This window comes from Pseudorasbora parva, chromosome 15 (genome assembly GCF_024679245.1).
Source record: "Pseudorasbora parva isolate DD20220531a chromosome 15, ASM2467924v1, whole genome shotgun sequence".
Lineage (NCBI taxonomy): Eukaryota > Metazoa > Chordata > Actinopteri > Cypriniformes > Gobionidae > Pseudorasbora > Pseudorasbora parva.
In genome coordinates this window covers 37528390-37672568 of record NC_090186.1, presented here as the reverse complement: position 1 = coordinate 37672568, position 144179 = coordinate 37528390, and the positions used below count along the sequence as shown (strand labels likewise).

Here is a 144179-nt window from a genome sequence, read left to right as displayed (position 1 = left end):
TTTTACTTTTTCTCAAAAAAACATAATTTAGTATGTTTTTAAAGCTATTTGAAATATGAGGACATTTGAAATGTCCTCATAAACCACATTTGTAGTGTATTACCTGTGTAATACCCATGTAGTTATACAAATTTGTGTCCTCATAAACCACATAAATAGGCTCTCACACACACACACACACACACAACAGAAGAAATTTGTTATATATATATATATATATATATATATATATATATATATATATATATATATATATATATATATATATATATATATATATATATATATATATATATATATATAATATAGAGATGCTTAACCTGTTAACTGTCACCCCCATTTTGAAAATATACATGAAAATGTTGGTCTCATTTTAAAGAAGACAGTCAGCAGAGTATTGTTCAAGTGAACATTCACTTCAAATCACTGAAATCACTTCAAAAACAAAGTATAAACAAGTTATGGAAGTTTAAATTGACTGTAAATCAAATATACTGTATACTGGATATTTAATATTTAATATAAAATATATGTTACAAAATAATTTGTACTCTAAAATTACTCAAATCAAAAGCCATATGTCTAATAAATTTGTGTTCCAAATTTGAGGTTGATATCACAAAAAGAGAAGTTCCCATGAGATTCTGTTTAGGCGCTGTACCACAAATAGCCACCGGGTGTCATTGAAATTCCATAGATTTTTTTAATGCAATTTCCTGTGTCAAATGTATATATTCTTTTGCAAATATCACAAAACAGTTTGCAGATATAGAACCGTGAAACTCAGACCTTTCCGACGATATGTGTTTTGTCAAGATTAGAAAAGGTTTTTATAATAAAGTAGTTAAATAAATATGAAACATGACGATACCACTTGGGGAGGAGCCTGCTAGAATAATTTAGAGCACCGTTACCATGGTAAACCAAGGTCCGATTTCAAAACGGTTTTCACAGGTTGAATCTTGAGTTTGTAAGCTTTCAAATTATATATAGTTTGTCAACATTAGGTCAGATTAGGATAAATATAGGATATAATTGTTTTAAACATGCATTGGCAAATGGGCCCACCGGTGGGCCAGTGACTGTTAACAGGTTAAGACATCATGGCAATAAACCTGTGAGATTGCATGTGCGTCTTCATCTTAGTTGTAGTTTTGCCTGTCCTTTGGGAAAAATCAATTGGGAATCAAGGCAGTTGTGCATGCTTACTAGCATTCTGGTTTCGTACATAAATGTGCATTCGGCTCAGACTGTAAATCAATTAACAGGAAACAAAGGCCTGCTGTCAGATGCTGTGATGAAACGTTCATGCAAATATGCCCATTGCCTGTAGGAGCAGTTCGCAAATGAACTCCATTAAAGTTTCTAAATGGTTTTTCAGGGTGTGCAATGAAGCCTGTTCCCAGATTTTACATAAAACAGGTGAGAGAGTTATGAAAACAAAAGAGGTAAACAATGAGCTGTTACATCCCATGAGTACCCTGATGACAGATGCCTCGAGGGAGTATGGAAAAATGCAGGCTCCCCGCAGGACTCGCTTTTTCTCTCTCCCTCTCCCCAGGTCTCTGTCTCTCTAACACACATTCATACACAAACACAGTGGTTCAGGCAGACACCTGCTGGTAGTTTTCTAGCTGACTGCTCTCAGAGTCTGTCAAGGCATACATCTGGTGGAGAAGCGGGCCGCTGCGCTCTACGGAGCTCAGCAATGTGATAATTTGCAATCGTGAGCTCGGCTATATTCTACAGGGCATCAGGGCTCTAATGAAAATCACAAGTCTACATAGAAAACAGGCCCAAAAGGGGATGTAAATGGCTCCCATCACGCATATCAGAAATGAAATATCATATCAGAAATACGATGTAATGTTCTTTTTTCACATGGGTCATGGGGCTCTGTCATTCATTATACGTTCTGTTAGCTTGGCTGTCCAGTGTTAAAATACTGAATATAATTTTATTGCGCATCAACAACGTTAAAGGGGGGGGGGGGGGGGGGTGAAATGCTGTTTCATGCATACTGAGCTTTTTACACCTTTAAAGACTTGGATTCCCATCCTAAACATAGACAAAGTTTCAAAAACTAATGTTGGACGTTTGATGGAGTATTTCTGTGTCAAAAATACTCCTTCCGGTTTCTCACAAGTTTCGGCGAGTTTTTTTCGAGTATGGGTCTACTTGACGTTACTAGAGCGGAAGGTCCTTGTATGGGCCGTACGGGCTCTTCTCCCGGTAGGGTGCGCGCGCGTAACTAGAGGGAGAGAGAGGAAATGCACACCATAAACAGTCTCTCAGGTGCAGATCCAGTTGTCCGTGAACACTTATGACACGCCGCGCTCCACTTTATTCCTATGGGTGACGTCGAGCGACTTCAACACTTCAGCACAGCATTCCGGGAAGGCAGCGCTGCATTTGAACCGATTTGAACGCAGAAATGACGGGAAGCTTCAAGGCATCGCTTCAGTCGCGTCGCAAAGTGGATTTCCACGGTCACTGCTGTCACAGGACTTCACCAAATCATACCAAAGAAGTGTGTTTTTGACAGAGCGGTCCCAGCGATAAAGGTTCGGTCCTGCTTTGGAAGCAGTCGGTGAGTAAATCAACTTCAAATGTCTCTGCTATTGGCTACCGTCGCGTGAGTAAACATCAGTAAACGATACGATCGCGTGCTTCGTCATTCAAATGCGCTAACGGTTACTCCATTGTTGTTCTGTATAAGGTTACACTATTCTGACTCTGATGTGCAAAACCATTTTGCTTGCTACCTCTAAGGTCTAGTCACATACAATAGTCCATAAACCGAATCATGTCCTCATAAACTGCGCGTAAAGACACCCTAATAGCCCCTAAATACAGTACATACCACAGAGACGGACATCCTGATGTTGCCGTTTCTCCTGTTCAATTTATTTCAGCCTCAGATTTGATTGTGGATCATTATCTGTATTAGCTGAGATAGATGGGTTTCTCCACGCTTGAGGACGTCACCGCTTTGTGCACATTCGTCATTCTTTAGCTCCGCCCACACGATACGCCTCCAGGCGCTCGTTTTTTCCGGAAAGACTCGGTACTGCCCATATTTCTTTTATAAATATGATAAAACTAAAGACTTTTCGAAGATATGAAGGATGCAATACTACTCTATAGGTACTCAAGATTGACATGAGATTGACTGAAACTGAGTGTTTCACCCCCCCTTTAATGATTAATTCATCAACAAAGTCAATAATTGATTCATTAATTATTTCCTCCCAAAAAAATACTCTTCACACTCTCAGTCTCAGTGTGTTTGCCACTCTCAGTCATAGTAATTAAACATAATAAATTGAACTTTAACAAACATGCTTACACACATAATGCTTGTGTTCCTGTCAGTCGTGGCATTAGCCATAGTAAAATATTGAAATTGAACACTTGAACGTGTGTGTTTGTGTGTGTGTGTGTGTGTGTGTGTGTGTGTGTGTGTGTGTGTTTGTGTAGGGTGACCATATTTTGATTACTGAAAAAAAGGACACTTAGCCCGGCAATGAGATAGACCTACTCAAAGTAGCTTGAAGTTACTTATTAATTGCATTTAAAGTATGCCCCCTCTGTATGGATAGAAAATTGTTATATTAGGGCCAGGACAGAACTTGAAAACAGGACATGTCCTGGGAAAACAGTACGTTTGGTCACCCTAATGTGTGTGTGACTCTGTTACAACTAACCCTGAGTCATGTAGCCATGAACTAGCCCACCTTACAGCTAACAGCTAAAACATTAGCACTAACAACTTGGATGATAAATATCTACACAGACACACCATAAACATAATTTAAATTTGATGTGTTTATCTACAAAACAGAAATTCCTGTAACAAAAATAAAAAAAGTTAAAAAAAAGTTCCTTTCTTACGTCAAAATAGTTTTTTTACTCTAACATCTGCTTTGTCTGCCACAGAGCTGTACTTTATCACATGTGGAATAAGGACTAAACTGAGCATGTGCGAAGTGAAATAGATGATCTGTAACTAGTTTCTGATTGGACATATTGGAGTTGTTACAACTGACCCGTGTTACAACCAAAATGTACAACCTAATTTTTTTTAGCTTGTTATAACTATAAGGATGCATTAAATTATTCACAAGTGCAGCAAAGAATAATTAACCCTTTAAACTTGAAGTGAAGTGAAGTTTCTGTAAATCCCAGCATCGAAATTATTTTTAGGGTTAAATTACTGGAAGGATAGGCGTGTTATTCACGCATTAATTAAAAATAAAAAACAAAATGTTCTTGGCTTTGAATTTTGTTTGTTAGAAATAAGAACTGAATTTAGAAATTAAAACTTTTTATATTTTATAAATGAAGAGCGTTTGGAGTGTATGCATGCACAATAATCTGTTCTCTAAAACGACCTTTGTGAGTGTATGCAAATAAAAGTAGACAGTTTATAGTTTTGTATTGTGAGTTATATCCGCTGCCATTAAGGACAATGTCCAGAATGCGGCGGTGACTTCGTCGGCCATGGGTTAAAGAAAACGTAGCCTAATTTAGTTAGGCTATGTTTAAATATTAGCTTATACTATTTTTTTTTTATTTCATATGTTGATTATTTAAATAAAAAAGCAGCATGAGTAAGTGTGGCAAGGGGGGCGTGGTTCAGCGAGGTCTGCAGCGGGAGAGAGGGCCGCGGGACGAGCGGTAAGTGAGTGGGTTGGACGCAGATTAATAACACCTGTCTCTCGTTCCAGTAATGAGCGCGGGGACGGTATAAGAGATCGGTGGAACCGGAGACCGTTGAGAGAGAGTCGGACTGTTGGTGCGAGAACACAGAGACTGAGTTTACCCGGAAGCCGGAAGTGCCGCGAACCGGAAGTTATTGTTGCTTATGAGTTTGACTGAGAACACACGAAGAAGTGTGTTATTGACATTGAGAAAGAGAAAATAAAGATACGCATCAACAGTCCAGCCGACCCCTGTGTCCTCTTCCTTCCTTACTATATCGAACTTGTTACACTGGTGCCGAAACCCGGGAAGGAAGTAGGACCGCGCCGCCGCCATGACAACACCAACGCCCTCCGCCTCGCCGTTTGCGGACATCATCACCTCTCTCGCGGCCCTCCATCAGGAACAACACCAGTCCATGCTGGACCTGCGGGCGGACCAGGAGCGCCGCTTCGAGGCCATCGTCCGCGGCCAGCAAGAGGACCGCGAGAGGTTCCGGAGCTGGATCGACCGGGAGGTTCGCACCGAAGCCGCCGGGCTCGCCAGCGCACCGGTCCACGTGCCCCTACACAAGATGGGGCCACAGGACGATCCCGAGGCCTTCATAGACCTATTTCAGAAGGCCGCGGAGGCCTGCGGGTGGCCCCGGGCCCGGGCCTCATTCCTCTGCTGACCGGAGAAGCCCAGGCGGCCGCCCAACAACTGCCGGTGGCGAACCTCCTGGAATATGAAGACCTGAAGAGGGCCATCATCCGCCGGTTTGGCCGGACCCCAGAGCAGCACCGCCAGAGGTTCCGCTCGCTGGAGTGGGGCGAAGCCGGCCGACCCTTCGCGATGGGCCAACAGCTCCGGGACGCGTGCCGCAAATGGCTATTGGCCGGTGGAAGCGACGTGGACCACATCGTCGATCTGGTGGTACTGGAGCAGTTTATCGCTCGGCTACCCAAGAAGACCGCCGAGTGGGTCCAGTGCCACCGGCCCACGTCGCTGACGACGGCCATCAACCTGGCGGAGGACCATCTGGTGGCGTGCCCGGGGGTCGGCGAGCCCCTACTAACCTCTCCCTCTCTCTCTCCCCCCTCTGTCTCTCCCTCTCGCCCTGTCCCTCTCCCCAGGTCCCGTCCTCCAGGCCCTCCTCGCGTTCCCCCCGGAGGCCGGGGTGGGATGGGCCCAGGACCGTCCGGGAGTTCGCGGGCTCCGCCCAGGGGGCCGGGGCCGCTAGGGGCGGGTAGCGACAATGGCTCCGGTTTCACACCCTCCCCGCGCTCATTTTCCAACCCACTCCCCGCTGCAGGGGTGGCGGGTAAGCCTGGGCTGGCCTGCTGGCGGTGCGGTGATCCGGATCATTTTGTGGACCGATGTCCGAGGATGGACATCGGGACAATGATCCGGATCCCGGACGTCCAGCGGACCACCTCCGATCAAGCAGGAGAGTACCAAATTCCTGTAAGTATCAAGGGGGGTACATATCAGGCCTTGGTGGATTCAGGATGTAACCAAACCTCGATCCATCAAAGCCTGATGCAGCCTGGGGCATTGGATACAAGCCGCATGGTTAAGGTGCGGTGTGTGCACGGGATGTGGTGGAATATCCGGTTGTCCCAGTCACGATACAGTTTAGGGGGAAAAAACATAGTGTTGAGGTGGCGGTTAGTCCCCACCTCCGGCATCCGCTAATTCTGGGGACGAATTGGCCCGCCTTTTCGGCGTTATTGGGGTCGTTATGCGCGGATGCCGCTTGGGAAAACAAGGCTAGGAACGGGGCGGTGCGAGTGCAGGTTGGCGAGACTGATACGGGACCCTTGGGAACAGCTTCAGAGGAACCGAGCGGGGTTGAGAGACTGATTCTCTCGGACCGCGATGACTTACCTCTGGAGCAGTCTCAAGATGAGACTCTAAAACATGCTTTTCAACAGGTCCGCACTATCGACGGTCAGTCCCTCCAACCCGCATTGCCCGTCACGTATCCTTATTTTGCCATAATTAAGGATAGGTTGTATCGAGTGACCCAAGACGCTCAGACAAAAGTGGATACAACCCAGTTGTTAGTACCAAAGAGCCGCCGGGAAATGCTTTTCCAGGCGGCTCACTCTAACCCGATGGCGGGCCACCTGGGACAGGCGGCCACGCTGAATCGTTTAATGACCCGATTTTTTTGGCCAGGCATTCATGACAATGTGCGCAGGTGGTGCGCGTCTTGTCCTGAATGTCAGTTGGTGAACCCACTGGCCGCCCCAAAAGCGCCATTGCGCCCCCTACCATTAATGCAGGTCCCCTTCGAGAGAATTGCGATGGACCTCATCGGGCCATTAGAGCGATCCGCACGCGGACATCGTTTTGCGCTAGTTATCGTGGACTACGCAACACGGTATCCGGAAGCAGTGGCTCTCCGCAACATCTCTGCGAAGAGTGTTGCGGACGCACTGTTTCGTTTAATCTCCCGAGTGGGGATTCCGAAGGAAATCCTCACTGATCAAGGCACGGCGTTTATGTCACGCACGTTAAGCGAATTGTACGGATTATAGGGCATTAAATCCATTCGAACCAGCGTCTATCACCCACAAACAGACGGCTTGGTCGAACGATTTAATCGCACTCTTAAATCCATGATCCGTAAATTCGTACAGGAAGACGCCAAAAATTGGGATCGGTGGTTAGAACCCCTCTTATTTGCTGTGCGCGAGGTCCCGCAAGCCTCCACGGGGTTTTCCCCCTTCGAGCTTCTCTACGGTCGACAGCCACGGGGGGTGCTGGACGTCCTACGAGAAACTTGGGAGGAGGGGCCTTCGTTGGCCAAAAACGAAATTCAGTACGTCATGGACTTGCGAACAAAACTCCACACATTGGGGCGGCTATCTAGGGAGAATTTGTTGCAAGCCCAGGACCGCCAGAGCCGGTCATATAACAGGGGTACTAAACTACGCAAATTCACACCGGGAGAGAAAGTGCTCGTTCTACTCCCAACGTCGAGCTCAAAATTAATGTCAAAGTGGCAGGGGCCGTTTGAGGTCGCACGGCAGATAGGAGAGCTCGATTATGAAGTGATACGATCCGATAGGAACGGGGCACGTCAAATATACCACCTCAATCTGCTAAAAAAAATGGAATGAGGTGGAATCGGTGTTGTTGGCAACGGTGATCGGGGGAGAGGATGATCTCGGGCCAGAGGCGAGCATTAAAGCGCAATCAGTCGCGTTGGCCCCTGGGGGAGATCACCTCTCACCGTTACAACTCGCTGATTTATCGAAATTGCAGGCGGAATTCGCTGACGTGTTCTCGCCACTACCGGGACGTACCGACTTGATTCAGCACCATATCGAGACCGAGCCGGGCGTGGTAGTTCGCAGCCGGCCGTATCGCTTGCCTGAACACAAGAAAAAAGTAGTTCAGGACGAATTAGGCGCAATGCTCGACATGGGAGTAATCGAGGAGTCCAACAGTGACTGGGCGAGCCCGATCGTTTTGGTCCCCAAGACAGACGGCTCGGTCAGGTTCTGTGTGGACAACCGCAAGGTGAACACTGTGTCGAAATTCGACGCGTATCCAATGCCGCGGGTTGACGAGTTGCTTGATCGGTTAGGCACGGCTCGATTTTATTCGACACTGGACTTAACAAAGGGCTATTGGCAGATCCCCTTGTCTCCATTGTCCAAAGAAAAAACAGCTTTCACCACGCCGTTTGGATTACACCAATTTGTCACGCTTCCTTTCGGCTTGTTCGGGGCGCCCGCAACCTTCCAGCGACTCATGGATAGGATTTTGCGTCCCCATGCTGCATATGCTGCTGCGTACCTGGATGACATAGTGATTTATAGTCACATATGCAGCATGTGAGGGCAGTCCTGAGGTCGCTGAGGAGAGCGGGGCTCACGGCCAATCCGAAGAAGTGTGCGATTGGGCGGGTGGAAGTAAGGTATCTGGGCTTCCACTTGGGTCATGGGCAGGTGCGTCCCCAAATTGATAAGACTGCCGCAATTGCAACCTGTCCGAGGCCCAAGACCAAAAAGGAGGTAAGACAGTTCTTGGGGCTGGCGGGATATTATAGACGGTTTATACCAAATTATTCGGACCTCACCAGCCCTTTGACTGATCTTACTAGAAAGGGGCTATCAGATACGGTCCAGTGGACGGAGCCGTGTCAACAGGCTTTTACCCAAGTAAAGGCTGCTCTATGTGGCGGGCCGCTCTTACACTCCCCTGACTTTTCTCTCCCTTTCTTGTTGCAGACTGACGCGTCGGACAGGGGGCTGGGCGCAGTCCTGGCCCAGGAGGTGGAGGGGGGAGAGCGGCCGGTGCTGTACATTAGCCGTAAGCTCTCCAAGAGGGAAGCTAAGTACAGCACCATAGAAAAGGAGTGTTTGGCCATCAGATGGGCCGTTCTCACTCTCCGCTATTACCTCCTGGGGCGGGAGTTCACTCTCTGTTCGGACCACGCTCCTCTCCAATGGCTCCACCGCATGAAGGATACCAACGCGCGGATCACCCGTTGGTATCTGGCTCTTCAGCCGTTTAAGTTCAAGGTGGTCCACAGGCCGGGTGCTCAGATGGCTGTGGCCGATTTCCTCTCCAGAAATGGGGGGGGGGGCTGCAGGCCGGACGGCTCCCCGGCCTGAGTCGGGCGGTGGGGGTATGTGGCAAGGGGGGCGTGGTTCAGCGAGGTCTGCAGCGGGAGAGAGGGCCGCGGGACGAGCGGTAAGTGAGTGGGTTGGACGCAGATTAATAACACCTGTCTCTCTTTCCAGTAATGAGCGCGGGGACGGTATAAGAGATCGGTGGAACCGGAGACCGGAGAGAGAGAGTCGGACTGTTGGTGCGAGAACACAGAGACTGAGTTTACCCGGAAGCCGGAAGTGCCGCGAACCGGAAGTTATTGTTGCTTATGAGTTTGACTGAGAACACACGAAGAAGTGTGTTATTGACATTGAGAAAGAGAAAATAAAGATACGCATCAACAGTCCAGCCGACCCCTGTGTCCTCTTCCTTCCTTACTATATCGAACTTGTTACAGTAAGATATCATAAGAAGCGCATATGTCTGGAGACATGGAGTAAGGGTCAAGCATTGAGTATTGTTTTGAATAAAAGTCTTTATTTAAAGTGAATTTTGTTTAGTTTCAATGAGCACGGATTTCTAGTGTAGCCTATTTACTTGAACTTTTTAGGTAGTCTAATATCTATGGTTTCAAAGGCAGCCAAAATCAGAATCTGAATGGCCTGAATAAAGCTCTCTCTACGGACCTAACGTGCAATGCCGTGCTGACTGACATATCACTGTCTTACGCAAAGAAAAATATTTCAAGTTAGCCTACTACATGATACAGTTTGAACAAGTAGAATAATGCATTACGGTACACATTTTTAGCTATGTTGATGTCTGAACTATTATAGTATTTTAAGGGACAAAAACAAACTACATAATATGTAGAATAAAAAAGTTCATATCGTGATTAAAATGCAGTGGTTGCCTCTCATGTCAAATGGCTAAATTTTTCAAGGCCAGTTTGGGCTGTTATAGAGCAAATAAACAACAAATAAATGTGCTTAAAGTAAATCAGCAGCTGGTATGGGAAATAGCCAATTTGCTTGTAAAACCCAACCAAACAAAAAAACCTCTGAATTGACCAAGAAAAATCTATAGGTAGATCTTGCCTTTCTTCAAGGCCAAGGTCAGGGATCTTTGGCTTTAAAAGGTCGGTGAGCACTGCTATAGAGCGATATGAGGTTAAACACAGGCTGCCGTCTTGGAATCACACCTGTAGTGTTTGTGCTACATGAACTCGTTGGCTTCTATCCACCATTCAATAATTGATCTGTAACAATAATTCTACCCATTCAGCAAGAGCTGTGGATGTCTCTTGTTTAATACCAATTAGGTGAACACACCAGCAATAGTATCATTGGTAGGTTTAGATTGCGGACAGCAGAGGCACATTTATTTTCATGCATGATCAGAAATGGTTCACACAACCACACTTCTTAATGAATGCATCAGCTGCAGCTTGGAGATTGAAGGATTGCACTGCCAGCCTCAACACTTCTCATGTGTGGAGATCAGTCAATTCAGTTCAGGCCTTTTGTCAACCACCTTGAGATTTCGGATGTCTCTTTTTAGGCCGACTGACATTGCAAGGGCTAATCTATAAGACATATTCATAATCAATCTATTTAATAAGTTACCGTGACAGGAATTCCTGCGCCACTGTTATTTCATGTATATATAAACCAGTTGAAATGAACAGCCTTGGTTTAGATTTATGGTAAATTATTTTCACTTTTTTCCAAGAAATGTAATGATTGATTCATTAAAAGTTTTACCCCTAGAGAAATCATTAAAGCTTGTGAAATCAACATGACGATACATCCAAAAAGCTGGGTGTCAACTAGTCTCACATAGCCAGACCTTCAGACTGACTGACAGCTTTCACTGGACAAGGACCGCCCAAAGGTTGCCTGACTGACATTTAAAGCAACCAATCACAGTTTGTTTTGTTCCGCATGTGTGTAGGAGTGTGAAAATTCAACACTGGCATCTCTACAATAACAGTCAAATGTGTAAAACTCTTTGACGTATTTAAAAGAGTCAACTTTACATACTTCACATACTTGTGAAAATCCAGCATTTGGTTGATCACTGTCAAAGTGGTAAAAATGGTGGCATTCTTATTCCACGAGGGAGTTTGACATCACAGCATCTTGGTTTCCAGGTGAACCATTAAACAATGTGACAGACATGCCTGTGAAATCCTGTGGAAATCCTGTAGATTTCAACTAAGACTAGATGTCAACAAGTCCAAGACAACTGTTACAGACGTACTGCATCTTTAAGAAAAGAAAAAAACGACGTACAAGATGCTGTATACTCTCTTAGGAAGGGCTATAGAGTTTTCACAGTTAATTAGAGAAAAATCCCTGTCACCCACCAGCTTCTTCAGAAGTCAATATGATCACCCAGCTTACACTCTAGGCTTTTAGTGCAAGGAATCATTCCTGTATTGATTTGACCATCCAGAGAGAGGGTTAATTACCCTTCAACTTAATTGTCCTCAAGGTCTAATCTAGCATCCATAACTGATGTTAATTGATTCTTTTTTTGTCTTTGTTTCATGTTTATCTCGTCTTTGAGCTCATTTTAAATGTACTGTAGACATTCATAATGAAAAGCTTTTAACTTTCATGCATTATCCATGGAGGAAATACATAAAAGAACGTCTGCAGTTTATGAAAATATACATCTGGACCAGTTTGAACACTGCTCCCATTCCTATAATTTCTTTAGGGGAAAAGCCACTGAGAAGAAATCCAAATTGAATGAGAAAATCGGAAAAATCCAAGTGTCAACACAAATCCAGGTCAAAGTTCAAGACAAAGTAATACGTTTCAGGGAATGGGGAAAACAATCAAAAGCTACAAAACATCAAGGATGCACCCGGAATTCCATAGTTGCCTACTATAGTAAAAAAAAAATCTTTATTTTTTTTTACGTTTTTCCTGGGTAGGGCTGTGACATTTGAGCCGAGGCGTCAGAGCATAAATGGGCGTACCAGATGAAGCCTCGATTCGAAGTGACCAATGACAAACGAAGCCTCACTTTCTGTCCAATCACATGCACAAATAATTTTGCTTGTCGGAATATCCAACCCCCTAGATCTTACTTTACGCATGTTTTTATTCAAACATATTCAATTACATTTTTAGATACCCAGTCATTCAACTAATATAAAGATTACAAATTATTTCAGGAAAATAAAATATTTGCTATATCCAAATATGTGTACATTATTCTTCTATAATGATATTCATACTGCCACAGTTTAATAGTTAAATTAGTTTATGATATAGAAATTCAACACTCGCACACACATAACATGAAGCTATCTATGGAATGTGTGGTGGCTGCCTCGTCCGACAAAGCTTCTTTTAAAGGGTTTTCAACACTCAAAGCTTCTTTTCCCAGAACAATCAGGGGAAAGCCTCAGTGCTTCATGAGGCTTCATTTGCCCATTCCTATTCATGAGGACTTTAAGAGGCTTAATTTCTCCATCCCTACCATCTATTGGCATCAGTTTGTACAGCCGTGCCATTAACACTTTCTACGGCAATGATACAAAGCGGATACAATGAGTTGTCCTGCTTGTTTGTGATGTTCTGGATATATCCTATAATGTCAAATCAAACATCAAAACCTGTATACATACCAACAGGAACTGGTGAACAGGTGAGTCTTATTGTTGTGATCAGTGTCTCTGGTGGTGGGGAGGCTTTACTGCAGCTTTTCATTTATGCGTTTGTATTCAAAGTGACTTAAAGAGCATTTTTATTAGATACGCTACTGAGAGTTGAACCTACCATCTTTGGTAAACAGCCCATATGTTAAAGCATTAAACCAGTAACCTCTAAGCAATATGATTCTTTTACAGCCGGGTTGATGTCAAAATCAATGGCGTTAAAAGGGTTATGTTTGTCCATTAGAAAATGTAACTTAAAAGTCAATCTCCACATTGCCTTTAAATATACAGAAATTATACAATAACAAAAGCTAACAATACTGAGCTAGAAACGTTGAACAACAAGATTTGGTAATATATGCATATGTGCAATTTGTTCCTGCACATCAACATATCACTGCAATCGAGTTGTCTGGAATAATCACACTCTGACTTGAAATGTATAGAAGAAATGTCATACGCAAATATACCAATGATTTCGCTCTGTGTTTGACAAGATAATGTTTTTTTTTTTGTATCCCTCCTACAGCCTACAGATGCTCTGGCACTTGAGTTACAATAATAAAAACTCATACATTCATTTAAAACATGAATATAGATTTGAAGATAAAAAATAAAAAGAGAAATCTTATCACCAAAGCATACAAAATAACCACATACGTGTTGGCATCAGACTATGATGACAGCCGACACTTTTCTTTCAAGCGTACAAGGTTTAGCATTGAGATACAGCTGAAATTCATCAACAACTTTATCATGATGGCTTCATGCATCTTCGTTATAGATGTTATAAAGTACAGTGCCCTTATAAAATATATGCATTCCCCACATTTTTTTTTATTAAAAAACAGAGATATGTACATATACATAACAGTTTCCACATTTACATGCATCAGTGCTATCCTATCGCAATACAAGCTTCTAATGGCATTCAGACATTACATTTACAAAATAAAGATAAAAGTGCAAAACACACAGCACATAATGAACAGATAAAAACAAAGAACAAAGAAGACCTAAGACAGTTGAGCAACTAGAAAGCCTGCATTATACAAGAATTGGACAACATTCCTATTCCTAAACTTGGGCTTGTCTCCTCAGTCCCCAGAGACGTTTGCAGACTGTTATAAAAAGAAGAGAGGATGCCGCACAGTGGGCATGGCCTTGTCCCAACCTTTTTGGAATCGGGTTTGTACTGTATAATGAGAATTCCCATTAAACCATATAGATTTTCAGTATATTCTGTAGGAGAGATAGGGGGAAGAGGCAGGTGAAAGGAAAGACATGCAAATTAAAGTCATTCTTAGATGATCCACTCAGTGATGTCATTTTATCTCCGTGACATAGGTTTATCTGGGCCACACACTTCTTATTTCCCTCTCAAGCCATCTCTTCCTACACTCACACTTCCTACAGTTGGGTTGAAAATGGACAAACCCAGAAATTGGGTTGTTTGAACCCAGTGAATGGACCCATTCAAACAACACAATTTCTGGGTTTGTCCATTTTCAACCCACCTTGGGTTGTTTTTAACCCAGCATTTTTAGAGCGTATGAAAGGCATGTTTGGTAAGTTAATGATCAGAATTTTGGGATGAATTTTTCCTTTAAGAAAACATTATGATATTTCTCTGATTATAGTATTTTCAACATTTTCTGAGGACCTTAAGTAGACATGGTTTGAGAGGGAAAAGAAGAAATTAAAACGAAGGAAATCAAGTGTCTGCTGATTAGACTTTCAGTGCATCTCTGGTGCAAAAAACAAGACCAGAACAGCTGGACAACAACCGCTCCAATCCTGAGCTGTCCAGGTCTATCATCTGCCAGCGGTTCCCGCCATCTGTTCTGGTGTAAATGGGTCACTTTAATCCTGTGTCAAGAGGACACGACAGTGCATGCAACATGCAAGACATCTAAAAATGGCCAAGAACCCAGTTTCATCCATGCTGACCAGAAGTCTTGCCTGACTTTATATGCAGAAGCCCCTGGAGAAACCGTGTGTTGGGTTTCAGCCAGCTCATATGATGGCAGCTTCACTCAAACAATCTGCTGATTTATGCCTGAATTCAATTAGCCTGATTTCACCTCATCTCTCAAGATGGATGTGATATCAAACCTCGTCACCGCCTGCAGGGTTAGCACTGTCATATCAAATCCGTCACTCCATTTTATCATTTGATTAGGTCAGGATTACTTATTTGCATTCTCCATCAAGGCTGGCTGCATCCAAAATCACATACTTCCCTACTATAGTAGGTGAAAAACAATGTGTGACAAGAGTAGTATGTCCGAATTCACAGTACTCATAAAAGGGTAGGCAAAAGGTACCCGTATGACCTACTTCTTCTGGCGAGATTCTGAAGTGCGCATTTGATGGACACTTAACTACCCCATGATGAGGACAGGGGAGAGGGTTTGACTATATGGCAGTGACGCAGCTGACACCGGTAGGTGACATCACAGTGACAACATAGCGTATGTAAATGGATGGTAAATGGACTGCATTTATATAGTGCTTTTATCCAAAGCGCTTTACATTTTTGCCTCACATTCACCCATTCATACACCGACGGCGATGTCAGCCATGTAAGGCGCCATCCAGCTCGTCGGGACACTTCGACAGGTGGAACCGGGGATTGAACCACCAACCTTCTGGTTTGTAGACAACCTACATGAACCACTGCCGCCCCGTGTTTGTTTATTTATTTAAAAGAGGACAATGTACATTAATCAACATTACAATAATGTAGCTCAAAAGTGCTAATTTTCATCGGCAGTCCTCCAGTATACGGATTACAATTATACCACATACATATAGAAAAAAACATATAGATTTTTTAGTGGTCATGAAGTAATTGCTTATTGAAATACTTACCTACTGTCTAATTACCTATTGCCTGACATTGTACCTGTCTGTGTCTATGTACTTTCATTATTTACGTACACCCAGCCAGTTTTTAACAGAGTGATCAGAGTGATCAGCGAAGCATCGGGGTCTTGTGTCACGCTAAAGGGGTTTATTCTGCAAAAACAACCGGCTGGGTGTACATTATCCCGCTTATTGCACTGCTACTTGTCTCAAGTAAATTAGACCTTAAATATTGTCTTGAGTTAATATTTTATTAGCTCTTCCGCTAAGAAAAACAGTTCCAAACTGCTTTAAGCCTTTATCTATTGCTGAAAAGATTTGTTTTACCATACAGTCTTGTTCAAAATAATAGCAGTACAATGTGACTAACCAGAATAATCAAGGTTTTTAGTATATTTTTTATTGCTACGTGGCAAACAAGTTACCAGTAGGTTCAGTAGATTCTCAGAAAACAAACAAGACCCAGCATTCATGATATGCACGCTCTTAAGGCTGTGCAATTGGGCAATTAGTTAAAAGGGGTGTGTTCAAAAAAATAACAGTGTCTACCTTTGACTGTACAAACTCAAAACTATTTTGTACAAACATTTTTTTTTCTGGGATTTAGCAATCCTGTGAATCACTAAACTAATATTTAGTTGTATGACCACAGTTTTTTAAAACTGCTTGACATCTGTGTGGCATGGAGTCAACCAACTTGTGGCACCTCTCAGCTGTTATTCCACTCCATGATTCTTTAACAACATTCCACAATTCATTCACATTTCTTGGTTTTGCTTCAGAAACAGCATTTTTGATATCACCCCACAAGTTCTCAATTGGATTAAGGTCTGGAGATTGGGCTGGCCACTCCATAACATTAATTTTGTTGGTTTGGAACCAAGACTTTGCCCGTTTACTAGTGTGTTTTGGGTCATTGTCTTGTTGAAACAACCGTTTCAAGGGCATGTCCTCTTCAGCATAGGGCAACATGACCTCTTCAAGTATTTTAACATATGCAAACTGATCCATGATCCCTGGTATGCGATAAATAGGCCCAACACCATAGTAGGAGAAACATGCCCATATCATGATGCTTGCACCTCCATGCTTCACTGTCTTCACTGTGTACTGTGGCTTGAATTCAGAGTTTGGGGGTCGTCTCACAAACTGCCTGTGGCCCTTGGACCCAAAAAGAACAATTTTACTCTCATCAGTCCACAAAATGTTCCTCCATTTCTCTTTAGGCCAGTTGATGTGTTCTTTGGCAAATTGTAACCTCTTCTGCACATGCCTTTTTTTTTAACAGAGGGACTTTGCGGGGGATTCTTGAAAATAGATTAGCTTCACACAGACGTCTTCTAACTGTCACAGTACTTACAGGTAACTCCAGACTGTCTTTGATCATCCTGGAGGTGATCATTGGCTGAGCCTTTGCCATTCTGGTTATTCTTCTATCCATTTTGATGGTTGTCTTCCGTTTTCTTCCACGTCTCTCTGGTTTTGCTCTCCATTTTAAGGCATTGGAGATCATTTTAGCTGAACAGCCTATCATTTTTTGCACCTCTTTATAGGTTTTCCCCTCTCTAATCAACTTTTTAATCAAAGTACGCTGTTCTTCTGAACAATGTCTTGAACGACCCATTTTCCTCAGCTTTCAAATGCATGTTCAACAAGTGTTGGCTTCATCCTTAAATAGGGGCCACCTGATTCACACCTGTTTCTTCACAAAATTGATGACCTCAGTGATTGAATGCCACACTGCTATTTTTTTGAACACACCCCTTTCAACTAATTCAACTAATTGCCCAATTGCACAGCCTTAAGAGCGTGCATATCATGAATGCTGGGTCTCATTTGTTTTCTGAGAATCTACTGAACCTACTCGTAACTTGTTTGCCACGTAGCAATAAAAAAATATACGAAAAACCTTGATTATTCTGGTTAGTCACATTGTACTGCTATTATTTTGAACAATACTGTATATGTTGAAATGGATGCTGAAAGGGTTAGTTCAACCAAAAATGAAAATTAGCCAATGATTTACTCACCCTCAAGTGTGTATATGACATTCTTCTTTCAGACGAATACAATTGGAGATATATTTAAAACGGTTAATGTTAATCCAAGCAGTAGTTTAATTTAATAGAGGCTTCTGATTCAAAACTGTGTTTGTGTAAGAAAAATATCCATATTTAATGAAACTTAATAACGTAAACCCTTGAAGTCTTCCATTGTAACCCATGGCGGTTACGTTTTTTTTTATAGCCACGCAAGATGGCGCCAGACATATTATATTAAGCATAAGTAGTACCGGTCAAGATAACTCGCAGTACCCGGATAAGCGGTGTGTTATTTATTTTTGAGGTTGTTATCTGGGAATAACATACCGCTGGAACCCGTGATTGACCAATCAGAATCAAGTATTCCACGGAGCCATGTAATAATCAGCATTAACACACAAACTTCTTCAAGAAAATTTGACGTGAAGAACTACAATACCAATACAATGAAAAAGAAACTTCCACCAATCAGAGAATTGTGACAGATCAGCAGCAAAGAACAAACTCTCATGAAGTAACTGGTGTAATCAAGTTTAATATAAGTTCACTAAAACAATCTCGAACAATGCTTTTTTGGGGGAACATATTTACCTGCCTGACTCACATGCGCATTATACTCTTTGTAGCAAAAAATATAAATAATAAAATATATCTTAAAGAGCAAATAAAATAAGCACCCTATAATCTGGTGACAGTGATATAATATCTCATCAAGACCCCCTGCAATTATCCGATGTGCCTCTAATGAATCTGGGCTTGAGTCCAGATAGATTGGAGAAATGGATTGTCTTTTATTTTTACCCCTGCAGAGATTTCCATCAGTCTTTGTCTAATCATCATACCAAACAATGATGTCAGAAAAAACAATTAACCAATTAATGGCTGTGTTTATTGCTCCGTCCGTTGTTCCAAGAGCCCCCCAAAGCCCAGTGGATCAATAAAGAAACACAGAACTCCTTCCAGACACATTGTTTATGCATTCAATTCAGTTTCGGCAAACATCTGATATTACTCCCATCAGTAGTCCTGAGAGGTCTAAATAACAGCTTGTCACGTATCTCTCCTCAAAATATATGTGTGCTATGGACATCATCTTTATGTTGTGGGTGGTGGCCTTGCGGCTGGAGAGTAACTGGCTCTTTTCCCAGATAGCTAACGCCTAGGCTTCTGTTGCTGGATTCTCTTAGTGTAAAATCTTTGAGAGAGCTTTAAAACCCAATAAAGTTATGTGTGTAAGCTTTGTGTACTCTAAACACAGTTTAAAATTTGCTGGCAGAATAAGAATGTCAAACATTATATACATATATAGTAGACAAGTTTTCCAGCATAGTTATACCATTCAGTCTTTTTTAAATAAATTATTTTTATTCATCAAGGATGTATTAAATTGAGCAAACGTGACTATAAAGACATTTACATTCTTACAAAAAAGTTTATTTTAAATAAAATCTGTTCTTTCTATTCATCAAATGATCCTTTAAAACAATTACTAAGGCTTTTTAACACTGATAGTCATAAATGTTTCTTGATGTTTTGCTGTACAAACATTTTATATCTAGTAGAGTACCTTTGCTTTAAAGGTGCAATAACCCATGTCTGACTAATTGTAGTCAATCAGCAATAATAGGCGTGTCCACTCTTGATAAAAGAGGAGATTTGAAGAATGACTGTAGAAAGAGAGATGGCAAAGAGACATTACAAAAAAATAAATAAAAAATCCCAATATCACTGGGAAAAAACGGGTTATGCTCAAGCAAAACCCATGTCAGTATTAGAAAAGCTTTCCAGCACTGGAGAGAGCTATGCGGGACGGCCTGACAACAGACACCAAGGTTGCAATATATCTGTTCCATACGTGAGTAACATTGTTTTGCTATGCTACAAAGATATGATGTTGTTGTAATTTTAGCTATAGTAACAAGACAGTTTTGAGCGTCATTGTATGCCTGGAGCTGATGCAAGCAAACAAACAACTCTCGCTTGAATATACTTGTTTGTACTGTATGTTCATTCTTTCTTCTTCCTTGTCGTTTGTTTGTCATTTTTGCCGCGAAGCATTATCTTGCTTGGCTAAAGCTATGATAGACATCCATTCTGGCATTGTGTGTTTGTGCATTTGGGGGACGGAGCAAGGAAGGGAGGGGTGTGTTTGTTTGGGTTGACTTCAGATATTAGGAGTTTGACAGAAATCGCTTACTGCACCTTAAATGACATTTTTTAAATGTGTATAATTATTATTATTTTACATTTTTTTACTATGCAAGATTTGGAGACTTCATTTTTTTTCCTAAGAGGAAAATCTGCCATTTGAACAGCTTGTACTGTATGCCTTCAGGCAGCGTAAAGTGTTCAGGTTTATGTAATCTTCCTGTTGCATTCAGTCTAATCGCAGTATTTTCCATTTCAGCCAATGGTAAAAAAATATGAGGCATTTTGGAGTCAGTTTCGGCTATTTTGCTCATTATATTTCTAAACACTGTTGGCAGTTCCATAAACTTATCTCATTCTCCAATGCCCACAGGAGCTGTTTTTTACACCAATATAAGCATTTGCCTTCACTTGTGGGTCTGTGAGAACATGTCAGCTATAACAGCTCTGTACCTGCGACCTCTTGGAATTGGCATTGCTCTAAATACCGCCGTCTGGATACGACTGTGAACAGCGCAGGGACTGTAACTGCATGCAAACAGAGGTTCACATTAGCATGTTGAAGAAATCCTGGAGACATGTACTTCAGATTATGAAAGATTGTGTATGAAAAGGACATTACCACAGCTCGGTGTGTGTGTGTGTGTGTGTGTGTAGCCTATTCATGATGAGATGTGTTTGGTAGAAGCTTTATTACCACAGAGTTATTGAGCATGCTGCTGGAAGTGGCTCTCAATATCCCTTGTGAAACAGTATTTATGTACCAGTCTTTTGGGATTGCACTTTCTTTGTGGGGAATTTAAAGGATGAGTTGTACCAAATGCATCTTACTGCCAGTAGGAAAAGTGAGAATCAATGGCTGACAAGTAATTTTTCAAATGATTTCATTCACAATTGATTACTTTCACTCTCACGTTTGTCTCATATAACAGCAGCAAAAAGCATTCAAAATGTATGATATTCAGAGCTGCAGCTTTATTTATTTATTTATTTCAGGGGCTATCAATGTTTTGTCTAGCAGTAGTTGCTAAAGCAAGCATTATTATTTTTGTTGGTCATATTCAGTTTTAGGGTAACACATTACAAGGAACTTGAGTTACCTAAAGAGTAACGCATTCATTTTAAAATTTACAACAAAATATCTGTTACTTTTTCAAAAAAGTAATGCAAGTTACTTTTTTTTACATTTTACCGACAGCTCTCTTCTCCCCTTGTTAAAAAAATCGAAGTGCAAAGGCGTTGTGTGTGAGCAGGTTATTGTAGTTCTAGACTAAATGTGAGCATTTATTTATCTTACTTGCACAATAAAGATTAAATACTCTTCAAAATGAATAAAATCAGTCAAATGCAAAATCAGAATACTCTGCAAACCTCCAATAATTAAATATTAACTAAAACAAATATTTGTATGCTTTTAGTCTACCTTTAGGCCGTGTGTCCACCAAAGCGTTTTTTCATGCAGCTGGCTGGCGTTTTCTATTGTTTTCAGTGGAAGCGGCGTGTTTTTAGAACGCCTGGAGTGTAACAAGTCGCTGAGCGAGGATGTTCAACTTTGATGTAAAACGCAGCGCTCATCACTGTCACTTTTCACCTAGCCATCCAATCACAGTGGAGGAGGGGCGGGACAAACACAACACAGATCAACCGCCACATTCTGTCAACAGATGACAACAAAAAATTATTTAAAACAAGAGACAGAGCAAATACTTTACATATCTGCAATTTTATATAGAATCAACAGAAACAAACTACCTGTGAAATGAATAACACTTCAGCTGATTTTTCGTATCATAACAAGAGTCTCAACTAAGAAAAAACGCTGCCTGCCAAAACGCTCTCAAGCGCTCACAGTGAGGCGCTATCAGCAGAGTGCCTAGCATTTTCACCTGGTTAAAATCGCTTTTGTGGACACACGGCCTTATTGACCAATGTTTTGCTGCTAACTTTTGATGAATCAGTTAAACTATGAGCAAAAATTACTTTAGATTTGTTGAGGTCTTCAAATCGTTTTGTGGATTGCACATAAGAAAACTATTCTGATATAAAGACATTAATATTAAGCCCATTGTAAACGTTAAAAGGCAAAATGGAACCGCAATGAAGGAGGAAAAACAATTATAGTTGCAAATACATTGCTAATTATCTGTGGAATATCAGGGGTAAATAATAGAAACTCTGAGGACTTGTCTCTGAAATAATCATGTCATAAACCCCAGTAACAAAACATTGGAGTGTTGTTAACCGGAGCTTTGTGGCACAAGGATTCTGCTTTAATTGTAGACTTTTGACATCAGGTCTAATTGTACTATCCTCTTATGCAACTTGGCTTTTGCCTGCTTTAGTTTGAGGTGATGTTAATTACTATGACTAATTGCCTCAGGCTCATTTCCCACATGAGACACTAACAGGTGTGCTGATGCTAACATCCCCCCTCTTCCTCCACCAATCTCACTGTCAGGTGCTCGAGTGGAAAAGGAAGAGATTACATCCGTGTACCGCATGTTGATGGAGAGCAGCCACAGGAGAACATCAGACGTCAATGGACAACCACAAATTAATACAAGAATAAATTAATGGTCAAGGGTAAATGAGGGGAAAATCCCGAAGAGCAAATTTAGGGTATGTTTACACAACCAGATTGTACTAAAAACAGAAATGTTTTTCTTTATGTTTTTCGTGTACAGACAACAACATTGTCAAAACAATCCCAATTCATACGGATTCGCAAAAAATACTAAAAACGCTGTATTCAGCTGCCAGACGATGGCACTTCGTGAAGAAACTACACACCTATAGACTGAACACTAGGGCTGCACGATTAATCAAAATCGAACCACACTGTAAAAAAATGTTGTTGTTATTTGTTGGTTTAACTTAAAAAAATGAGTAACCTGGTTGCCTTAACATTTTGAGTTCATTGAAATTAAAAATTTGAGTTGATACAATGAAGGAAATTTGTTTAATAAATAGAAACTCAAAATATTATTGTATCTGAACCACATAAAAAATGTGATAAATCATGAAAATAGCACAATTTGGCATGTTTCACTGCGTCATCACAAATAAAACACACACAATGGTGAAAAACCCAATATGCTTACAAAATCTTTTAATAATATTTTAAGAAAGGTTGTCAAATCTCAAAAAATGTTCATTGTATTATTAACTCAAAATTTTAATTTCAATAAACTCAAAATTTTAAGGCAACCAGGTAACTTTTTTCCGATTTTATTTTTTTTACAGTGCACAAACATTTGGTTTACGTGCGATTATGGAAGCACAAAGGCTGCAGTTTTTATTAAATAGATAAATAAATGCACAATGTGTTAGTAAAGAGCGGCTGTGATCAGTGGTAAACACTGCTCCGTCTAAAAAATTTTGAGCCGCTTATAATGTGAGTTTTAAAAAGCAACACATGTCAAACATCTTAGCATTCTAATGCTAGTAAGTAAGTTAACTGATTGCCTTAAAATTGTGAGTTCATTCAAAATAAAAATTTGAGTTAATACAATTAAATATTTTAAGAATGGACATCACCCTTTATTCAAATAGTATTAAAATATTTTGTAAGCATATTGCGTAATTGTGTTTTATTTGTAATAATGCAGTGAAACATACCACATTTTCATGATATATCACAATATTTTTTAATTTATGTGGTTTAAATACAATAATATTTTGAGTTTCTATTTATTATAGCAATTTCCTTCATTGTATTAACTAAAATGCTTAATTTCAATCAACTCAACATTGTATGGCAACCAGGTTACTTACTTTTTTAAGTTTTTATTTTATTTCACGTTTTACAACGTTTTAACCAAGGTCTCTTTGTTCCAACAGTATTGATCAAGGGTGCCAATAATTCTGAACATGACAGTATACGCAACGATGAGATATAACATTATGACCCCTGACAGGTGAAGTAAATAACACTGATTATCTCTTCATCATGGCACCTGTTAGTGGCTGTATGTTAGGATGCAAGTGAACATTATGTCCTTAAAGTTGATGGTTCAGAAGCAGGAAAAATGGGCAAGCGTAAGGATTTTAGCGAGTGATGACTAGACTACGGTGTCAGAGCATCTCCAAAACTGCAGCTCTTGTGGGGCGTTCCCGTTCTGCAGTGGTCAGTGTCTATCAAAAGTGCTCCAAGGAAGGAACAGTGGTGAACCGGTGACAGGGTCATGGGCGGCCAAGGCTCATTGATGCATGTGGGGAGCGAAGACTGGCCACATGTGGTTCAATCAAAGAGACGAGCTAATGTAACTCAAATTGCTCAAGAAGTTATTGGAGTTTGCTGGGTATGGGGCTGCACAACCACATACCAGTCAGGGTGCCCATGCTGACCCCTGTCCACTGCCGAAGAGTGTTGTGACACCCATGTGGATGTTACTTTGACATGTACCACCTAACTAGGCATTGTTGCAGACCATGTACACTCTTTCATGGAAACAGTATTCGCTGGTGGCTGTGGCCTCTTTCAGCAGGATAATGCTCCTGACACAAAGCAAAAAGGGTTCAGGAATGTTTTGAGGTGCAACAATGAGTTTGAGGTGTTGACTTGACCTCCAAATTCCCCAGATCTCAATCCAATCGGGCATCTGTGGGATGTGCTGAACAAACAAGTCCAACCCATGGAGGCCCCACCTCGCAAGTTATGGGACTTAAAGGATCTGCTGCTAACATTTTGGTGCCAGATAGTCTAGTGAGCACAACAACGAGTTTGAGGTGTTGACTTGGCCTCCAAATTCCCCAGATCTCAATCCAATCGAGCATCTGTGGGATGTGCTAAAAAAAAAAAAAAAAGCCTCAACGGGTCAGGGCAGTTTTGGCAGTAAAAGGGGGACCAACAAAAGTCGACACAGGACATTCAAAGACAACAGGATGGATTGCAACTGAAAGAAGCAGAATGTCTTTTAACTTCACACAGTTTCTTAAAAATGCAGTTACATCACAATTTACCAAAAACATTAATCTGGATGTTTACAGGTTGACCAATAATTTAACATTTAGCAAAATATAGCAAACAATGCAAAATCAGACAGATTGACTTGACTGCAAAATGGATTGCTTTGGACTGCAGGTCAGCGATAGCCATGTTCAATGACGAACAAACCATATTGTCTTATAAAGTCACTTTTAAGATGTCTATTCAATGATTTACCTATTGGCCACAATAATGTCTTGAATTATTCACATTTCAGATGTTGTTGATACTTCAATGAAACAACAGATACCTTTATTACGTATCCTGAGCCATAACATTTTCTTTTACAACATGTTAGATATCTGGTAACTGTCTTCATAGCCTAATAGGCCATGACGAGTGATTTTAATGAATAGCTTGAGCTCCCATTCTGCATGGATTTATTCTATAATGTTAAATTATCCATGCTAATCCAAGTACATAGTAGTACATACGAGCAAGCTGCCATTGTTATTGTCACCCAGGGTAACAAAATAAGGGCTAATAACTCATTCCTCTCCACAATTCCAGATGCAGACTCAACGGGGTCCCTCGGCGGCCCGCTGCTGTCCCGCCTATTTCGGGAACATGTTAGCTTCACTTTTACTTCCTGCGCAGATTTTCATTGCACCCATAAGAGCACTGTCACTCCACTCCATTGCTTTTCTCTGTAAAGTCTTTAATAAAGGCACCCTTGGGGTAAAATTTTGTTGTAAAACAAATATTCGCCTCATTGTTTTCACTACAAATGCTACATACTAATGCGGCTGACTGATATGCGGCCTAATTATACTTAAAAGCATTGTGTGTAGTGAGTGAGCAGCACACGCTAATTCATTTCTTAACTACATATCGCTCACAACATTAGAGATAGCAAGTCTATTTCTCATCTAATTAAAGGAAATTATATAATTTGATTGGCTAATCAGAAAAGTGTTTACAGGGCCTGTCGATAAAATGAATTACTACATTGTCTTTGCTAGAGTGGAGAAGTTGAAGTCAATACGTTGACAGCGGGACCTTGTGCAATTTTTGCTGACTAAGATCCTGGAAGGTTTCTTTGAACAAGTTTATTGAGTCAACCCTGCTGAGTGTGCGTTATTCTTCTATTGAGAGCTAGCAGCTGCCATATAGAGACTCCTCTTGTGTTTACTTGAACAACTAAAACACTAGACACTGCTTTTGTGATGGCATCTCATCCTCCAGTTGTTTCAACCGAGCCTCACTGTTCTAAACAATGCTAATGAAAGTATATACCTTCATCAGCATTGTTTAGAACAGTGAGGCTATATTATATATTACTATATTATATATTATTATATTTTTAGTATGATGTACCATTTAAAAGTTTGGCCATAATTGAAAAATTCAGTTAGGGAGTCAGTCCAGTGAGGGAATCATTTTTGAACTCAAGAATGATTCATTGATTGAGTGACTTTAAAAGACATTAAAGGTATACAGTAGTTCACCCAAAAATTTAAATTACGAGAGTTAATAAAGGGGGATTAATAAAGGCCTTCTGAAGTGAAGTGATGCATTTGTGCTACGCCATACAATGAAAGCCCAGTCTCTTGTGAGCGTATACATGTTCTGTAAACTGTAAAGTTGATTACAGTTTGTAAAGTTTTAAATCTGATAATTTTCTTAAACAAATGTTTAGCTACGCTTCAGAAGACCTTCCTGCCATTTTAATACAGTTTTTTTTACAGGCTTACACTCCTGGTTTAACTGGATCACAAGTGCTTAGTTTTTTTACAAACCACTTTTATAAACAATACAATACAAAACATATTTTACTTAACCAGATTATTTCCACTGGCCTTTCGTACCGAGGCATGTTTTCATATCAACCATATTTGCTTTTTTGCAAAAGTTCTATTAATACTCCTCTATTTCCAGTCCCATGACAACCACGAAAGCAATGGCCAATTAATAATCAGAGAATACATTTGCTGTTTTAAATGTACTGTCAGCATCACAAACACATATTCTGCCCAGGGCTACTGATGCTACAAGGATGATTTACTATTATTATTATTATTATTAATATTACCCAAGCGACAACCTCCCGCGATCTCCCTTGAAGCCAATACGGAAGTAATGTAAACTGCAATTCCTCAACTGGCCTCTAGGGACAGGCTCCAGAAGGGAGCAGAATCTCATCGTGCCCCATGTTAAAATTCTCAACTTTACAGCAGAAAAAAAACATGTTTACAGCCTGGTACAAATTGTGGTTTTGGCCTATACGGCTAATTTTGATCTTCATGACAACTGTGAGGGGCAGGGGCGGAGCGGGGGGGTGGCTAATGGGGCTTAAGCCCCGAATGTTTTGTCAAAAGCCCCGAATCTTTTAGTAAAAATAAAAATAAAAAATAAAAAATAAAAAAATAAATAAAATAAAAAATAATTTTGTTTCATTTCCTCTCAGTCTTTCACACAAAAAAGAATGACAAAAATGCAAAAATGAAACAAAAGCTCCTTTACCGTGTGTGTGTGTGTGTGTGTGGCAGTCGGCAATGCGTCGCACACATAGACTGTCGCACATCACTCAGCTTGTTTGCCAATGCCAACTGCCAAATAAAAACTAACGAAGAAGAATAAACATCTTCTTCTTCGTCGTTGTCATCAGGGATTGGCGGGCTTTTGTATTTCACCGGCGTCGTAGTTAACTATAGTTAACATGGACACTACACATTTTTTTTAAAAGGAACACTAAACCTCACCGGCCAGAGAGAGATTCTGCGTCAGACGAAAGTAATATCCGCTGTTGTAACACTTGAGTTACATGACTTTATTGCTGGCTAGCTAGAGTTAACGTTACGTTTTACTTATTAAGGCGAGACACGACAGGTGAAAACAAAGTCAATTTTGAGATTTTGGGCCAGTTTACTCCCTGAACATGTAAGCTTTCATGTCACAATAAAAAAAAGGCTACATTACACATTTAAGGGTGTTATTTCATTATATTTTGTCACCGTGCGCCTTTAGATTTCTACCTGAAATCATCCAAAGTTATTCTAACGCGAGCTCCCGTGCCGTCTCCATTCACAGAAGCATGTCATGCCTGGTGTCATTATAAAGCTCTCAGTCTCACACACAGCGCTGTCTAATCCAAATATGGGCATTTCCTTTGTAGAACTAACCAACCGCGAAAGTTTGCAGCCGAAAACAACATCTGATTGGTCATGGATTCTGATGTAGCAAATTTGTCAGCTAAGCACAAAGTAAACCAAACTGAACTCTAAAGATTAATAATGATGTTTACACCAAATTCCAATTTTACCTATGCAGGCTAACTTAATAATAGTCAGATAATGGTTGCCTTTTTTATTTGCCAGGGGTTAAAATGAGTCATCCTTAACATGTTTGGTGTTTTGGATTCACTACAGCTGGAGAACAGTTAAATACCAAACAGGTTGTATAGGCTCTACTGGGTGAATTTTTTTTTCTTTTTTTCTTTTTTTTTTTTTTACTGAGTAACTTATTTTCCCAGATAGTATATAGATTTTTAGGCATTCTATTATCTCAAACAGCCTGAAAAATAGTGCATTTAGCTGATGTAAATGGAAAAAAATCTCCCCGGGGGAGTATGCCCCCGGACCCCCCTAGGTTTGGGCCAAGCCTGCAGTCTCCCTCTCGGTCCCTCTTTATATTAGGTGGCCTTAACTACTATGTACTTACATCAAAAAGTAAGTACAATGTACTTATTGTGTTCATATTATATTGCAAAACACTTTTGTTGATATTGAGGTGGGATACGGGTAGAGTTAGGGACAGGTGTGGTGGGCTGGGTAAGTTTAAGGGTAGGGGTAGGTGGAAGGGAAGTGTCAACTGTGTAATTACAAATGTAACTACAGAAATTAATTACAGACGTAATTACATGCAGGTCATTTTGAAAATGTAAGTACAATGTAAACACATGTATGTACACAATAAGTCCAGTGTATCAAATGATTAATTACAATGTTAGTACAAAGTAGTTAAGGCCACCTAATATAAAGTGGGTCCTCCCTCTCATTTACTGAAGCTTTCGTGCCTCAATCGCCCCCCGGTGACCGGTCCCAGTTTAGCCGCCCCCCTCTGTGTTTTCTAATGGACGCGAGGCAAACTAAATAATAAAATTACACTTCAAAAAAGTTTCCCCAAAGTTAGTTTATGTCACTGTAGGCAGTTATCATCACGATGATTTCATTTCAAGTGTTCGTTTTTAAAATAAGTTTAGTTTGAGTTAGTTATTTGATGCTATAAAAACAGGGGGTGTGACGTCATGATTGACAGCTGAGACTGACGGCTTCTCTGAGTGAAGTTGTCACTGAGGCACTAACGGACTTTTTTCGAAATTTTTGGGAGCAGATTAGAGCTTTCGCTTAAATTTCGACATTTCCATAACTGTTTATTTCACACCAACATTATTAATTGTTCTGCATCTGCGAGAGTGTGGGCAGGCTTTTGATATCGCGACTGTACTTCCTGCTCTACTTCCTGCGCTCTACTGCGCAACTCCGGTCCCGAAATCGCTACTGCGCAGACTCGGTCCCAAGATGTCCGCGCCGTGCAATGGCGCCTGAAAGCTTCAAATCTGCCAAGCGGAAACGGATGATGTCGAGTCGTCCATATTTTTTTACGGTCTATGGTTTGGGCTAAGCCCCGAATGTTTACATCGTCTGGCTCCGCCCCTGGTGAGGGGGGTGAATTTTTTTATAACTCCTTCGTTTACGTTATATAAAGCCTTAACGTTCTGCAAAATTAAGGGCGTGGTTACAAGTGGATAGCCATTTATCCGCCGTCTATAGTCATTCAGTCACCTCAGCTCCGCGAACATCCCGCCTTTTTGCCCATCTTCTGTTATCCGGGAGTGACACGCGTTGACTCGCTCACAAGATGGCAACGCCCAGCTCGTCTCTACTTTAAGTTTCAGAACGGCTTATCGGAATCCTATGGGTGACGTCACGGACACTACGTCCATATTTTTTTTACAGTCTATGTTATTACCATGATTATTTGTTCATATATGCCATTGCTTGTCTTTTGCTCTTCAAGTTTAGCTTCATGAACTTAAAAAAGGCTCTATGTGGAACTTAGAGTGCTCAAAAAACCTTCAAAGCAACTTTATTTCATTCAAAGACTCCTAGTTCTATCACAATGATAAGTAAAACAAATTATAATGCTGCATTGCTACTGCAGAGATTCTTTTCCAGAACTGGCAAAATTCCACTCAATCGCAAACGGACTGTGAATCAATGTTAGCTTGGATATCCCATTAAAATGTCTAGACTAATTAACAAATTAAATAGATAAATAAATGAATGCAATAGCATTTAGGCGAGAAGTGTAAAGTGTGATCGAAGGGCTCTGGAGACAAAAAACCTTTGTTAAACGTTTTGAAAACAGCAGATGGGATGTTGCTGCAGGTACTGTATTGTACAGCCACTGTAGTGAGATGGACTTTGTAAAGACGTCTTTAGTGCCTTTTTGGGTCTTGTGAGTGGGTCAGTGGAAATGTACTGAATGCCAATGGAGGCCTTTCTGAAGCCTTTCTCAGCCATCAGCTTTCAAAAAAAATATCTTCATTTGTGTTCCGAAGATGAACGAAAGTGTTACGGGTGTCTAACGACATGAGGGTGAGTAATTAATGAAATCATTTTCATTTTTGGGTGAACTAACCCTTTAATTTTGTTCATTTTGGGGAAAAATTAAAAATAATACATGGTGCACCTTTAACGTTGCATGCATGCTGAGATTCTAAAAAAAAGAAAACATTCTATAAAAAATACTGCTAGAAACTTTCTAATTATTAGTTTGCTTTCCTGTTGACAATGTCCTACTGCTGCTTCTTCAGAGGAAAGCTTTTAAGAAAGTTCACAGCTCGCAGATTGCACTCACTGGGGCAAAACAAAGATGCTAAGGCCTCTGAACATGGCAATTAAATCCCTCTGAGGCTTTAGTGCTCTTGTCCATTAACATTTACCTCAGTTTTTTTTTTTGTTTTTTTTTTTGGAGAAACTTATAAAGCAGTACAACACACTTTGCAGTACTTTCCAGTGCAAGACAAACAAAAGGTCCACTCCCCAAGTGGTCTGCTTTACAGTTATTTGGGCATATTATGTCCATTAATATCCTACATCTGTGACATGTAAGCATTTTAGTAGCGTAATTGCAGGCTTGCGCATATTTACATTCAAATGCTGAAGAGCAATACAATGCAATGCAATACAAACGCTATACCATATAATAGCTTAAAACTGCTTACATGCTAGATATTTACTGAATAAATGTTGTTTGTATACATGTAAGCTGACCAATATATTTTTCACAGTGCATAGTTTGTTATAAGAATTTATTGGAAAAGATTCTGTTGTTTTAAAGGGTAAAGTAAAAATAGGCTCATTGGAGACCTCTTGGCTGTTATTATAAGACGTGTACCCACTGCAATCTGTTCAAATAAATACATGCCACAGACAAAAGATACGTGAAAGAGGCCTAATACCAGATGTTGCTTGACCAAACAATCCATAAACAAAATGTCCAGTTACATAACTTGTCAAATAGATGGCACTGTCATTGTGTAAATGCCTGTGTGGCTGCCAGACTCCATCCAGATCACAGAATACACATTGGTGGCAGGATGTAATCCCACTAATCAGAAGAAAGACAGGAACAAACAGCCGCTGTGGGATGTACCTCTCCCTTGGCGCCAATGACAAGACGCAGGTCTATCATCCTTGATTTCCCTGATCTGTAGAGGCGATTTTTCTTAGAGTGATGTCTAGACAGGAAACGGAATTGGGTGGCTTGAGATCATGCATATGGCTTGGGAACACAAAGAAATTAAATGAGTCTGTGTGCCAAGAATTATGATTATGGTCAGCGTGACCTCTGGACTCTGACAAATTTAGAGTGAAAGACTTTCCATTTAGCAATAATATCATCTAGTGTTCAGGCTGTCCAATCACCAATCTGCTGCTTTTCTGCCTTGAGTAAAAATGAAAGCGTCACATTAAGAGAAAAAGAGATAAGAGATGAGAAATTAAGCTTTAACAGAATTTATTGTGAGTTTTTAAATCACATTTATTATAAATAATACTACAATTACAGTACTATTCAATAGCCTGGGGTCAGTATGATGCTTATATTTGATAAAACATGATATTGTGAAGTATTATTTAAAATGACTCTTTTCTATTCTATTTTTAAAAAACAAAGCTGAATTTTGAGCATCATTACTCCAGTCTTCAGTGTCACATGATCCTTCAGAAATCATCCTAATATGCTGATTTGCTGCTCAAGAAACATTTCTTCTTATTATCAATGTTAAAAACATGGACCCACTTTATATTATGTGGCTAATACGATGTACTAACATTTTAATTAATAATTTGATACAATGCACTTATTGTGTACATACATGTTTTTACTTACATTTAAAAATACCTGCATGTAATTACGTCTGTAATTCATTTGTCGTTACATTTGTAATTACACAGTTGGCACTTCCCTTATACACCTAACCCTACCTTTAAACTGACCCACACCACCACACCTGTCCCTAACTCCTGTATCCACCTTAATATCAGGAAAAGTGCTTTGCAATACAATTTGAACACAGTAAGTTCATTGTACTTATTTTTTGATGTAAGTACATAGTACTTAAGGCCACCTAATATAAAGTGGGGCCAAAACATTTGTGCTGCTTTATATGTTTGTGGAAACTGTGATGCATTTTATTCAGAAGTCTTTGATAAACTTCAAAAAACAAATTTATTTGGGCACCACTTATTCTAAGGCTTACATGTACTTCTAGTAATAACATAAATTATTAAAGGGTTAGTTCACCCAAAAATGAAATTTATGTCATTATTGACACCCTAATGTTGTTCCACACCTGTAAGACCTCCATTCATCTTCAGAACAGAGTTTAAGGGTGCTTTCACATCTCTAGTTCAGTTCATTTGGTCCGAACCAAGGGCAAACAATTATAAATTGTTGCATTATTCAGCTTTTTTGGTTCCTTTTCAAACCACACTGATTGCTTTGGTCCGAACCAGTTGAAACGAACCAAAACGCAGGCACGTGACAACATCCACATCACTCATTGGCCATGGCGTATTTCCTAAACTGCTTTTCTAATGGTCAGAATTTACGTATGGAAAAATGCCAACAGAAGAGGCAAAGCCAGCAAACTATAATAACACAATGGAGAGACGACTGCGCGGGCCAGTTTTGTCCCTGGCCATAATCTACTACACGGTGTGTATTTACCACAGTATGCAAACAAAGCATTTCTATAATGAAGCGCGGATGCAACATGAAAACAACATTCTAATGCACTGCAGACGGCGAGCGCGCATCGCTCGTCACTTCAAGAGGAGGCGTGCATTAATTATTAACTCTTGACATGCTCATCTTCCGAAAATATTGCCAACGATCTATCAGGTAATAATATCATGCACACAATGTCAGCGCAGCTAAGACAGCTGGTTCAATCCAAAAATGATCAGTACTTTTGCAGTTGGTTCTGTTTGAGGTCGGATCACGTTCTCACCACAAACAAACCGCTCCAGAGTTCGTTTGAAATCGTAGCGAGACCACGCCTTCAAGGAGGTCTCGGTACGCTTGTTTGGTGCGCTTTTGGTGCGCACCCGAGTGCGAATGCTGCTTTCAGACCAAACGAACCGCACCAAAGAGGGAAACGAACTCTAGTACGATTCAACCGAACTAAATGAGGCAGGTGTGAAAGCACCCTAAGATATTTTATATTTTAGTGCCAGACAGGGCCGTGTTAAGCCTTTGCGGGGCCCTGGGCTAAGCTTTTGCGGGGCCCTTGTTCTCTCTCCCAAAAAGGCAAAAAGTCATTGAAACAGATTCGACTTTAAATTACATGAATCTGTGGTGAAATAACTAGATTTCCACTTCAATGCATGTTTATTTTAATGCAAACAACGTTCTATCACTTTAATTCAGCGCGTCCAGCACAAAACAGACTCAGCTGCAGCAGACGCACCGCTCCTGGAAAGCACTGCTGGACCGCATCCGTGTGTAGTGAGAAAGCTGTAATCCATTAACATTGGGATGCATAACAGGCGATCTATTCGTGATCAAACTATTTGCGTTGCAGATCATAGGGGTCATTTGTTGGACTACTACACAATAATAGAAAGACGTGTTTTGCACTATTATCTCATCACATTTGAATCGCCGCTAATGTAAATCAGTAGAGGAACAATTTATATTTTATGCATTGGGAATTTGGGATACACTAGCTGCCTGCTGGGGTGGCAATGGTCTTTCTTTTAGGGTGGCAGTTGAAACCCCGGTAGATCCGCCCCTGCCACTGTCATATTTTCTTACATGTTCGTTCGACATGTTGAGGTGACGATGTAGGCTACTGGGTGTCCGCTGTGACTCGATTCGGGTGTGTGACAACGATGCTCAACGTACGCATAATTACCTCGACCCAAAAAAAAAAAAAAAAAAAAGAGTAACGCAAAAGAGAATTGTCTCGGGGGCCCCCTGGTGTTTGGGGCCCTGGGCTGCAGCCCATGTTGCCCATTAGGATAACGCAACCCTGGTCCCAGATCATATGCAGTCTATGCACACTGTACTGTCAATGTCCAGAAAGCTAATAAAAACATCATCAAAGTAGTCCATATGGGAATTACATATGGCCAAGCATCGAAAATACATTTTGGTCCAAAAATAACAAAAACTACGATTTTATAAAGATTCAAAGATTTAAACTGCCATGAATCAGTGAATCGATCAATGATTCAGATCGCCAATGTCACGTGATTTCAGCAGTTTGACACGCGATCCAAACTGCTGAAATCACGTGATATTGGCGATCCGAATCATTGATCGATTCACTGATTCATGGCCGTTTGAATCTTTATTTGAGGTTTGAAAACGCGGAAGAGAAGACTGATGCTGAATAAAATTTTAGTTTTTGTTAATTTTGGACCAAAATGTATTTTCGATGGTTCAAAAGATTCTAATTAACAAACTGTCACATATGGGTGAGTCATTAATGACATCAATTTCATTTTGGGGTGAACTAACACTTTAATAATTACAAATAACTAACTCTACACCAAACGCTAACCATAACTCTATAGTAAGTACATTATTTAATTAACATTACTCAGTAGTCAGTACCTATTTAAAAAAGTATAATATAACATCACCTTAAAATAAATTGTAACCAAAGAAATCTCACACCCCAAAACGATGTGTACCCGTGTACCTTTTAAGTTTTCAACTTCTGTGGGTATGGTAATCTTGTGGTCTCAGGTTATCGAACTCTTTCTGAGATCACTTCATATGGTTGGAAAGAAATGGGCATGCATTTATATAACTTATTTTCCACCGCAATGAAACAATGTGAATTTATCTGTTCAACATAAACGTTCCCATGCAGTTCAATTCCGTCTATAGCACTTTCCAAACAGTGAAATGGCCGAGGTGATCCGGTGAATGTATCTTTAGGAAATGCTGTATAATTTAATGCATGAGATGCAGTTCAAATGATCCTGACAGAAACTACACATCTCCTTCAGTGTTGCTCAGAGTCATTTGCACTATTCTTTCAGTCTCTGAACCTCTAATTGAAATGTGTGTTATGTTTTTTTAATGTTTCTGGTGACTCTTACGAACGATGTACCACAATTTATTTACTAAGAAAGAAATATGGTGAAGACTCAGTAATTCAGCCGTAGTTCTCCCATCTCCTAAATAAGACATATATGGAATCAAGGCGCTATAGCAAAGAAGGACTTTTTTCTCATTCTAAATAGCTCTTCCGTTAAAACTAACGTGTCTTTTTCTATATCGGACTAAGGTCATGACAATAATCCCATATGGGTAATAATAACAGCCCTATTATAACAGCCAGATTGACACTAATAGAATTAAAAGGATCCCCATTTCTGTTTGCACTCTTGGGTCCAAAATTGATTAAATATATATTCAATACCTACTGGCAAACAGGCCTGAAGAGCTGCAGGTCTTTGGCAATAAATTAAAGTGTACGAGACTAGCATCAGTTAAACTGGTTACATACCTCATTGGTCTTATGTGGTCTTAATGAGTTCAGAAAGTGATTTTTCAATTGCGTTTCATCTGTCTATTTTGATACTCCAGATGGACTGAAACAAATTCAGATTATTGTCTTTGGGAAATTAGAGAAATAAGTGAACCTGCTCCACTTAGAAATCTTGATTATCTCCTTATCATTCAAGAGGGATTTCACCAGGAATTCAATAGGAATTGCACCCGCTGATATCAACGTTTATTTAATTTCAGGCAGGTTACTGTGGACTACCTCAATCTAACATATAAATGCTAGGATTGACAACCACCACTGCGATCCAGGCATCTGAATCTCTCTAACATGCTCTTTAAAATGCCAACGTGTCTTATAATATTCTCCATCATTTGATGGATAAATGCTATTCCACACTCAATATAGCAAAGTAAGCAAACTTAAAACTACATTTACCACCAGCTTTCTGCGGGTGGGCAGTGCAATGTTTATTGCACCAGGCGAATCACAAAGTGATATTCTGTAAATAAGGTGAACTCTATAATAAACCTAATTTGCATAGAATGGAAGCACTTAAAAAATGAATGCCACAAAAGCTTAAATGGGTACTTCACTGCTGGCAAAATGGGCTATTAATAAAACTGGGCGGCCTGTAGAAAAACGCAGTACTAGAGAAAACAGAAAAAATTGGTTGCCTTCTTTTAATTCCCTTCCAATTTCCAAGGTATGATAACGTTGCCAGTCTGCTAACGGTTTTGCACGTCAGACTAGTGTAACGTTATACATAGAACAACAATGGAGTAACGTTAGCGCATTTTACTGATGTTTACTGATGTTTACTCACGCGACGATAGCCAACAGCATAGACATTTGAAGCAGTTTTACTCACCGACCAATCGCTGGGACCGCACCGTCAAAAACACACTTCTTTGGTATGATTTGGTGAAGTCCTGTGACAGCAGTGACCGTGGAAATCCACTTTGCGACGCGACTGAAGCGATGTTGTGAAGCTTCCCGTCATTTCTGCGTTCAAATCGGTTCAAATGCAGCGCTGCCTTCCCGGAATGCTGTGCTGAAGCGTTGAAGTCGCTTGATGTCACCCATAGGAATAAAGTGGAGGACTATAACGACATAAATGTTCACGGACGAGTGGATCTGCAGCTGACCGAGTGTTTATGGGCGTGCATTTCCTCTCTCGCTCTAGTCACGCAAGCGCACCCTACCAGGAGAAGAGCCCATACGGCCCATTCAAGGACCTTCCGCTCTGTCGACGTCAAGCCGACCCATACTCGAAAAAAACTCTCCGAAACTTGTGAGAAACCGGAAGGAGTATTTTTGACACAGAAATACTCCATCAAACGTCCAACATTAGTTTTTGAACCTTTGTCTTTGTCTATGTTTAGGATGGGAATCCAAGTCTTTAACAGTGTTAAAAGCTCAGTATGCATGAAACAGCATTTCACCCCCCCTATAAGAAGTTAATGCTGGTTTTGATAGAAAGGTGTCAGAACCCCTGGGTGATAAGTAAATATTGATGCAGTCAAATCTTCTTCTTTTAACGAAATCTTCAATGCTTTGTTTATTTAGTCAAACTACTCTTAACTAATACATATTAATGATACGACCATTATGTACAATTAAATTACAATTTTTTAAAGACATGGGACTTGGAAGCAACATAATCCAATACCAAACCATTGCAGTAGCAGAACTTCTCGACTAAAGAGAGATTTATCGAAATTTCATAACCCTGATTCATTTTTTTAATAGTTATACTTGAGGTCTGCCTGGTTTTATTCTTTATTCACAGTGCAAGTACCAAAAGGAAACACAGTGAAGATCCCCCCCAAAAAAAAATCAATTTGTGAGTGAATTTATTCAGTGAATGTTTTTCCTGTTCAGCAATACATAAATAATAGAAGCGGCAGTACACGTTCGCTTTGATCATACTAAGAGCCTCTGCGATGCTCATTACTAAAGCTTACAATGATGAGGGTCACTAATTGAGCCGTCTGGCAAGTGAAAGGATGTGTACATTCGAAATTGGACTGCAGATCTGAGCAGTTTTTTTGCTTCAATAATGATGCATGTGTCGATAAATCCACAATAAAGTTAATACTTGGATGCCTCTTCCTAGAATTATGAAACTGAATTTACTATTTCCACATATGATCCAGACATGGTAAAGATTATCATCTGCCTTTGATTTTTCTAAAGGGAACTGAGCAAAGCTTTACACGTACACCAAAGTGGGCTTTCAAAGCTTCTCGCAAACAAGTTATTTCACCCTGTTGTGCAATCAATAACAAGTGGTCTTGTTGTTGATTGGACTGCAGCTTGTCAGCATTAAACACACCAGTAGCATTCATTTCAGGTGGACAACTGTCATTGTTTATTCATAAAGATATATCAATTTATTTTAATAATTACAAGACTGTAAAACTGCATGTCTGCTTAAATATCCCCAAGTTGGGACATTTTGTAAAATGCAATAAAAACCTTTATTACATACACATGAATGTTAAAATATGACCACGGAGAAAAAAAAAAAAAAAAAAGAGTTTAGGGTACTTTAAGCATTTAAAAAAATCGAACCCTATATAACACTAAACTGCTAAAACGAGGGAGAAACGTGGAAGAACATTTAAAAGGTCTAAGGATATTTTCAATAGGCTATATTTAAGAACAATACAGTCTCTAAACAAACGACACATGTCAGTTTAACACAAAGAATAAAGCGGTTCGTTTTTTGCCCATTCTTCATTGAATTGTCAATCTGTTTATTAACTTACTCTGTGTATCAGAATAATCCATTGATCATTATGGGTGTTCAGATGTACGGCTATAGTATCAGTGTCCTTGTTTGCACATATATTTCATTTAAAGAAGACGTGATGAAATATGTGCACATACACACTGCTGGTTCATGGTTACAGCACTAGAGTATATGAAATATATCCATTAAAAAATTAAACGCACTCGTTCCGGTCTCTATCTGATATGATCCATGTTTTAGCGCTATCCAATTACATGCAGAAGGAGTTTGAAAGACAACCTCGGTTTATCCCGCCTCTCGGATTAAGCCCTGTCAATGGTGAGTTTCCAGACCAAACATCTTGATGTAGGTCTGGCTTGGCAGGCTAGTCTGGATCTAGGGCTGAATTTGAAATCGACCCATATACCACTCACTATTCCCTACATTATCCACTAATAGTGAATGAAGGAGTGAATGAAAATGAGTGCGTAAAGACATTAACTGTACACTTGTGGGATAGTGCACTAAATAACGTCTACCATGGTTTTGGACACCACTACAAATGGCTGTCCCTTTAAAGGAGTACTTCAGCGCTGGGAAGATGCATCTGTATTTAATCTGGGTCATTATTGTAGTAGAAATATGAAATTATTTTTTTAATTTGGTGCTTTCTAGACTGCGAAAAGACAGAAAATGTATTTTTGTCTCATGGGGATGAAAGACAACAATTCCCAGAATGCTTCGCTGCCCTACGAGGCCCTTCCCAAAGCCACCGCTACTAGATTACTGAATCACTGATCACTTTCCCACCGCGACCACGATTATCTTCATAAAATCAGTTCAGTTAGAGAACAGACACTACAATTAAAAACTGAACGTGTGTGTTCAATATGTGATTTAGCCGCTGAGGGAGTCTCACAGCCCAAAACGCTGCAGGAGTCACATTGGCAGACTGACAGTCATGGATGAGCTCGTGATGAGAGCTGAGGTAAACGCGACGGCACCCGCGGCATAGATTCAAGGCATGTTCAGTCTGCTGCGTTTTCAGTTCATGCCTTTGAAAGCTTAACTTTCATAGGAATTAGTTTGAGAAGTTGAAAGACTTATTTTGCTCTGCTGGCCGCACCGTTTAAACATGAATGCCTGAGGCTGCAGCTGCGAGCTGAGTAATGTGAGTGTGATCTCCCATCCCCCACCCGCGAGTTGAAAACATGCAGAAATGCCTCCCTTTGCTGGCTTGTCTTTAGCCTCTGGCCAACAATTCCTCCTATGGCGCAAATCGACGATATTTGCATCATGGGAGGAATTTTTCCGGAAATAAAATGCATAAATCTCTTGTCTCAGGGGGATATGGGGGGGGGGGGGGGGGGGGGCACAATCATTTGAATATACTCCAGGGTTTCTACTGATACAAAGCCATATGCTAATCCCTGAAGTAACCCTTTAATTAATGCCCTAATGAAACGATTCCCCTCTCAAACAGCGTCGCGCTGCGTCACGTTCCGAACATTGTTTAAGAGGCATATTTCAGTATCGCAGTATCATCAAAATTCAATCATAACAAAAATAAACACAGGTATTCGGTATACCGCCCAGCACTAGGCCATACATTTTCAATAAGAGACAGAAGCACATCCCTTCTACAGTATACAGGGTCTAGAAACCCCTCAGTTTTAGCCTGTGCATTGTCTTGCATAGCAGGAAAGATGTCATCTTGATGGCCGTATATGTCTCTATACAATCCCAATATATGCCTCCACATCAATGGTAGCTTCACACATATGCAAGTCACCCACACCGTTTGCACTGATGCACCATGACAGATGGATGATGCTTTAGGACTTAGAACTCTATGTCAGTTTTTCCCAAAAACAAGCTGAAATGTGGACTCATCTGACCACTGCATATTTCCACTGTGTTTTGGATCATCTGGGATGAGCTCAGGCTAGAGAACTCAGTGACATCTCTGCATTCAAACACAATACTCTCACATATGACCTGTTTCCCTTCTAATTATGGAATGTTTTAAAATAGTTTAACTTTGATATTCTACGGTCTTTTCACTTTTATTTTGGCTCTAACCCAACTTTTTTGGAATGTGTTGCCGCCATCACAATCAAAATTTGTTTCTATTTAAAAATACAGTTCATTTGGCCATTGAAAGCATTGTAAGTTTTATTATTTGTACTTTTGACAGTTAAATAAAGGTTAAAGAGAATTAACACATCACAAATTCTTGCTTTCATTACCTTTTGCAAAATGTCCTAATTTTTCTGGGTTTGGGGTTGTAATTTGACTTGAACATTCGATTGAAGAAGTTGGACTTGATTTCCCACATCATCTTTCTCAGTTCAGTTCGCAAGTGGCGCTATGAAAAAAAGCGCCCCCGATTTACTTAGGTCCACTGTGGTTTACCAAATCAGTTCAGTTCTTTCCTTTAAAGATCTAAATATATCTTCAGGGACATCGGAACATCTGCTGATGAAAAAATAAAGTTCAATGACTTCTATTCAAGTATTTTAAAACTGACCAGCCCCTATTTTGTAGTTGGTGAATTAAATATAGCCACAAATGGCCTTGTCAGTTACACCATAAAGCATTTGATCAAAGCTCAAATGCACTAAGACCTGGTTATGTCTGGTTTTGAGTTTAAAGAGAATCTCACAGCAGAGTCTGACCCAGATATACCAAATGGGAGACTGCAGAAGTCTTTTATTACGCTTGTCAATCAGTCAGTCAACCTCTCTTCTTGAGGCCTGTGGTGATGCCTTTTCTGTTTCCCTCAGGGATGCGTTTCCCAAAAGCATCGTTAGCCAACTATGGACGCAAGTTCTGTCGTTATCAGCATAGTTCAACGAGTCGTGTTTCCCAAAGAAACATAGTTCCAACGGACATTCACAAACATTGAAACGACAGATCTCGACCTGTGGTTAGAAGCCGTTTCTTGTTTGCATGACGTGGACTTAATAAATCCTTATCTTGAGCAGAATAAGCAAGCTGACGTCTATATATTTTATTTTTAATACATACAAAATGTCCTTTATGTATTTTAGTTTGTCAAGAGATTTTTCACCTTTTGTGAAGTGCACTCATGTTCGTACGTGCTCTAGAACGTAAGAACATGTCTATGATTAAATGAGCCCGATCTCACGAAAATGCATATAAATAGTACGAGTTTGCAATCTCGTGGAAGGTACATGCCAAAATGAGATTTGGCATGCATATGGTACGTATTTTTTCGCGTGATACGCACTTTATGGCGTATTATACATACGAACACAAATTAAGATATTTTGAGGAAATTCGAGATCTTTCTCACCAATTTCAAGGCCCAGAAAGCTAGTAAATACATTTGTTAAAATAGTCCAAGTGACTACAGTGGTTCAACCTTAATGTTATGAAGCAACGAGAATCCTTTTTTTTGTGCACAAATCTGTGGACAATTTCTTCTCTTCCACATCAATCTCTTGAAGCTGTGACCTGTTCTGCGTCGGGGTGCTCATGTGAACAGCGTCAGAGAAGGAAACGGGAGAGAAGAACTTGATTAATAAAATCATTATATTTGGGGGGTTATTAAGGTTGAACCACTGAGGTCACATGGTCTAACTTAATGATGACTTTACTAACTTTCTGGGCCTTGAAAGTGATTATAACGTTGCAGTCTATGGGGGGGGTCAGAAAGCTCTCAGATTTCATCAAAAATATCTTAATTTGTTTTCTGAAGATGAACGAAGATCTATATAGGGAAAGCCTTTATGGAGAGAGAAAAGGCTCCCATGTTTTTTTGAGGTTGCAGAGCAGAGTGTGTTAATTATAGCACAGCGCCTGGGGTTCTCTGGAAGTCCACATGGTAGCATCCACTCTGAAAAAATAGCTGATTAAAAATATTTATGCTCTAATTAAATTCCCATTTTCAAGCTCTATTTTCATGCAACATTAATAGCAGTGAACAATGAGCAATAAAATAAAGCACTATATGAGCAGCCACCTAGAACACATTTAAGTTTAATACTAATAATACTCTAGCTTATACACAGACTAAACCAATGGTACTTCCTCTCCAGTCGATCCACAAGGGCTAATTATTATCGGAGTGTCTTTCCACACCAAGTGCAAATAGCGTCCCTTGTTGGCAAGTGCTATTCGCACTAGCTCTGCCTAACAATGCCTGGTTTGGCCAAACAACATAAAAAATTAAATAAAAAACTCTTGCGATTTAACGTCTTTAGTGGTGCGATCAATAAAGCGTATGGATCACTGTTTTGATGTGATCAACACGACTTTGAATCTGCATTTTGCAGAGCTTGACCTTCTCTCTTTTCCTATCACAAATCACATCAGAAAGGTATTTACTTTCAATAAAAATTAAGAAAATGTTTCAAATGTGAAAATAAACTGCCAAACAAATTGTTTAACAATAATGTCCCACATTGGCCCCACTTTATATTAGGTGACCTTAAGTACTATGCACTAATAAGAACAAATGTACTTACTGTGTTCAAATTGTATTGTAAAACACTTTTGCTGATATTGAGGTGAATACAGGAGTTAGGGACAGGTGTGGTGGTGTGGGTCAGTTTAAGGGTAGGGTTAGGTGTAAAGGAAGTGCCAACTGTGTAATTACAAATGTAACTTCAGAAAGTAATTACAGACGTAATTACATGCAGGTTTTTAAAAAAAATGTAATTACCATGTAAAAACATGTATGTACACAATAAGTGCATTGTATCAAATGATTAATTACAATGTTAGAACATAGTAGTTAAGGCCACCTAATATAAAGTGGGTCCAAACTATTTATTATGTAGGGTTAGGGTTAGGTGTAGGTGTAGGGAGGACTTGTATTGCCCCTTTAAGGTGGCATCAATTTAATAATTTTAATAAAAATAATAATTTACACTCCATCCAGGATTCTAACCCCGACTAAGGATTTACACATTCGAATCAGAATTGTCGAATCTCTCTATGATCGACTGATAGTTCATCTGTGTGTGTGAATGGGTTGTGAAGGGCACGACAGTCAGCAGGGTAAAACTATTATTATATTTCTTTACACACTGCACACAGCAACAACTTTTAATAAAGGGACCAAAACTGCCTGCCAGCTGACAGGCGAACTGACAATGGCTTTCTTATTTAGGTTTACATTAAAGGTTTAAACCCGCGATCGAAATACAGAACATCACATATATATAAGAGAACATTTTGATAAATAAACCTAAAAAAATACCTGCCTAGAGAGGGAAAGAACACTTTGAGTGTGTTTACATGCACATTCTTTAGCCTATTATGCCTAAAGGGGATCGAACACCGGACGCGAAGCTCAGCACCGCGTCTCAGGATCTCACACCGGACGCGCACATTATATACACGCAAGCTCAATTTTGTTGGTGTTGGGTGTATCTTGTAGTAGGGTGAAATCAGTATGTGCATTGACGATTTGAGGGAAATATAATATAAATTTAATATAAAACTTTGAAATGGCGCTCTGTATATGACACGGCAGGATTTCGAACAACTTCCTGAGTCGCCGCGGACAGGCACCGAATGCTGCCGCCGGTGTGTGTACAGTCATTGAAAACAATGTGTTCGGATTTTAAAGGGAAAGTTAGATTTTTTTTCACCCTTAAAGGGGTCGCACACTGGACGCTGAGCTCAGTGCCACGTCTTTAAAATATTGAGCTCCCCTATATTGCCAAAATGGTATGATCCTTGTTTCACAACAACAGCAAAGATTTGACAGTGGTCGAATCCGGCTCTGCACATCGATGCATCAAATCTATTCGGGGTCACCCCTAGTAATTACTATTTACACATATTGCAAAGAACTGCTTTTTTATGGTGTAAATAGAATATATCACTATATTTTTACTTAGTAAATAGCATCTATCGCTATTTGCACTAGGACCAAATAGCCACTGCCAACTGGTACCATTAACGGCACTGAATATTTCTCAAGGTTTATTTTTTAAAACTCAATTTGCATACACAGTAAAATCTAATTAGCAAGATTTGCTTAAAAAAAAGTATGCAAACCAATTACCTTAAAAAAAAACAAGTAAAGTGGAATAGCATGTTATACGGACAAAATCTTAGGTTTACTTACACAAGAGTTCTGGTAACCCACACACAGATAAAAAATAACAGAATAATTGATTGTTTACTTTAGATCAAAATGTTGTTTTTTGCATGCTGAAAGTCTGTGTGTGACTCAAGAATGGTCAATTGCACGATATTGTCAGAAATCCAATAAAAACTTTCACAAGGTGATTATGCAAAATTTAAAAAATCATTATTTGACATGAAATATAGTTTATTACATATCATTCATTGTAATATTTCCCTTCCTTTGGAATGAAGTAACTGGGATTTCTTGTTGCATTGCTGCATCAATATAATTTAAGAAGATAATTACAATCAAATAAATGAAGTTCCAAGTGCCCCGCCAAAGGGAACACTAATCACCATCATTTTGACTTCAAACGAAAACATTTGAGGAAAATCAACATCAAAATATGACATTGGCTTATGTGACGTCCTCTCAAATTTTTCAGTTGTATTTACAATTGAACATTTAAGATGACTTTGGGAACTCAATGAATGCAAACAGAGAAAGATAACTGCAGAAGGAAATTAGTGAAACTACTATAGAATTGCCCCGCATCAAAACCTTTTTCCTTTCTTGCCAAAATGGTACTCAAACCAATCAATTAATCTTAACTTAATCTTAACCTGTAAAAGTATGTGAATAGCACAGATTACTTGTCTGGATATCACCAGACTATACTATTTGACAGGGTGTATGGTTCCATGAAGAACCTTTAATATCCAAAGAACCATTCCATTGCACAAAAGGTTCTTTGTAGTGCAAAAAGGTTCTTTAGACTATATATATATATATATATATATATATATATATATATATATATATATATATATATATATATATATATATATATAGTTCTTTAAATAACCAAAATTGTTCTATGGGGAACCAAAAATGGTTCTTCTATGGCATCACTGTGAAAACCCACAGTGATTCTTCCTGGCACCTTTATTTTTAACGGTGTAGTGTTAAACCCACAGTAGCGTGCCAGGTGGATAACCCAGTCTGTGATTGGTTCCCGCAAAAGTGTAACAGAAGCAGTAGAAATGAATGTACATTTCCAGACTGAGTTGCAAGGCGAAATCAAATCGCCGGCAGATCAGGCTGGGTTTACCCGGTCTAACAGATTACTAGATTTTTACAGTTAAGACATTAAGTAAAGTTAACTAAAACGTGTTGGATTTTACAGTGACAACCACAGTTTGAGCCTGATGAATCTTGACATTGTCATCCTGGAATATGGCCATGATGAGTCTTCATGTGATTGTTTAAGAAATAAAAAGCTACTCCATCAATTAGGGTAAGAAGAACTGTTGCCAAACATAATAATCAGAGCAATAATGATCCAATCATAGACTTCCAATAATCATTGTTTTTTGGTAGGGCAGTGTATGTTGAAGTCTTGACTACCAAACAGACAAAAAAACTCTAGAAATCCCCCCCCCCCCCCCAACTCAAAACCTTTCTATTTGTAAGATAACGCCCCTGCGACAACTAGCCCTGGCCTTCCTTATTTCACATTCTTTCCATGTTGTAATTCTGCATAACTATTAACATAAAATTATTGAAACCACCAAATCTTAATCGGTGCTAAACACACTAAATTCTGCCGTCCTTGGGACGAATTTACATTCATGCAAATCATATGCAGGAAGTGCGCAGAGAAGCCTAATTGGACTGCCAAAGCTAATGAAACGGGTTCCAAACTTCACATTCATGTCATTCTCACATTCATTTTTTTACTCTTCCATCCATGAAAATAAGGGGAAATCCTTCTCCTAGAAAAATCTATAGATATATAGTCTAGTGTACATAAAAAGCTTGTGATTTGATTTCAACCAGTTACTGATGCTTATTTATGACATTTGCAGTGCTGTCTGCATGGAAAATAACCAGAATACATTTTTCAATCAATCTAAAAAGGGGTTGTGTCTGGATGGATGATTTTCTAGAATCCATTTTCACGAGGACAACATCAGGATTCTGTTCAGAGTTTTTTCCGATCCACCCTCCTCGCCCCCTTGTTTTCGCCTCAAGTGCTTTGTTCTCCTGAATCTCATTATCATGCACTCTGTTGTTTTTTCACGGACACTCATATAATCCCTTTGTTTTCTGCACAAAGGACTTTCTCGAGACCAGAATCAAACAGGTGTTATTTGTTCGCTAACCCTGCTAATTACATTCCTTGTAAACATGCAAAAGCGAAAGCATCATTTGCTTCCATTCTGCCTTTGAGCTTCAACAATCAGTTATTTCGCAATGTTTGCTTGTTTATGCACATCGTTGAAGAGACGAACTCAGTGAGTTTACAACAGTGTTGCATAATTTAATATGGAACTTGAGCTGTTTGCCACTGCCTTGAACCAAAGGGAAATATAAACCAGAGAGCTTACACATACAAGGAACATTTCAGTCCAGGAAAGAAAATGATCTTCATAACTTTTCCCTTATGCTCTATGCACGGTTTCTAATGAATGGGTTTACGACCACCACAGTAGGCAACAAGGCATTTCTGGCCCCTTTTTCTGCAGTTTAATCCAGTGATAGGGGTGGCAGTGTCAGAAAAATGATTAATTTATGAGTTCTTTCTCCTGCTCTGGGCCTCTGCTATAGTCATTTGTATGTAGATGCAGGTGATAGAACGAGCCACCGCTGAGTACCGAACGACAAGAGCATGAAATATGGTAGTCATATGGTGCATCACATGCTTTCCTGTGCCTGATGCCACATGCGTTTCTTTATTCTGCCAGCAGGGGGAGACTTAACATACTTAATTAAAGGAATATTCCAGGTTCGGTATGTCAAGCCTAATCAACAGCATTTGTGGCATAATGTTGATTACCATTCAACTACCGCTTTCTTTAAAAAAGCAAAAATCTGGGTTACAGCGATGGACTTGCAATAAAAGTTAGCTGGGTTAATTGGTAAATGATTAAATACTCACTGTTTCAAATGTATAGCCACAAGACGTAATATCCCCCAGTTTCACAGACAAGGCTTAGCCCTAGACTTAAATATATGTTTGAGCAGTTTTAACTCAAAGCAAGTTGCACTGACATATCCTTACAGGACTGGATTGTGACAGTTTCAGGCTGGGAAATAACCCTATTTTTTTTGTATGGCCATCGCAAGTGGCTGGTGGATGCCCAGTTTTACCAGCCACTTTTTCTGGAATTCAAATGTATTAAGAAAGTGCACTAGCATATTTTGAATTGCTTCAAAATACATTCTTTTTTAAATTATTATTAATACATACACTCCTGAACAAAATCTTAAGACCAGGGGATGCATTGCAAGTTTTAAACATTTCGCATTTGTGGATCATAACCGGGTTGTAAGTGCTGCTTCAAAATGCCAAAAGAAGAAACAGGAGCAAGAGACAAAAAATAGAGAGTAGGCAATTTATTGAATACTGCATTTAAACTCAAACAGGCTGTTCATCAGCTGATCAAAAGTTTAAGACCATAGCCATAAAAAGGTCAAATCTGCACAAAAATATGGCTGTCATTGTTCTTCAAGCAGTCATACTGTCAAGATCTCCTGATGGCAAAGGCAAAAAGGCTTTCTCTCTTTGAACCTGGCAGGATTGTTGAGCTGCACAAGCAAGGCCTTTCGCAATGCGCCATTGCTGCAGAGGTTGGACGCAGTAAGACAGTCATTTGACATTTCTTAAAAAATCCTGAGAGTTATGGGGCAAAAAAGTCAAGTGGTAGACCTAAAAAGATTTCACCTGCACTGAGCCGCAGGATCCGACGGGTTGTCCGTGAAGACACAGGTCGATCCTCAACCCAAATTAAGGCCCTTACTGATGCTGACTGCAGCCCAATAACCATAAGACGTCATCTGCTAGAGAAGGGCTTCAAGAACAAAAAACGTCTTCAAAGGCCACGTCTCCTCCCACAACACAAACTTGCCCGTTTTGAATTTGCAAGGGAGCATCTGACAAGAAAAAAATTAACCTGGACGGTCCTGATGGCTTCCAACGTTACTGGCATGACAAGGAGATCCCACCTGAGAGGTTTTCTACACGGCACAGTGGAGGAGGCTCCATCATGATCTGGGGTGCTTTTTCCTTCAATGGGAAAATGGAGCTTCAGGTTGTGTAGGGGCGTCAAACGGCGACTGGCTATGTGGATCTGTTCCAGCGGGCATCCCTCTTGACCGAGGGCCCCCGTCTGTGCAGTAATGCCTGGGTCTTTCAACAGGACAACGCTGCAATTCACAAAGCCTGCCTGACGAAGGACTTCTTCCAGGAGAATAACGTTGCTCTTTTGGACCATCCTGCGTGTTCCCCTGATCTAAATCCCATTGAGAACATTTGGGGGTGGCTGGCAAGGGAAGATTACAAAAATGGACGTCAGTTCCAGACCGTGGATGCCCTTCGTGAAGCCATCTTCACCAACGTTCCCACCAGCCTCCTGGAAACAGTCGCATCAAGCATGCCGAAACAAGTTTTTGAAGTGATCAACAAGAACGGTGGGGCTACTCACTACTGAGTCCTTTTTCGACACTTTTAGTACTGTTGTGTGTTTATTTTTGGGCTATGGTCTTAAACTTTTGATCAGCTGATGAACGGCCTGTTTGAGTTTAAATGCAGCGTTCAATGCATTTTTTTTGTCTCTTGCTCCTGTTTCTTCTTTTGGCATTTTGAAGCAGCACTTACAACCCGGTTATGATCCACAAGTGCGAAATTTGTAAAACTTGCAATGCATGCCCTGGTCTTAAGATTTTGTTCAGAAGTGTATTAATGTAGTCCCGAAAAGTTCTGCCCTTTTTGCTGATCGCGTGGACGTTTCTGAACAGAATTCTCATTTGATCCAACTGGGCCAATTGCCTAGAGCAGATGGCCTTTATTGCCACACTCTGCTCCTGGGGTCCCGTCATCGCCAGCATGGTGTTTTGGGCAAGCTACTCTGAAACTGTAGATTTACAAGATACAAGTTATTTGTAAGTTAAAGTAATTAAATTACATTCAAGCTCTAAACAGTAGTTAGCTACACTGCAATTACTATCAAAGTAGCTAACTACATTTCTTTTTTCTTTACATTGAAATTGTTACAAATAATTGAAGAATTTTAATTGATATTGTTATAATATTTGGGGTTTCAAGCAGCATAATGCAATGTAATTATGATTTCATGGAGTATGGGCTGAATTCAGGTAGATTGGAAAACTTTTCCCCAGTCATTTCAATGGCTGTCAGAATCATTTCATTGTGTAAACTATCCGATACACACAATACTCAAATATATTCAATATCTCAAACTGGCTGTCAAAGTGCAAAATGGCTACACATTTAACATCAGAAGTCTTTAATCCCTATTTATTAAATCCAGGCAACTGGTTGATGAAACTGATTAAAATTAAGATACAATTTATACAAAACTAAATTCACTTTAAAGAAAGGCTTTCTACTGCAAAAAAATAAAATAAAAATAAAAAATTACATTATTTAATGGTGGTTTAATAGTAAAATACATTGTTTTTACAATTTTTTTACACAAATTTATACTAGGTATAGTAGGCTTTACAGTACAGATATATTTCATGTCTGAGATAAAACATGGTTTTACCAGTGAGCGGATCATGAGTGAAGCACAAAGGCATTGAGCGGATTATTGAGCTGAGCGTCACATTCTCGTCAGAACCCAAAATGGAATGTAGCTTTTAGTCACGCTTCACCGCTACTTGCTGGATAAAGTAGTAGCGTCACAACTTGTATCTCGCTACTGCCCAACAATTGCTGTATGGCACTGCACTTGATATGGGACTTGGATGACTCGTGGTCTTTTATCGCCTCTATTTTAAGGTTAGTTGTTCCTCTAACTAACTACTGTAATTGTTTGCATTTTCTGACGACGCGTAGGTTCGACAGTAAGTACAGTGCATGGATTGGTCATCTGGAAGGTAGGCTAACCCTCCCTCATTTTCACTTTGTCATCAATGGCGCCACAACAAAACTACTCAGATAATAATATGCTTCAAAGTTTCAGCTAACCTCAATTTACTTTTTTTTTAATGGAGCGTTGAGTCAAAATAGCTCATCGAAGGCTTTGAAACTAGCTTTACACACGCTTGACATGCCGTCATAGTACTGCCATTTGTAGTTGCAAAAACATTTTAAGCAGATACAGAAGCATCTGTCCCAGCATGCATAATGCAACACACTGCACTGGAACAAGACAGCAACATCAGTTCCAGCAGTAACACTGAGCTTACAGTTCAGCTTGAACATTAAGCTCACAGTTAACTGTAAGTTGAAATGGAAAGGAGAGCATGCTGGGAACAGATTGCGTATGTTGCGGAAGGAGCTTAAAAAACCTTAAGCTGCTTAAGATGCTATGGTTGTAGAAAGAAAACTACAACCAAGCACAGGGGAGCACAGGCCAATGTTGAATATAAGACTTTGATATATTCGGTGATACTCTCTTGTGCCCCTAAATTAAACTTGACAGAACAACAGCCACAAAACAGCAAAGTAGCATGAGATTAGATTTAGTGTTAATCAATGTACCTGGAAAACTATCATTTATCAATGATGGTTATTTTGATGGTCCAGGTATGGAAGCTTGTTTTCGTCATAGAATGAAACAAAATGTAAAAGATAATTGTGACTTTTTATCTCACAATTCAGACTCTTTTTTTTTTCTTGCAATTGCAAATTTACACTCACCTAAAGATTATTAGGAACACCATACTAATACTGTGTTTGACCCCCTTTCGCCTTCAGAACTGCCTTAATTCTACGTGGCATTGATTCAACAAGGTGCTGAAAGCATTCTTTAGAAATGTTGGCCCATATTGATAGGATAGCATCTTACATTTGATGGAGATTTGTGGGATGCACATCCAGGGCACGAAGCTCTCGTTCCACCACATCCCAGAGATGCTCTATTAGGTTGAGATCTGGTGACTGTGGGGGCCATTTTAGTACAGTGAACTCATTGTCATGTTCAAGAAACATGCATTATCCTGCTAGAAGTAGCCATCAGAGGATGGTACATGGTCAGAAATCTGCTGTTTAAACAATGCCCAATTGGCACTAAGGGGCCTAAAGTGTGCCAAGAAAACATCCCCCACACCATTACACCACCACCACCAGTCTGCACAGTGGTAACATGGCATGATGGAGCCATGTTCTCATTCTGTTTACGCCAATTTCTGACTCTACCATCTTAATGTCTCAACAGAAATCGAAACTCGTCAGACCAGGTAATAGTTTTCCAATCTTCAACTGTCCAATTTTGGTGAGCTTTTGCAAATTGTAGCCTCTTTTTCCTATTTGTAATTGAGATGAGAGGTACCCGGTGGGGTCTGTTGCTGTTGTAGCCCATCCGCCTCAAGGTTTTGCGTGTTGTGGCTTCACAAATGCTTTGCTGCATACCTCGGTTGTAACGAGTGGTTATTTCAGTCAAAGTTGCTCTTCTATGAGTTTGAATCAGTCGGCCCATTCTCCTCTGACCTCTAGCATCAACAAGGCATTTTCACCCACAGGACTGCCGCATACTGGATGTTTTTTCTTTTTCACACCATTCTTTGTAAACCCTAGAAAAGGTTGTGCGTGAAAATCCCAGTAACTGAGCAGATTGTGAAATAATCAGACCGGCCCATCTGGCACCAACAATCATGCCAAGCTCAAATTTGCTTAAAGGTGTCATGATATGGCTTTTTACATTTTTTTATACTGTTGTCTGAGGTCAACTAATGAGGTTTGTGTGTTTTTTACATTCAAAAACATTATAACTAATAAGTAATAGGCTATTTTCTACACTGGTTTTGAGGGTCTCTCCAAAACGCTGGGTTTTGATGGGCGTGACGCACGTGAGACTTGGAAGTAAATGCTCAAGGCTAGGATTGGATAAGATTTGCATATTTATTAAGCTTACGGTCCCCTGTCAGTTCACATGAGAGAGGAGAGATTGAGGGAGAAGCGGCAATCAGAATGATTCTCTCGACCACAGGGCTCGTAAACGTCTTTATCAAACAAACACAATGATTTATTCCTCATCGACCCGCGATTGATTGGATTATTATTTTTATATTACACATAGCCCGCAAGATCGGACGATATAAGTGCGAACTGCGCTATACATTTTGCATACAGTATCAATAAAGAACCCAACCTTGATCAACCTTGACCAAAATATGTGTCTAACACATTTATAACACTATATAATAACACTGGCAAATCAAACAAGATACAATATTATGTCCATTGCATTGCTTGTGTAATATTGTTTCTTGTTTGATTTTTTTTTAAAATAAATCAGGTTTATAGGTCATACAATGAAATGTGTGTTTTTTTTTTTTTTTTAAATGCATTAATAAATGTGAAACAGGTCTGAATCCCAGTAGTGGTAGCCTGGAACACCTTCTGCCCTTTCATCATCTTTTCCTTTAATACATCATCTATTGCTCCACGGGGCAGTCCATGCTGTTTATTACAGTAAGTTGCTTTGGATAAAGTGCATCAACTAGGTGACAAGTATCCAAGGTAACCTTCATCTTCTATGGGAATAACAAAGCAGTGCAACCTGTTTTGTATTGCAAACATTACCTGGTGCTGAACCAAAATCAATACAGTCCGTGCTCCCAGACTCAACGCCTTTTCATCCAAAGTCCAGACTGCAGACCCGATGCACCTTCACCAGTAATTGTCTGGAGCCTAGACTCACTATACGGCTCAATTTTCCTCTCAATTCTCGTCTTTATCTCATTTGCTGGATTCCTGTTGAGGGAGTTTTGTGATTAGAGATGGGGGTTTGAGAGTGCAGACGCATCTTTCTCCCACCAGGTGCTGGAGAAAAGTGCTCTAGTTTCAGAGGTGCTGGAGAAAGAACAAGCACATATTTGAAGTCCATGCTGAGCCATAAACTGTCAGACTTCAAGGGGCTTTGAGGACAAGGATGTGAATAGTCATTCTCTAGACTGCAGCAGATCTACAGAGGAACTAAAGGCCAGCAGGTGATTCTGAAGAAAGCGAATTCTGGGAAGTCAAACTCCTTTTAGGACCCATAGACTGAACTGCCAACTTCAAATGGATCATTAAGCAAGCAGTCGAGTTTAAATACATCCACCCTACTGCTCAAATCATTCTCCGTCTAGTGCATAATTGCCGTCCTCCTGTCATTGTGAATAATGAAGGAAAAGAAACGCTGGATTTATTTTGTCTGCTCTACCCTGGATGACGAGCACATGCTTTGATATTTTTGCTGCTTTTTGAAAAGCATTTTACCTTCTTTTGAACAATGTTTCTTTAAGAACCGTCACAATAAAATCTCTAGTTGTTAAAATAAGTTCAATTACATTTAGTCTTGTGACTATGGTCCATCTGTGTGATAAACAGAAATGTAAGTCATTTTCAGTCATAATATGCACCTGCACTTGACCTTTGGTTATGAGACATGGGACAAAAAACATAACAGGGACATAAAGGTGAATTTTTGGGTCGAAATAGAAGTTTCTTAATGATCTTATTTTGATTGCAAACGTTCACTACATACTGAAAAAAATGTCTTAGCTATTTATTCTCTTAGTTTTAACTGCACCATTTATTAATGTGAAATAATTGCAAGAATATTGTTTAAAACAAATATTTTTCTCAAATACATCCCAGAATTATTGACACCACCAACACCCATTAACACATTACATATTATACTGTAACTCTGGACTTGTTTTTCTTGAAATATTCAAGATTCCAGAAACTTTCAGGAGTTTTATATATTTTTAAATGGGGTGTGACCGTAATCGCTCTCTCAACAGGCAGTGCCAATGAAAGGATATTTGTGAGGCTCAGCATTTCAGAAAATGGAAGGTTATTTAATAGATTTAACATTTTGGCTGATACCTAGGCAATTTCTGTGTCACCTACTCTGCCGATGATGCAGTTTGCAGTGATGGTTGTAATTCGCCCACGGCGTCTCTCCAGGCTGGTCCGGCCCAGTAATCCGTTAGGTGAGTTTATCTGACCCGAGTCGTCTCTGACCGTGAAACTGTGATTCATGCACCTGCAGCAGTCCTAAGCTCCTCGGTCAGATTGGTAAGCTGTCAAAGCTGTTAATCAATATGGTTCCATGGCAGTTGTTAGTTCCAGTGTGTTTTATGTCTCTTGGGGGTCTTCAACTCTATCGAGACTGAAGGAAAAAAAGAACTAACAAGGTGAAAAATGTATTTGCTCTTCCTCTGCAACCACAATCAACACGATGGAAGTATAGGATTGGAGTTTACACTTCAAATTAATAATGCATGCCAATATTATAGTGAGTAAATAAATAAATAAACATTTTACTTCATCGGATTGGTACGAAACTTAGTAAAGGTTTTGTCACTTGCTATGTGCGCGCACACACACACACACACACACACACACACACACACACACACACACACACACACACACACACACACACACACACACACACACACACACACACACACACACACACACACACACACACACACACACACACACACTTTCCATTTTTATGGGGACTTTCCATAGGCGTAATGGATTTTATACTGTACAAACCGTATGTTTTATCCCCCTGCACTGCCCCTGCCCCTAAACCTACCCATCACAGAAAACATTCTGCATTTTTACTTTCTCAACAAAAAAAAACAAACTCAAAAAGATGTTTTCCTCATGGGTACTTAAAAATGTCCCCACAAGGACAAGGATTTCGGATATTGCCATCTTTGTGGGGACATTTTGTCCCCATAACGCAGGGAATACCAGCCCCGCACGCACGCACGCACGCACGCACACACACACACAACTTGACTGCATTGGAAATCAAGAGGGAGACGAATTTCATCTAGTGGAAACTTTTGGGACTACACACAACAAAACTTACTGAGGCTCAGATTTGTAATACAACTTGTTTATATTTATGGCTTTTATTTCTTAATGTCTGGTGACATATCAGGATCATTTTATCATTAATTGAAATATATTTCTTACATACAGGTTATCTAAAGACAACATTTGGCAAATTATTGCTGAAGTGAAAAAAGTGTATATATATATATATATATATATATATACATACACTTTTTTCACTTCAGCAATAATTTGCCAAATGTAAATTATTGCTGATATATATATATGGAGACACAGACACAAGTTGCGTTTTTGTGAATAGCGGGGACTGCTGGCTGGTCCCAAAAAATGTAAGTGATCTCAGGTTTATATTACATTATGGGGAATGGACGCAGGCACACACACAGGCACACACAATATGTTCTATAAGATGCATTTATACATATACTCTTTTACTGAATGTTATTAGGGCTGTACTAGAATAATCGAATATTCAAATATTCGTTCGGTGAGGTGGCATTCGATTTTCAGTTTTGAGATTCGAATATTCTTCTTCTTTTTTTTACACTTGACTTCTGTCGCGGACTCATTCTCACTCATGCTTGAACCACCCGTTGGCGAACATAGTGATTTATTTCATACAAATGTCCAAAATGCCCAAGACCTCAGCTGTTTGGTTGCACTTTAAATTAAGTGAGGATGACAAGACAAAGGTAGTGTGTCAAATATGCGATTTGAAACTGGCCTACCATAACAGCACCACAAGTTTGAAAAATCACCTGAGTTCTGTAAGTAGCACGCGGCAAAAAAAAAAAAAAAAAAAAAAAAAAAACTGCTTTTATGCGCTTAATTTGCTATGATAAATAGGCTAATTGCAAATACGACACTATTTAAAAACATACAGCAGCACAGGCTAATAATAACTTGTTTATAGGTACATCCACAGGTATCGCAGCCATCAACATGCTCAACAAAACCCAAACCTTCACAGCAGAGCCGGGAATTCCGAAAACCGTTAACAGAGAAAAGAAAGAGAGAGATAACAGATGCCATAGTAGAGTTTGTCGCTATGGATATGAGGCCCGTTAATGTAGTTGAAGGCGAAGGCTTCAGAAAATTAATGAAGATAATGGAGCCAGACTACACTACACTGTGTTTTGTATCACTTGTGCACTGTCCATTTTCGGAGCATAAACCTGCCCGTGTAATGCGTACCGGAAACTGTTCTATTTAAAAGATTATTAAATGTTTATTAATATTTAAAGAATGTGTGCCACCTGATCATATTGCACCAAATGCAACACTGCACTCCACTGGGTCTGCCGCAACACATTTACGATGCCGAAGAGTGAAACGTGAAGTCGTGAAAGATGATACAAATGCAAACCGACACTATTATTATATATTTAGCCCCACCCACCGAAGCTTCGAATATTCAATATTGATTGCCACCTAAGCTTCGAAGCTCAAAAAATGGCATTCGAAACAGCCCTAAATGTTATAATAACAGTTTGCATGAACCGAGAGCAAACATTTCATGCTTTTAATTTCATGTTGACTTTGCAACAGATAAAAAAATAATACAATAATTTATGCTCGCTGTAATCCTTTGATGTCTCCTCCTGCATTTGTTTTCTAAATTTTCAATCAGGTGCCTTTGTTCACTATGAAGCTCATTATCCTCAATGTTTGGCAATGGTACAGTATATGATTCTCTTTGAGAGACATCCTGTACTGAAGAAACAATAGTAATTTGTTCTAAGCCAGGTTTTACCTCCCTCATCCATATCTTTGTTTGCTACTACACACACACACACACACACACACACACACACACACACACACACACACACACACACACACACACACACACACACACACACACACACACACACACACACACACACACACACACACACACATCTGGTTTCTCTTACAACTCAACATCAATAAGCATTACTAATTAGAGTTTGTTGAATATATCCTAAGTTAAGCAGCTCTGTTAGTAGATTGTGGTTTTCTTTTTAGCGGGGGGAATGAATTATACATACTGCCAACGTTTTATTATTAATTGTATTAACTGATACTTCTCTTTGATAATTCCCACTTTGAATTAAAATAAAATAGTTAAATGAAGCAATTCGGCTTTGTACACAATAGCTCAAATGAAAATATTCCCCTTAATATTTGATTAAAAGTTGAAAAGATGAAAAGCACTCAAATGTCATTTAATATACGATTGCATGTTTTAAGCGTGTGTGTAAGTGGGAGGCGCAGTTGGGGTTCGAGACTGGAGGTGCTTAATTAAAAAGGCAAAGACCGAAACTTGACTTCTGCTATCTCCTGCTCGTTGCCTTTTCCTTAACTAAATTAAACTCAAACAATGATGTTATTTGTTCAGTTCTATTAAGATGCCTCAGCTGTAGGCAACGCTGCAGTGCATCAGCCATATGAAGACCCTGAGTTTGCCTCTGAGAACAGTGTCAGGCCAGACTGCTGTCAGTGCGATCCGTGCTCCTCCCAGCTGCTGTTGGGTGTGTAGTGTTGGGGATCTGCACAATCTATACCTATAGGTTTAAAGGGTTAGTTGACCCCAAAATGAAAATGTGATGTTTATCTGCGTAGGTGTGTTTGTTTCTTCAGTAGAACACAAATGATGTTTTTTAACTCGAACTGTTTCTGTATAATGTCAATGGGGTGTTTTCTATGAGAGCCACTATAAGAGTAAAAAACACAGACACATACGAATCAAAATGAAACCCCGTGGCTCGGGGCGACAAGTTGAAGTCTTAAGACACGAAACGAACGGTTTCTGCAAGAAACCATGCAGTATGTGTTTTATTTTTTTACCTCATATCAGAGGAATCTCATCTAGTATTCCCCAGCACAAGAGATACACTTTCCTATTTTTTTTAAGGAAATGTAAGCAATTTTGAGGCTTGAATTGAGGAACTGATTAAGCTAATATAATTAAAGAAAATAAGATTACTTGTTTATTTTAAGAGAATTAGCTCAATTATGCAGTTTTATTTAGAGACACCATTGTTAGTTCCCATCATGCTATGCATATGGCTGGAAATGGAGATTAATATTGAAATGAAGTGTTGTTTAATGTGTTTTTGAGTGAAGGGAAACATCTGTTAATGTTCATTTATGTTTGACATTTAAAAGAATGTCTGTTATGTTGAAGTTTTGACCGTTACCATTGTGCAGAAGAGTAGAGCTTATGGTTAGGTTGTTGGTGAATAATTTGTTATTATTATGAAGAATGTTGCTATGTTCAATGAACAATAACTTAGCTATAATGCTAGTGCAATAATAAGTTTGTTTCTACTTGTGCTAGCATCAAACAGACATTTCAGTTATGTTAAATTAATAACATAACTGAAAGTCAAATATAAACATGCAGGTCATTTCCATTTACTCTAATTTATATATTTTTTTCAAAATCAACTTAAAATTAAAAAAGCACATTCCACTTATAAGATTTAATTCATAATAAAAACTACTGAAATATTATGTGTAATATTGTTACCATAATTTTTAAAAAGTAGATACTGTATAATATTTTTACAGTGTAGATACGTGTAATGAAATTGTGTTATTAAATTACAAAACTAGTGTAAATGTTGTATTACTGAGGTAAAATGTGTAATTCAATTAGTTACTAATCATATTAAAAGGAAATTGCTTTGCATTGATAAAGTAATTCAAACCACATTTATAATGGGTAACTTGTAACAGTAAGCAATTACATTTCTAAAGTAAACTTCCTGACACTGAATGTATATGACATTCAACACATTCTTTCTGTTGTGTGACTGTGGAATTTCTTTGAATTATGAATTTAATTCTACTTCCTGTCATTCCAATTCAAATTCAACTTCATGTGGGGCGGAGTCAATTCAATTCAAATTCCAATTCATGAATTGAATGGAGGCCAATTCTGAAATTCTGAATTTTGCGCAAGTCTGCTATGTATGTGTGTGTGTTGGGTTTTGATCTTCTTACTGGCACTGATGCCGTTTTTTTTACTCTCATACTGGCTCTCATAGAAATACATCCCATTGACATGCATTATATGACCAACGGTTGGAGTTAAAAATCTTAATTTGTGTTCTACTGAAGAAACAAACACACCTACATCTTGGATGTCCTGGTGAAGCAGATAATCACATTTAAATTTTTATGTGAAGTATCACTTTAACAATGTTGAAGGCTCAGGGAAGAAGGAAACGGGAACCAGAGAACTTTCTACATAACTTTATTTACGAAACACACTTAAATTGGAAAGACTAGCAAAAAAAATTTAAAACTTAAAGCGACAGCAGAAAAGTCCCACTGTATGGACTGGGACACCGAGACGATTTTCAAATCTTAAGCGATTTTAGAACTGTGGGAGACCACAGACATGAGGGCAGTTCCAACTGATTTTTAGCATTGTTATCCTCCAAATGCACACACTAAAATATCCATCCGGACTGAGAGACCACACACCTGTCGATTGTAACATTTTCACAATGGGACATGATCTCACAGAGACTCACGAGATCAAGCGTAACTTGAGAAGAAAAACAAATGGACTTCAATATTATTATTTAAGTGTCTATCTGAAAGAGAATTGCTTGCCTCATATAAATCCAATACAAATGCATTGGGATTGTTCAAGATTCAAAAATTTGGAGTTATCATTGGTATACAAACTTTCTCAGCTGTCTTTTAAAGATTTTCACAGTTTTGACAATATAGCTAAAAAGTTCCCTTTCCTGGTGTAACTATTGGAGCAGTGACGGCACATACCGTGTGCTTTAGATGAAATCATTGTGAACACATTCAGATATGCTTTTATTGGCTGTGAAACTGAAGGCAGCTGCCTCACTGTCCAGTCAGTCAATGACTTCACACAGTGTTTTTCTATGAAGGCACGTCCTTCATGGACTGTTTTAGACTTCCAAGACATCATAAAGTAACCAAGAAAAAATACTGATGCTTATTTCTCATACAGTTGAGAAAAACTGCACTATTTTGAACCACGATTTCCAGTAATCGTGAACGCATGCAAAGGACTGAGGGTTACCAAAGAATACATCTCATACCTTAATACATTTTAAATTATATGATTAATGTTCTATCTTATGCTCATGCAAATTTCTGTATGACTAACTGACTCAAATTTAACTCAAAATTCAAATGTGCTATGATAAGTCAATAAAGAGCCTTGAAGGAAGAATCCAGGAACATGCCAGTAATTCAAAGACCAAAAGCTAATTATTTAAGCATCAACCATTGGAAAAACACCTGATTGACCACTAATCTGAGTATTAATGGAGATTACAGCCTTGAGTTAGATAAACACTGGATTTAGACGGTGCTGTCTTCCCTTCATATACAGCCTGCGGAGGAGCCGTTTTCAGGTTTTGGACCGAGTCTTTATTGCTGCTCTTCCACTTCATGCACTTTGACATGAAACTCCGGCCTGTGCTCCATATCTCCTAAACAAAGCCCTCGCTGTCTGAATGGATGTCTCTTGTTTCCCATCACTTCAGTCGTGCCCTTGAAAGTATGAAAATCTGAGGTCAAAGGTAAGGTCTGAGACTGTACTTCATGAAAGATTAAGCAGCCCTCTCTTGTTTCCTATGCATAGTTAAAGCTTAAAGGAGTCTCCCACTGCTCTACACATTTATTTTTATCTGCAGGTTTGATACGGCCCATTTACAACTCAAATTTGATTAACTTTATGATTTACCGTGGGAAGTGCCAGCAGAACATTCCCTCCTGATCGCAATTATTCCTGTCACACTCTCAGAATTAGGCTGAAGGAAGTGTCTAGTTAGGTCATATGTGCACTTTTAGTCAGTCACCCCACACACATTTTCTGGCTTGGATTTTTTATTTTATTTCGTCAGAATAAAAAAAGATACCTTTGAATGGACATTAAAGGTGCACTATGCAACTTTCCGTCCACGGGAGGGCGCCTATTCAAAACAAAAGCGTAGTTTGATGACGCAAAGTTTGAGCGCAGCATCTTGGGAGATGTGGTTTTGACATCACAGCCGGTGGAAAATAGGACTCGGGCAGAAATCACGTTCATGCATGCGGTTATTAACGTTACTGTAGTGTAAAGCAGAGCAGGGCCGAGTGTTGTGGAGCTGAGCACGGCCGGCGGAGCGATTGTTAAACAAATACCCGCCTCGCGAATACCGGACTTTTATTATGACGGGACGGGACACAGTCGCCGCGCGCACACTGATCCGCTCTTCCGGTTATGATTTTGAGTTAATGCAGCTCTGTTTATCATATTAGATACATTTAAGTGTGTTGAAAATGATGTTATGACGTTACTCTGTGCGTTCACTTGTTCACACTGCTTAGAGTAAAGCACTCCAGCCAAATAAAAGCCGAAACCGAAGATAGCGCAGATATGACGCAATTGACAGGCGACTCCCTCAAACGCTATGATGAAACATCCTGGTCCTTAGTTAAAATAGCAATTTTCTCACAATTTACAAATAGTTGGAAACATTTGGGATATTGTAGGTACTCAACTGAACAAAATATATAACACTGGCCTAGTGGTTTTTGGATATTTCACTGCAAGAATACTACATAGTGCACCTTTAATAAAGAAAGTGTGATGATTATTATATGGACCAATGATATTGTAATAGTCACAACAACAACAACAATGACATTCTGAGTGACAAAATATTCTTGTTCTGGGAAACATCAGACAGCATCATCTATTTTTAGCAATCTCAAAATGCATTGCGCAAAAAAATTGCCAAATACCAAAAACAAAAAAGTTTAATTATTTTGTGTTTTTTGTTTAAAATCATTCGCTAAGCAACATGCTAACGGAAAACTCAATTGGGTTTATTTAGGAGTTGGAATTGGGAATTGTATGTCTAAAGCCTTAAATGGTGGTCTTTCCCTAAAACTCAATAGTCATACATCTGAAAAAACATCATTAATATTTGGGCAGCATTGTTTTTCACAAACACAGACACAACATAAACAAAACACAAACATTTGCAGTTTTGGGAAATGTTGGAATGTGCATTTCTTCTTTATAAAGTTAATAGGCCATTGGCATTGAATAAAACATGACCTGATGTCTGCTTGGTGAAACCATATTTACCTGTTGAATCTGAAAGGAGGCAGCTATTGTTCTTTTGTTTTTTTTTCTTGTTATGCTTTTCTGAGTTTTGACAATGCCAGATGTGAAGTTCAGTTACCAGACAGAGGGAGCCCACTGTGTGTATGTGCGCATCTTATTCAACCCCCCTCCTCCCATCACACACACACACACACACACACACACACACACACACACACACACACACACACACACACACACACACACACACACACACACACACACACACACACACACACACACACACACACAGTCCATGAAGAGAGCATTCACAAACACTATGGTTTCAGATCATGCAAAGAGATGTGACTGACAGTTTAATAGAAGAGGATAGAGGACTGTGATGTATCATATAGCGGCCTGCATTCATCATCTGCATCAGAGTACACCTTTAGATTGCTTCTCTGTTGTTGATGTTGCATTATGTATGATCTTCTGCTCTATAATAACTTACAAAATATTTTTAAATTAGAATTTTGGTATTGTTTTCCAAACACAAAATCTTCAGACTGGCCTGGCACAGACAATATATCTTAATACATGATATACACTTACTGGCCACTTAAGTGGGTACACCTGTTTGACTGCTAATGCAAATATCTAATAAGCCAATGGCATGACAGCAACTCAATGCTATTAGACATGTAGACATGGTCAAGACCAGGGGTGGATACTTCCAGTCCTGGAGGGCCACTGTCCAGCAGAGTTTAGCAACAACCCTAATTAAACACACTGGAACCAGCTAATCAATGTCTTCAGGATTACTACACTGTCAAAAAATTATAAATAAATACAATCCTAATTAAATTATAAATAAATACAATCCTAATTAAATTATAAATAAATACAATCCTAATTAAATTATAAATAAATACAATCCTAATTAAATTATAAATAAATACAATCCTAATTAAACACACTGGAACCAGCTAATCAATGTCTTCAGGATTATTACACTGTCAAAAAATTATAAATAAATACAAATAAATTACAAAATTGTACCTTTTAAGCTACAATGGCCATCACTGGGGTAGTAAGTTTGGTCCTAGAGAGCTGATGGCCTGCAGAGTTTAGCTACAACCCTACTAAGCCAGTATAAAACTCATGGCTCCCAGCATACATTGCAGCATTAAGTATATCACCATTGTTGAGATTCATATGCCGATTCTTGATATCTGTGTGCATCTAATTTTTGTTTATGGCTTATTTTGATTTGAACTAGGGCTGTCAAACGATTACATTTTTTAATCGAGAATAATCACATGATTGTCATGAGTTAACTCGCGATTAATCGCAATTTAATCACAGATTTGTATTTGTTGTAAATGTATCTTAAATTACGTTTGAATTAAGTTTTTAATACTCTAATCAACATGGGTATATGGACAAATATGCATGCTTTATGGAAATGTAAGTTTATTATTAGTGAAACCATATAATACTTTCATATAATACAATTCAATAATAATCAATAAAACAGCATGAAGACTAGATGTATTAAAGGTCATAGATGTTTATCACAGAAGTTCATGTCTCTTCAGCCTAGCTGAAAAAATATGAATAAGCAGGGATTTCTCTCATTTTAAGAATATAAATAAAGGTAGTATTACTGGCAGTTTATTTCAGAACAGGGCACAGTTCGTATGAAAAACTGGTAATGTGAAAGCTGTCATGCGGACCTGTGAGCACACCAGCACCACACCATAGCCGGAGGAGGTCGATATTCCACGAGTAGGAATATAGTGTGGCCCCTTTAAGAGAGGCGCGCTCTCTATTGAACTGCCGGTATTTTGCGTGTGCGCACCGAACTATGCCTCGATTCACGTGAACAGTGTGAGAAACGGAGCGTTCTTGTTCAAAAGAGTAACCTGTGCATTCGTTTTAGCCGATTGTAATGCATTTAGTTCAATATAACACATGTACTGTAAGTGGTGATGTGTCAATGATTTACCTCAGACATGAGCGAGAGTGAGCTTCAGTGTATTCACGCATCGCGCTCGGACTGCAGAGAATGTGCTCAATGTAAACAGACTTTTCTTTCGACCTGGTGTCTATGGTTAAACAAAATATGGTAGCTTATAGGCAATAACTGCACTTTTGGTTTAGAATATTAATGATAACCATTTTCTTTCCCTATTAATGTTTGCTGCTGCATCCTTTACGTCTATGGCTTATCCTGATTTCTCCAACTAGGGATAAAACAGAAAATGCGCGCTGCGTTAACGCGTGTTAATAAATTTAGTGCCGTTAAAATTAATTTGCGTTAAAATGTTATTAACGCGATAACTTTGACAGCCCTAATTTGAACAGATTGCGCTTTGTTAACACTGTAACAAAAAACACCAACTCAAATAAAGTCCTAACTGCCCAACTAAAGGAAACACTGATCACCATAATGGTGAACAAACATTTTCAATAAAACATCAACATCTAAACCTCTGTTAATTCTCAATAAGAGCTTCTATGTCTTTCAGGGTTGGAAATACAAACTCTGCAGGACAGTGACTCACTAGGACCGAGCCTTAATGCATTATTAAAATATTGTATTAGTTATATTAGCAATATTTAGTTTATGCACTGTGGACTAATGAACAAACCATGAACAGCTGTATTTTTTATTAACTAATGTTAACAAAGATGTAACAATGTGCTGGTTAGTAACTAATGTTAATTAATGACCATTATTCTAAAGTGATACAGAGACGACAAATAAGAAACAACACGGCAGGTGTCAATTTAAATACAAGTATGCTGGAAATGTTATATTTATAAGTTACAATGTTGTTGCTTTTTCATTAGATGTTGGGCCAATTTGACTAAACAGGGCAAATTAGCATGAGAGCACAATTCCAAAAAAGCACAGATGGGACAGTTCCACTGAAAACACAAAAATTCTCGTGGTGCCCCCCTCAGCACTTGGTGCCCTGCGCGTGATGCGTGGTGGGAGCGGCGGAACTGCGTTTAGGCATACATCTACTACAATTTAGTGAGATGTATGCTTAACAAGAAAAAAAAATGCTTCTCAATTAAATGCATCTCGTTTTAACATCAAGGCGACAAAGACATAATTAGGAAAAAAATTATTCATGGAGAGTTAAGTAAATGTAATATAAAAGTGTTTGTCATGAGAGTATTTTCCCCCCAGATTTAAAGCTCATAAGTGGCATGAATCAAAGACGCAGTGAGAGCAATCATCCGTGCATTATATTTCAATAAGATTTCATAAACATTTTTGGAAGAGCAATATTTATCAGCAAGCGGAATTGACGGGAGATGAGATCCATGGTTCCACATTGTGTGTATTTGCACTTAATCATCATTTTTTTACAACAGCGAGGATCAAACTACTGCAAATGTACTACAAAATCAATCTCTCATCAGAGCCTGAAATAATTTCATTCAACCCAGTTCACCTCTGCCTCGTATATTAGGTCAAATTTAGCCACTTGCAAAATCGATTTCCTCCACACTGCAATATTTTCCAAAGTTTAATTACTGTCGATAAATGGGAAATAGACATGCTGAAGTAGACAATAGACAAGGTGAAAGAGCTCAATTTCACTCACAGAGAATGGTTTGTTAGTGGTAAATTATACTGTATCGCAGCAGAAACTAGTTCAATGTCTTAACATCTTTTACACCTTGTTTTCAGGCAAGCTGACAGTGTCGTTCAGTCCTGACATTAGAAATGACATGCATCTGTAAACAGATTTTTTTAAACTTTCATATACAATTACATACTGTGCCTAAAGCTTTATTTTTTTTCTATTCTTTCCGGATTCTATGCAACAAGATTTCCTAAAATGTCTTAAAAGACAATAATGTTAATATGATATGAAAGTTATTATAAATATGAAGCAATTATCAATTTTACATGAATGCATTTGGCAGACACCAAAACAAATTATATGTACCATCATGCATTCCTTGGGAATCATCCCATGACCTTTGTGTTGCTAGTGCCATTTGGTGTTTGATGCCCTATTCTATCTTAATGATGGCCTGCTGTACTTATGACATGGCGTGAGCACAGCTGCACACATTCACAAGTCAACTTGTCTCTTGATTAAAGTTTATATTAGAAGTCTATAAGGCTATTATTTAGCCCATAGCGAACATTTTCTATGAGTCTATGCACAATTTAAGCCAACAAGATAAAGAAACTTAAAGGTGCAGTACACTATAAAAAATGGTTCTTGGCTTTTATTCATAGGGGAACCACTTTTGGTGCCAAATAGCACCATATCTTTAAATATGCTCTACAGCACCTTTGTCAAATGGTGCTATGTAGAACCAATAAGAGGGGCCAGATTGCATTTTATTTCTTCCTCACTAATAGTGCTAAACGGCACTGTATATGGTAACGGTGCTATATACCACCTCAGTCATCCCAAAGAACTGGTGAAGAACCGCTGAAGAACCACTGAATCACCAAAATTGGTGCTATACAACACTTAAAGTGGTTCCCCTATGATTACAAGCCACAGAACCACATTTAGTACTATATAGCACCGCTTTTTTGGAGTGTATGTAGACAGCTGACTGCTAGTGGTTGAAATGGATACTGCAGTCCAAATTCAAAATATTGTTTGCAACGCCCCCTCCTCCTCAGATTTTGCTCTCATATGGGTTGCCAGTTTGAGGACATGCAACAGGAACGAAGGCAACTGAAAATAGAAGGCAAGGAGACACTGCATCAGCATCAACGCCTCTCATTTACTTTGAATGGGTGACGTCATGTGTTGCCAAACTGAATTGTGGGTTCCATTGCATTGTGACACATGCATTTGTAACCCCCCCTGTTAAACATGTCTCCTGGAGGCTAAAGGCTGCAACTTCTAATGTCAGTTGCTAGAGCGTCTCTTGAGGTCAGAGGAGTGAGGTTTACTTGCACAGTGATGGGTAACTGGCCTCCGTTACACTCACCCCCCTAAAACTCACTCCCACCCGGGTCACGGCACCAATGAAACCCCTCCTGTTCGAACCGCACGCTCCAAGCTGGGCTCAAACCCAGTTCTGCCAGCATGAGAGTCGGACGCTCTAACAAGGAGGCCAAAGGCTGCAACCTCTAATCAGATCGCCTATGCAAATAACCTAGTGCAGACACTAGCCAAGTGTATTCATGCAGCACCAAAAAAGTAATACAATTGGCTGTTACCACTATGAAGGTCGCGTCAGCACCAGCACAAAGCTCTGTCAAGTGCTGATGCCGACGGCCCCTTAAGTTGATGAGTTGATTTATCTGCTGTGCTTCCATTCAGAGATTTTTAGATGGATGCCGAGACATTTTAGGTAGGGTAGAATTTGCAACCACTGACCCAGTTGACTCCAATGCATTGTGTTTTCTGACAACTAGCAACCTCTGTTGCAGAAATACTGTTGAGTAAATTGGCAACATGCGTTATCACAGACATTCCGACATGGAACGCACATTTCAAAGTAAAATAACTGGCTGTAGCATTGTTTTTTTTTTTTTCGATCTGAGTATGTTTCCTAAATATCTGCAAACATATGATGGTATTGTTATGCTTTAGTACAGTCAAAAACATACATACTGCACCTTTAAGCATTATTTCACCTTTAAGCATATTGCACCTTTAAACATAATTTCCCAAAATTTTCAAAAACCCAAATTGTACTAAATTTAACAAATGGCCAAGAGAACAAATCAGTGGCCAACCAAAAGACTGAAACAACCAATCTGCATCATGTATAATCAATCTCAACCAATGTACAGTCATCCTACGTTACATCAGTGATGGAAATAAAATAAAAAAACTTGCTCTTCTAATGTGAATTGAGCGGTTCCAAACAAGAGTGTGACTTCAAACACAATTCTCCTGGTGAGAAAGGGGAAAGAAAACAGAGAAACAAAGAGCAAGCAATGAAATGGATGGATAACAGAAAAAAAGAAAAGAGGCTTCTTGTGATATCATTTTTTTTCCCACTCATTATACTGACACAATTTCTAAAACCATTTAAAATGCATCTCGTATCCCAGTTTGATATGTACAGACAACTATAAGCATGTTGGTTTCTTTGAAATGCATAATCACTGTCTCTGTGGTACAGAGCACAAAAATTGCTTCAACAGTATACATTTGTCACTGCTCATTCCTCCAACCAGTGAAATGGTTGAAGTATGAAGTAGGGCGGTTCCAGAGGAACTTACAGTGAGGATCCACTTTGCGAAAGTCTTTTCAAATGTGACCTGCAAAGTAAAAGCATTGCACTTCAGTTAAAGGTTCACTTATATCTTTAGGCCCTCTTGCAGTTAAAAAATAGCATGCATTTTGATAAAATAACATTGTTTTTGTTGTGCTTCGGCTCTGCATGACTGTGCAGATGAATGTGGATATCCTACTCCTCAAACATTCACTATAGGCTTAAGAGATATAACCAGTATAGATGGAAAGGATCTCAAGCTGAGCTGAAGATGTTGTTGTAATGTAGCTATAAGATCAATAGACAGTATTTCCTTGAAAATAAATTCAAGCACATCAGAACTACAACAACCATAAGGAAATGACCCTTCTCAATAGATAATGCTTTACAATTAACTGTTAGAGAACTCACCTGCTGAGAAATAAAAACACCATCTATGCATCGCTCCGCAACATTTCAAATCTCTCACTATCTCCAAAAAGCCAAGAGAATGTTGATTCTTGTTTTATTATGAGCCCTGTCACATTCTCTTTTTGCTCCTCTGTTCAGATCATTTTTGTACAAACAGGTTATTTCACCAAGGTTTTAGATATAGTGTTCCATGTCAACCTTTTTCACTCCTGTGACAACTAACCTACGCTACTTCCACACCATACAGCGGCAAAGTATCCAGAGCAACTTTTCTCTATTTACAGATATGATAAGACACGCATTATCTGTACATATTGACATATGTAAAATTTCCCACTATTTCAAAAATAGAAACACTTATAATAGTAGGGATGCACCGATTCAATACTCCGGATCGGTATCGGCTCTGACCCGTCATTATTTGCCGGATCGGGTATCGGACAGACAGGACCGATCCAAATTCGGTACTGTGCCCATAATATTCTGTTATTGTTAAGCCCCAGTGCCCCACAAAAGGCACAAAAACATTATAAAGCATCATCAATGATTCATGCACTATATTATAAGTGTTCTGAAGCCATCCCATAGTTTAATGTGAGTGATTATTAAGCCATTAAATTCATGTCAATGCATGCTTCCCTCCGCTGCGGCTGTCAGTCTCTCTCCATTCAGATTTCAAACTGTGTCGCGTTCGATTATGACAGTCAACCTGATGAAACTCTCTCCAAGATTATTTATTGTTTCTGTTATTATGGTTGATCTGTAGATAACGCTCTATTTTCTCAAAAAATGACTTCATCTTGCTGGCGTTTATTACTGAAAATCGTCGGGTGTCTGTTAGATCACAACACTGGACTCACACTGAAATGTTAAACTGTTAAAATAAACGGCTTATAAGAATACTGCATAGATACAGTATGCGTCTATATCTTGTTTTGAACTTCTCAATGCGGACAGAGGCACGGAGCGCGGCGAGCATGTGACTCCGTGTTGCTTTGTTCTGCCCTATCTATAATTTGTTGCTGCCTCATTAAAAATATGCACTATACATTTTAAATAAATGTAATTTCTTAGTACATAGGCCCTATTTCTATAAATATATTTACTTGTTTTTCATGAATATATTTTGTGTAACATTTTACCAGATCACAATCACTTTTGTGGTTTCCTTTATTTTTCCCCTACTAAATGTTATTTTAAATTTTATACAATTATTGAGCACTCGTGATTTTGTAACTTATGCTGCTGAACTATTCACTACTCTAATTTATTCACCATCTATAGTATTAGGCTATTTTTGTCATAGATTGTAATTATATATATATATATATATATATATATATATATATATATATATATATATATATATATATATATATATATATATATATATATATATATTATAATGAAGTTGTCTGTATTTGGTTGATTGTGTTTAAATCACAAAATAGTAATTTTTAATTTAACACACTAAGGTTTAGAAATTCTACATAGAATTTTAAAACAAAACTGCATTGGTATCGGATCAGTTTAGTATCGTATCGGCCGATACTCAGAATTTTTAATATCGGATCGGAACTGTTCTGAAAAAATGGTATCGGTGCATCCCTATATAATATAGTCTTATCTTAATGAAGAAAAAAAAAAAAAAAAAAAAAAAAAAAAAAAAAGTGTTTTGGAGGAAGGATTGATGCACTGACTATACATTTTGTTAATTTTGAGCAACAAAAGAAAAAAAGATACTTAGTGATTCTGTAAACCAAGAAAGAAAAAAGTCACCAACTATGTTTTGTTGTTGATGATAAGAGAAGTGTAATGTGCGTGAAGATTTGTATTACAGCTAAAATAATAAATAATTGCAGTTTGATGGGAATGCTTCCGTCTCTCCACATGAATCTCCCATCATATTTTCAATTAAATACTTAATTCACGGCAAGCTTCTTTTAGCCTCTTATAACCATCTGGCTGGTGAAATAAAAAATTATTTTTGGCTTTATTTGAAGGGTAAAAGAAAAGAAAACAACAACGTTTTCAGAAAGAAAAACAACAACAATCAAAGAAACAAAGAAATATTTAAATTAATACAATTTTCCTCTTCTGTTAATGTTTATTCACATAATAAATTATTAATTCAGTTTCATTTTAAAAAAAATGGATCCTTGTATACAATTTCTCTCATGGCCTAAATTTGCAGACCCCTGCCTTAGATAGGCTTCCCTCAGCTAGTTTCATCTCTGCTGTGGAAATGCAATTACAACTCAAGTTACACTAGATGAAGTAGCCCAGAAGTAGTGACCACAAACATATGAAGAGGAAAGTCTGATTGAATGTCTTCTCTTCATCGTCTCTTATATTGCCTCTCAGGCCTCATGAGCTTCCACTCGCTCTGCTTTGAGACATGTTTACCCGCAACTTCTTGCTGAGCAGGATGGAACTTTCTGCTTGAACTGCAAACATCAGACTTTTCTGAAGAAACTGCCTCTATGCACCATAGAAAGGATCAACCATTCAGAACCTGAGGGGGGAAGAGACCTGGAAACCACTGAGTCAGTCCCACGAGTGCTTTAAGACATCTTGATGTTCTCTAAAAATCATCCGTATATACCCATATGAAAGGTATAGGGACAGCATTAAAAATTGAAATGTATCACATAATTTAAAGATATTTTTATTATGATTTATTTTACATCATTCGATGCATATTGCCTGTAAATAAACAAAACATTATGTTATGTCATTGCAGATTAAAATCTATAAATCAGAATATTTATTGAATTTATATGGGAGCACCTAAGGCTCTACCGCCTCAATGGTATACAGGGTCTATGGGTAGATTGCTGAGGTGGATTGCCAGCAACAGCCATTTTAGGATTTTTGTTACCCCTAACTTTCTTACAGATTTATGAGCTGGCTTTAGCTCTAAAATATCTGAAATGCTCTTAGATAAAAAATGTAGGAGTCCTAAAATTAGGCCTGGCAGACCCATTATTTTTAAGAGTTTGCTGTCTACACTTGACTCGACAAAGCAACCTTTGCAAATCCATTTGTCCGTCCAATGCATCAGGAGTGCTTGAAGTCAACCCGTTCTCACTCCCAAGGCGTCAAAATCCGAAGCATGGTCAAGTGCCTTCCTGGTCACAATGAAGACGCCAAAGGTGCCCCATGGCATCATTTTTCGATGCGCTGGGTGCTCCATTAATTTTAAAGGGATACTTCACCGCTTTTTCATATTAAACTGTGTTATTCCCTTAACTAAAATGAGTTGATACATCTCTCTCTATTCTAAGTGCGTGCACTTAATCTCTCTGACGCGCGGTGATGATCTGATAGCATTAAGCTTAGCCCACTAAGCCCAGTTCATTCACTATGGAACCAAACGGAGATCAAGTTAGAAGTACCAAACACCTCCACGTTTCATTTCAACTGTACCCCTATTTAAATACAGTTACACGAGTAGTTGAACGATCAAGTATGGTGACAAAATAAAACGTGGCGCGTTTCTAATCGGATTAAAAAGGAGAACTATAATGTATGGCGGAGTAGCACTTCTAAGAGTACTTTGGCTCGGCGCAGTAAAAAGTCTCGGCCGAAACATCTTTCCTCACATCTCCCTATTGACAGAAATGAGAGAGTGAGGGGGAGGTGTGAGGGAAGATGTTTCGGCCGGGACTTTTTACTGCGCCGAGCTGAAGTACTCTCAGAAGTGCTAATCCGCCATACATTATAGTTCTCTTTTTTAATCCGATTAGAAACGCGTCCACGTTTTATTTTGTCACCATACTTAATCGTTCAACTACTCGTGTAACTGTATTTAAATAGGGAAAACGTGGAGGTGTTTGGTACTTCTAACTTGATCTCTGTTTGGTACCATAGTGAATGAACTGGGCTTAGTGGGCTAAGCTAAATGCTATCAGATCATCACCGCGCGTCAGAGAGATTAAGTGCACACACTGAGACGAGAGAGGTATGTAACAATTCGTTTTAGTTAAGGGAATAACATATTTTAATAGGAAAAGGCAGTGAAATAACCCTTTAATAAGAAACCTTTGGCATCACACACAGACGCATTTAATTCTTTGCATTTGTAAAAGCAGACATGATTTTATTAATATTTAAAGGCTACTTTTATATTTTGGAGCAACTATCCCAACTCCTACCCTAAACCTACCCACACCTTAACAATATAAAACACATTATAACAGGCAAATAAATGTACAGTCACAAGTATTTATTGCAAAAACTGACCAAAACAGTATAAAAGTATTAACTCATGTTGCATTCAAAGTCTTCTGAAGTCCTACGATGTCTTCATGTGAAGAACAGAGTTGATCTTGATGTTTTAATCGCTGAAATGATGATCCCGCTGCCCCGTGAACGAACTCATTTATATCTCATTCAAATAATTCAAAAGACTCCTGAGCATGACGCAATCGGTCACAAGACACACGAGAGCGAATGCAATTTCACTATGAAATCTCGCATAACGGGCGGCAATATTTGAAATTTGATGTGTTCATGTTATTCGGCGGATGGAGATGCTGATCGCTTTTGGGGATTTTCTTCATGCAAATCAATCGTTTGGCCTCGGAAAACTTGGATTATTTAACTTTTTTGAATAACTCTTCTTCACGCAAATGGGTAGGTTTAGAGATGGGGTGGGGTTGGGTTACATGTTAAAATGTGTCTAAATAGCATAAATAAAATAAATGTAAATGAAATTATGTTTGCTGATTAAATTAAGAATCACACTCCAACATGTCATAATGGCAAAATTATAAACCAATAAATAATTTCAATAAATAAATCAAAAAATAAATTTCACCATGACGATAATATTCCCATACCCAGTGCGTATGTGTATGACGCCAAAGGTTTCTCGTTGAAATGAATGGAGCACCCAGCGTGTCGAAAAATGACGCCAAGGGGCACCTTTAGCGTCTTCATTGTGAGGCGGAAGGCACTTGACCATGCTTCGGTTTTTGACGCCTTGGGAGTTAGAACGGGTTGTTGAGGTATGTCATAAAAAGAACGAGGCATCAGTTAACTGTTGGGTATTTGTCGTTTTGTGCCATGCAGCATCCAGCGTAGACACATTGTTAAGATGCTTAGTGAATACATCACCTGAAGTCTTGCATTTAATATCACATGCAGTACTGTCGCAAGGGCTGTGCCAAGTGTGCGACCGCGCAGGGCCTCGCGCCTCAAAGTAAAGTGACAGCTGACTTGATGTAAAGCCATAAGTTAAAGTTCATGTTTTGTCCTTAAAAATACTATAATGATTTAAATACAAAGCTAAAATGTGTATTGTGAGGATGTATTATTCTGTTTGTTAAACATTTTACTTACAATATTTCTTTGTGCGTAAGTGACAGTAGCTGTGTCCCAAATCTCATACTTTTTCCCTGTAATGTTTTTAAGCATAAATTGTGTAAGTAGTATGTTCACACTGAAAATTCTAAAAAGAAAAAGTGTACTTAAATACCCGGTTAAATACCAACTATGTTGAAAAAACGTAGTTAGTAATGTAATTATAAATTATGCCACATTATAAATTACACAATTAAGGATGTAATCAGAGTAATCTTTTTGATTACTTTTAGACTACTTTTGACCTAACTCAACAAATACCCAACAGTGAACTGATGCCTTGTTCTATTTATGACTTACCTCATTGCTTTGAATAGGATCTTGTACCATAATTATATAAAAATACAAAGATAAAGAAAATATTCAATTCGATTCATATATATTTGTATATAGCTCTTTTTGCAGTACATATTGTTTCAAATCCATTACAATTTAGAGTGATCTGTTATCAGAGGTCACTGAGTTTAAGTAATTTCCATATTTCTGATATGTACACTTCTAAGATAATACAAAAAATGCTCATTAACGTAATAATTACACGATGTGAACATAATAAATACAATAGGCCTGTATAGAAAATGTAGCATTGGTGCATGTTGATTCAGAGTTTTGGTAAGAGGACTGATCCAAACTGTAGCTGGCATAGACTCTAGATCAGGATTGGTATCCAAAAATAAAACAGAAAAGCAAATGGAAATGTTTTTCAAAATTATAGCTGATATTATAGAACTGATATCCATCAAGCAAAGACAATAATGTGCATTTTATCTGCTATAACTGTATACAAGGTTATGATATGCATTATGTGAGTGCAAAAGAAATGCGTCTTTAATAAGGATTTGAACTGGGATAATGTCTCTGAGCCACGAACATCATCAGGAAGGTGATGATGAATTGTGGAATCTGTCAGACTACATCAGACAGCTGTAATCTATCTTTACTGTAGGCATAGTGCTTAGTCAAAGGATGTTCCTAATCATGGTCTCTACCTTTGTGTGCTTTTCAATTCAAGAATCAGCTTGATTGCTTTATGTTAGGCTATATTTTTGACACTGATTCATCTGCATTCTGCATAACCACCCACCTGTCATTCTGGCATTATTTACACACCCACACGTTCTATGCTTCTAATGCATGCTGTCAACACAAAAATGAGACATTTAACAATCCTCATACTTCTGCTAACAATGACAATTCATATGACCACGGTCTGTCAAACTAAAAAAAAAAAAAAAACTAAAAAACAACAGGATTCTTTAATTTGTTTGTTAACGCTGTTACATAAAAATTATCAAACAAATATGTTTTCTTCAGTTATATAATTTAAATATGATATCAACAGCTGTAAACCAACACTTGGTCCCAAACTAGTTAGTGTCAACTGAGTCACAGCTTAATTTCGATTTAAATTTGAAACCCTTTATATATGCTCACCTAAAGGATTATTAGGAACACCTGTTCAATTTCTCATTAATGCAATTATCTAATCAACCAATCACATGACATATATATATGGATTATTTACATCATCTTAAGTTCCTCCCTTGACCATTTCTTGACCCCCCCTCTCCCTATTTATAAGATTTAATGTTTGCAGCATCTTCTCTGCAGTCATGACGTTGACTTTCTTTGGTCTATGTGGTAAGTATGCATGACACGTACATTTCCAATGGTCCTCTCACTCTCCTGGGTGATGTGGTCTGATCTCAGGTTAGACTGCATTAGAGAGGTTTAAATCCACGGCATGATGAAGGGCGATTTGGGGAAATGGTTGGCTAACCAAGCTGTGCCAAAGCTCCATGTCCTCTTGCTTTCATTAAAAACTTCCTCCACTCACATGGAATGATTTATGAGCAGTTCCACACTGCTTCTCACCTGGGCTTCAGGCCCCACAGATCTGCAAACAGCCAACCAGAACAAAGCCATGCTCGCTCTGAACCCAGCCAATCGAATCAAAGCGCCAAGCAGAGTAAAGGTGATGTAAAAGTGTTCACATGTATGGTAGCAAGAATTCCAACCAAGACATTTCTTTGTAATGTGATGATATCTGAACCATTTCTTGTGATAAGCATTCACTTTTTTCCCTCAATGCACTTTGAGCATGAAATATTCAAATTGTGAATTGCTTGTTTTGGTGAATCATTTATCAAAAACAAAACAAAAAATACTTTGATACAATAAACAGTCTGAAGTAGTTTTTGGCTTCCTTTTTATACCTAAGAATATAGAAACAGTCCTAAATGTATATAAACAAATACTAAATCTAATAATTTCTACTGAAATAAACAGAATTGTTCTATACTAGCTTTGAATCAAACTGAAAACCTGTAAACTGTATTCAGACCTAATCAACTGAATCGATTCACACCCACAATGAAAAAAAAAAGGTAACACTTTAGTTTAGGGTTCAATTCTCACTATTAACTATAGTTGCTTATTATCATGCATATTACTAGGGTATTGTCTGTTTACTAGTATTTATAAAGAACATATCATTGTATTATTCTGCATTACCATATTCTACATCCCTTAGTCCTACCCATTACTGGGTTGTACTAACTATCAATAAGCAGTAATTATGAGTTTATTATTCATAGTGAGAATGAGACCCTAATCTAAAGTATGACCAAAAAATATTTTGTTCCTAATGTCCAGAAATTCACAATCCATTTTCAAATCAGTTGATTCACTCAAAACAAACTTTTTCAAAATAATCTATTTGCTCATGAATTGGACATGGAAGGCCTACATCTCTACAAGGCAAATCACATCTGTAATGTTTAGGCAGTATAGGCTTATAATTCTGTTTGATGCCTATGTGCTTGTTTCCTTTGGGAATAGACAAGGTACGTGGTATCAATTGATTGCCCTGTGCCCCAATCTTGAGCCATATGTCAACCTTAGATGACATGAACATTAAACTGCTGAAGAACCATAAAATGCATATTTCAAACATGAAAATGTGCTGGTTGAAATTGTTGCAGTCGATTGCATAAACTGGTTTCAATCAAACAAAGTTGTCAGACAGATGGCCTTCCACATTCCTGGGGTTTTTAAAAGCATTCTAAACGAGACTGGACTTCAGTAGCATCTACCTGAAAGTTGAATTGCCTTGATTATTATTGGGCAAATTGCTGCTTCCATTACCTGTACAGAATCAACTCTTTAAAATAGTGTAATTGGTCCAAGACTATTTATTCAGAGCGGGATTCGAACCAGGGTCTCCGGTGTGGGAGGAGGGCGCTAACAAACAATGATAAAGACCACAGCTTCTAGCATGCCTCTCTAGGCTATAGGAATAAGTCTTACTCGCACAGCTCTTACTGGCCTACGTCCGTTACACTCACCCCACTTAACCTCATTCCCATCCAGGTCAAGACACAGAATATCACCAGTCCTACTCAACCTGCTCGGAGCGGGATTCAAACCTGGGTCTACGGCATGGGAAAAGGGCGTGCTAACAAGGATGATAACGACCACAGCTTTTAGGATGCCTCTTGAGGCTATGGGAATAAAGTTTACACCCACCTAAACCTCACTCCTATCCAGGTCACGACACCAAATATAACCAGTCCTACTCGACCCGGGATTTAAACCAGGGTCTCTGGTGTGGGATGCGGGCACGCTAACTATAGGGGGCTAAAACCGCAGCCTTTTACATCAGTCTCTAGCATGCCTCTTGAGGCCAGTGGAGTGAGGTCCATTATAATAGCACTCAGTTTACCATGCTTTAAGAGTGCAACATTAATTGCATACATTACTTTTGTGAATGTAGTACATTTGTGAGTTCTATAATAAGACCAATATGCATAGAAAGGAGTTTGCAGTAAAAAAAAACATGTCAATTACACTTCATTTATGTGATTTCATAGCATTTTGTGGCTGGGTATTATGGGTAGTTTGCGAATAAGATTTGCTTTGCAGTGCAGTGAGTGTTTAGTTAATTCATGCCTTCATGTGAATACATGTGGTGGATATTTTTGGTAGCTGAGGGTTTAATCCAATTGTCACATTATTCCTGATTTTTGCTCTGATGAATAAAAGTCGTGCCATAGGCCGAACATTAATTTATTCCCAGCTGGCAGCTCCTCTTTCTCCTCCCCTGCGTGTTTGTTCTCTGAGGGTGGTACAATCATCGGGTCCTTCCATGAGAACAGCTGGCTGCGTTTCAGCGCTCTCCCCGATAATTACAGCTCAGAAAATATTGTGCCCTCCTGCTGCCTGTAATCAAATCCATACATTTCATATTTTTGACCCATATTTCAACACACTAGGTAAACGATTTCTTCGCCACCATCTGTTGAATTGAACCGTAATGGTATCTGATACTTTCATTAGCTTTTATTTGTCATTCTCAAAGCTGTCCTTTTTGCAGCCTGTTCTGCTTGCTTGTACTATAATGCACAGAATTCTGACAGATACAAAGCAAGTTGAAGCTTGCCCTCTGGGTTTGCTATGAGTCTCGATTTCACAGAAAACCACATGGTTGAGTGCTAAGGTGTTCACAAAGAGATGTTTGGATGCTGCCCATGGGATCATTTACTGAACCTGACTGTATTGTACGACATGACCAAAATATTTGTATTTTAAAAATGATTTCTGAATTAAAATTACCAGAAGTAAAAGAAAATAATAATAAAAGAAAATTGTGGCTTAATCATCCAGAGATTGGAAAGAAACAATAAGGGAACGAAAAGGAATATTAATAAAATATGTGTGAAACTATATATTACAAATGTATAAATAAGTTTGTATACAAATATATATATGTATAAATAAGTTTGTATACAAATATATATATATATATATATATATATATATATATATATATATATATATATATATATATATATATTAAATATATTAAAAAGTAAAAAATTATACAAAATATTCATTATTTTATTTTATCATGTTACATACATGTATCCCTTTATTTATTTAATTTACTATTATTACATATATTTATTTATACATTTTTAATTGCTGCAGGTTTGGGCCTCCAAATATATTAGGAAATAAAAAAAACATTAGGCGTTAAAGGGTTAACTCGCCCAAAAATGAAGATTTGCATAACATTCAAAACTTTGTTTTAAAATCGGCCCATCACTATATGTCGTTATTTAGTTTTTTTTTGCTCACAAAAACTTCTCGTCGCTTCATAAAATTATCGTAGAGCCAATGTACTAAGGTGGGCTAGGTAACGACGTCTTTAGTGCCTTTTATGGGTCTTGAGAGAGCTTTTGGGTGGTACTCGGTGTGTTTAGACTGCAGGAATCAGGGTCTAAATGAAGTTCTGGGTAAATATTTCCCCCACCAAACAGCCCTGCTCGCGAGGTAGTACTTTTTCAAAGTGCAGGAACTTTTGAGGGTGGGACTTGGGCACTGAACATGCTGATTGGTTTAGTATTTTATTTCAACCAGCATTTTTAAAAGTGTTTTGCGAGGTTCGTTCTGCGTTCAGTAAATATCAGTCTTGCTCTCTGTCTGATGGCGCGCGTTCGTCTCATCCATCTCACGTTCAAAAAAAAAAGTGCGCTTGTAAACGTGGCTAGTGTTGCGCAAAAATTATTACTGTCTGTCACTGACTTGGAGGAGCCGTCGCGCGCAGTCCTACATCAACGGACTAATTTGCCTAATCTCCATGGCACTTTAGATCGCGGTGGAAACGCAGACAGTTGCAGGTCTGGGGGGAGAAAAGTTCCTGTAAAAAAGTTCCTGGCCCATATTGTTCCGGGTAATTTTGGTGGAAACGGGGCTAATGAAGGCCTTTCTGAGCCATTAGATTTCAACAAAAATATCTTCATTTGTGTTCCGAAGATGAACGGAGGTCTTACGGGTGTGGAACGACATTAGGGTAAGTAATTATTGACAGAATTGTCATTTTTGGGTGACCCTTTAGCAAAATGTTTCTTCTTTGACAACCATAAGGGTAGTGGTAACCCTAGAATACTGTTCAGTCTACACAGGAACAAATGAGTAAATGCACTATTAACATTATAGTAACTATTAACTAACAAGGAACTCTGATTAACAAATGAGTAAGTAATAGCACTTTGTTTACTGTGATAACATCAGGCATACCATTATGACCTAATATTGTGTTGGTCCTTCTTTATCTGCAAAAACAACCCTGACCCATCATGAAGGTGTGCTGTGGTATCTGACACCAAGCTGTTAGCAGCAGATCCTTTAAGTCCTATAAGTTGCATGGTGGGGCCTCCATGGCCGATTGGATTGAGATCTGGGGAATTTGGAGGCTGAGGCAACACTTCAAACTCAAAGTTGTGCTCCTCAAACCATTCCTGAACCATTTTTTGCTTTGTGTCAGGGCGTATTATCCTGCTGAAAGAGCCCACAGCCACCAGGGAATACCGTTTCCATGAAAGGGTGTACATGGTCTCCAACAATACTTAGGTAGGTGAGTAAACTCTAAATGGATGGTAGGACCTAAGGTTTCCCAGCAGAACATTGCCCAAAGCATCACACTGCCTTTCTTCCCATAGTACATCCTGGTGCCATGTGTTCCCCTTGTAAGCGATGCACATGCACCCAGCCATCCATGTTATATTAAAGAAAATGTGATTCATCAGACCAGCTCATGGGCACCCTAACAGGTCTGTGGCCCCATACGCACCAAACTGTGATGCACTGTGTATTCTGACATGTTTCTATCAGAACCAGCTTTAACTTCTTGTGTAATTTGAGCTACAGTAGCTCGTTTGTTTGATTGGACCACATTGGCCAGCCTTCACTCCCCACATGCATCAATGAGCCTTGGCCGGCCATGATCCTGTTGTCGGTTCACCACTGTTCCTTCCTTGGACCACTTTTCGAGATGCTCTGACCCAGTCATCTAGCCCTCACAATTTGTCCCTTATCAAACTCGCTCAAATCCTTATGCTTGCCCATTTTTCCTAGCTTGGATGCCAGCCGAACTTAGCCCCGGCCACAAAAATTTTAGGTTGGGCGGTTCGGTCTGGCCTCGATCCATAGAGGAGTAATTATCTCTGAACAGAAACTGTTAGGACCAATAAAATCATCAGGGTGGGCTTTAGATGATGATGAACAGATGATCAACAGTAACGTAATCATGCACGTCATCAAACGGGCTTGGATTATATTTGTTCGAATCCTAAACGGAGAGCTTGTTTGTATATGCATTCACCTTCACAATTTCTCTCAGAAATGATGATCATGTTGGGTAAGTACTCTGTGTATGATTAAATTATGTTATTTTTTTACAACACCGACAAAGATCGTTTATTTCAGTGCGCATGCAGACAAGTTAGCCAAGTTTTTACAACAAAACCCACCAACTACTAGCCCTAAACAAGCCCAATAGCTTCTCTGGGGTTCTCCAGAAAAAAAAAAGGTGTTTGGGGGGTAAAATGTGTGTTATTTTGGCAAGGTTGCCTGCTAAAATTCGCACTCATGGGGCTATATATCACATAATAGTCGCTTCAACCCGCGGACATTGAAAACTACACGCGAAAAAAAACATTGACTTGGCAACACAGTGCAGTTGAGCTCTGTTGACATTTGACAATGCGTTGCTTCGTTGCTCTGATGGGTTGTAGGTCTATCCAATTGAGGTCTTTCCTGGTTTGGTTGAAACACGCCCCATAATCACAGCCCAATGGAGCAGTTTCAGACTGACTAGAATTAAGTATGACCACGTCAGGCTACATTTTTCCTGCTTCTAACACATCAACTTTGAGGGGGAAACAATCACTTGCTTCCTGATATATCCCACACTAACATGTGCCGTGATGAAGAGATAATCAGTGTCATTTAATTCAGTGGTCAAAATGTTATGATCGGTGGCATAATGATAGGTGCATATAGTAATGACTCAAGTGTTACCACATCCTTCTAAAGGAATTACTAATTATTTAGACCAGTATTCTAAAATGAAGATCATGGTTACGCACTAACAATGATTCAAGTGTTGCAGAATCCATCTGAAATAAATGAACAATACCTCCAAAATCCAAAACCTACTAAAAGGTTACGACTGCAGTAATTACCGAGTTTACCATGAATTTAACTTTAGAATTAATTATCATGCATTATTCACATTAACTGTATATAGTAGTCCTCTGGGAGGCATATAATTTTGTCTCATTGATTAGTAATATTAAACTACCACAATAAACTAAGCACTATTACTTATTAATTTCATAAATCAGAGTTTCTTGTTAGTTAATTGTAGTCACTAAAGTGTTAATAATACAATACTCATTTGTTCCTGTGTAGTTATACATTAATGGTGGAACAATATTCTAAAGTGTTACCGGGTAGTCTTATATTCTGGAACAAATATCTGAGCAGCATACAAATAATAAACCTATTACAGTACATACTAATACAGCTTATACTCGAATAAATGGTCAATTAAACCCGTGGACTAAACCCAAACACACACTTTGGGTAAAATTACAGTCGCATCTCCCTGCTGTTCATTTATTCTGTGACTGTGCAACCTCAATTAATTTAGTCAGACTCCACATAATGATGTAATTGGAGTCTTTTATCTGGCTGGATACTCTGGGCTACATGAAACCTGCCTACTGGGCTTTATAAAGACTAGAGAATGAAGGATTTCAGCTCAAACTGTTAAATAATATATTCTCAAAGTGTCTGGGGGAGTTTTCTTTAATCCATTGACTCTGTTGAGGTGGATGAGAAAAGTCTATCAATTTGACCACTCTAAACTCTCCATATTATAGGCATGTATAGTGAAACAGTGAGATCACACTTGACCTTAACTTCTAGAGGATTCTCACACATCTATTTTAGCTGTCATTGTGCTCAGGGAAAAGCTAATGTTCAGTAATGGCTCTTCAGTCGTACTCCTCGCTAGCGCCGACAGGATAAGGCGACCTTCGCTATTCTGGGGGGCCGTGGAGCTCTCAGCATCAGCGCTTGTTAAACAGCCAATAGGGCTGTGACTCACGCGTCTGCCGTTAATGCATGAGCAGACTTTTCACATCAGAGCCAACAATACCACTCTCCATAACTCTGCTCTCTCTATTCACATTAAAAGCCCTGTCATTGAAAAAGGCTGGATTCACTTTATGAACACACATAGCTTAAGGTCACAAAAGATGCACATTAATGGGATATGCTTCCATCACTAAAATTAAATATTACTGCAGAATTTTTAGGCTGAATTTTGGCTTGTTTCCCTCTGTCAATTTCTGTTCTGCTCCATAATGTCAAAAGGGCGTGCTGCGCACCATATATTAGAACTATCAGACCGTTTCAAATCCTTTGAACTGCGCCGTGATTGGTCGAGCTGGGAGACCTGGAAGGAAAGTGCAGCAGAATTTCAGTGGACAAATGAAATGTGATGAGTCAGGATAGCAGACAGCCAAAAAATCCATCCCCGAATACCATTACCTGAAATGATCTGTGAAATGAATGTCAAAGATGCACTGTAAAAAAAAATGGAATGTGCTATTTACTTAACAATATTACACATCATATTTTTGAATAGTTTTTAAGGCTTGGCTTCTTTAATGGAATTTACCTGAATAAATCATGTAAAATCTCCTATTTTTTTTTGTCTTTGAAACAATTAATTTAATATTTTTAGGTAAAATGTGCTTATTTATTTTAAGTTGACTTTTAAAGTTGTCTTGAAATCAAAACCGATCATACTTTGTAAGCACAAATTACTGGTCTAAGGGTGAACAATTAATTAATTATTTAATCAAAATGTAAAAAAGTAAGTTCTGTTTTGGAGTGGCTTTCCCTTTCCAACGGCGGCAGTTTGACGGCTGGGGTTTGAACATCCTTAACCACTCCCCTTCAACCGTTAGTCTGCTCTGAGCGAGAGATGGAGAGGAGTGCTAAAGTGTAACCCTGCCCTTTATTCAATATTCCATTTCACTTGGAAATAAGTCGCGGTATTAGTAATAGTATGCAAGGATTGAAAGAATTCTTCATTTCATCAGAATGCTCCCCCCCCCCCCCATCCTGTAATGTAATAATGGCAAACACCTCCATTTCCTGCTATAATTGGTCATTAAAGAGATTTGATCATTTTTTACAACTTCTTTTCATTTGGTTTATTTTTTTATTTCTGGTTCTAATAATTCTTATCTATGTGCCCCATCATTGTTTCTGACATAATACTGAGAAACAACCAGATTCATTGATGTTAATTTCCCATTGGCCGTATTTTCCTTGTTCCCCTAGCTTTCATTTGAGTTTTAATTCACACTGTCTGTTTTTGATATCCTGTCAGCTCTAACTACCTCATTGACTGAAATTGGCTTGAATTAAGTTAGTATTTTTCATTTAATTGTGTTCATTTATTTCATCCAGATTAAGGCTTGTGGGCCAAAATATTCCCCAGTTATGTACTGCTGGAGAACACAACTTCTAGTTCTACTTTCTTGCAGAGAGACATTGCACAACAAAACTACTTCTGGCTTCATGTTGTTCCAAACCTCTATGACTTTCTTTCTTCTGCTGAACAAAACATTTTTTATTTTGAAGGACATTGTGTAATGACCATGTCCATAAAAGCTCCAAAATGGAGAGAGAGAGAGAGAGAGAGAGAGAGAGAGAGAGAGAGAGAGAGAGAGAGAGAGAGAGAGAGCAAGAGAGAGAGAGAGCAAGAGAGAGAGAGAGCAAGAGAGAGAGAGAGCAAGAGAGATAGAGAGAGCAAGAGAGAGATAGAGAGAGCAAGAGAGAGGGAGAGAGAGGGAGAGAGAGAGAGAGAGAGAGAGAGAGAGAGAGAGAGAGCAAGAGAGAGAGCAAGAGAGAGAGAAAGAGAGAGAGAGAGAGAGAGAGAGAGAGCAAGAGAGAGAGAGAGCAAGAGAGAGAGAAAGAGAGAGGGAGCGAGAGAAGCGCCACAGAAGTACTCTATATGAATTTAATTAAGTCAATAACTGTGTCCCATTTCAGAAGCTTCATCCTTCGAAGGCTTAAAAAGGTCGGACTGAGCGTTGTTAAATGGGATGAGGATTTTTCTTTGTCACCCAGTAACTTTGACAGCTGCCGTTGATGAGTGACAGTGACGTTTGTACTGAACCTTTTTGAACCTTGAAGTTATATGAAACTGTCTGAAAGCAAAACAGGCTTCACAAACTGTCTAAATATGTTCACCATGGTCAATTTCTGTATATAATAAAGAGTATAAACTATATATAATCACATCTTAATAAGATAGAAGCCATCATTTAAATGGCTTAAAGATTTTATTTTAAATGTTTAAATTTGTTTAAATGTCACAAGTATCCACTACTGCCAGAAGCCTTGCAATGTTTTTATTTTTTATTTTAATGGAACACCCTAAGCCAATGGCAGGTAACTGCGGGCCAATATCTGGGTGCGCCCGCAGCCAGATTACTTTGATAGCTGCTGGTTCTGATATTATGATAGTGTAACAGAGGCAAACTAGTGAGCGCTGTACAGGTAAACGCCCTTCACGTCAAGAGACCATCTAGTAGTGCCTTATCAAAGGTTTTCAGTCTTTAGTTCAGTTTAGCCTTACTTTTTAAAAATATTGACAAGACAACCAGCAAAAAGAGGTGCTATATGCTTCATCTCGTGTGGTGCCGTCTGATATTAAATTCTTTACAAACAGCCACAACTTCGTTGCAGATTAGACGAACCGGCTTTGCATTCACAAATCCAGATAGGATGGATGCACAGTTGCCCTATTTTCGCGGTCGACTTTCCTCTTTAGACTCTTGAATAGTGCTAGCTTAAATGCTAACATCACTCCGAGTCTGCACGCAACGCAAGTGAACCTCCACGCAAACAATTAAACAATGCAGTTTAGTCCGTGATGATGCCAATAAATAATTCTCAGTGTACAGTAACTGTAGGCTATGTCAAACTCCATTGTGTAACAAGCTAATTCAAATACACATTTATTATTCACAATATGGAAAGAGGAAATAAAACAATTTGTTAAGAGCATGACTCATACATGCCATTAATTGGCTTATTCAAGTCCTCTTTTATTTATTTAGTTATTTTTATCCATTCCACATGTGTTTTATCATGGGGTCTGTGTTGCAAGTTGGTGAATAAAGATACCAGGTTACGTGTCACTACTGCTTTATTCTTTTCTCCAATTTTTAACAGAGTTACAGCTCACTACCAGACAGTTACAAAAGACACTGTAACAGTATGTCAGGCAATTCTAGTTGTATTTGTCATCAATTTATTTATCATATTATCGACTATTATTGATTATTGATTTTATTTTATTTCTACCATACAGTCAAAGCTTTAAGCATTAGTGTTTAGGGCTAAGACTGCAAGTTTTTAGGGTGCCATTTGGGACAGGGCACGTGTTGCATTGCGGCCTATCGATCTGCCTGAAGTGTACATAAGTAGACATGTTCCCTTTGTCAAAATCGAGGGGTCTGTCCAAATAAACTTCCCTCGTCCCCTCGTCGAAGTTAAATGCACTTCAAAATGGTGGTGGGGATTCCCTGAAGGGGAAGCACTTAGGGAAGTATTTGAGTGTATTTCTAAAGCCGTGGTCACACAAGACTTTGAGCATGTAAAATTTTGACTTTGAGCATGCAAAACTTTTTATAAACATTAATTCTACACATAATAAATAGTAAGACAATTAAAATGTAAAAAACATGTAGGTCACACCACGACATCAATCTTCAACTGGTCACTCGTTCACTCAGAGTTCACCAAACTTTTCACATTTGCGGTCTGACACATTCACAAATATAAGTCAATGGAATAAAATGTGTGGTGTGACCACCCTTAAAAGTGGAGATAAACACAGCCAAGGTAAACTAGAGCATTTGAAAAGAACCGATTCAAATATGTGGTCACTATGAACTGGTGTTTTATAGAAGAAGAAAAAAGTCTAATAAAATTTGGTTTCATATGTAATGGAGGCCATGTTCTAGTGACTAATGCTGGAGGTCACAGCCTTTAGCCTCCTTGTTAGAGCATCCGACTCTCTGGACCCGGATTCGAATTCTGCTTAAAGTGGAGAGTTTAGAACAGGAGGGGTTGATATGAGGTTGACCGAATACATTTATGAGTGAACTCTCCATTTAAGCTACCGTAGGACACATTCAGCATCTATTTACTTGCATGACAAAAGCTCCCAAAATATGATTCAGAAGGCTCGAAGAGGGGTATTAACCAACTCTTAATTTTGCTTAACTTCCTTTCGGCATTTCTGAAAATAAATGCGTCCTCTGAAGTCTCACTGCACCAAATGTTAATTTTAATCTCGCATCTGGAACACACAATAGTAGATTATAAAATGTCCATCTTAAACCTGCAACAGCAGTCAGGGGTGTGTTGACTTTTAATCTATGATTTAATTCAACTTTATTACAGTACCTTAGTATTTCATTAGTGAGCCACAAGGCAAAGCAACAAGTGAGAATCGTGTTTAGAAAGGTAATTACAAAATTGCAGCATTTACATAAGATATGAAAATTTCACCCAAATGGCAGAATGGACCTCAACCATTCTTCCATTTAGAGGATCTAGATTGAAGTACCTCTGCAGAACAACTAGCCTAGTTCTTTTATGGACAGGCTAGCCGAATGTATTACCAAATTAAAGACTTGCTTGTCAGCCATACTACAGTTGCATTGTAATAGGCACAAGCTTTAGAGCAATAATCTTTGAGAACTGCGGAAAGCACGAGACACTCTGTATCATATGCATTCTTAAAGCGACTATTAAGATTTATTTTGTGAGAATGTTTGAGTGTCAGGTAATCATTTGGAAGAGATTATCCAGTTGACAACAAACCAAGATCATTGTGACGCTGTTATTTTACAATAAAGCAATGCCTAATACCCAATGCAGCACAAAGATAATTATTAGGCATATCTAAGAATGGTTCACCCTATTATATATATATATATATATATATATATATATATATATATATATATATATATATATATATATATATATATACACAATTGTGTCATCATTTAATCAGCCTCATTTTGTTTCAAACCTGTGGGTATTTCTTTCTTCTGTAGAACACAAAGGAGTTTTTTAAGAACGTTTCAACTGTTTTTGTCTGCACACTGAAAGTTAATTTATGTTTTAGATTAGGGATGCACCGATCCGATACTCAGGATCGGTATCGGCTCTGACCCGTCATTATTTGCAGGATCGGGTATCAGACAGACAGGACCGATCCAAATTTGATACTGTGCACATAATATTCTGTGTTATTGTTAAGCCCCAGTGCCCCACAAAAGGCACAAAAACATTATAAAGCATCATCAATGATTCGTGCACTGTATTATAAGTGTTCTGAAGCCATCCCATAGTTTAATGTGAGTACAGATGAATATTCAAGTCATTAAACTCAAGTTCACGTCAATGCATGCTTCCCTCCACTGTGGCTGTCAGTCTCTCTCCATTCAGCTTTCTGTGTCGCGTTCAGTTATGACAGTCAACACGGTGAAACTCTCTCCAAGGTTATTTATTGTTTCTGTTATTATGCTTGATCTGTAGATAGCTCTAGATTCTCATAAAATGACTTCATCTTGCTGGCGTTTATTGCTGTAAATCGTGTTACTTTCTATCGGGTGTCTGTTAGATAATAATAATAATAATAATAATAATAGATTTTATTTATAATGCACTTTTCATTCCGAAGAATCTCAAACTGCAACAAAGGGAAAAAATAACAAAAAAATGAATAACATGTAAAAATATAGAATACTACAAACAATCAACCAACACAGAAAACAGAACAGAAACAGAGCTGATGGTGAACAGAAACAGAGCTGATGGTGAACAGAAAACAGAGCTGATGGTGAACAGAAACAGAGCTGATGGTGAACAGAAACAGAGCTGATGGTGAACAGAAAACAGAGCTGATGGTGAACAGAAACAGAGCTGATGGTGAAAACAGAACTGATGGTGAACAGAAAACAGAACTGATGGTGAACAGAAAACAGAACTGATGGTGAACAGAAAACAGAGCTGATGGTGAACAGAAACAGAGCTGATGGTGAACAGAAACAGAGCTGATGGTGAACAGAAAACAGAGCTGATGGTGAACAGAAAACAGAGCTGATGGTGAACAGAAACAGAGCTGATGGTGAACAGAAACAGAGCTGATGGTGAACAGAAAACAGAGCTGATGGTGAACAGAAACAGAGCTGATGGTGAACAGAAACAGAGCTGATGGTGAACAGAAAACAGAGCTGATGCTGAACAGAAACAGAGCTGATGGTGAACAGAAAACAGAGCTGATGGTGAACAGAAAACAGAACTGATGGTGAACAGAAAACAGAACTGATGGTGAACAGAAAACAGAGCTGATGGTGAACAGAAACAGAGCTGATGGTGAACAGAAAACAGAGCTGATGGTGAACAGAAACAGCTGATGGTGAACAGAAAACAGAGCTGATGGTGAACAGAAAACAGAGCTGATGGTAAACAGAAAACAGAGCTGATGGTGAACAGAAAACAGAGCTGATGGTGAACAGAAAACAGAGCTGATGGTGAACAGAAACAGAGCTGATGGTGAACAGAAACAGAGCTGATGGTGAACAGAAAACAGAGCTGATGGTGAACAGAAACAGCTGATGGTGAACAGAAAACAGAGCTGATGGTGAACAGAAAACAGAGCTGATGGTGAACAGAAAACAGAGCTGATGGTGAACAGAAACAGAGCTGATGGTGAACAGAAAACAGAGCTGATGGTGAACAGAAAACAGAGCTGATGGTGAACAGAAAACAGAGCTGATGGTGAACAGAAACAGCTGATGGTGAACAGAAAACAGAGCTGATGGTGAACAGAAAACCGAGCTGATGGTGAACAGAAAACCGAGCTGATGGTGAACAGAAAACCGAGCTGATGGTGAACAGAAAACAGAGCTGATGGTGAACAGAAACAGAGCTGATGGTGAACAGAAAACAGAGCTGATGGTGAACAGAAAACAGAGCTGATGGTGAACAGAAAACAGAGCTGATGGTGAACAGAAAACAGAGCTGATGGTGAACAGAAACAGAGCTGATGGTGAACAGAAACAGAGCTGATGGTGAACAGAAAACAGAGCTGATGGTGAACAGAAACAGAGCTGATGGTGAACAGAAACAGAGCTGATGGTGAACAGAAAACAGAGCTGATGGTGAACAGAAAACAGAGCTGATGGTGAACAGAAAACAGAGCTGATGGTGAACAGAAAACAGAGCTGATGGTGAACAGAAAACAGAGCTGATGGTAAACAGAAACAGAGCTGATGGTGAACAGAAAACAGAGCTGATGGTGAACAGAAAACAGAGCTGATGGTGAACAGAAAACAGAGCTGATGGTGAACAGAAAACAGAAATGATGGTGAACAGAAACAGAGCTGATGGTGAACAGAAAACAGAGCTGATGGTGAACAGAAAACAGAGCTGATGGTGAACAGAAACAGAGCTGATGGTGAACAGAAACAGAGCTGATGGTGAACAGAAAACAGAGCTGATGGTGAACAGAAAACAGAGCTGATGGTGAACAGAAAACAGAGCTGATGGTGAACAGAAAACAGAGCTGATGGTGAACAGAAAACAGAGCTGATGGTGAACAGAAAACAGAGCTGATGGTGAACAGAAACAGAGCTGATGGTGAACAAAAACAGAGCTGATGGTGAACAGAAAACAGAGCTGATGGTGAACAGAAAACAAAGCTGATGGTGAACAGAAAAAAGAGCTGATGGTGAACAGAAAAAAGAGCTGATGGTGAACAGAAAACAGAGCTGACGGTGAACAGAAAACAGAGCTGATGGTGAACAGAAAACAGAGCTGATGGTGAACAGAAAACAGAGCTGATGGTGAACAGAAAACAGAGCTGATGGTGAACAGAAAACAAAGCTGATGGTGAACAGAAACAGAGCTGATGGTGAACAGAAAACAGAGCTGATGGTGAACAGAAAACAAAGCTGATGGTGAACAGAAAAAAGAGCTGATGGTGAACAGAAAACAGAGCTGATGGTGAACAGAAAACAGAGCTGATGGTGGAAGTCTCTGTTAGTTCCGCAGCACACTGTGGTCCACTCCATGTTTTAAATATACACAGATCACAACACTGGACTAGTATTGTATTGTTCTTCACACACAGTAACTGAAATGTTAAACTGTTAAAATAAACGGCTTATAAGAATAATGCATAGATACACTAGGTGTCTATATCTTGTTTTAAACTTCTCAATGCGGACGGATGCACGGAGCGCGGTGTGCTGTGAGCATATGACTCCGTGTTCCTTCAAGCGCATCATCTTGCGCACGGGATGCGCATACACGCTTTCTTAGTATATAGGCCTGTAACGATGTTCGTAGATGGGAAGGAAGGAGGCGGGAACCGGAGAACGTTTAACAACAAACTTTAATTCAAACAAATAAACAAAATGAAAGTAAAACCGCGGGCAGCCCCTCACGGACGACTGCCCACAAACACATAAACAAAACTAAACATAAAATTCCAGGCCTGGTCCTCTCTCGTCTTCCGCTGCCATGTTCCTCCTTTTATGCTCCCGTCACATGGCCGCGAGACGAGACCGGTGTGCCACGCAGCTGGCACTCGTTAACATTAATCACCAGCCCGCTCTCGCGGTCCCTCGCCCCGCTGCTTGCCACACCACAAGGCCCTATTTCTATAAATATATTGACTTGTTTTTCATGAATATATTTTGTGCAACATTTTACCAGATTTACAGCTACACTTTTGTGGTTTCGTTTATTTTTGTCCTACTAAATGTTTAGATTTTATACAATTATTGTGCACTCGTGATTTTGTAACTTTTGTTGCTGAATTATTCACTACTCTAATTTATTCACCATTAGGCAGGTCGCAAAAGCAAAAATTCAGCAAAAAATTAGCAAAAATTGCCGATATCAATTTTTCATGTTGCGATTAATTGCTGAAGTTTTATCACGATATACGATATTATCACGATATTGAAATAAGTTGCAAAAAAAGTGTTGCCATAGCATAACAGCTTTAAGAACTATTTTTGTAATAACAAAAATAACTGAATGTTTAAATACAATAATGCACCAAAAATATATACAGCTCTGGAAAAAAAATTAAGAGACCACTTAACAAAGTTTTACTGAAAAATAACAAATAATTAGAACAGTTCTAATTATTAGGGCATGTTGTAGTCCAGATTCAAACATAAAAATGTTTACGTTTGAAAATAAATAGCCTATTTAGCCTGTTGTCTTTAAGTATTAAATATTTGGTGCTGTGATGAACAACATTGAGATTACAAAAACGAATGGCTGTTTTAAAAACTACAGGCATTTTTTGTTTGTTTGCCGGGTTTCCGGGGTAATAGCTGCATTCTGCAATTCAACAGCGCCCTCTGCTGTCACTGAGCTGCACTTCAGCAGCGCGTCTCCTTCGCCCGTTCATGTGCTTCTCATTCACACCTGAGCGCTTCCCTTTGACGCAGCGGTGTTGAGCACTTATTCTGTTGATGGGCAAAGTATTCTTGAGTGCGTTATAAAAAAATATAAATTGTTAATAAATTATTATTTACGATATTTTAAAGTGCCCATGATAACAATATCGTGCATATTCATTATCGTGATAAATCGCATTATTGAAAATCGGCACGTCTATTCACCATGTATAGTAGTAGGCTATTTTTGTCATAGATTGTGATTTTATTTAATGTTTTTATTTGTTGTTTTTCTTTATAATGTCTGCATAGCTTTATAATGTCTTTACAATTGTGCATTTAGTTGATTGTGTTTAACTCACAAAAGAGTGACTTTCAATGCAACACACTAAGGTTTAGAAATTCTACATAGAATTTTAAACCAAAACTGCATTGGTATCGGATCAGTTTAGTATCGCTATCGGCCGATACTCAGAATTTTTAATATCAGATCGGTTCTGAAAAAATGGTATCGGTGTATCCCTATTTTAGATTAAATAATTGTTTTATATTATATATATATATATATATATATATATATATATATATATATATATATATATATATATATATATATATATATATATATATATATATATATATATATATATATATATATATATATATAAATTAGACAACAAATATGTGAAGTGTGGTACAAAACAAAAACAAAAAAACATTTAGCATACTTCATTGAGGTCATATGTTGATTGTGACTAAGCATCTTTATGACTTACAGTTCAATCTCAATATCAGGTTTTACTGAACATATCAAAAGCTGAATTTCTGTAGTTGCAGTTTATGCGATTATAATGGCCAGGTGTGCACATCGCTTTCCTCTTGATTCTGCTCATAATTCCTTCTGACCTCTGCCACTCTCACAAACACAGATTTCTGCTCTTAAGCCAGTGATTTGATTGGAAGGTTCCTCATTTCCTGGAATCTTTGATCTGATTAGCTCTAGTGTTCCAGTGGTCAGAGACTGGCTGTTCTAAATCAGTTCTATTTTTATCTTAAAAGTACTATTCCAGGTTGCAACTGAGGAATTGTCTGCTAACTTAAAGACGATGCAAATCTAACCATGCATGTAAATGCACTAAAGGACACAAACAAGAGAAAAATATATGACACGCATGCAATATATATATAAGGTAATTATAAGGCTGCATTAATTTGGATGATTAAATATTAGATGGTTTTATTGACCAACAGTCCTAGTAATCCTATAATTGTGAATGTAAATACAATATTTTATATTTACGCTATGCTGTAGTGTTCCATAAGGTCCTATGCACAAAATAAATGAATGCATCAATCAGTAAATCACAAGATTACACAAACATATCACAGAGAATAAGATACATCTCCAGTTGTTGTAGTGATGATATATCTCCTCCTTAGCTACACAGAAGGCTTGTGGTCATGCCAGACTGTGCTTGCACATGCTGCATTGTGTTAGTATTCACAGCTATTACAAATGATGGAAATGAACCTTTCCTATTAACAGCCTCTCTGGTTTTAGTCTGTAGAGCTCTTGCTTACTCTAGTCACTCAAGAGCCCTTTTTATGACCCCTTGTATGCAATTAGCTTAATCTCATGTACAGATGCACAGTCGTTTGCTTGCATACATGAGGTCTGTTCATTTATGACTCTAATACACACCATCAGTGAAATCTGTGCTTCATTAATATTCTGCAAGGCTATTTGTTCCAAGGAGATGATTGGGCAACATCCAGATTATGAGAAGTGGCTCTTTCAGTTCATGAGTATGACTTTGAATTGATTTGGCTCCAGAGGACATTGAATTGGAATACAATTGGAAAAAATAGAGGAATATCATTAGTCCAACAAAATACAAATATTTACTGTTAATGAGATTTTATAGTAGCCTAGAAATCTAGACACACCCTAGCGGCAGCAAATCGAATCTGCCCACGAGTGTGGTCTAGCAACTCTCAAAACCCATCTGAGCTAACTCTTGACGGTCCAGTCACATCGTGTATAGAATCAGTGGGCGGGGCTTAACATAATGACGCCAGAGGGCTGCATCTGGGGTGGGGCTGTACGTGTCGTCCCACCCCCCACTTTCTCTGATTGGCTCATTCGCCTTTCATAGGCATATGATCGAAAACGTGTCTCGGGGATCTCGATTTAATTTAGCCTGCTATTTCCTGAAGTGAATCACAATATTTGACTGTGGGAACTGTGAGATTTTTGGATACAGTTTGAACAAACAATTAGTCAAAATGTGACATTTTCCAAATCAAATTTTGTCCACACTTGAAATGGAAACTTCAGGAGCGTTCTTTCAGAATCATGGCATGTACAAATAAAAAGTTATTGATTTTTTTTTAAATCCCATTCCCCATTCACACAAATACGAACACATTTTCTATAATGGATGCCTGAAAAACAATGGAACCACTGGATTAGCCACCTGGCACGCTATTGGCGGGTTTAACACAATGACGGACTGAGAAGCGATGGGTCATTGCCCGTTGATCACGCCTCTTGCGGTCGGATTGGCTGAAGGACTATCCAATTGCATAAAGAGTCATTTGAACTATGCCTGTTGATCCCACCTCTTGTGCAGTAAAAAAAATACATAACAGAATCCCCAGACAAATGTTCAATCTTAAAAGATTAAGCTTGGTCTGGTGATAGCCAGACAAGAGTTAGCTTTATGCAACTTATTGATTAACATACCATCATGATCATCTATAAATTGTTGGAACTGTAGTAGGATGCCTACAGAGCCAAATATATATGCTGCATGGAGATTTGTTTAATTATGCTTTTCTTTAGCCACACAGTATGTTAACAAGCATGTTTAGCAATGTTTAGTGTCTCTAATAATAGTGAAGCTGTGAGTTATAGGTACTAAGAAATATATGCTAGAACTTTTCAGTTTCTAAGCTATTTTACTGATAAATCACAGAACAGTGTTGACAATATATTTCTGCTCTACTAAATGATTCTGTGTGCGGCGTGCGTCTAGTTGACGTCAAGCTTAAAGCTTCATGGCAGAGCATTAAAATCGATTAGTCAACTAGTCTGTGCAACCCTATAGTCTGTAAAATGATTTGCACAAACATACGACTTTACCTAATTTCTTCAGCACAATTCCTTCATTAAAAATGTATTCTTCCATGGCCAGGAGTCTATGGAGACTCTTATGTTCATTGGTACATCCAACATGTTTATGTGACTCAGACATGGTATCAATATAGCGAGGATATAAAAATGGCATAGACCTACTATGTGTGGTTCACTTTGGGATCTAAGCAAAAAGAGCAGACCATCACAAGCCGTGGCAGGGCTTGTCCCTAATGTGACGTCACAGTAGGGGGAAATCTGAAACAGTGTATTTCCAGACACTGATATATAAAAATATTTTATTTATATGAAGTATTTATGTTAATATTTATATAAATATTTAAGAATTATTATATTCATAACTGATAGTTGTGAACCACAGTGCTTTCAGGTACATTTGCCAAATCCAAACTGATTGTTTATAGTGTCTTTAATGCTTTTTGGTTTAGAACATTTTATATCCATAAATTATGTCTGCAATCGCAAAAGATAGAATGATAGATAGAACGATAGACAGACAGACAATACTGGTGAAAAACCATCACCTAAAAATACAATTCTTGTGACACCCTCTGACACGAGACCCCGGATAATGAATCTCCCACTTTGCCCACTCGCTCTCCTGCCTGTCTGAATGGTATTCCAGCTGGTTGGAGCTTCATGAGCATCTGTCACAGATGCTGGTAGTCACAATCTTTCAGGGAAGAGGTGTGGACGTTGGTGGATTTGTATGGGGTTTCTCAGTTGGGTGAGATGCTGCAGTGTTTGTTGATGTCTGAGTGGATTAGTGCTTAATTATATATAACTGAAAGATTGTACAGTTTATAGTTTGGATACACATTTTTTATGTTTCTCACAACAAAAAAATAAAGTTATTATCTTCATGTCTAAATAGACTTAAGTTTAATGTTTGTTTTTTTTGTTTGTTTTTTAAAGTACTCTTGTTTTACAAAAAACCCTAGTAGTCCGCTGTGCTCTCTGAAGACTTAACTTCAGAGAAAAACTGCAAATTTAAATATAATCATGCAGCTTCAGAGACAAATCTCTAAAAAGTTATTACAATCCTGTTGATGGTTATAAACCCAGACACAATTGTAGACTATAAAATGTATTTGAGGGAATTATTCAAGGGAGGTGTAACAAAAAACACAATAAAAAAAAAAAGGGTTTTCCAGCTGTTGGGCCAAAAGCAAGTATGCTAGAGCGAGTCAGAAGAGGGTCACCACCACCACTACTCATTTCCCAGGTTATCATATTAGGCTACCAGCTAGCATAAACAAAAGAAATTTAAAGCCATTTTCAGTTCAAATCTCACTTTCAGACACCAGTGAGTGCAATTTGAATTTACATTGCAACCCGATTGAGATTCTGCACAAAAAAATGATTCAGGCCCTTCATAGATAAGACATTTAAATTATGTTTACTTTACTTAATTAAATTAAGTTGTGTCGAAATTAGATATGTTTGTGTTCAATCAGACTAATATATTTAAAACTGAAATTTACTTAATTAATTTGAGTTAAAACTACATTAAATATTTGTGCTGACATAACTAACTGGGCAGTGGATCAGTAGTTCCCAGCATTCTTTGCAAGGGACTGTGCTAGGAGAGAAAATGTATGGATTAAAGCGTTATTTTATGTGTTTTTCAGTAAAGGGAAAGATGTTATTAGTTTATGTTAGTGTTTAATGTTCAGTTATGTTGGACATTGAGGAGTTTTTGCCTGTGTTTAGGCTGTGGGCACTTATACACAAATCCATTGGATGGAATTCCTGCTCTCAATTAATTTTTTTAGCAATTTTTATTTTAACTAATTTGTTGTTACTTAAATTTTTTAAAGGCAAATTAAATTGATAACAGTGTTCACGTTACATAATAAACTTTTATAAATTGAACATAACATCATTAAAGGGGTACTTCAGCGCAACACAGTCTCACCCCTACTCGTCAAATGTTGCCGAACGGTCAAGGGACCCTGACGTCAGCTGTTGACGCACAGGGTACCCCTAAATCGGCATTTTTCGACGTACTGGGTAATCCACTGATTTCAATGAGAAACCTAGGACGTCATAAACAGACGTGTTGGGCATGTGAATGTTATCGTTATGATGGAATATATTGGGTTATAATTTTTACATTATGACATGTTGGAGTGTGATTCTCAATTTAATCAGCCAGCACAATTGTATTTACATTTATTTACGCTATGATACACGTTTGAAACAGCAGTCAAACCCCACCCCGCCCTAAACCTACCCATTTGCGTATTATATGATATAAAACACAGACTGTAACAGACAACAGGCACACTTTATTGAAAAAGTCCAACTATTCCGAGGCCAAACGATTGAATTGTGTGAAGAAAAGACCCAAAAGCAATCACCGTCTCTATCCGCGCCGCGCGCCGCGCGCCGCGCGCGCCCCGGCGTCACACTGAAGACGCCACAGGTAGACCCCTCGGCGTCACGCGATGGACGAACTGGGAACCCAATTGCTTTCAGTGGGAAACCTTTGGCGTCAACATTAGACGGCAATTCTATCGGTATGAAATCGCGCTGAAGAAGTCTCATTCAGAACACATCGCGATGTTTGGCATCAGATCACGTGTGCCACATGTTGGTGAGTAGTCATACATAGAAGCTGTGTCCCAAAGTGAAGTGCGCGCACTTCGAAGGCCGCATTTGAAGTGCGATTACGTCATACCGGCACTACGAAGACTGTCCCAATGTGAAGGCTGCACCCTCTGAAGTCCGCATTTGAAGTGCGATTACGTCACAGCGGCACTACGTAGGCTGTCCCAAAGGGAGATTTGCACCTCTGAAGGCCGCATTTGAAGTGCGATTGCGTCACAGCGGTGCGACGAAGGCTGCCGCAATTCATGAGCGACTTCAAAATGCGCCCTTCGGTTATCAGGCAAAGGAAGGGTACAGCACATGGGACCTTCCCATAACTTCGCAGCCTTCCCTATCCCAGAATTCATAGCACACTGGTGACTACAGGATTTGACTGGTCCGCATTCCCGCGGCACTCGATCAGATTCCAGTTAAAGACGGTAGCGGTCGGTAACTCAAGTGTAGCCTGGGTACTATTGAACACAACAGCGCAAGCGCTTGAAGTAAATAAAACGTTCAACGTTAGTGCATTCACACAGTTCCCAGTTCCCTGCCCTGAGCAAGATGAACTTTAATTTCCCCAATTTTTAAATGCTATTTATTTCTCAACCATTATCTCAAGAAGAGGAATCAGTCCATTATCACCCTTTTCGCTGTTTCTTTTTTCCCCATACACTTTCTTTAAATAGCCTTCAAAATATAATCTGCGCGGCGCTGTATTTTCGTCCTGCTCCCGCTATTCCGCACCGCACGATCCGCTCGCGCAAAATTCACTCCGTGCTCACCCGCTATAAATTATTTTATTCCCGACCCGACTGATCCAGCTAAATTTAGATTTTGTTTCCAGAATCTATCTTTTAAATGTCCCTTACAGAAAGAGAGACACTGGATAGGAATTGTCCGTGCAATCATTTATTTTTCTTACAGCCTTATGTCAACACCGTAACTAAAACAAATGCACAGAAAAATAGGCTAAATCAAATGTGACATCTGTCACTCAGAATTATAAGAAAAAATACAAACAAACGAAAACTGCTGACTTAGATGCTAAAATAAAGTTTTTTTATATATATAGCTATATGAATGAATGAATGAATGAATGTTCACTGCATGACGACGGTCAACGAAACATCGATCCTCCAAAGGCTGAATGCGTGGCCGACACAGAACAATTTAAATGGCTAGCTAATTAATTTTTATGCAAGTTATTTGTAAATTAAATGAACTGCTGTCTATTGTTCATTTTCGTTAACGTCAAACGTATAGGCTAAATTAAAGAGAAGTGGTTTTTCTATAGCCTAGCTATTGTTTATTTTTGTAATGCACGTTATAATTTGTAGCTACATTAAACACATTTATGTTTATACATATATTTTCTTGTCATGTAATTTAAAATGTGTAAATGAAAATAAATTGGTCTATTAGCCTTTTTACAACTATAGCCTATTTATAGACCAATAAAATAACTTAAGTTTAACTTTAGAAACAACACATTTTTATTATCAGCCAAACCAGAAGAAAACCCTTTTCAACACTTTCATTGCGCTGAGCGGGAGAAGCTGGAGCTGGACCGGGATGGGGAATAATCATGGGAATAATGCACAATAGAGACTCTGGTAAGGCCTGAGCGGGACATCATCTTCTGGGATGAGCAGGGCATAGCACTGTCCGCAGCTTTGCGGGGCCGAATCGGTCGACGGCTGCATGGCATGCCATAAAAAATGCATCTGAGATGAGTTGAATAAAAATAAGTAGGCCTACTTAAAAAAAAAAAAAAAAAAAACTTGGACGTATAGGCTAAATGTTTAAAATATATTGTAACAGTTACATATAACATAAGAAATAAACTGTTAACTAATATTTGCAATTTGACAATATTTAACCGGCTACAGATTTACATGCTTATGGTCTAGCCCATCGTCGCAGGCTTTGAAGCATGTCAAAACCCAATAGAAAGCTCAAAAAAAGTATATATATATATATATATATATATATATATATATATATATATATATATATATATATATATATATATATAAGTAGTAGTATATGCTCCACTTCTCTTTTTAAAATCTCCTCACGAACGTCCGCTGTCAGTTGTCAGAACCTGCTAGTCCATTAACGACGCTTGGTTCATTGTTGCCAAGTCTGGAATGGGGTTGCATTTAGGCTACTGTTGCTTTGGGGTGTTTGTAGCCTATAGTCCACAGGTTAAGTTGTCTTTACTTAAGCAATATTTCTACTGCCCGCGCCCCGCATTTTGGGATATTTTGGCCCATTCTGGCTGTGATTCCGATACTTTTGAATAACAAATGGAGGGGTTTTATTATTCAGACCTGGCAACCCTGTCCCTCGGTTCGCCCTTCGTGCACTTCGTGCACTTTGAAGGCGTGGCCTGGTCTGGCCTTCGAAGTGCATGGCCTTGGAAGTGCGCACCCTTCACTTTGGGACACAGCTATTATGTCCTAATATTTGATATAAAGTATTTTCTGCTTGTCGTTATCGATCATGTTCAGTCACTGCATTGTATCTGTCATCATCTCCACTGAGGCTTTGCATTTCTTTGCTTTCTAAATAAACACACCTTGCTAATAGGGTGATTAAACACTGTCACGTGACGTGCTATAGACCTTTAAACATTTGTTAATATTTAATAATAATTACTAGTGTAGTTCCAACGTGGCATTTGTAGTAGAAGCACAATAAAAAAATAAAATAAAAAAACACTTGCCATGCGATTACCACAGTATTGGTAGTTTTAATGTGATATTTGTTGTAAATAAACAGTAACCACAACAATTACCATGCTTTAAATGCATTTTAATGTAAAAACCAAATATTGTTATTTAAATAGTATAGTATATCCAGAGCTGTATTTGTATATGAAGAGTTCAGATGCAAAAGCCTCAAAAAGCCACTTCGGTCACATGACATCAGATATTCAATTATTTTTTATTATTATTAACGTCCCGTTTGCATGTAAATAATGTATGTGATCACAAAATCAAGTGCGTTATCTACATTTTCAAACAAATTCATATGATATAGCTTGCTATTATATACTTTTAATAATGGGAATGCACACATATCTGTGAACTTATTACATAAATGTATTTAACATTTAATTATGCATCGTTTTTTACAGAAATAAACCCTACAGTTATGTATAAACTGACAACATCATCATCATGTCCTGTCCTGGGCACATTGGGCAACATGTGTCCTCCAACATATTCGATCTGTGGCCACGTTTTCACATCTTCTCATGGAACACCGGCATTGAGGTCTTCGTGAAACATCTGTCTCATATCTTCCTTGGTTTTCCCTGTCTCGTGCGTCCTCCTGGTGGTGTCCACTTCATAAGTGTTTTTGGGTGTTGTTGTTTGGGCATGCATAGGACATGTCCAGTGAAGTGCACCCTTTGCTCTGTCACAGTGTCTCAAAGTCTTCACATGGAGTCTGTGGAGTCTTATGATCTCTTTGATATATGCAGAACCAATATTCATAAACTGTTCTTGATGTCTGCCTATGCCTTTATCATCAGGAGATTTAGTGAAGGACATATCTATTGCCATCCACTAGTTCTAGTCATGCATTGACTTCATGATGCTATAGTCCAATGTATATTTCTGCATTTGTTGTTTGTTTGAACAAATGAAGATAGTGAGAGTTAATACCTTTTGAAATCAATAATTATTCATTAAAACTTTTATTACAATGGTCACTAAAGTACATGTCCACCATAACTACCTCTATCATTATTTCACTACCTATCATTATATCACTACCTTGTTAATGTAACTGTAACATGAATGTACTTTATAGAAGTATTTTCTTACTGAAAATGGTTAACATTTACAATAATCATCAACTATTTTAATTGGCATTTAATTTAGTTACAATAAAAGTGAACAATAATCGCAAATATATAGTATTAAAGTTTAGAATGTAAAATGTTATTTTTTTGCATATATATATATATATATATATATATATATATATATATATATATATATATATATATATATATATATATATATATATATATATATATATATATGGGCACTACATTTGTATTTAAACTGTTTGACATTAAATATTGGAATATGCTTACAAAATTGTGTGCATTCATTGTGCTTTTGTTATATTTGTTTTAATTCCAAGAGTTCAGATTGTAAAGGATGGCTTAAAGAAGTTTATGCTTGTAGACCATTGCATAGAAAAAGGATTCTCTTTCAAATATATTTATTATGCATCAGTTTAACCACACAAAGAAGACTTTCATTTTAAAATTTGAGTTTTATTATTTAATTAGAATAAATAAATATTTAGCCTATATTTAGAATAAATAATATTTAATATTTATTATAATAAATATAATATTTAGCCTAAATATTAATTCTTTAAGGAATCTACCCCTTCAGTTGAACCGGATGAGATGTGATATAATTTACCATAAATGGACAAGTAAGTGTGACGCCTCTGTTCAGCTGGGTTGTCATTGGCTGTGACTTTATCGCAGAACGCGCTGTGATTGGACTATTTGTTTTAACTCATATAAAACGGCGTTTCATGTTACAAAGTATGTTTTGGTGTTATTACGTCAGTAATACGTTAAGCTAACTATAAAGTGTCGCTATGTTCTGAGAAATGACTCCTTTACTGAGAACCCAACCCTAACCCTAAGCATTTCTGCACACTTCTATGAACTACAGCGCCATGTTTACCATTGCATTGATACAATGACAGATATATGGGTAATGTAGTTTAAAAGGTTTCATAATGAAACAATAAATGTTAAGTAAATAACATATTTAATGGACAACTGGATATTAAAATATGTTCATTGTGTAAACCTATATGACATATATGAGGGCCAAGCTGAAATTGTATATTTTACTGTGAGCACTTTTAAAAAAACCTTTATGGCAGCTTTCCATATATGTCTGAAAACTGTGGCCAACATTATTTAGTAAACATTGCATATGCAGTTGTCCTGCCAATTTTCTCTGTGATACGCTAACCAGACTTTGAGTTAAAGCCATTTGAAATATGCTTTTTTTTTGCTCTTCAAGGGGCCACTTCTGGGTCCCTGGAGGTGTAAGGGCAGTACAACATACACAGATCTATTCTCCTCATCACGTACAACAAACTTTGAGTCACATTTAAATATCAGAGTATTTTGTCTTTTCTATTCTAACGTCATGCTTGTGTATAGGTTTTGATATTGTAAGACCATCTGATGAAATACAGAAATATTTGAAAGAAATGTTGTAAAATAATAATTATTAAGTTTTCTTTTATTTTATGGATAAACACTAATAAATATAATGGATGAACCTGCAACAACTTGCCATTATCCACTTTCCAGAGTAAACAAAAACTATTTATATTATTTACACTTCATTATTACTATTAAATATAGGACCATGCACCATTAAAGGGGTACTTCAGCGCTGGGAAGATGAATCTGTATTTAAACTGGGTCATCAATGCAGTAGAAATGTGAAATTATTTTTGAATTTGGTGTCTTCTAGACTGAGAAAAGACAGAAAATGTATTTTTGTCCCATGGGGATGAAAGACTACAATTCCCAGAATGCTTCGCTGCCCTGTGAGGCCATTCCCAACACCACCAACGTCATTACTGTGACTGAGTTAGAGAAGACACTACAATTAAAAACTGAACGTGTCTGTTCAATATAATGAGTGAGTCACCGCGCGAGTATCACAGCACTGAGCACTAACTGCAGGAGTGATGAGAGCTGAGGTAATCGCGACTACACTCGCGGCATACATTCACACAGGAGTTCAGTCTGGCGCGTTTCAGTTCATGCCTTTTCAAGCTTAACTTTCATAGAAATTAATTTGAGAAGTTAAAAGACTTACATTGCTCACCATAGCTCCGTTTAAATGATCCTGTCTGCAAGCTGAGCTCTCCCTGCCAGCTGACTGTTATCTCCCATCCCCCATGCGCGGATTCAAAACATGCGGAAATAGCTCCCTCTGCTGGCTGTAGTCTTTAGCCTTTGGGCAAACATTCCTCCTATGATGCAAAAATCGTCATTTTGCATCATAGGAGGAATTTTTCCAGAAATAAAATGCATAAATCTCTCGTCTCAGGGAGATATGAGGGGGGAAAGCACAATAATTTAAATATTCTCCAGGGTTTCTACTGATACAAAGCCATATGCTAATCGCTGAAGTAACCCTTTAAGTAAAATAACAAGAGACATTGTCACAATTTCATCTACACCCTCTTCACGTACCTGGCATCGAAAATGTGCATGCTTTAATTTTTATTGCAGTAGTAGATGTACCAGAATGATCAACATGGATCATCTTCAGTTAAGCTTGAAGTGTTTGTAATCCTTCCCTTTATTTCACTGAAAACTGACATACTTGTCACAGCATGCAAGTATATACAACTTTTTGGAGCATTGTACCAAATATAATATAACCAGATAAAAAATGTTTACTTCTCAAGTAAAAAATATTCTTGGTAATTAATTAGATAACCTAAATAAACTTGTTGAATGTGTATTTACTGTACCAAACACCATACACAATACTCACCATACTTTATCACTCAACACTTTATTGGAGGATACAGTATACAGTTGATAAAGTAGAATAAAGTCAAATAAGATTCAAGATAAATAAAAATGGGTTTTAAAAAACACATTAACATCATATTAATCCATTCACAGCTGCTGAAGCCACACAAATGAGTGCCACATAATCCCATCCAGTCAACTATGATACAGAAAACAGATTTGATATAGTGTTGGAAAATAATGATTCATTATTACAACTAGACTGGTTTCTGTCTCTTCCCTCTATCATGTTCATGTTCTTCTTCTTCTAAACAGTTCGCCCACTTGTACCCTACAGTATAATCAATGTACAGATGATGTGATCACTGATGTTGTGTAGCCTTTTCTCAACCAGAGGAAGAAGTCGTATAATCCGGCGTTCTCCAGTCCTGGTCTAAAAGTAAAACAACAAACACAATTCATATTAAGTTTAATGTACAGTCAGGTTAACCTATGTTCTTCAGTAAACTCTCCACCTCAAAATGGGCAGAAATGCCAATTCCTGATTTAAATTTACAAAGCAGCAGTCAGTACATAAAATAATATACACATTGAAGCATTATGTATAATATTTCAGCCCATAATATTAGCCAAGTACTGAACAAAAACTAATTTACCCATATCAACAGCAACCTTTTAAACAGTAGATCTTTTAGAAAGAACTAACCAGATATTTCAAAGAACATTTACTATTTGATTCCTAATATGTCCCAACTCATTATCTTCTAAAGCTACCCAGAACCATCCATGGTCTACAAAACAATGGAGAAATACATGGAGTTTATAACAACTAAATGCTTTTTCCCACACTTGTCTACTTTTATCTAAGACAAAAAGATGGTGCAGTTTTTAAGAACTGAAGGCCAAAAGTGTAATAATAATTGTATCAAAAAGGGAAAACAAATATTTACCATTTTAAATAAATCCAAGATACAGAACCTCATTTGCTTATTTTAGGAGTTATTAAAATATTTAGACATGAATAATGGTACGTATTTTATCAGAGTAGAGAGAATGATCACTGTTGAAATGAATAGTCCTTTGACAGATCAACATCAAATTTTGTACTACATATTACAGCATTGCTTCAATACAAGACATACCAATGGACTTGCGCACTTTTCTGTCTTCTTCGGGCACAAGATGTCCATCTTCCTTCCTCACCCTAAACAAAGGACTTATTTTCTTAGCTTGCTTCGATATAAGGTCTGGTCTTTCTTCTCTTCTGTAAAACAAGAAAGTATCATTTACTCTGTGCAAATACTATTGTTTTTAAAACATATAAATTAAGACAGTTAAAAGTATGTAATAGCAAGCTATATCATAAGAATTTGTTTGAAAATGTAGATAACGCACTTGATTTTGTGATCACATAAATTATTTACATGCAAACGGGACGTTATAAACAGTGCAAGTGATCTGATTAAGAAAAAATAATTGAATATCTGATGTCATGTGACCGAAGTGGCTTTTTGAGGCTTTTGCATCTGAACTCTTCATATACAAATACAGCTCTGGAAAAAAAATTAAGAGACCACTTAACATTTAGAAATCCATGTTAAGTGGTCTCTTCATTTTTTTCAGAGCTATATGTACGAGAATCATATGAATTTGACAACTTGTTAAATCTTGTGAATTATTAAGACTTCGGGAATATGTTCTTACTGATTGAGATATGGGATTTGTAAGAATAAGTAACAACAAATGCTAAATAAAATGTTTGATAAAGGGTTCAAACCAACACATACATACCATTACAAATATTTGCTGTTGCAGCTTTTGGTTTTCTCCGTTACTTCTCCACAAACAAGAATGGGTTGACTGAGTCCGAGAGGCCCTTTTGGTCTTTTCAGGTAAAAAAAAAAAAAAAGAAAGAGAGAAAAAAGTCATAATATATAATATATAGCATTATAAAGTATACTATTTAAATAACAATATTTGGATTTTACATTAAAATGCATTTAAAGCATGGTAATTGTTGTGGCTACTGTTTATTTACAACAAATATCACATTAAAACTACCAATACTGTGGTAAACGCATGACAAGTGTATTTTTTTTTTTTTTTTTTTTAATGTGCTTCTACTACAAATGCCACGTTGGAACTACACTAGTAATTATTATTAAATATTAACAAATGTTTAAAGGTCTATAGCACGTCACGTGACAGTGTTTAATCACCCTATTAGCAAGGTGTGTTTATTTAGAAAGCAAAGAAATGCAAAGCCTCAGTGGAGATGATGACAGATACAATGCAGTGACTGAACATGATTGATAACGACAAGCAGAAAATACTTTATATCAAATATTAGGACATAATATGTATGACTACTCACCAACATGTGGCACACGTGATCTGATGCCAAACATCGCGATGTGTTCTGAATGAGACTTCTTCAGCGCGATTTCATACCGATAGAATTGCCGTCTAATGTTGACGCCAAAGGTTTCCCACTGAAAGCAATTGGGTTCCCAGTTCGTCCATCGCGTGACGCCGAGGGGTCTACCTGTGGCGTCTTCAGTGTGACGCCGGGGCGCGCGCGGCGCGCGGCGCGCGGCGCGGATAGAGACGGTGATTGCTTTTGGGTCTTTTCTTCACACAATTCAATCGTTTGGCCTCGGAATAGTTGGACTTTTTCAATAAAGTGTGCCTGTTGTCTGTTACAGTCTGTGTTTTATATCATATAATACGCAAATGGGTAGGTTTAGGGCGGGGTGGGGTTTGACTGCTGTTTCAAACGTGTATCATAGCGTAAATAAATGTAAATACAATTGTGCTGGCTGATTAAATTGAGAATCACACTCCAACATGTCATAATGTAAAAATTATAACCCAATATATTCCATCATAACGATAACATTCACATGCCCAACACGTCTGTTTATGACGTCCTAGGTTTCTCATTGAAATCAGTGGATTACCCAGTACGTCGAAAAATGCCGATTTAGGGGTACCCTGTGCGTCAACAGCTGACGTCAGGGTCCCTTGACCGTTCGGCAACATTTGACGAGTAGGGGTGAGACTGTGTTGTTCAGCGCTGGGAAGATGAATCTGTATTTAAACTGCGTCATCAATGCAGTAGAAATGTGAAATTATTTTTGAATTTGGTGTCTTCTAGACTGAGAAAAGACAGAAAATGTATTTTTGTCCCATGGGGATGAAAGACTACAATTCCCAGAATGCTTCGCTGCCCTGTGAGGCCATTCCCAACGCCACCAACTTGATTACAGTGACTGAGTTAGAGAAGACACTACTAAAAACTGAACGTGTCTGTTCAATATAATGAGTGAGTCGCCGCGCGAGTATCACAGCACTGAGCACTGACTGCAGGAGTGATGAGAGCTGAGGTAATCGCGATCACACTCGCGGCATACATTCACAACGCGAGTTCAGTCTGGCGCTTTTCAGTTCATGCCTTTACAAGCTTAACTTTCATAGAAATTAATTTGAGAAGTTAAAAGACTTACATTGCACACCATAGCTCCGTTTAAATGAGTGCCTGCCAGCTGAGCTCTCCCTGCAAGCCGAGTGTTATCTCCCATCCCCCATGCGCGGATTCAAAACATGCGGAAATGGCTCCCTCTGCTGGCTGTAGTCTTTAGCCTTTGGGCAAACATTCCTCCTATGATGCAAAAATCGTCAATTTGCATCATAGGAGGAATTTTTCCAGAAATAAAATGCATAAATCTCTTGTCTCAGGGAGATATGAGAGGGGAAAGCTCAATCATTTGAATATACTCCAGGGTTTCTACTGATACAAAGCCATATGCTAATCGCTGAAGTAACCCTTTAAGTAAACGGCACATATACATATTATGTAACAGTGACAAATTCAAATGGTTTGTTTTTTCTCAAAGAAATTGTACCAGCTTTACTTAAATTTTTTTTGTTCATATAACTAAATTGTTATTTGTAAAAATTGCTCAATATAGTTGCGTGCAACCACTTGCCACATATTTTTAAAGTAAATTCAAGTCATTTTTTTGAGTGTGATCAGAAATCAGGGACTTTTTTTCTCAGAATTGCGAAATTTAAACGCGCAATTGTGAGATAAAAAGTTCAATTAAATAATAAAAATAATTTCAAAGCATATCTCTGATCAGAAGGGACAGTGTCCAAGAAATGTATTTCAGAAATGTACATATAGGCCTACAAATCATGCAGTTAGCTAACAATGCATTAAATCACAGCAGGAACAATTAGACCGCTAATTGTTTCTGAGATATAATACTTATTGAGATGTTTATCATCTGTTTTGTGTCCGTGACCTCCCTCTGTTTCTCTGGCTGAAAGGATAGAGATGAGACAGATCGCTCATACCTCCTTAGATTGCATAATTTAATGGAAAGAAATAATAGAAATGCTCATTTGATATTGCATCAACATTTGATGTGCACTCCTGACACAAGTTAATAAATGACTGTCACTGTAACATTTATATTGTACATCACTGGTTAAATATCAATGCTGGAGTCTTAAGTCTGTCATATTCATTTTGCATCTAGTTAGTTTTCATTCACCTAGATTCCCCATGCTGGTGAAATTCTGGGTGTCAAGGGCAAGGTTTAGGGTAGCGCTGCAGGATACTGATTTTGATTTTGACCTTGTGGTCCGAGGCTATTGGCTTCGCACAGCACGTTTTTTTGTTTGTTTGTTTGTTTGTTTGTTTTTTATAGCCCTGGCTTGCACTGACCCGACAGTTGAAAAGCGGCTATTGATTGGACGGGGAGGATGAAATTGAAATTTGAAATCGACTTCTTCAAAAATGCTTCCAACCAACACAAAAATGAACTAATGATGCTGTTCATTTTATTTAAGCAATTCATCTTGATTTAACATCATTATATCAGGTTTCTGGTTCAAATGTAATTGATTCATGTTAAACTGACTTAAACTGTTACTCTTTAGCATTATTCGCACGGGATTAGTATTATCTAGGGACGTCTGTGATTTAGAAATGACTCCCCCACATCTGAGTTTTGCATTGCGCATTCTCACGGGATAAGCAAGCCTGTGATTTTACTCGAATTTACTGACTTCTCCCGGATATGATGTCAAGACTTCGTTATAGATAGCTGTATGAAATCATAAACAGGCATCGATATCGTTTTAATTATTTTACATTAGCCTAATAAATAAATTTTTTTTTCGTTCAGTTAGCGAACAGACGCCATGAACTGAGCTCAGACCAGCGGCAGGAGTATACGGCGGAAGATTCAGTTTCAAAACTAAATGTAGCGCCTTAAACAAGCTTGTCATTGTACTGTACTGTTCTGTTACTGTTCTTCATTAAGAACAGTATTGACGTTAATATTAAACACACCATTCAATCAGATTACTCCCAAATTGATAATCATTCTAAAGTGAAAGTATAATCCGTGCGGGCGCGGCTGCAAGGGAATTCATAACGGTGCGCATTATGAATGCAAACTTAATTCTTCGTGAAAGATAAAGATAGAAATGCTCACAGGAAGAAAAAAAGCTTGCAAAAATTATATAAAATCTCCTAATCCTGGTCAAATCACAGAGATGTCGATTGGCACGGGACTACTATTATCACAGGACCTCGGTGTTCTGTGAAATATTGTAGGTCATTTGCGGGGGAATTTTTACTTTACAAATTACAGACATGGCCGATTCGCACGGGATTAAGATCACAGACATTCTCTGCAATTATTACAAATCACCAGAGGCCCCTAGATAATACTAGTCCCGTGCGAATGGGGCTTTTGACATAACTTGATGTTTTTATTTTGAAATAACATGTTTCAATCAAGTAGCCCAATCAAACAGGACTTTCACTTCCCATCATGCTTTGCAAATGAGCTGAGTAAATGTTTAAATAAAGTGCTATTTCCTGCATTTCTAACGAGATGAGAAAATGGAGACACTTTTTAATGTTTAATGTTTTGTTATGTTGGTATGTAAAACTTTGTGTTATGTTAGTGTTTTTAAACGTTACCATTGTGGTGAAGTAAGAGCATATGCTTGGGGTAAGGATCTGCTAATAACAATTAAAGTTGTTTTAATAATAATAAAAAACAACGACTTTGGGCATGCCATGGATGTAACAAAATCATCTAGCCAAAACAATCTTGAAAATAAAAATAATTTGTAAATGTTGTAAAAATAAAATTAAAAAAAGCAGTTAACTAAATAAAATAATCAATTAAACTGGATTACTTTTTTTTTTCAGAGTAATTAAACGTAATAGTTTTGGACAAAATTAAGAATGTTAACCTGATTTAACTAAATGGCATTGAATTAAAAAAAATTAAATTTACCGAAATAAACAATGTTAATTCAATTCAACATAACGCAATTACGTGGAACCTGTTGATATAAAAAAATTAAGTAAATCCAACCTATATTTTTTTTGAGTGAAGTACATACTCAAGAAGACTGCAAATACAGTCTTTATCTTTACAGAAAAAAAACCACAACAAAAAAAACAAAGAGTGTGTTTTTTTCCCCCCAGCAGGTTACACTGAAAGACCATTTTGGCAGAGTCTGGCAATTCCTAATGCCCACGGGCTCTTGGCCTGTTGCACATGTATTGTGTTCACGTCACAACATATTGTTTCCCATCCAGCATTTAGGCGAGTCTGAAAGCACCCCGTGTGCCACAGTCTCAATGCCAGCTATTATGTGTCTTCACTCCCTCTGTTTGCCCAGCCACACTTCTTCCGGAGACATTTTATGAGATATTAAAGTAATTCAATTAAAGTAACTAATTGAAATTTAAACTGTATTTGGTAATAATCTTTCACTCCACTGAGCTCTTGACAGCAAATTAGCAATGAGGAATCAGGTTAAATTTCTTCAGATGTGAGAAAAATAAAGACTGAGAGAATGAATCTCGAGCAGATCTAGTTTAGTCCAGGCCAGGTTTCAGTCACTGGCGTGGGCAGCCTGGGACACAAACCAGCACTTTAACTCATAGATGGATCACATATCGATTTCTGTACCATAATTCATTTTATATAACTGCTGGCAAGGCACATTTGTGGCTAGTGAGTAGGCTCGCTTCCACAGATATACTTGTATCGTTTTAAGGACCGAGACCAGAACAAACACTGGTTTATGGTTTTACTCAATTAAAGTGACATGTTCAGAGTTAAGATTTTTATTAGCCTCCCAAGCACGTTTGAATCAATGCTGTTTTTCTATTGGTTTGAGAGGTAGATATACATCCATTGGCTATAGTTTAGATGCAGTAGATCTTTAACACTTCCACTTCAGACTTTTTTTTTTCTCTCTGTTTAAGAGGCTGCTGCAAAAGACCAATGCAAAAGTGTTGTCAAATACAATCTGACTGGATCAACCCAGCTTTTTTAAAACAAAAATTACAAGAACATTTGCTATAGTTTCTATTCAGTTTTTTTGGTTATGCAAAAAGGGGACATTTCAATTAATCATGTTCATCTTCTCTAAAAAGGACCTAATTTATCCCCCGAATGTACATAAAACATTCCACAGATTTAACCATTTTATTATATGCATGTTCTATTCTAAGCCGAGCCGCCACCAAGCCGTTGAGAATGTCCAAAACATCCAGAGAACCCTGCCCTGACAATTATTTTTTCTTTTTTAGATTTCCAAATAGCCAGTTTTACTATACCAGACAATAAATCCAACAAAAATCGGCTGATTTTTTTCTTTTTTTCTGTATACTTTGGCCCATATATAAACATTTCGAATGAGAAAGCTTCACCAATTTCAATAAATCATTGAGATAAAAATGAAAAAAAAAAAAAACATTTAGCCAAGCACACTGCACACACACACAAAAAAAGTTTTTATGTCTGTACAGAAGGGACAAGTCACCCCTACAGCAGGATCGATGTGCACCACGTATCTGTTTGTGGCTTTTGCCCCATGTACAATTACTGAAGGTCGCCCGTTCTTTTAACAATTGGGCATTTGTATAAGGACGTCCAGCATCCTCTAGGGGAAGAAACAGTCCCAAAAAAAATCTGTCGATTTTGTTGAAGGAAGTTCATTCAAAAGATTAGCATTAGATGCCTTCAAACAGGAAATATAAAGGGCTTTTCTCCCTACTTCCTCAAAAAGTCCAAGCTTAGGGGTTTTAAAAGACAAAAGACATCATCATCTTGCCATTCTCCCACCACAATATTTACATTAAGAGAAGGGAGAACATTGGGAACCCCCTTTCTTCATTGATCAATTGCTCATTATCAAAATCGTATAATCATCATGCAAAGACTCATGTAAAAGATTTGACCCCAAAAAAACTCCCAACAATTTACGTCCCTCTCTTAAGCTTCCCTAACTTTCGGAGAGTCTCAAACACCCCTTTACCAATCCAAAAAGCTTTACTTTTAGCCCAGTTCACCTTAGCTGATGAAGCTCTCAGATAAACACTTAATATCTTCAGTGTGATTTACAAAAACTGAGACACAATCAGCATAAGCAGAGAGGGAAATCCTTGAGTCTAAAGAAGCCAGGCACATGAAAACCGGACAATATTTCTCAAAGTTTAACAAGCAGTGGCTCAATTGCTAAATTATATAGTTGACAGGACAATGGACAAGCTTGCCTAATACCCTTACAATGTAAAAAAAAAAAAAAAAAAAAATTCTCCAATTGAAAATTTACTAGTGACTGTCAGATTACATCTAAATTCTTCAGTTGGCCAAATACATTTTTTTGGTTAATTGATGCAATTTAATTCACAAAAATTATATTTGGCCAACTGAAAAATGTAGATGTGATCAGTCACTAGAAAATGTTCAATTGGTGCCTTTTACAGTGTAGAATAGGAATTTGATTACTCAAAGCACCCCCTACCTTAACCACATGATGCACCATTATAAAACCTTTAATACATTAAAAAGATAATTGTGATCAACGCAATCAAAAGCCTTCTCTTGATCCAATTTAATTAACCCAACATTCACATTGAAAGTATTACAAAAATATATCATACTAAAAAACAAATCATCCATAATAGACCTCTTTGGAATGCAATATGATTGATTCTTATGTACAACCAAACCCAAGTAAATCGATTTGCAAAAAAATTAGCAAAAAATAAATAAATAAATTCTGTTGTGAGAAGGGCAACAGGATGCCAGTTCTTTAAAAAGGCTAAATCCCCCTTTTTTGATAGCAATGATAGAACAGCATATTGACAGGTAGTAGGTAAAACACCTTTTTGTATAGATTAATATAAAACATAAAAATAATCATGTCCAGTGCAGTTCCAAAACCTTTTGTAAAAGTCTGATGGCAATCAATCTATTCCAGGAGATCGTCCTGAACTAAGTTGTCCCACAGCAGCGGTAACTTCCTCAGAAGTTATACTAGCATCCAGGACAGTTTTAGAGTCAGTGTACAGCTGAGGAAGACCTTGAAGAAGCTCTGTCATACAGTCATAATTTCCACAGATTTCTGCAGCATAAAGACTTGAATAAAAATCTACCGCATGGTTTCTCATTTCTATAGTCTATAGGGAGTTTAAGACATGGCATTTGTTTTTGTTGAGCCACCTTGTACTCCAGGTAAAAAAAAAAAAAAAAAAAAAAAAGAAGATGATTGGGGCATCCATTTCTTTAAGACATGAAACGGGACCTTATCAAAGCCCCCTTTACTTTCTCATTTAGGACAAGAATTAGCTCTCTCTTTTCTTTTTGTAAATTATAGTAATACAGAATTATATGCAATTATGCATCAATCAATTGCAATTTCAATGAATTAATCTGCTTTTCAAGTGATTCAATCACATTCTTTATTCTACTACTACAGTTGGCCGTATACTGCTGACACACGTTTTATTTGAGTCTTGCCTACATCCCACCACTGTTTCAAGTTTTCAAAATAACTTTTTCCTTTTTCCAATTTTCTCAAAACAAAACAAAATCATCACAAACAGCAACATCCTGCAGCAATTTAAGATTAAAATGCCAGTAAACCGATTTTCTAGGTGCATTTGATATTGTCGTTGACATAATAGTTAGATGAGATGATCAGAAAAACCTACAGGACAAATGCAACATTCAATAACTCTCCTATTAAAATATTTTGACACATAAAATAGTCTAGTCAGGCGGCACTAAGGGTGCGTTCATTTGGTTAGTTTGGTCCGGACCAAAAAACAAAAACAAACATAATAGTCCTGGTCCGCTTAGCGTTCACACGGGCATTTTTAACAGCGAACCTAAAGTTACCGAACCAAAGGCACAGGGAGACGCTCACAACCTGATTGGTCGGTTTATATGACGTAGGAGCTCGTTTACCGAACATGCAAAACAATGCTGTGTGCGGATTACACGCGCGGGCATTTTATGCGTGTACATATGGCATTATTTTTTACCAGAGAACTCATGAAGAGCTCATGAAATGTTCACAACATTCAAAACAACGCTGTGTGCTGGATTAAACGCGATCATTTTATGCGTGTAACACATATGGCATTATTTTTTTTACCAGAGAACTCATGAAGAGCTCATGAAATGTTCAAAACAACGCTGTGTGCTGGATTAAACGCGATCATTTTATGCGTGTACATGTGGCATTATTTTTACCCGCTGAGAACTCATGAAGAGCTCATAAAATGTTCAAAACATTCAAAACAGCAGCAGGATTTCCTCCGTTGTGCAAACGAGACGGCCGTTCTGTCGTCTGTAGCCTACCTGCTAATAATGGGCAACACAGGAACTTTGATGAGAAGAGCCAGGTATGCTTTTTGTGTGTTTTTTCAAGCATTTTCGAAACATGCTCGTCAGACCAAATATTGATGAGGCTCTTCCTTGTTGCTCTACGTTTGCCCTAGCTCTATCGTTAAAGTTATTCATTTTGGATAACGTACATCGATCTTTCCGCGTCGTCAAATTAGCTGCATTATGCGTCGCATCTTGTGACATTATACGTCCGGTTTTTGGTCCGTTTACATGTCTTTGGTCCGTGTTGCGTTCATATATCAATCGAACTGCACCAGAGTTCGCTTGGAAGCAGACCGAGACCCATCTTTTTAGCGGTCTCGGTCCGCTTGTTTGGTGCGCACCAGAGTTCGGGTGGCAGCGTTCACATATGTTCAAATGAACCGCACTAACCGAGCAACCGCACCACTATTCGTTTTAATCGAACCAAACATGACAAGTGTGAACGCACCCTAACTTTATTATTAAATGCCTTAATGGCCATGAGTATTGTCTATCATTAGGCTGTGTAATTCTCCAAATAACCAAGAGCTGGAATTCTTTTATGAGTTTTGACAATGCACTTGAAGACTGTATATAAGGCTCTGCAATATTACGGTCTATTGTAAAATTAATCATGCAGTACCAGTCTCCACCAATGACAATACATTCTTCACTAGAGGCTTTTTAAGACTCTCTTTAAAAGGATAGTTCACCCAACTATATGGGGTTCCCGCCCCTCTACTTAAATTTTTATCATAACTGAGCACCTTTTTTTCCCTTCCACCACAAATCCCACTCAGTTTAATTCATTAGGTAACCATCTCCAAGAGTTTCTTGGAGAAACACAATATCAAGCCTTTTATGTTTAATTGTTTCATATAGCATGCTTAACACTATCCCTCCCATCATTAATGTTTAAAGAGCCTATCCTCAAAACCTAAATACACTAAATTAAGATTGGAAACAAATAACAAAGCATTATAGAAAAGCAAAGGAAAAGCACTGTGAGATACATGATTATTTGCTAGGCTATTTGATTTGTTCTTTCTTATAGTAGTTAAAAGCTTTTTCAGCCAAAAACGATTCCTCACAAGTTCCTCATCTTCAGTCCTCTGATAAAACATAGGCCTAGGCCTAACAGATTGAACAAATTTGTCTACATCTTTAAAAAAAAAAAGCCATACATGTAAATTAGTTTCCCATACGTTACATGCAAAAAGCTATTGATTTGGTCCAAACTATACAAATAATCTTCACCATTATTCAATACCACTGAATGTTTCAATTCCGACACTTTCACTTTCCAACTGTTTAGTGTCACTTGTAGCTACCTCTTTAACAGTAAACAGTAGAAACTACATTTACTTACGCACATTTTTTTTGGGATCACATTAGCTACAGCATCGTAATTTTCAGTGCCAACAGCCGGTAACAAAGCATACGAATTGATATCACTCACCTCAACAAGTGAACAACCTCGTCTTGGGTCGCTGCATCAACGCTATTATTTGCGCCCTCACCTTCTGATCCTACCTCGTTTTCTGCGGCTGTTTTATTATGTGGACACGAGGCGTGTGCCCGATGTCTTCACACTCGAAATATCTTATGCTGCAAGTAGTTGTTTACACCATATAATCTCCCCTCGAGTTTCACACGAAAGTTAATGTCAAGTGTATTCTGAGGTGATTCTAGCGCCATGTAAACATAACGTCTAAAAGAAAGACGCAACATGTTTCAAAGCCGGATGTTTACATCCAAGCGAAACCGTTTTAAAAAGGACTAACAACTTTTCCAAAACGCGCCAATTCAAGTTGCAAAACGTCATTAGATAGGAAAGGCCGAACATTTTAAATTGTTACTTTCGTTGTCGATGTATACAGCGGAGAAAGTTGTACAAAAGCTTATTTAACAGTATGGGCCAGTTACTATTAGCTTACACGATTGACTAAGTTTGGTTCCTTCAAGAAAACCACTATATATGTATATATATATATATATATATATATATATATATATATATATATATATATATATATATATATATATATATATATATATATATATATATATATATAGCACAGTGCACAGTGTACACTGGCTTTACATAAGATTTGCAATGTAATAAATGGGGAACACAGGGAAATCTGCTGGGTGAATGTTTGATCTCTGTCAGTTACAGTAAGCGTGGGCCATGTTTCTTATCTTTATGGAACGCCTGCAACGGCTGATGCTTTTGTAATGATGTGGATGGTTACTATTTCTGTGTGGGCTCTCAGAGATGGATTAACACACTCTATCAAAATGATAAATGCACTTCATGCATCTCTCTTTGTATGGTTAATCTGCTCATGACCAGGCATTCTGTCAGCATGTTTCCTTCTTCACTGCTTGATTTTCAAGAGAGAAACGGCATTGCTTTCATAATGTATCATTTAAGAAACATGAAGATCTGAAGTTAAGCACAGTCTCTCAATTTTTGTTAATAGCAGCTCCTTACTTACACAAATAGTTAGCTAAATCAAGCAATTCACTACACACAACTATGTTTGCAGAATGTTGAACATATTGTTGGAAACTGTAAATACGTCCAGCATCTGATTGGAATAGCATTTCAAACCACCTCCAAATAAGTGGTTTGAATCAGATATAAAATAATAATAATGAAATCAGATTTAATTAGTTTCATTTCTGTATACATTTTCAACAAACCTTCTGGATAAAATCGCTGATAGCAAAAAATGTAGTTTGGCTGGCAGTCTGAACATAGCCAAAAAAAAACATATTACTGCCAAAAGAACAAGTGGCAGGTATATTGCACTTAAACTGCAAGACTTAATGCACCGACAAGCTCACTGAGTACAAACTCCCATTATAATAAAATAAAAATCTGTCTACACTGCACAATGAATCTCTAAATCATGTTTATACATTGTTGGTTACAATGATTCACTAGTGCTCACACTGAACAAAATACTTCTGATTGTCCATTGCCTTCACACATTTAACAAACATGTCTCTGATTGGGGACAATGCTCAACTTTACAAAACATGTTGCAAATACAAACCTTTGATGCTCTAACACATAGACGGGAGCGTTTAAAACCAGCTGCCTATCAGTGTACTGGCACTGCAGAAAGGCCTCTACTTCAGACAAAGCTAAAAGGTATAGTTTGCCTAAAATAATAAACATGCTGTGATATATTTTGTGTGATTTTTTTAGTGGAACAATGTAAATTTTATATAAACAAAAATAATGTACATAAACATATAAATAATAATTAATGACTAATTAATGTATGTACATTAAGTGTTTCACTGAGTGCAGTTCATATTTCTCAGACTCTTCACCAGGTGGCTTCTGATCACCAAATATACAGATCCTTCATTAGCAGCTCATTAGCAAACACTGGGCCAAGAGCTTGTTAACTTATGTTTATTAGTGTTTTCGTCCATGGAGGAAAAAAAATATTGCTCATTTTCAGCAAGTTGGAAAATAAATTAATCATCTTCACCCGAGCCCGCAGTCATTTGTTTCTGTCTGGAGATATCTCTACTGTAAACATAAGTGTCCCCCTGTGCCTCCAATTAGGCTGCACAATAGCTAGCGTGTTGACATGCAGTGGCAGGACTAATCCATTTGAAACAAATCATTAACATTTTGTAATTATTATGCAACTGTGGTCATATTTTTTCCACGCAAGACTGGTTTGGGTGACCCATCCTCATCAATGATGAGAGCGGCATATATATATATATATATATATATATATATATATATATATATATATATATATATATATATATATATATATATATATATATATATATATATATATATATATATATATATATATATATATACAGGTCCTTATAAAAAAATAGCATATTGTGATAAAGTTCATTATTTTCCATAATGTAATGATAAAAATTAAAGTTTCATATATTTTAGATTCATTGCACACCAACTGAAATATTTCAGGTCTTTTATTGTTTTAATACTGATGATTTTGGCATACATCTCATGAAAACCCAAAATCTCAAAAAATTAGCATATTTCATCCGACCAATAAAAGAGAAGTGTTTTTAATACAAAAAAAGTCAACCTTCTAATAATCAGTGGTGGGCTGTCAGGGCCATCAGGGCCTTCTCTGCTGGCCCTGTCAAAATCAAAAATATACTTCTTTTTTTAAAATAATTAAATAAATTAAATGTGTGTGTCTGAACGTGTCTAAATGCAATTACTGTATATTTCAGTAAGTTACAATTATATTTCCAGAAAGAATGTGGTTTTTTTTTTGTGAAGCTAAGCTGTTTTTTCCTATGTCTTTGAGGACCAGCACTAGTAGAATAGCTAGCCTGCCATTGAAGATGCTATTTTCCATTGGACCATAGCTTTGACTGACGTGGGTCATCAGCCAATCAAATTTTGATGTGTAGTGATAGACCGCCCCAGAGGCCCAGCATGTGTCAACTTTCCCTTGAGCTTTTGATATATAAGGTCAGGGTAATATAAGAATATCCTTTAAGTTTCAGAGCTGAAAACTTCCCTGTTACAGTTCCTTTAAAGTTCATGCGTAAAGGCAGATGTCCCAAATCTTTTGGCAATATAGTATACAAAAAAAGTAAAATACAACTATAAATTAAACATTATTAAATATAAATAAAATGTAAATAAAAACAATTAAAAAAAACGAACAAGCAAATAAATAAATAAATTAATACAATTATTAGCAGAGGCGGACAGTAGTGGAGTATTTTTACTTTCTACTCAAGTACATTTTTAAGTTTATACTTTAGCAGTGTTTTTCATTAAAAAAACTTTTACTTCACTGCATTTCAAAGTATAATATGTAATGGCATAATTTTTTTACTGTATTACTGCATAAATAAAAGTTGTTGTTTTCTTACCTTTAATACCTAATTACATTGCAAATTTAGTATTTTCTTACGTGTACTCAAGTAAAACTTTGAATACTTTTACTTGAGTAAAAGTATACAGTACTACATTGTTAATGTAATTAAGTATTAAATGATATTCAATATAAAATGGATTGCTGTAAAAAAGTAAAATATTATGTTTTGGAATGTTGTGAAGTAAAAGTTTTCCAAAGAAGAACACTGATAAAGTCCATATACTTAAAAAACAAAATTACTTTTAAAAGAAGTAAAGATGAAGCCATGTGATAACACCATGCTTTTATAGAGCAAGACAAATAATTATCTATGCAAAAATGGCTTTCTATTATAGCTGTTAAGGTTGACTAAATTAAATTAAAACCGTCGTTCCTGGAAACAAATTGCAAAATCAAATGCAGTCTGTTATCATCTCAGTCTTCTTTGACATGTCTAGCGTTTGAATGGAAACAAATAGAAAGTGACAGTGGGAAGGGGTACAGCTGCTGGAGACAGTTTCATTACCTCACATCACTCAGTGATCACAATAAACTATTTATCAAAGGATATGGGGGAAAAAATGACGGTTCGTGATAGCCTCATATTGAAAAGAAATCTTGCCGTGACAAACGAGACTCTGTTCTGTGCTGAAATGAAAAGTGTGTTGCCAAGGCTTTGTTTACAGATTCTAAATGGTTAAATTGCTCGAGCGATTTTTGGATATTTCGCCATGTCCCTGAAATCCTTTGTCCAGTGCGCTCATTGACCCTAGGGCTCTATTATAAGGGCACAACTAACATTGGCACATATATGCCCACATCTGGGCCAAATTGCCAATGGAATGGAAAACATTACAATGGTGCCAAGCCTTAAAGGCCAACAAATGTCCCAATTTATATTCATCAAGCCTTCATATAAAAAAACGAAATGTGTGTTCCTCAACTTGCAACCCCTCGTTCCACAGTGGGTAAATTGGGCCTGTGTGACGGTTCTTCCTCTGCTTGGTGTATTGTTATCATGTTTCAGCTCTACAGGCGGCAGTGTTGAGATTTAAGGTCAGGCTCAGCTGCTGAGACGGACTGATGGAAGAATCAGACTCATTTCAGCCTCACAGCCGAGCTGGATGAGGCTTCGGGAGGTAGCTCGCTAGAGAAATGTCACATTTTAAAGCATTTCCTGTGAGAATAACTCATGTGTTGCAACTGGCATCTTACCGTGAACAGGTGTTTGGATGAAATATCAAACAAAGCAATTATTTTACCTGCCACTACTACATTCAAATATCATTTTAGCAAGTTATTCTATGGAGTAGTATTTGTAATTAAAAAAGCATACATATTTCTCTAGCGAGCTGCCTCCCGAAGCCTCATCCAGCTCGGCTGAAATGAGTCTGATTCTTCCATCAGTCCGTCTCAGCAGCTGAGCCTGACCTTAAATCTCAACACTGCCGCTTGTAGAGCTGAAACATGATAACAATACACCAAGCAGAGAAAGAACCGTCACACAGGCCCAATTTACTCCCTGTGGAACGAGGGGTTGCAAGTTGAAGAAAACACATTCGTTTTTTTATATGAAGGCTTGAAGAATATAAATTGGGACATGTGTTGGCCTTTAAGGCTTGGCACCATTATAATGTCTGCCAAATATGGGCATATATGTGCCAATGTTAATTGTTAATTTGTTAATTTCTATGTTTAATAACTTGAAAGTTATATGACATTACTCATTTGCAATTTAATAATAGCGCTGTTCTTGGAGCAGATAAACTTACAGTTTCTATTAGTAGAAACGCTGCTATATATATATATATATATATATATATATATATATATATATATATATATATATATAAAGGTTTTAGAATTAGCAACAGAGCTGAGATTAGATACAAAATAAACAATTCATACACAAGCATTACCACCTCGGTGTGCATTATTTTTCTAATAATTCAACAGCCCATCGACAATTATTCCGTACTACAATTCCAAAGTTTTGAGTCAGTAAGTTTTTAACATAAGGAGTCTTTGTTTGAGGTGTGAAGGGATGGGGGGCAAAGATCAACAGTCTGTTAGTCTTTAGTCTGCCACCAAAAAACACTACATTCAAATCATGAACAAATCATGAATCATGAAAAAAAAAATGTGACTGTTGTAACAGTGCTTGAATCAGACCTTTCTCTATGGCCTAACGCTAATAATCTTAAACGAAAATAAAGAAATAATTGTGTAGTGAACTGCACTCTCTTCATCAAGGATTAAAATAAAAAGGGGACAAAAAGGTTGTAGCCTATTGTCTTTGTGCATATAGATTAATAAGATAGGTTGTGGAGGCCCAACGTCAGCACATAGCCTACCGTCTTTTTCGGGACATCTGGTCACCCTATCCTGTGATGACAAAGCTAAGTTTTCACCAGCATTACTTCTGTCACATTTCACATGAAATGTCATGGTATTATTCTAATACTGATTTGCTGCTCAAGTGACATTTAAAACCATTTTTCTCGATTCTTTGATGAATATAAGTTTAAAATCAACAGCATCTATTTGAATAAGACATGTTTTGTCACTTTTGATCAATGTAATGCATCCTTGCTAAATAAAATAATACATTTCTCTACAATTACTGAGAATATTACACAGAAATTTGTTTAAAAAAATCAACAAAAGCCATCACAATTTCTATGCAAAATAGAAATAGCAATAGTTGTAGTAAATTGTGGGTTTTTTTAACGTAATGAACATAAAAATGTGACTTTTTATTTGCATTTAAAAGCGTATTCTCCTAAACTTGTTTTGTTTCTTACTAGAAAAAAAAGTCTAACTTTAAATGAGTGAAAGTTTCTTATCCGCATTTTCCATACTAAATTTTTAACAAAATATAAGCCAGTTACTGAAAGTGGTATGAGCCAGAATATAAGTCAAAACACCCAGGCAACCATCAATCAATACCCTAGAACTCCCAAGCACACTCTTGATACTGCACAGCAAACTTTAGCAACCACCCACAACACCCAGCATCAGTTTTGCAGACAAGCACAACATTTCTTACCCGAAAGTAAAAATCTAGCTGTGCCTGAATGCATTTTCCATGGTAAAATAAAGTTTGGGAAGTATCCCCCTTTCTCAAACAGACAGAGCAAACATACAGATGAGTTTGTTGAGTTTAGCTCTTGGCACTCTGTGTGCTGCAATGAAGCCAAACAAGATATCTGTCAAGTTGTGAAAGAAATCAATTTTATTTCAGTTACGCTACATTTTGTATTTAAGTGCCACCTTTCCAAACCCCAAAAACAAATCAATAGAAGCAATATAAGGCAAAACAATAAAAGCTCAAGGAAATATAAAATAACCTTGGCTGTCCTCTCTGGACAAAGCAAGGCTTGAAAATCTGAGCAAACACCAGCAACATTTCATTACAGGCCTTTTCTTTATTCACAGATGAAGCGCATCACAAGTTCCAGTTTGCTATTTTATTCACATTCGCTTTGCTTACAATCAGACATAGTGGACTCAGGTGGACTCAGGTGGACTCAGGTGGACTTGTGGGGGGAGACTGGGGATGGTAGTTACACATCTTGTTTAAGCATCAGTAACTCTATATGATGAACAGATGGAATTAGGCTTTTATTCACTTATAAAAATTCATCAACTCACACATCAGTTGTGGTAAATGGAAGCTCGAGCATGTTTACTTGAAATGCAAGGTTTATTCTTGTGTGTTATGCAGCATGTTTGAGCTTCAGCAAGAACCAATAAGGGTTCATTCTTGTGTTAAACAGCACATTTCAGCTTCCTTAAGAACCAATGAGGTTCATTCTCGTGTTACGCAGTACATTTGAGCTTCAGCAATTGCCAATGAGGTTCATTCTCGTGTTACGCAATACATTTGAGTTTCAGCAATAGCCAATGAGGTTCATTCTCGTGTTACGCAGTACATTTGAGCTTCAGCAATAGCCAATGAGGTTCATTCTCGTGTTACGCAGTACATTTGAGCTTCAGCAATTGCCAATGAGGTTCATTCTCGTGTTACGCAGTACATTTGAGCTTCAGCAATAGCCAATGAGGTTCATTCTCGTGTTACGCAGTACATTTGAGCTTCAGCAATAGCCAATAAGGTTCATTCTCGTGTGTCACACAGCACGTTTGAGCTTCCTCAAGAACTAATGAGGTTCATTCTCGTGTTGCACAGAACGCCTATACTTTGCAAGGCTGTGTGTTCGAATGTGCGCATATGCGAGTAAAAAAACCCGCAATACTTTCGGCTTTAGAACCTGACGTGGCACTAAGAACTTTTCCACGTCAAAGACCACTTTTATAAATAATAATGTTGCAATGGATTTTTGTAGCTCAACTTCTGTGGCATCTGAACTCTTGTTCTTGTTCAACTCTGAGGTAAACGTGCGAAGCGAAGACGAAGCTCTCTCCCTACAGCAGTTACAGTTTGCTGACTTCAGATAAATCCTTACAAAATGAGCAGGGTAATTGCTGTGAAATGGCCTTTTCAAACACGTCTCCTGATACTTCTTGTGTGTGATCTACTGTGCAGGCTTTAAATGCAGAGCAGCAGCATCACGCTTAAGTAGCCGTAAATGATGCTAACTGCTAACCTAAGAATGAGTTTGCCAAAGTGGTTTAAAAACAATGCTCATTGCAGCTTAATAAAACCTATTTTATTGTTCTTTAACGAAGCCTGTAGTCATCTTTTCAGGTCTGACTATGTTCACCCTGGTGGCACATTGAACAGACTTGTGAGTATTCCTGTAGATGTATTATTCCTATAGTATTCCTATATAAGGAATATTATACACTACAGACCATCACAGGTTTGCACTGGGGTGGAGATCTGATACTCTTCTATGGCTATGATGTTTGTGGTCAATAATATATTGCATATAAAAAAAAATCATCTATCGAGCCGTTTGAGAATCATTAAACATTAAACTTTTGATGCCTTTGATGCCTGTTGTTGATCTCCAAATCTAAATCAGGAAACTTTAGAACAGAAATCTCCTTTAACATTATAAATGACTTTACTGAAAAGTAACTTTTGATCAATTCAATGCAAATGCATTTAAATTCAAATGCCCTAGCTTATGTCATTTCTTTACGCATCACTGAATGGAATTGCAATAAAATAAAGTTTACTTATTGTCTTATTAAAGTGAACGTCAAGTGAACATTTACTTGTTAAATAATTTAAAAAAAAATAGCCTCTGTCCAAAACCATGCTGTGCAAAATGTCTGCCAATGCAACCTTACAGTCCCATACACCTTAAATACTGACAATTACAGAACTGTCTGAATGGCTAAAAAAAAGGGTCTTGCCCTGCTGTTTAAAAAAGTCAAGGTTATTCTGACAAAATACATTTTTCAAGCCATATGTGCTTTACCAGTGACAGATTTATTTCTAGAGGACTTTTAAAAGCATGCAATGGACTCAAGTGTCAAAATTGCTTGTAAAAGGTTTAAGAAAGAAAGGTGAAAAAAGAAAAGAAAGAAAGAAAGAAAGAAAGAAAGAAAGAAAGAAAGAAAGAAAGAAAGAAAGAAAGAAAAAATGAGTGTACAATGGCAGTAGATTATAAGACAGCATCATCACAGTTACCATAGGCTTTACACCAGCACTGGCATTTAGTGCTGCAGTCCTGTTGTGTTCTGATTATCTGTCAATCTTTCTACCGTTTATCATCATTCATTTTCACACATCCATCTTGAGCACGATGTACGAGTCGATGTTTAACGTTGATGCATGGGCTTGAAATATGGTTTTATTAAATTTCTACTGAACACAGTTTATTTGATGACTTCGTTGAGAGAAGTTTATTTACTCAAGGCGTAGGGGTTTTATTACAGACATTGATCAAAGTGATGGCACGCTTTGAATGATCGGCTCTCCCATAATCCCAAATTGTGCATGTGCTGTCGATGTAATAATCTGTAATGGCGGTTTACAAGCTCTGGGGTACCTAGATTGCATCCCTCATCACCTCTGCAAGTTGCCATAAATGACTTATTTAATGAAAGTATTGGGCTAGAGGCGGCAGCGACACTGATTCCACGTGGAAAAAAAACAGAACAGACGGGCCCGGAGCTCTGGAGTGAGGACTAAGTGGCAGGCGAGGGAACACAGGAGAGAATTTACTGGGACAGGTTAACAGCTCACCTTGTGTTGAAACACCAAGGACAAGCATACAGACGCTGTGTATCGAGTCTCAGTACCTACTGGGGGGAAAACACCATAGAGTGCTGCTTGCAGAGATTTCCAGTGCTCAAAACATCATCCCTGAGGAGTCAGCATAGAAAATAAATGCATAAACGATCACATGGTGAACTACATCTCATGGGATTATGCATGCATACATAAAACAGAAAAAAGAAAGGCGATGAATCCCATGGTATTTCTGCATTGGCAAAATCATATCTGAACTACTAGCTCGTTACTACATAAAACATATCTGATTGACTTAAAACTTATGTGTTATCACAGAGGATCTATCAACCGTATGTAGAAAACATTTTATTTTTCAAATGCATTTTGATGAGTGTAAAAATGAAACATACTGTAGAGCTCACATCTATATTAGATTACAGACACTGAGATACACATACTAAACTATTTATACACACACGCATATATGGAGTATTTTTTCATAAAGTTCTGAACACATTCTATATGACTAACTTTTCCACAAAAATATGTTTTAAACATGAATAAAAATAAGAAATGTTCCTTGCTCATCATAGAATGATTTCTGAAGGATCACGTGACACTGAAGACTGGAGTAATGATGCTGAAAATTCAGCAAGTAATAATATTTCCCAATATTACTGTTTTCAAGTAATGTCTTGACGAGCAGGAAAACTAAATCTGGTAAATTCAGATTTTATGTTGATTATCTATGGACACAATCCACAAAGTTTGTGAAGGAAGTGTCAAAATATTTGTTTTGGTGTAACCGGTCCTACTCAATCTCCAGTGTAAGAAACTTTGCATCCTTTGACACTGATGCTAAAAACCGCAGCCACTAGCGTCATTAGAATTAGTCACTAGCACACCTCTTAAGCCAGGTGAGTGAGGTTTACACATCTATGTCTGTTAAACTCACCCCCCTAAACCTCACTCTCATCCGGGTCATGGCACCAAATGCAAACAGTCCTACCTGACCCGCTCCAAGTGGAACTCAAACCAGCGTCTTAGCCGTGGGAGGTGGGCGCACAAACTAGGAGGCTAAAGACTTCTGCCGTTAACTTCAATCGCTAGCACGCCTATTGAGGCCAGGTGAGTGAGGTTTACACACACAGCTCTTACTGGTCTATGTCTCTCAAATCTGTTCCTCTTCCATTTAACATTTTAATAAGTGTCAATTGATTTGATATTTTGTTATGAATGCAGTGACATCCATATTTCAAATCTAGAGCAAGTTTCATTGCCAGTGATTTGTACTCAAGACTCGGACTCATATTAAAACATATTTTAATGGTCTCGATCTCGTCATGGACTCATGTGCATTTGGACGCGGTCTTGACTCGTACTCGAACATAGTAGGACTCAGACTTATTTGCGAGTCTCAATCACGAACTCAGTCTCGACCTGGACTCGACCCTCTCTGATCTCAGTCTCGACTTGGACTCGACCCTCTCTGAACTCGGTCTCGACTCGGACTCGACCCTCTCTGAACTCGGTCTCGACTTGGACTCAACCCTCTCTGAACCCGGCCTCGACTCGGACTCGGTCCTAAACCTCGACTCGGACTTGACCCTCTCTGAACTCGGTCTTGACTTGGACTCAACCCTCTCTGAACTCGGACTCAAACCTCTCTGAACTCGGACTCAAACCTCTCTCAACTCGGTCTCGACTCGGACTCGACCCTCTCTAAACTCGGTCTCGACTCGGATTCGACCCTCTCTCAACTCGGTCTTGACTCGGACTCGACCCTCTCTGAACTTGGTCTCGACACTGACTCGACTCTCTCTGAACTCGGCCGCAACTCGGACTCGACCCTCTCTGAACTCGGCCTCGACTCGGACTTGACCCTCTCTGAACTCGGTCTCGACTCGGACTTGACCCTCTCTGAACTCAGCCTCAACTCGGACTCGACCCTCTCTGAACTCAGTCTTGACTCGGATTCGACCCTCTCTGAATTCGGTCTCGACTCGGACTCGACCCTCTCTGAACTTGGTCTCGACACTGACTCGACCCTCTCTGAACTCGGTCTCGACTCGGACTCGACTCTCTCTGAACTCGGTCTCGACTCGGACTCGACCCTCTCTGAACTCGGTCTCGACTCGGACTCGACCCTCTCTGAACTCGGTCTCGACTCGGACTCGACCCTTTTTGAACCCTTGTCAACTCGGACTTAACTCTTTTTGAACTCGGTCTCAACTCGGACTAAACACTCTGAGAACTCGGTCTCCACTCAGACTCAACCCTTTTTGAACTCGTCTCAACTCGGACTCGACCCTCTCTGAACTCGGTTTCAAGTCAGACTCGAATGAGCTGGTCTCAAATACAACACTGGTTACAGCCTTAGATGACCCCTCGGCTGTTGGTATGAAAGTTAATGATTCTATGATGTAAAATAAAAATGTTGTTCTCTTTAGCAGCCTTCTATGTCTATCATTTTATATTATGACCTTGCTATTTCACTCTCCGATACATACATTTTAGATGAGACGTCTCTTGCATTCTGCTTTATTTTGACAAGCATTTTTTCCCCCTCACAGCCCTGAGTTCTATCTACACTTCTATTCCTCACTGACCATTCTCAAGGGAATTTAGCTTTCTGAGCTGCATTTCTGACACATTGGATGAATTATAAGGAAGTCTTGAGTAAATCCTGCTCTCAGAGTCTCCGATTTGCATGCAGCTTTTGTAGCGTCTTTGCTGACAAACCCGATTGGCGATGCTTTAAAGTGATTGGCTCCGTGAACGCTGACAGGGCTGATTCATAGGTTCGTAGGATGCCATGTTGTTGTGCTTCAGAGATAGAGTGACAGTTCTATCTCACCGGCAGACGCTTTTGCTCTGGAACGATGATGAACAAGATTAAATCTAACCCTAACAATGGCAATCTTTCTTCTATTGCGCCGCTCTTGTCAATATCAGTTTGTCTGACAGGAAATAAGAAACTGAGCCTCTTCTGTTAGAGGACTTGTGTCATGGCACCAACATGATCTTTAATGGTAACATTATGCATTGACAACATCAAACTCGATCTTTTAATAATGATGAATTACCTGCCCTGTCATGGGCGTGAGTTATTTTGTGCATTGTGACTGAAGATAAGCTGTTATATTTATGCAACCAGATGGTTTTATTAACCAGATAGAGAGACGTTTGAGGGCAGGAACAGAGCCTGGTGCAGTGGATGATAATAGTTCAAAAATGAAGAATAATATCAGCTATAAACTGAAATTGGAGTGATTTTAAATAGATGCGACACTTTGTGAGTGATGGGGAGGTGGGACAGGTGAGGTATTGCCTGACTCGGTAGATAAATGTGATAGAATACTTGCTGGATGACTGATGAGGTTTGTTTCTTTCCATCTTACACAGGACTTGAACTTCAAATGAGAAAAAGACAGTTACACCAACCCACACCTACTGGCCTGCAACGGAGTTTAGATTTATGAACACACGAGTGTAGACAGTATTGAAAGTAATGCGTTATAGACTTTATGGAATAATATTCTTTTGGAGACACAATTCTAATAGACTTTTCAATGAGATTCAAGTCATTGATATTAGTAAATGCATGAAGTATCATGCACTTAGAAGAAAAATAGTACATTTATAACATGTTAATCTTGGTTAAAATGAATTTCCACATATACTAATCGATTTATAATATACCAAGCAGTATAAATGAAGGTAGATAGATAGATAGATAGATAGATAGATAGATAGATAGATAGATAGATAGATAGATAGATAGATAGATAGATAGATAGATAGATAGATAGATAGATAGATAGATAGATAGATAGATAGATAGATAGATAGATAGATAGATAGATAGATAGATTAGATCTCAAAGGAACCAGCGCCGTTTGGACACCTGCACCACTCTATTGAGCTTTCAAATGAAGTCTCAACAGGTGTGTCAGCCTGAGCTCCTCTGGCCGTTTCTCCTTCATTAACGCTATTATTAGCCTCAACGTCTCTCACTAGACCTTTTGAGAGATCTCACCTGCTATTTGTCTGCTTCACTGACGACAAACACAAACCTTCCTGTCTAACTGCAAAGCGATCCCAGTGAGTGTGCTTGCTCAACTGCCGCTGTACTGTTGAGCCATCAACAGATATTAATTAAATCCCAGGTTGTCATGGAGACAGTCATGCTAGAGAGTAACAAATTACAAGTACGTAACAAATTAATTTTATTCGGTGGTGGAAACTTAATAGGCCTCCATCATAATATGGTTATTGAAAATAGTTCAAGTTGCTGTCTCCCATGACAACCTATACCCACATGAGCGATGAGCATTTAGAACCATTAAAGTCCTAGGCAGAGAGATACTACTAATCGCTAAAAGAAGTGTGGGACACTTCATGAGTTTGCTGCATGGGTTAGTGTTGTGTTGCTTTGCTGCAAATATCTAGACGTGGACTGTCATCATCAAGTCCCAGGACCTGTAATTTGGTCCAGGGATGAAAATACTGGGCCAAGTTCACAGAATATTGGTCCTTTAGTTTGAAGTCACACCTCAAGTGCTCGGTCTCTTGGCGACCCATGGAGTGCATCTGGTACATCAAACTTCTCGTGGTTTAAAGACCCAAATGCCTAACCTTAAAAACCCTGAGAGCATCATCAATATCAGCACTTCACGACCCACTTTCACAGAAGCTTTCTTAGTTTCATCAGATCACCGATAATAGCATTAACCCACTTCTCCGTGTACCGGGAGGTCTCGGGAGGAGACGACTGGCAGAATGTCACAGAAATGTCATCATCAGACCGCCTGAAACTTTCGCCGGAGTGTCCAATGAATGCATTAGACGTGGAAGTGGTCGGGCTTTGTGGCTACATGTATATTGAACAGCCTGCTTCATACCTCATTATAAGCCTTCTCTGAGCTTTCTCATGAGAGAGAGAGAGAAAGACAAAACAGCAAGAAGCAGAATTTTAAACAGTTCCCGATCACCGTGACCTTGTCCTAGATTGAGTTGAAATTCTTTACACTGTTGCTTCCCTTTTCATTTCTTTTTTCAGTTGGGTAACATACTATAATGTTAGGATTAAAAGACTATACTTTATATGAAGATATCTTTAAATGGTTCAGATGATACTTATATTTTCGGTATGCCAGAATTAGCACACACACCACAAATTAAGTTTGCATAATTAAAAGTAAATTTGCATAATAAATTAAATTGCTTTAAATATATCCACCGGGCGTCCAGCACCATCGCATAGCACCACGAGGAAGAGCCTCTCGGCTGGTGAGGACCAAGCGGCAGTGTGTCTGGAAACCGGAACAGAATTTTTTTTTTCCTCTCTCCACTCTCTCCTGTCGCTCGGTCTCCGTCTCCCACTTCTCTTGTCTCGTCTGCCCATACCCCAGACGTGTGAGACGCGGAGATTGGGTGAACCCCCCGGCGATGGGGGTATGTGGCGAGGTGAACGAGCGAGAGACATGGGAGGAGCAAGTGAGACCGGGGACGTGATTGCGAAGGAGCGTCACCTGCGAGCCACACCGTTCTTGAGTCCTCTCATGAGGGAGCTCGGAGGCATTTAAGGACGAGCGACACCAGTCAAGGACGAGAGAGGACCAGGCCTGGACTTTATGTTGAGTTTTGTTTATGTTTTGTTATGTGTGTGCGGGCAGTCGTCCGTGAGGGGCTGCCCGCGGTTTACTTTCATTTTGTTTATTTAATAAAAGTTGTTGAATGTTCGCTGGTTCCCGTCTCCTTCCTTCCCATTTCTATGAACGTTATTACACTGATATATTTCTTTGAAATACAATTCCTGCAAATACTCTTCCTGTGATTCACATTCCTATGAAACATTCTGTTGCCCGTGGCAGATCAAGAACTTAATTTAGCTTAACCCTGTTTAAGACCAGTTAAAAACCATGTAAACCCTGCAACCAGAACAGTCAGAACTCTGGTGAAATAAAGAGTGGTGGCAAAAGAAACCACATGCACCTTGGTTGATTTAAGCTACATTTTATCAACCCTGTAGTCAGTTCCTTATTTTCTTGAACTGATTAAAGTTTTAAACACCTTACAGAAAGTAATCAAAAGTTTGTGTTGAGAGTGTGAACTTCATCCATTCGCGACAGTGGGTTGTGGAGAGCACAGTGAGGCAAAATCGCTGCTTTTCTTTGTCGAAAGCCCTTGGATACAGTTATTTGTTCCTGAGCTTGGTTTCCATACGGAATATCTTATGAGAACCACATCTCGTTTAATTGTCTCTTAAAAGTCAGCAAGGATGTAATAAGCTATTAGAGCAATTCAACCCCGTTATGCACAGGATATGGCACGTTTTTATTTAGTTACTTACATTCACCATTTTCCACTAGGCTAGCTTATATTTTTATAAATACTTTTACCATTCAAGTTACTTGCATTTACAGCAGCCAGAAGAACAAGCGGTAAAGACAGAAGAAAGCAGGAACTATAAAATCCAATTCTTCATACGGATCTATTTCCTTTCTTCTCACATCAACAGTTCAGTTTGATCCATGTCTTCGGGAGCCCTTTCTTGAGTGCGCACAGAAATTAGCATCTCTCATTTCAAATGAACATAACTCTAAAAAGGAATGTCCTTAACTAAAGTGAGTTTAAATCTCGCTACACATTCCCATTTCCGTTTCCAAAAAGGCAGCGAGCTGGCATGCTCTTTGAGCCCATGCTTCAGTTATCTGATGGTTTTCTAAAGATCTCAGGAATAATTGACCTTTGATGAATATGCTTATGATTCAATTGGGACTAGTTACAGGAGCTGATTAGTTTTCAGATATGGTCAAATAGATGGCCATCAATTTTATTATTTAGGTATACCAGACGCAACGTAATCCGGCCTGTGTGAATAATGGATTATGCATTGGTTTGAGGGGTGATTTGAATATAGAAGAGGTTTCCCGTTGCAACAAAAAAGGGCTTTAAAGAGCATAAAGAGAAAGTGTAATTATCATAAACATAATTTAACAGTTAACTGAACTTTGTTTTCGACAAACTACTCATGATCCTCTGCCACTCGCCATGTTTCCTACGGTAGTGAAAATGTAGTTTGTCAGATATGACAAAATCACTTTTCAGTCAACTAGCTGTTGTGAAAACATCTCAATTACAATCACACGTCCATCTTTCCTGAGAAAGACAGAGCGAGAAGTGTCACATTTTACACTAACAGCCTGTGGCTTTATTAACAATAATGCTAAATGATATCTAGTATAATATGACAACACATTTCACATTTGTCATTGGGTAGGACTTTTAATCCTATCCAATACCTAAACTTAACCACTAGCTTACTAATTATTAAAGGGTTAGTTCACCCAAAAAATGTAATTTATTTCATTAATGACTCACCCCAACGTCGTTCCACACCCGTAAGACCTCTGTTCATCTTCAGAACACAGTTTAAGATATTTTATATTTAGTCCGAGGCCTTTCTGTCCTTTGAATGTAAGTGTATGCCCACTTGCTGTCTACGTCCAGAAGGTAATGAAAACATCAAAGTAGTCCATATGTGACATCAGTTGGTTAGTTAGACTCTTTTGAAGCGTCAACAATAGTTTTTGGTACAAAAATAACAACAAATACGACTTTATTCAACATTGTCTTCTCTTCAGGGTAACGCAGAAATGACGCGATTGACAGCTTAAACGCTATGCTGAAACGTCCCGGTCCTTTGTTAAAATAGCAATTTTCTTACAATTTACAAATAGTTGGAAACATTTGGGGTATTGTAAGTACTCAACTGAACAAAATATATAACACTGGCCTAGTAGTTTTTGGATATTTTACTGCAAAAATACAAAATAGCGCACCTTTAATTCACATTACACGTTTTAATCAGCTTTAAAATGGAAAACATATTGCATTGGCACAGCATGCATGCGTGTTTTTGTAAATGCAGAGGCATTGTCATGCTCAGCTGTTCTTTGTAATTTGATCTCTCTTTCTTTCCATCCTTTTTTATGTATCATGAACTATGCAGTTCATCATGAAAGACAGGCGCACAAACAGGAGCAACAACCAGAGGCAGATCGTGGCGGGGACATGAAGCAACAATGTTAGCAACATTATTTTAGCTAGTATATTTCCGAATCAAACAAATTAACACGCTTCAAGACCGTTTCATTATTTTTAATACATTTTCCAAACCTTAAATTAGTTTCACTTGATTTACAGCTAGAAAAATGTCACTATACGTGTAAGGCTGTTTCCGACTAAAACTTTAAAAAGCAAAGTGATATTAGCTGGTCATTGGAGGTCTGTGATTATGTACCATTACCGTACAGACAAGCGGTAATTTGTCTTTATAATTGGCACTAGCACAAAGACCCAATCAGGGCGGCCTGCTAGGTGATGTTGGCATGGTAATTACAGTCGGACAGGAAGCTTGGCATCCCATTGGTCTCCATTTTAAGGTCGGAGTTCAACTTAAGTCAGCTTTCACTCCGCAGAAGACAGAAGATAGGAAGTGATCTAAACCCACACAGTGCAACAGATTATCTATTGTCCTTATCTAAAGTCCGGTTTACATTTTGGGCTGTCCCCGACAAAAGATGACCCAATATCTGGGGTTGTGGCCCCTAAATGTTAGTCCTACATCATAGAATGAAATAGGTTCAAAGACAGCTGTAAGCGTCATCACAGTCTTGCGACCAAAGACAGCCTGCGATAGTGTTCTGACAGACAGTGTTTGCTGCAACAACCTACTGACTAGCCAATAAAAATGTAACATGAAATACGACATGGCGTCCACATAACACATGGCGCTAATACTTAAAATTACTCCCCTCAATCTCCATTTACAAAATTGGCATGCCAAGTTTGGTTTATTCACCGTATCCCCCAGAGTTAGATAAGTCCATACATATCATTTTCATCTTTTTGTGTGCCATAACTCTGTCTGACGCACGCATCGCTAGCCTAGCTTAGCCTCCAGCTAGCCTACTGCTCAAAAAGTGACAAAAACTAGCACCAACATTTTCCTATTTACATGTTGTGATGGTGGGTGACGGTGGGGGATACGTAGCCTGACAAGCCAGACCCACATCAAGATGTTTGGTCTGGAAACTCACCATAGACAGGGCTCAATCCGAGGGGCGGGATAAACAGTTGTCTTTCAAACTCCCTCTGCACGCGATAGGATAGCGCTACACCAACCAGAGCAATGAAGGTGAAACAGAGCTTGTTGATAGATTAAACATTCACCGTATCCGGTCGGCTAAACTCCGAACACATCTTCCCTTTTTAAGAATGAATTCAGTGCCGTTCTTTGTTCTTTTCTCAGAGAAAAGCTTAACTCCAAGTCTTCCAGAATCACAGTCAAAGCTGATTCGAAAGACCGCTGCCGTTCGCCAGTTTCTGTGTTTACTAAACAACAGAAGCACGCAAACGCAACTCGGCCGTCGTCATTATGGCCCCGCCCGCCGACTCTATACACGATGTGATTGGCCCGTCCAGAGTGAGAGGAATACAGCTCAGAAGGGTATTGAGAGTTCCTAGACGACACTTGCGGGCAGATTAAATTTGCTGCCGCTAGGGTGCGTCTAGATTTCTAGTCTAGGGGATACGGTGAATAAGCCAAAATACCAAAAAGTCGGCGTGTTCCTTTAAAGGGGTACTTCAGCGCTGGGAAGATGAATCTGTATTTAAACCGGGTCATCAATGCAGTAGAAATGTGAAATTATTTTTGAATTTGGTGTCTTCTAGACTGAGAAAAGACAGAAAATGTATTTTTGTCCCATGGGGATGAAAGACTACAATTCCCAGAATGCTTCGCTGCCCTGTGAGGCCATTCCCAACGCCAACAACTTCATTACTGTGACTGAGTTAGAGAAGACACTATAATTAAAAACTGAACGTGTCTGTTCAATATAATGAGTGAGTCACCGCGCGAGTATCACAGCACTGAGCACTAACTGCAGGAGTGATGAGAGCTGAGGTAATTGCGACTACATTCGCGGCATACATTCACAACGCAAGTTCAGTCTGGCACGTGTTTCAGTTCATGCCTTTGCAAGCTTAACTTTCATAGAAATGAATTTGAGAAGTTAAAAGACTTACATTGCTCACCATAGCTCCGTTTAAATGATCCTGTCTGCAAGCTGAGCTCTCCCTGCCAGCTGAGTGTAATCTCCCATCCCCCATGCGCAGATTCAAAACATGCGGAAATGGCTCCCTCTGCTGGCTGTAGTCTTTAGCCTCTGGGCAAACATTCCTCCTATGATGCAAAAATCGTCATTTTGCATCATAGGAGGAATTTTTCCAGAAATAAAATGCATAAATCTCTTGTCTCAGGGAGATATGAGGGGGGAAAGCACAATAATTTGAATATTCTCCAGGGTTTCTACTGATACAAAGCCATATGCTAATCGCTGAAGTAACCCTTTAAAGAAGGAGCTACAGGTCTGTGAGAGCCAGAATTTTTTTTTTTTTTTTGTGGGTGACCAAATACTTATTTTCCACCATAATTTCAAAAAAAATTCTGTGAAAAACACAGATTTAGGATTATACTTGATACTTATTTCTCATTTTCTCTTGTTGAAGTGTACCTATGATGAAAATTACAGGCCTCTTTCATCTTTTTAAGTAAGATAACTTGCACAATTGGATTTTGTTGCGATTTTGCCTGAGGCTACAGAGATCATTTTCATACACGAGAAGGGCGTTCGAACCAGGACACACAAGTGGTTGACATGGTAAAGAACAGCAACACCTTAACATTAGGTTTACAATTATTTAAATCAATATGTATATAATGGCTGATGTTTAATACATTGATCACAATGCAAGGCAAATATACGCATGTATCTTTCCTATTTTTAGCGGCTTTAATCGTTGCACACATCCCTACAATATACCGTACATGAATATCCTGTAGCAGATCTATACAGGTGGAGCTGGGGAAGGTGGGGGGTTTCTTAAAGCAGCTACAGCAAAAGCTGACCAAGGAAACAATCATCTGTGCCCTATAGAGAATGATGTTTTTACAATCAGGTTGAATTATCATCTAAAATTTCAAGTCTGTACTGAACTGTATTACAACATTTCCAAATGTTGCTTCTTAGTTGAAAAACTCCCTTACTGGCCATCGTCATGGTTGCACCCTGTATTGTTACTGGAACGAGCAGTTCAAGTTGCTTTGGTTGAATGGCAAACTAATAGTAGGCCTATAAATAGAGAAGAAGCGCAGAGAAATCTATACTAGCATCCTGAATCATTCTAGACAGATGGGGGCATTCCTGCTTGTGACCTGTCGAAAGGCTGCATTAAAGATTAAACTCATCAACTTGATGAACAGGTAAAAATAAGGGGTTTTCAATTAGATGCTTGCTTTGGACTCTTCAGAAAGGTCACTGGGCGGCCCTGATGTGACATCACACGCATGCATGATTTAGAAACTCCACACTTCATGTTCATTATTCTGCAAGCGGAGCCGTCTCAAAGAGGATGACATTAACCGCCATTGTGAAGAACAGCGATGGGGACAGATCGCTCGCTAAAGGTTAATTCAAACTAAAGAAGAAGTCAACCAATCAGAGGGCTGAAGTTTGTGTCCAGCAGGTGGTTCGGGGAAACAAATTAATTCTTATTCACAATGAAGCCTACAGTTCATCGCATGCTCTCACCTCTTATCATTTTTACTGACAATGCTGGAGCTCTCTGACAGCCCCGAGCCTTAGACTAGCAATTTTAACCTATTATGAGAGCAGAGAAATAAATCACATCTTTTTGGAGGCGTTTCCCGTTATTATTCTAGGCTAGATAGAAGTTTTTTCCTGAAAAACCGTAGGCAGGAGGTCTGATTATATTTGCATTAAAATTAGAATTGTGTCCTAAAGCCTAACACGGGATGTCCTTGTGTAAGGTCACAGTGTTGTACTAAGGATCCATATATGAAGGGTCAGCGAGCTGGACGAGAATTAAATGTCCACAGCTTGTGTGGCTTCCCGTGTGCTTCCATCACTTTAAGCCATTCTTTATCGGTTCGCAAGGCGCAGGTTTATTTCATGCACAGCAGGTGGAGGGAAAAAGCTTCATAAAAGAGTATGATGGGGAAAAAAAACTAGAAAGGTTAAAATGTTGGTTTAGATTTTTGGGCCTATAGCAGTAAGGTTTCCATCTAAGCTGAAAAAAAAAAAAAAAAAAAACGGTGATTAACAGAAACTAAGCGGTTTTCACATCATGTGGTCAAGAAGAAAAAAAATCACTTCCAGAGAAATGAGTCAGGTAACAGAAATGGATGTTGAAGCCACTGTGTTAATTTTCATTAAATGTAATATTAATAAATAATATAATGCGGTTCTATAAGGAGATTTTACAGAATTATTTTATTCACATTACTTTTTTTGACATTTAAGAATTTATTTGGCAAACGTGCTTGGGCATGTCATCTTAACAATTAAAAATATCCACCTCAAGATAAATTAAAAATAATATTGGGCATTTTAATTGCATTTTGATGTTTCAGTCTAGCATTTTTATGCAACATCCAAGAGATGAGGAAGATGAAGGAAGGTTACAAGAATAACAGGATTTATTTAGCAAGTAACTCCAAAAATGCAAAACAGTGTGCTGTGCACAAATAACAACCAACAATGAACTGAGGAACTTAAGTATTGGTATAAACAAGGTTAATAAGGAGACACAGCTGAACTAAAACGTTCCACTCCACTTTTAAACACGCACTTGCAAACTTCCCTAAGCGTATTTTACAATCTGCTCAGTTACTGGGATTTTCACACACAAGAATTTCTAGGGTTTACAAAGAATGGTGTGAAAAGGGAAAAACATCCAGTATGCGGCAGTCCTGTGGGCAACTAAATGCCTTGTTGCTGCTAGAGGTCAGAGGAGAATGGGCTGACTGATTCAAGCTGATAGAAGAGCAACTTTGACTGAAATAACCACTCGTTACAACCGAGGTATGCAGCAAAGCATTTGTGAAGCTACAACACACACAACCTTGAGGCGGATGGGCTACAACAGCAACAGACCCCACCGGGTGCCACTCATCTCCACTACAAATAGGAAAAGAGGCTACAATTAGCTTGAGCTCACCAAAATTGGACAGTTGAAGACTGGAAAAATGTTGCCTGGTCTGATGAGTCTTGATTTCTGTTTAGACAAAATTGGGCGTAAACAGAATTAGAACATGGAACCATCATGCCTTGTTACCATTGTGCAGACTGGTGGTGGTGGTGTAATGGTGTGGGGAATGTTTTCTTGGCACACTTTAGGCCCCTTAGTGCCAATTGGGCATCGTTTTAAATGCCACGGATATGAGCATTGTTTCTGACCATGTCCATCCCTTTATGACCACCTGATGGCTACTTCCAGCAGGATAATGCACCATGTCTCAAAGCTTGAATCATTTAAAATTGGTTTTGGTGAAATGGTTTCTTGAACATGACAATGAGTTCACTGTACTAAAATGGCCCCCACAGTCACCAGATCTCAACCCAATAGAGCATCTCTGGGATATGGTGGAACGAGAGCTTTGTGTCCTGGATGTGCATCCCACAAATCTCCATCAACTGCAAGATGCTATCCTATCAATATTGGCCAACATTTCTAAAGAATGCTTTCAGCACCTTGTTGAATCAATGCCACGTAGAATTAAGGCAGTTCTGAAGGCGAAAGGGGGTCAAACACACTATTAGTATGGTGTTCCTAATAATCCTTTAGGTGAGTGTATATATATATATATATATATATATATATATATATATACATACATACATATATATATATATATACATACATACATATATATATATATATACATACATATATATACATACATATATACACATACATATATACATATATATATATACATACATATATATATGTACGAGAGCTATATATATATATATATATATATATATATATATATATATATACAGTATATATACAGTATATATATATATATATATATATATATATATATATATATATATATATATATATATATATATATATATATATATATATATATATTCGCCTAAAGCATTGTTAGGAACACCATACTAATACTGTGTTTGACCCCCTTTCGCATTGTCAATACAAACTCTTGGTCAAATATATATATATATATTTGACCAAGAGTTTGTATTGACAATGCAAAAGTCCAGCACTGTGTAAAGTCTCCTCCTGCACATCCCAAAGGCTTTTAATGAATTTAAGGTCTGGACTGTTTAAGGTCTGTTTGAGCCTGATGAATCTTGACATTGTCATCCTGGAATATGGCCATGATGTGTCTTCCTACATGGTTGTTTAAGAAATGAAAAGCTCCATTATAGTTAGAAGAACTGTTGGCAAGCATATAAAATGTTAGAAGCATAATAATCCAATAATGATCCAACCATAGACTTTAAAGCCTTTAATCCAAAAATCCTTTTTTTTTGTTCTTTTTTTTTTTGTTGTTGATCACAATCTTCTCAATTGTTTAAAATATGAAATGTTGTTTAATTTTCCAATTAAAGATTACATTTTTACAGTGATTTGTATCATATTCTATTCTAGTTTTCTGACCTGGATGAGCGAGCAAGATGATTTAATGGCATTTCAGAGCTAGGACCCATGTCTGGGAAGTTAATATCAGAAGGGGATTTATCTTTTTTCTTGCAGCAGGAACATTCATGAACAAAGTCCAGAGTGTCACACAGCAGGCCAAACAGCAGGAGCAGCGGTTCCCGCAGCCGCATTCCTGCTGACAACCGTTTACCAGCACAGTCGCTCTGACAAGCCTCTCATCTTCCTGTTTCATCTTCACCCCCTGCATCATTTAGTCCCTGGAGAGTGTGCATACTTAATGTGCGGTGATACAAATGTTACTCACTGCCAGCAAAACACAGTCAGAGATATTCACATGTCTACAATAATATTCACATGTCCCTGTATGCCCACACAAAAATCCATCGAGAAGCTAACATGTATTCTGAAGATGACTTTTGAGGTGATTTGGTATGATAACAACCAGGGCTGATGACACAATTCACAGGGAGATTTTTTGTTATGCATTGGGCCCACTCTTTGCAGGAAAAACACCCCAGTTAGAGGAAACAAATGGAACAAACACATTCTCCCAAAAGCTGATGAAGTGAGAACAAAACCCTAAAGCACCCCTAAAGAGGTCCAAACTAATAAAGAAGACTATCTACAACAATGCAGAGGAAATTGGGATCAACAAGGGAAACATAATATTATACCACAGAGAAGAAAAGATTTAAGAGCACCATCTCAGATTCAGAGCCTTACTTTTAACACTTTTCATAAATAAAACAAATAAATTAACAAAAAGCTGCGGAAATCACATTTTTGTGAAAGGCTACATCCAGATAAGATTCAGAGAGATGATCAAACACAGATGGAGTAGATTGAGTCTATCAACACCCCTAATGCTTGCACAGTCCTATAGCTCAATTTTGGGTCCACATTTCATTCAGTAACATTAGGCAGTTTTGATTTGTTATGTGTAATGTTGATGATCATGTTATTTTACATATGCATCTGCTACATACGATCGTGCGTACTTGTTAAGATGCGTAATAGCGTATAACAGTGAAAACATCAAGAATTCCGTGTTTGGCGGGGAAAGAGTTAATGACATCCCATTCTTAATATGGAGTTGGCCGACCCATTGCAGCTTTAACAGCTTCAACTCTTCTGGCAAGGCTTTCCACAAGGTTTAGGAGTGTACTTAAAGACATTTTTTCCCATTCTTCTAGAAGCTCATGTGTGAGGTCAGGCACTAATGTTGGACGAGAAGGCCTGGCTCGCAGTCTCCGCTCTAATTCATCCCAAAGCTGTTCTATCGGGCTGAGGTCAGGCCAGTCAAGTTCCACCACACCAAACTCGCTCACCAAGTTCTTTATGTTCTTGTGCACTGGTGTGCAGTCATGTTGGAACCTGAAGGGGACATCCCCAAACTGTTCCCACAAAGTTGGGAGCATGAAATTGTCCAAAATGTCTTTGTATACTGAAGCATTAAGAGTTTCTTTCACTTGAACTAAGGGGCCAAACCCAAACCCTGAAAAAACAACTCCACACCATAATTCCCCCTCCACCAAACTTTACACTTGGCACAATGCAGTCAGGCAAGCACCGTTCTCCTGGCAACCGCCAAACCCAACGTTGCCCATCGGATTACCAGACAGAGAATCGTGATTCGTCACTCCAGAAAACATGTCTCCACTGCTCTAGAGTCCAGTGGCGTGCTTTACACCACTGCATCTGACACTTTGCATTGCACTTGGTGATGTAAGGCTTGGATGCAGCTGCTCGGTCATGGAAACCCATTCCATGAAGATCTTTACACACTGTTCTTGAGCTAATCTGAAGGCCACCCACAGTAAATGTAATCAGAGAAGACAGGCTACACTATAATACCAAAAGTATTGCAACACTCCTCCAAATAATTGAATTCAGTTGACCGTAGAATATTTAGTAGTGAGAAAATTTCACAAATGGACTTACTGCACAGGTGGCAACCTATCACGATAACACGCTTGAGTTCACTGAGCTCCTGAGAGTGACCCATTCTTTCACAAATATTTGTAGAAGCGTCTGCATGCCTAGGTGCTTGATTTTATACACCTGTGGCCATGGAAGTGATTGGAACTCCCGAATTCTGTGATTTTGAGGGGTGTCCCAATACTTTTGGTAATATAGTGTATCTTCTCTTCTTTGATGATATTTACTTGCAAAGGGCAGGACAATCTGTCACTCACATGACATAACAGCAATAGCAGGCCATGGCCATTACACGATTGTATCAATTCCTCATGGACAAAATCATGCCTTACATTTTTTTCTTTTTGTAGAAGTGGTGTCACTTGGATATACATCACAATAGGGAAGAAAAGACTCGCAAGATTAATTTTCTGTGACTTTAAAGCTCCTGATTAATTGCAGCTGTGAATGAGCACTCGTGTGCTCTCATTGGTGGAGGATTG

The 144179-nt window shown here is 38.4% G+C and overlaps 1 long non-coding RNA gene across 1 annotated transcript; it reads right to left on the bottom strand.

Moving 5' to 3' along the window:
• Positions 1–105478: 105478 nt before the first annotated feature.
• LOC137042002 (uncharacterized) lies at positions 105479–108328 on the bottom strand. The gene is made up of 4 exons (XR_010898201.1): positions 107823–108328; positions 107240–107332; positions 106591–106712; positions 105479–105881 (listed from the first exon to the last, which is right to left on the bottom strand). It is a non-coding gene; the product is annotated as an uncharacterized lncRNA (long non-coding RNA).
• Positions 108329–144179: the final 35851 nt, after the last annotated feature.